This window comes from Dendropsophus ebraccatus, chromosome 2 (assembly GCF_027789765.1).
Source record: "Dendropsophus ebraccatus isolate aDenEbr1 chromosome 2, aDenEbr1.pat, whole genome shotgun sequence".
Taxonomy (NCBI): Eukaryota; Metazoa; Chordata; class Amphibia; order Anura; family Hylidae; genus Dendropsophus; species Dendropsophus ebraccatus.
In genome coordinates this window covers 87,075,770-87,201,103 of record NC_091455.1, presented here as the reverse complement: position 1 = coordinate 87,201,103, position 125,334 = coordinate 87,075,770, and the positions used below count along the sequence as shown (strand labels likewise).

The window sequence follows — 125,334 nt, the reverse complement described above, 5'->3', positions numbered from 1 at the left end:
TACCTATCCACAGCCCCCACTGGTCCATCTGCAGCCCCTCATCTTTTCAGTCTGCATTTTAGGCAAGCGCTTAGAGCAGGATCTGCCACCCAGCCAATCACTGGCCACAGTTGTTTCCCATCTGAGCTACTGTCTGAGCGGGTAGGTCCAGTTTTGAGCTCTAATCCTGGAAGCAGGCAGAAGAGAGGAATTATGGGGGACAGGAAGCTGAAAAACGAGAGCTGCAACAGAACCACCAGGGGGCATGGGGGAGATAAGTAGAAATATATATTTATAATTTTTTTTTCCCACAGCCCCAGCATTATATCATTTTCTTTTAAATGCCAGAATACCCCTTTAATAGTATGGATAAAGAGCCTTTTTGGAGCACCACTTTGGAGCCAAAAGACCACTAAGGGGTCTGAACCCATATTTCGTGAAAATAAAGCTGAATACAGCTGTATAAGGACTGGAACCACTGGTGTAGGAAATGGTGTCTGGCATTTAATTGTGAGGTATGTAACAGAGGAATGGCAGAGAATGGAGATCTGTGTTACAGATTTATAGATTTGCCAGTCCTTGGAATACAACAAAAAATTAATTTGTCTGAAAATTTTCATATAACTAACAAATTAATTTTACAATGTTCTATTAGTGCTTGTATGTGATGCTCACTGCTGTTGGTAATGTAGAGCATAATGAACCTGTAGGGACATCACTATTTTGCTTGTTTTATTGTTAATATACTATATATTGTGCAGCGTCTTCTCATGCTGCCCACTTTAATCGGACAGACTGTTGTTTTATATGACTCTGTCCTGACAGAACAGGGAAACTCAGTAGAATATGACTATCAAGTAGAATATGACCATCAAGTAGGGAATCAAACATGAGCTATAATTTGTTAAAAGAATATGAAATGTAACTAAAATTTTAAAATTACTGTTTTTTTTTTTAATATATGATGGACCCATTTTGCCCATCTGGTCCTGTTAGAATAGTATATTATGGATTCATACATCTGATACATCCACATAAGGGAAAAATCTTTGTGTGGAATTTATCATTTGCCACTTTTTACAAGCGTGCTTCTTTATAACACTTTGAATTGCACACAATTAAAATTGTCTTGGTGTGTGATGAATTTGCTTTAGTTTAATGGGTGGTTTGTATACCACCTATTGAGTGGAGTTGTACAAAGATTTGGCTAGGTTCACTATGTAAAAATGGTAGAAAGGGGTGTGGTTTAGTGAGTGTGTAGCCACATTATATGTTGTGGCTAGGTTCACACTATGTAAAAATGATGTCCGTCTTGCATAACAACAGCTGCCATTGTGCAAATAACATCCGTTATTTAAAAACTAACGTCCGTTATTTGAACAATGACAGCCATTGTTATGCAAGACGGCCATCATTTTCACATAGTGTGAACCTAGCCACAACATATAATGTGGCTACACACTCACTACACTCACTAAACCACACCCCTTTCTACCATAGCCATGCTTTTTTAGTGATTGAGGTGCAAAAGTGACAAACATAGAAAATCACACATTTTAGCAAAACAAGGCTTGTGCAAAAAAATGTGACTATTTTTTTACACTAGAAATTACCTATCTTACCAAATATGCTGCAGATTTCACTAAGAAGTGTGCTGTGGATTTTACTACCCACTGACTTCAATGGGTCTGTAAAATTTGGAAAATCTGAACAAGGCTATGTTCACACTTCCTTCTTTTTAAGTAAAGAGCGGACACTGATTGCAATGGACTCAGTCACCGTTCTTTATTGCAGGGGCGGCATTGCGTTAAAGTTAATGCAATGTCGTCTGCTGTGTTCACACATCGTTATTTTAACGCCTGTTCTTTATAAAGGGCGTTAAAATAATATACCTTCCTATTATTTCCGGATGCTGTTCGGTGGATAATAATAGCTGTTCACACAATGTATAGTCAGCTGGTGGGCGCACTTTACATTGCAGTAAATGGCTAATTGATTTGTGGGCACACCCGACGGTACCCACAAGTCAATGCTAAAAAAAGGAACGTTCCTGCAGCCGATACAGAAGTATCAGCTGCAGGAACGTTCTGAATGCAGGCCAGTGGCCAGCAGTTTAACAGTGTCCTTTGCTATGCAATGGACACTGTTAAACCAAGTGGGAACATAGCCTAATAAAGATTTTTCTGGGTTACTGGGTAACAAAATCCACTGTGGACTCTTCAGCCATGTCATCAGCACATGTTTAATGTTTATATGCTGGACCCAGGAACATCTATCATCACAATGCTGCTTTTGCTATTAATGCCACAAAGATATAATTCCAAGTAATTCTCATTTTTTTTATTGCTCTACTAATGCCTAGTTATAGCCTAGGAATCACATAATCTATATAAACTAAGCATTCTCAGGGACTTTTATGAACAGACCATATTACTGAAACTCTTCTATTAGAGGTTGAGGGAAGACTATTTTTTATTAAATTCTGAGTGCATGAATCACAGCAGTTTTTTTATTTTTAAGGTAAAATTATGCAATAATATATCAAATTTAATGTTACAGCTCATATGAGAAGAAATACTCCCCCCACAACTCCGTCCCATTCCATCCCAATTATTTTGCTTCATCTGTTTGTGTAAATCTTTCTGTAATGCTCATGTCGTCCATGTATACCCCTTATCTCCGTTCCTGAATCATGAGCAGATGTTGTATTCTCAACTGTGCAATGATCTGCAAAGACATTTGCAGCACTTTGCACTGTGACTCCAGCGCAGTACATGTCTGAGTCTTAGAAATGAGGCTTCAAATACAGCTAATGCACTTTTAATGTCCTTGGTTTGATTGTTGCTTTCAAGTTGCCTTGGAAGCGGTTTAACGCTACAAGAGAAAAAAAGGGATTTTTATGGTTTATGCCAGGGCATAGTGACCTGAAGGGGTTGTGTGAAATGAGAAAGAAGTCTCTAATTTAGGCTGTAAGACAGTGCTAGACTTGCTAATGGGCAATTTTGCAGCTCAGCACCATTCATGACAATAGACACAGCTCATGTACAAAATTGACACTGTTTACATATATGCCAACAGTCCTAAATTTCTCTGCACTGTCCCTATTTTTTAAGGGTAGTCCCACCAAATTTTGTACAAGGCAAAAGCAGGAATGTTTCATTTTAGTTTTTTTTTAATTGACCCAGAATCTGGCGCCAGGGTAAGGTATCATTCCTGCAGCCCTGCTCTGAACCTGGCAGCTTTCTCTGATTGTGTGCCAGCCATTAATCTTACTCATATAGCAATGCCCCGCTGAAGGTTAGACTTGTTTTAAGTAACATTACATTGGTTGTCTATTTTTTTAGAACAACACGGAAAAACTGGATAACAACTAATGGTCCTGGCAGATCTAATTATAGTGGTCATTTTATTTTCTTATACTGCTGACAGGCAGGTTTGTTTTAACGTGCTCAGGACCTTCTGTTGTAGCCAACACTGCCAACAGAAAGAGTTTGTCATTGTGGAAGACTTTGCCCAGCTTTGTATGACAGGCTTAGTGTAACCTGAAGTTTTTGGGCCTTAATGCTAAATGTTTAACAGGACAGGCCTCAGGGACTCTCCATCTAGTAGGTGCGTTGTCCCAGGGATCCAACACTGTGGCCGGTAAGGCTCCTACCTTACGGTGGGGATGCCCAAGAACTTCAGCAGCCATCAAAAGTGCATCATGTTTAATACAGTAATTAGAAGACAGGGAAGAGGGGGCTAAAGCTGCACTGATTTTCCATCTATGTGTCTAATGCTGTGAGAGGGGAGAAGGACTAGAAGAGAGGAAGCATCTGAGGGGCTCATAGCACAGCACTTATGAGAGAAACAGGAAAAAAAAACACTCCAGCTACATTCCTGGCTGTACTGTTCAAAAACACATCTACAACTGGATGAATTAGGATTGTATCATTTTAAAGTGAATGTGCCATCACAATTGCTGAATTTTTTTTGTAGTAGCTGCTCGGTGCCAGGATCCCAGTGGCACGTTTTTTTCTTTTCAAAACGCCGCCCGGTTTGGACCACTGGGGACAGACCCGGTACCTCCCTGAAATAACCCCTCCCCTCATTGACGGGCCCTGCTTGATTCTAATTGAGACGTGTCACTGAAGAGAGGGGTTATCGTCACACCTGGGGGCGCTGGGCCTGCTTGCACTGCTCTGTGCAGACCGGTGCTCGAGCAGAAGCACAACTTGCAGGAACCAGGCGGCATTTTAAAAAAGGATCACTCCACCAGGATCTCCATGCCAGCGTTTATCAGGTGCTGCAAAAAAATAATAATTCAGCAATGGTGATGGTACATTTGCTTTAAAGGGGTTATCTGATGAAGGAATTTTTTTCTTAAGTAGCACCACAGGATCATACAAGTTTTACTTAAAATTTTCTTTTGTTGTCAGACCACACTTTTAATCATACATCTTTTTAAATATAAAATGCAGGTTAGCTGATGTAAATAGCTACTGATATAAACATTTTGAAATGCATTGCAGAACTCATATATTTCAAGCATAGCTGTGGTAGTGGTAGTCTAGTCCCCGACTTACTTACAGCCCTGACATTATCCAAGAGTCACACTTTGCATTGGATGTCTCAAGTTCCCTTCATACAGCAGGGAGGTAGGTGTCTATGCACTGTGTTATAGCTTGAGAAGATGTATAGAAATGCACTCAGTTATCTTAGATGTATATTATATTGCATGTACTCAGACCATGGACTGAAGTAAAAAAAAACAACTATTTTTGTTTATATTTTTATATCCGTTATCCTGTGTTAGTATATATTTTTATACCCCACAAAATAACAACTCTGCATAGAGCTGCTCCTCTGTTATTCCTCCTGTAAATTAATAAATAGTCAACTGGATGTTGTGATTCAGCTTGTCAGTAGGGTTTGTCCCTATACTCTCTGACACTGTCGGCACTTGAGTAGTGTAGAAACATATATCAGAGGCATAGCACAATACAGAGTCCTAAGAAAAGGTTCTCCTGTATTGTTATTACATAAAAAATGAAAGTATAAGTAGTATTGTAGGGGGATCCATTTGTGTTTAATGGGATTTAATGTCAAACAAATATCTAAAGAGGCAAGCAATGCCTGAAAAAAACATGGATATAATAAGATAAGTGATCCTTTGCTTGTCCTAGAGTAATATAACAACCACTTGTCCTCTTAATATTGCAATGGAGAATGTCATGTCTAGGAGTTGTCCAAGCAGAAGAGGAAAGTCCTGCACAACGTCCTCAAATAAAATCCATTTATTTTTATTTATTATACAGGTATTAAAAACACACATGCTTCACTCCAATAAAGATTTGTTCTGTTTGTAATGCGTGACACATAATGAAGTATGTGTGTTTTGGTCTAAGTTGATTTGTTCTTTAAATACATGTGATATGTGATTTATGTTTCTAGAAAACATAACCCCTGTTATCTGGTCTAGTAAAGTAATGCATATATGTACTGAGCAGGAAGTGAAATATATATTTGTACATCTTTTATTTTTTATAGCCAGTACCTGATCCTTTTCAAGAACTTATATTAGCTCAACAGCGACTCTTGGTTAAATGGTCATAGTAAAATACAGTGGTACCTTGGTTTAAGAGTAACTTGGTTTAACAGATTTTCAAAATTGTGACTTGGTTTAAGAGCATTGCTTTGGTTTAAGAGCTCCCTGTACTGTGTGGGAGCGCGAGTGGGGATGGGACATGGTCTGCATAGCAGGGCCTATAGCACTGTACTCTGACCCAGGAAGTCTCCATCACCTTACAAATCATGGCAGATCCACTTCAGGCTGGGGCTTACATCAGGGGACAGGACTGTGGAGGTAATCTCTCCATAGCTGTAAGCCCTCTCTCCCTGGACAGATAGTGCTGCTATACTGTATCCACATCTGCCTCGCTCATTCCTTCATGCTCCCTGCAGTCTCTGTCAGCCCTTGTGTTTCCCATCCTCTCCATTACTGTACAGTAACTTATAATTTCAAATATTCAGCTGTTTCTGAATGTTTGTTTCATTAGTTTTATATGTTATTCAGAATAATGAATCATTATTTTTGGGCTGTGGAACCAATTCTCTGCATATCAGTGATTTCTTATGGGAAAATTTGCTTTGGTTTAAGAGGGGATTTGGATTACAAGCACGGTCCCGGAACGAATTATGCTCATAATCCAAGGCACCACTGTAGTAGGTCACCACAATTGTCCTGCAAAATCAATGTCACCCAGTTAGGAGAATATACATTACGGCTGCCATGAAGCCCCAATTGTTGAATCTACATTTTTCTTTTAGTTCCATAGACTTTAAGCCTACAGGATATGGAATATAATAGTGGTCTCATCTGCGCATTTCATTCACTAGAGCTATAAATCTGCATTTCTCGCACAACCTGGTTACTGCTTATTACATCAGCTCTTCATTTGTCTTGTCACTATTGGCAATTATGGAACTAGGCCACAACACAGCAGGAGCTGATCACATAATCCTCCCGGAGACATCAAGTCATTTACAGTTTGACAATATCAGTTGTAGAAAGGAGATATTTGGATTGTTAACATTAATAGCAAAGATAATTAATATCAAAGGAAAGCTTCATCTATGTTGTGAAATTGCCTCCCAGTCAAGTCTGTATGAAAAGTCATAAGCTGTGTTTCCTATCATGTGAAGAGTGCAGTCTAGAATATATTCGCAATGTTTCGCTGTCGCATTTCACATTAGTGATCCTTTTCATTTTTTATTGTCTGGAAATAAAAGATCGCTGAGCAAAGAGAAACAGGATGAATGTGTCAAATCATTTTTTGCTTGTAAAATTTTTTCTCAGCTGTTCTCAGTGTCTTCTGTATATACGGCCTAGAAATGAGAGGACGTCTGCTAGCGTTTCATCAAATATAATCAGCGTTATATAAATGTATAGCTCTTTCTACTTTGCACCCCCATTATTAAGAACAAGTATTGTAATGGGCGGAGCTTATGAGCCTGCTAAAGGCTTTGACCAATTGCATTTACTGTTGCTTGGGAGTGAATGTGAGGTCACAGAACTGACCAGTCAGCTGTCATTATATAGAAGAACTGTTAAATTATTTATTTTATTGGCTGGGGATGAGACCTTAGTGAATATTCATGATCAGTTATTTTAATTAAGATACACAGAAAACACAAAATGCACATTAATGCCCAAAAAAGAAAAAATAACTTATAGACATTTATCAAGAACTTCAGGTTGGCAATTATCTAAAGTGTGGAAGTATCCTGAATGTTTTCTAATTGCAGAGACGTCTAGAACAATCAGGCATCTTAAAGTTAAACCCCACCAATCACAAAGAGGTTTGGGTATTCCTTTTACTTTGGGTATTCCCTTTAGGCTAGGTTCACACACACTAAAATAAAAGCTGTATATAACAGTAATTTTTAACAAAAATAATGTGTGAACGGATGAAAATAAGCAATCGTATTTTGCAAAAGCAGGTGGTAAATAATGAGCATGTTAATTTTTTGGCTATTTTTCAGGCGTCATTTACAGCAGCTGTTAAAAGACACCTGTTATTTTCCATTGACGGACATTTATAATGACCATTATAAACGTCTGTCAATGGCAAATAAGCATTGTGTGAACATGGCCTTTGAGCAGTCATAATCATTTACAGCCATTATTCTATACGGTGTGTGCCGACTAATTTCCCATTGACTTCAATGGAGCACAATATTATACTGAAAATATGGCTGTAACTTTGTGCAGGGAAATGTACACTACTTTACCAGCCCTCAGAGTAGTCAGTTATGGCATATCCAAGCAATATAAGGAAACCCTTTTAACTACACATATGATTGTGTAGCTCACGTGAGGGAATTTTCAACTGCAGAAATTTTGGCTATGTTAAACTCTGTGGCTGGCTATACTTATCTTTTACTGTCCCGGACACATTTATTTTCCACAACAGCAAAGTTTTTTACTTTGAAGGTCATATGAAAAATTGGCTAAAATGTAAGCTGCCCATACATTTTTACAGACCACTCCTGTCAATATGGTATTTGCTTGCAATAATCATGTGGTATTGAAGTTCATATCAATCTGCATATCTATAAGCCAGTTTGGTCAAAACCATTTACTTTTCAACATAGATAATTCTACTACCAAACATCTCCTACCATTTTCAGCACGGTCCCACCCAATCTTCCAGAAGAATCCCAAGAAAATGTACAAAATGATATCTGGTTGCAACAAAAGTTATATTATTTATTCCTGATTCCACAGATAATAGTGGCCAGAAATGGACACTGTTGTGTCTTTATGTTACATGCTTATAATTGGCAATCTCTACCAAATAGAGATGAGTGAACCTTGAGCACACTCAGATTTGCCTGAACCCAAGTGCTCGGCATTTAATTACCAGAGGCTGAAGAAGTTGGATACAGAACTACAAAGTCCTGGAAAACATGCATAGAGTTTATGGCTGTATCCATGTTTTCCAGACAGCCTTAGGGCTGCATCCAACTTCAGCAGACACTGGTAATTAAATGGTGCATGCTCAGGTTAACTCATCTCTACTACCAATACATATAGTGAGGTCTCCAAACTTACTTGAACTTACTAGAATACTCCATGTTCACATGACGTAAGACACTGGCTGTTCCGTGGAATGGCGGGTGTCAGAGAAAATAATCCTGGCTGTTACTGCAGTACCGCCCATATGATGTTCACTCTCAATTAATTAAAATGCACACGCATCTGTGTGCGCTCAAATCCCAATTCGCCTCTGCACACAATGGAGCGTGCGGCTGGAGATGCACGCTACATTGTGTGCACTGACAGGTTTTCTGCAGTAGGTATTCAGTGAATAGCGGCTGCAGAAAACCGACATGACCGCTAGGGATCCCTGCCAGAGTGTATACTACATGTATACACTCTGGCCGGAATTCCATAGACGGCACCACTACGTAAGTTTCGTAGTAATCACGGCCGTTGTTGCAAATCGGCAAAAATGGCCGTGATTATTACGAAACTTACAGATGTAGCCCGTGTTAAGTTGATCACAATGACGTTTTTTTTCACTCAACATTCTAATTGACTTAACTTAGCTCCCTGACACAATTGTTGCGTCAGGGATCATGTTACCCTGGCTACATCTGTACGTACTGTGAACATAGCTATAAAGTGTACAATGTATAAAGTGTATCAGTGTATAAACCTTTACCTTTCTTTAAAACCTTTACGAATTTTACCATACCTGCTCTATTACAGGTAAATTTGGTTCATTCATATCGTAACAATTAGATGTGAAATAGTAAATTAAATAAATACAAAAATCACTAGACGAATTAACTAGAATTTGAGGCAGGCAACACTTACAACCTAAAGGTCAGTGCCTGATTAGCAATGCCACCTACAGCTCCTATCAATAGGATGTGATGACACAGGCAGCTTGTTTAGTACATGACTCATGCTCGGCTTGCTGCGACAGTTAAGGAATAGCACCATTATCTATATTTCTTTAATATAAAAGCACAGTAAGGCTGCAGCAAGAAAACCACATTAAACATATGTAATTACATTGTTATTACTCTATAATGGGATTAAAATGAACATAAATGTCAAGACCAACCAGACATCCATGAGCTTGAAATAAGGGAGCATGGTCTGTGTGTAGGAGACTGGAAGTCAAATGAAGCCTTGATTAGATATGTCATAAACAATACCATCCAGGGATAAACTGTACAGCTGCCTACAGGAATTATGAGAAGCTGCTCCTACAATACAGAGACTGTCGTCATGTCAAGCAGGAGTGTACAGTTTGATGCTGGGCTCACACTACATATATTTCAGTCAGTATTGTGGTCCTCATATTGCAACCAAAACCAGGAGTGGATTGAAAACACAGAAAGGCTCTGTTCACACAATGTTGAAATTGAGTGGATGACCGCCATTTAATGGCAAATATTTGCTGTTATTTTAAAACAACAGCTGTTATATTGAAATAATGGCAGTTATTTACTGTTATATGGCGGCCATCCACTCAATTTCACCATTGTGTGAACAGAGCCTTTCTGTTTTTTTTAATCCACTCCTGGTTTTGGTTGCAATATGAGGACCACAATACTGACTGAAATATACATAGTGTGAACCCAGCCTAAAGTATTGGCATCATTTATATTTAACTTTTTTCCAATCCCTCAAGTTTTTTTGGGCTTCCTTTTAGACCCATACTTAAAAAGCTCCATGAAGGCTTATGGCTTTTTGGTGGTGCCACATTTTACTATGTGATTTGTTGATCATCATAATAGGTCAGTATTAAAGGATGGAGTTGGTGCAGGAATAGAGAGCAGGGGTGGCTGCAAAAGTGAAGGGCCAAAGATGTCTTTGTAGTATACTCTGCAGTCTGCGAGATAAGTTGTGATATCAGCCCAGTCCAGATGGAGTTCACTGGAAGATCAGTGAAGATCTATAATGAGAGAAAATGTCACCTATGAGTCACTGGATGCAATTGTTATGTATTCCGTGACTGAATCCGATTTTGCAGCAAAAACAAGAGATGTTGACAAACACCCTGTATAAAGCCTGGGATTACTACAAGAGAGCTGTAATGACCCAAGGAGTCATAATCATTTTCAAACTTATGCAATGAAACATGTTGAAGTGACAATTTGTAAATAAGCAATCCTTGATGCAGTGTTATAGCAGTGTACTGTAGACTGAAAAACTGCTGTATTATAGCTCTAGGGCAGGGGTGGGGAACCTTTTCCATGTCGAGGGCCAGTCAGGCATTAATAAAATCATTCGAGGGCTGCATACTGTGCGCGGCAGTTAGTAGCGTTGGTTTGCAGAACCCGAGGCAAGGCAAAGTATTGTTCCCCTAGTGCCCTGCTATTGTAGTTAACCCTCTGTGATGCCCCTTGTAGTCTAGTTAACCCCCAAGTCATGTCCCTTGTAGTGTAGTTATCCCCCACAGTGATGCCTCTGGTAGGCCTAGTTAACCCCCCCAGTGATGGTCCTAGTAGCCTAGTTAACCCCCCCAGTCATGTCCCTGGTGGCCTAATTAACCCCCCAGTCATGTCCCTGATAGCCTAGTTAACCCCCAGTGCCTGTCCCAAATAGAAAAAAAATAAACATCCCACTCACCTTTCCTTCGCTCCCACGCTGCCCAGGTCCTCTTCTCTCCCCTCTAGGCCTTGCCCGTCTTCTCCTGCAGGAAGATGCTGTGAATGCCGTCTCCTGCCCCACAGAGCGGCGCACACATCACAGGGGAGCCGTGGGCCGCATCGGGAGGTCTTGCGGGCCGAAGGTTCCCCACCGCTGCTCTAGTGTCTTTGGTCCTACAATAATAGCAGTTATACTCTAACTTGAGTTGCGCACCAATTCAAAATACCTGATTTGCCTATGAGGGGGGTTTTGGTATTTTTAACCTTCTGCTTCAGAATATGTAAGCTGGACTTCTGCTGCAAGAGGATACTAGGTTGCTACCACAAAAGTGGCCCAGAATAAGGTAATGGCTGGCCAGCTGTTGTCTGCTCCCTGGATAACCTCTTTAAGGCTATGTTCACACAACGTAATATTCCAGTAAAGAACGGACGCTGATTGTATTAGAATCAGCGTCCGTTCTTTACTGCAGGGTCGGCATTGTACCGAAGTCAATGCAATGCCGCCCGCTGTGTTCACACATCGTCATGCTAACGCCCGTTCTTTAGAACAGACGTTGAAATAATGTACCTGCCTATTATTTCTGGATGCTGTTCAGTGAACAGCATCCGGCAATAATAACTGTTCACACAATGTAATGTGTAGCGGCAGACGAACATTTCATTGAAGTGAATGGCTAATTGACTTGCGGGAACACCCGACGGATGTATCGGATGCAGCAACGTCCTTAACACAGCCCGGTGGCCGGCAGTTTAGCTATGCTATGCAACAGTCGTTGTTAAACCAAGTGTGATCATAGCCCAACCATGACCCTCTGAGATCTATCCTTCAGCCAACCACAAATTCCCTGAACTAGTGAGAGATTGACTCCAATTTTAACTAATTTCTCTATCAGCTCTTTATGGGGAACTTTATCAAAGGCTTTGCAGAAGTACAGGTAGGCAACATCCTTAGAACCACCTTTATCCAGAACTTTTATGACACAGTCAAAGAAATCAATGAGATTAGTTTGAAAACATCTGCCTCAGTTGATATTTAGGGGATCAATCATCTTTTTTTTTTTTTAGAAGAGTTTCCATAATTTCATAAAATCAGTACTCGTAAAATCAAGCTCACTGGCCTGTAGTTACTGGGCTCTTCTCTACCCCCCTTCTTGTGGATGGGTAGAACATTGGCTGTTCCCCAATCATCAGTAACATCTCCTGTTAGGAGGGATTGGCTATACAGATCTGTCAGGGAGGATCAAAGTTCTTTAAGAACTTTGAGATGGACCACCTTATTCAACATGTGTTCCTTGATTTTTTAACTGCTAATCTGATAGCAGGATATTAGCCAAAGACCCCCTTACTGTATGTTATGAATGGAAAAGATGGTTGGCTGTCACTAATTACAATGCTAAAGCTACAAATGGTGAAACCGTTTTCTGGACAGAAGCCCACTAGCGGTGTCAAAAATATGTATGTTACCTGTCACTTGTTATTACCTGACTAAACCCACTTACCTCAATAAGTCACAGTAACATTCCTGATTTAAACCGACTAGTGAGGTCACTGCGAGCTACAAAAAGCAAAACCCAGTTGTGATGTCAGAGCAACTTGCTTGAGTAAAACTCCATTGTGATGTCACCTCAGCCATAAGCTTGCTACTTGTGATGTATTAGCATCTTACCACATTAAAACCTCCCACTTCTGATGTCACAGAATGTTTTTTTTTCTTCCATTTTTTCATTCCAACAGTGCCCCCCTCCTTTCCTGTACAGGCCATCTTGACAAAGATAATGTGTATACATTTGTCATTTTACAAATGAAAACATAGACAAATAATTTGGTAAAGATTACATATATGGACTGACCTGTCCATTGTGTTGACTCCATTAATGCCCACCAAACAGATGTAATATAGATAGCAGTTTATTTGTGACACAATATATAGCTTTTTATATAATATTTTTGCATATATCAGTTTGCAGCTTTGGAATCTCTTGCTGTTTAAAAAAACTAACATTCTGTACTACATATGCAATAGGTGAGTATAAGAAATAAATAAGTAATGCAATATAACTTTATACCATACAAATTCAGTTCGGTTGTTACTATAGCAGACATTTTTATGAACAACACACGTGAACGCCCGCCCCCAGTGTCTACAGGGATAATCCGCAAACCGTGCACGTCTAGAAACTATTTATATCATTTTAGCTCTCGGCCATTAACAAAATGGGTTAGATTATATATGCCCAGATGGGTACAAGTTGTTTTTTAGTATTCACATTAAGGTTTCTAGATAATCTGTCCATGAGCATTATCTCCATTTCATCAAGATAATATGTAATATCCAGTAAACTTGCACAATGATATGTTTTTAGTTACAATCCAATACCCTCCCTTTGCCTAGCATTCGCCTTACTTAGCTGGCTATGTGTGTGGAGGGATTTCTATTTAATGACAATGACATTTTACACTAACCAAGGACGCACTGAGTAAATGTTAGTGCATTTCAAGCTGGTGATCACAGTAAACATGCAGAATGAGACATAGGTCATTATTTCTAAAATGTTGTCAATATTCCAAGTCTACGTTCAGAAGCAGACATCACCGGCTATTAAACAAAGCCCATAAAATCTTTACATGCACAATGTAAATTACCGTCAATGGCCGCCACATGGTGTTGTATAATGCAAAATGGCAAAAGTAATGCTTTCAAATTAGTCTGAGCATTGTATTTTAGATGGAAACAAGAAACTGCAGTATGTTTAATGTCCAATTGAACATACATGAAGGGGGACATTATCAAGACTGGTGTCCTTGTATGCCAGTCTTTAATAAATCCCTGTCCCCTTTTCCCAGCCTCTTAGTAAAGCTGGCCAACCATGTGCTGTACGCAGGCTCTGTGCAACAAACCTACACCTGCTTCCAGCAGCTGTAGATTTGTATCATGATTTACACATGTGAGTTTAACACCCCCCCCTCGTACGTCCATCAGGTTAGCAGGGGATACGGCAGGCGTATGCCAGGGAGAAGGGCCGAATCTGCGCCTTCTCCCTGGAATGAGTCAGTGGTGCGATGATGCAAATGTGCCCCCAATTGCTGACTACTATGTATTGTACTTGCGTTATGTATAATTCTGTTAAACATATTGAAATGTGTGTGAATCTGGAGAAATTGGCTAAAAACAAGATGTGACACATAGCTACTAATAGGATTATGATCCCTTGTATGATTGGTGCTATATGTTACTTTGCTGTTTTCCATTGATTTGTACTCCAAGTGTAATAAAGTAGCAACAAGCAATAACTATATAGAAATAGACTGGGAACAGTGCAATGTTACTGAGAATGAAATATGGCTTCACAAACGAAAAACAAAAATTAAAATTACAAAACATCTGTCTGTATAAAAAGTACCCTAATAAATAGATAGGAACGATAAAAAAAAACCTGCCTTAAAAACAGTGCACATTCTGAAGTGTTTAATATGAGGGTGTGTATAGAGGTATGCACCCTTCTAAAGACATATATTAAGATTCTCCAACTTTGTAATGATACAATAGAACATGCAGATTCAAGTATCAAGGTAGCATTGTCGAACAGGGGTTATAATTCCAGTTTAGGCTTCATCAACGTGTTCCTTGCTCTCATCTTCAGTAGGAGAGGAGACCTTCTCCAAAAGTCTTGATGATGTTGGTCTTGGAAGAGAATATTCAGCCTGCAAAAATAAAAAATAAAAAAAAAATATGTATAAATATATACAGTATATGGAAGATGATAAGGTTTTGCAATGTAATAACAACGTACCATCAACTAGTGAAGAAAATACAGAAAACAAATGACTAAAGGAGTTCTCTGGGTTTTGTTTTTTGCCTATATACTGCTAAGTCACCACCAGTATTCCTACAATGTCATCTGCTTCATTCCAGCTTGGCTGCATCCATGCATTTTATTACTGCAGCTGGGTCATGTGATCTCCAGTTTGACTGGAGATGACAATGACTAGCTGCAGAGTTATACTACTGCTCTGACTCAGAGTGCCTATTTCTGTTTGCTGTGTGTAGATTCTCTAGTGTGTCCAATATGATGCTGCCTAACACTGAACTTCCTGCTTAAAAGACGTAATGGGGAGGAAGGGAATGACTGTGAAGCTACATTTGATAAAATATACTGTGAGTTAGTCGACAGGAGTTCTATCCCATGAATCTATTACTTGCAGCACTTAAAACCTAAAAGAAATTGCAGTGATGAGTCCCCCCCTTCTAGCCATATCAACTATAACAGCTATACACAACCTATTCTTTTTTTCTGTAGTAATAGCCAATTGTGCAATATGTAGGCAAAAAAAAAAAATCCTGTACTATTTCTCTAAATCGCATATGATATGCATATATACTAACGCAGGTAAGCCTATTTTATTTTATATTCATCTCTTGTCTGCCTACATATACTCTGAAACGACAGCCAAAATTTTAAATCATCCTACAATAGGTCTAAAATAGAATGTGTTTTCCATGCTTACTAAAGTTTAGAAATTAAAAAAAATATTGTAAAGCAACTTCATCCTCTCAGAGATCGCTAGCATGTCCTGATCAAACCAAAACGATTGAGAAACTGAGGTCAATCTTTCCTGACTCAAGGCCAGATAAATTCTCTCCATGAAAGTATTTCATGCTTACAGAGGTTGTCAAGGAAAAAATGACTTTTCCCCTATCCATATTTAGGCTGGGTTCACACTACGTATATTTCAGTTTTGCGGTCCTCATATTGCAACCAAAACCAGGAGTGGATTAGAAACACAGAAAGGCTCTGTTCACACAATGTTGAAATTGAGTGGATGGTCGCCATTTAACAGTAAATAACTGCCATTATTTCAATATAACAGCCGTTGTTTTAAAATAACAGCAAATATTTGCCATTAAATGGCGGCCATCCACTCAATTTCAACATTGTGTGAACAGATCCATTCTGTGTTTTTAATCCACTCCTGGTTTTGGTTGCAATATGAGGACCACAATACTGACTGAAATATACATAGTGTAAACCCAGCCTAAAACTGTAATAGAAGGAATCACCAGAGCAAAAAAGAACAGTCCAGTGAGTGAGACACATAGATGGCCCAATAATTTCAAAATGTGATACTTGCTTTTTGTTTCCTTTGGCAATAACATCCCATGAGCTCTCCATAATCAGCAGACTATTATAGCACTATCCCACTATTCATATGAACAGCACTGTCCGGACCAGATTCACTGTTCTCAATGGTAGAAAAGGCTTGTCGCCTCCAGACACTGAACCTTGTTTCTCCAGGCGGAGGGAGAAAGATTCCTTTTCAAATCCAATATAGCAACGTCCTATCACATGTAATCTAGTGCCCATAACTTGTAATAATATATTTTTCAAGAAAAGCATCCAGGCCTCCGTTGAACTTTTTTAGGGAGTCAGCCATGACAACATCATGTGGCAGAGAGTTCCATAGTCTCACTGCTCTTACAGTAAAGAATCAGTGTCTGTGCTGTGGGTGAAACCTTCTTTCTTCTAGACATAAAACATATTTTGTCTTAATCTAAATAGCCCCAAGCTTGATAACCTGTCTTGGTACTGTAAACCACCCATCCCCTTAATGACCTTTGTCGCCCTCCTCTGCACCCGCTCCAGTTCAGCTGTGTCCTTCTTACATACCGGTGCCCAAAACTTTACACAGTATTCCATATGTGGTCTGACTAGTGATTTATAAAGAGGAAAAACTATGTTCTTATCTTTAGCATCTATAGCTCTTTTGATACATGCCATGATTTTATTAGCCTTGGCAGCCACTGCCTGGCACTGATCACTAAAGTTGAGTTTACTGTCCACCAATACCCCCAGGTCCTTTTCAGAAGCATTTTTACCCAATGTTTTATTACTTAGCACATAATTGTACTTATTATTTCTACAACCGAAATGCATAATCTTACATTTATCCACATTAAACTTCATTTGCCATTTCTCTGCCCAAGCCTCTGCCCAATGAAATTTTCCCAGACAACCCTTTTTAAAGGAAGTGGTCCTAACACTGGCCCCTGCAGTATACCATTTGCAACTGTGACCCAATAACCTACAGTATATTCTACCAATAACCACCCTCTGTTTCCTATGACCAGTTACTTACCCATTTATATGTATTTTCCCCCAGTCCCAGCATCCTCATTTTAAAGACCAACCTTTCATGTGGCACAGTATGAAATGCCTTTGAAAAGTCCAGATACACAACGTCCACAGCCTCACCCAGGTCCAATCTATAACTGCCCTCTTCGTAGAAGCCGATCAGATTAGTCTGACAGGACTGATCCCTCATAAACCCATGCTGGTGCTGTGTGAGAAGATTATTTTCATTAGGATACTCCAGTATAGCATCTCTTAGAAATAGATACCTACAATAGGTAGACTTACTGGCAAGAGATGAGTGTACCTCGAGCATGAACCTGAGGGTGCAGCATTTGATTATCGTTGGCTGCATATGGCTGTAGCCATGCTTTTTAGGCAACCTTAGGACAAACCTGAGCTTGCTTGAGGTTCGATCATCTCTATTACTGGTCAATAGTTTCCAGGATCACTGTTTGACCCCTTTTTGAATATTGGTACCACATTTGCTATGCGCCAGAACAATCCGTCATTATAGAATCTTTGAATATTAGGGTCTGTCTTACACAGTACTTAATTTCTGCAAAACTCTGGGATGGATGCCATCTGAGCTCAGTGATTTATAGATTTTAATGTTTTTAATGTTCTAGAGCTGGAGAGGGTACAAAGACGGGCAACTAAACTAATAAGGGGAATGGAGCATCTTAGTTATGAGGAGAGATTAAAAGAATTACATTTGTTTAGTCTGGAGAAGAGACGTTTAAGGGGAGATATGATTAATTTATTTAAATATATAAATGGCCCCTACAAGAGATATGGGGAAAAGATGTTCCAGGTAAAACCCCCTCAAAGGACAAGAGGGCACTGCCTCCGCCTGGAGAAAAAAAGGTTCAATCTCCGGAGGCGACAAGCCTTCTTTACCATGAGAACTGTGAATCTGTGGAACAGTCTAGCACAGGATCTGGTCACAGAAAAAACAGTAGAGGGCTTCAAAACCGGCCTAGACAAGTTCTTAGAGCAAAATAATATAAATGCTTATGTATAGAACTTATCATCCCTCCCCCTTCCCTGTATCCATCCCCTCCTTGGTTGAACTTGATGGATATGTGTCTTTTTTCAACCGTATTAACTATGTAACTATGTAATGTGGCACTGCACTTCTTGTTCCGTTAGGCAGGTGAGATTTATTGGAGGATTTACATTATGCCTACTTATGTCATCTGTCATAGGATCTTCCTGTGTAAATACAATGAAGAAAAAGGTATCTAGTAGATTGAGAAAATATTGCTTCATAGAATTCTCTGAATGTGCTTTTAACCCTTTAATGACCAGGAAAATGTTTATTTTCGCTTTATTCTTTGACTTCTAAGAATCATAACTCTTAGGACTTAATCACACAACGCGTAAAGTTGTCCATGATTGCAGATCGGCAATCACTGATCAACCTATTGCCCATTGATTTCTATTGTGGCTTTCATACATTCTGCTTTTCACGGATCCGCATTCCTTTAGGTGAAAAAAATAAGACATGCCCTAGCACAGACTGTGGTACGGATTAGCCAATAGAAGTCTATGAGATCTGTGTTTTTTACAGACACCATGGATGTCACATCCATGTGAAAAACACTGATCAAATCTAAGCAACTAATGCAAATTATTATTTTACCAGTTTCACATTTTTGTGGTTGCTGATGTGCTACGGATGCAATAACTAGAAATGATCGAACATCAGAAAATCTTAGGTTCTATAGAACTTGAACCTTGTCGAACTCTCCGCATTAGATTGCTGATGGCTTCCCGGTCCGTGGGGAAGGAGGAGACAGCCTGGGTACCGCCTGGAATTTCAGGATTCAGCCTAGGTAATAGGCTGAATCCCAGAATTCCAGGCGGTACTCGGGCTGTCTCCTCCTTCCCCACGGACAGAGAAGGCATCGGGAATCAAATGTGGTAAGTTCTATAGAACCTAAGATTTTCAGCTTATCGATCATCAGTAATAACGGGCCATTTTTTACGGATCACAGAGTAAAAATAGTAGACCTATATGGGGACCTCAAAAATCACTGAACATGTGAATGAAGCCTAATTTTTACATTGACGGAACTTAAGAGTGTGTGATTCAGTATGTGATTTAAAATTTTCAGGTCAGTGCAATTACAGCAATATCAAATTAAAAATGTTGCCATATTCTGACTCCATAACATTTTTATTTTTTCACGGCTGTGTGAGAGCTAATTCTTTTATGTTTTTTAGTTTTTTTTTTTTTTTTTGTAAACTGTTGACTATGTGGGATCAGTAACATTATATTTTATTGTCTCAAACAATAACACACACACAGTTATAAAATTATTTTTTTCTGCCATAGCAGGCAAAGAGGCCTAGCTAAGGCTACCGGGATTATATCATAGCAATCACAACGTGGAAGTGTCAAGCCCACTCCATATACACACAGTCATCTTAAACATGAACCCCATCCAATTTACTATGATGAAGAAATCAATTACAGACAGCTACAATACCTGCTTAATCATTTAAGCTCTGCTCCTTAGTTTGGTCTCTCATTCTTTGTGGATCCAATTCTCAGATGTGTGTCATCACAAGTATCAACAGGTCATGGAATCTAACATTGCTATGTTTGCCTCCCTGTTTTGCTTTGTTTTTTTATACACTGTTGACTGTGTGGGATCAGTAACATTATAACATTGGTTCAGACAATTAGACACAGAGATACAAAATAAGTTAAGCCGGCACAGAGGCCTAGCCAAGGTTAGCGGGATTATATAATAGTGATAACAACATAGGGTGTATCAACAAGCCATGGACTATAACACTGCTATGTCTGTCTCCCTGCTTGGGGGCTTTCAAAAACTGGTGGAAAACGCGGCCAGCAAGAAATCTTATTGGCTGTCTAAGAGAACTTTAAGACGTTTAAACAGCTTTTAGGCACCTGCCTCTGTTTCTTTGACTGCTCCTATACTCCAACAGATCTCCAACCTGCCCCCCATTTAGCTGTGCCACAGAAGCCCATGTAAATGAGTAATAAAGGTTTATATCCTGGCTCCTATTCCTGTGTCTCTGATGAAATGATCCCGACTACATTCCTGACCATGCTTATGTTGTATCAGCTTTACTGCTGCAAATTCATGAGGATTCTAGGTGCCAAGAGATCTTCCTAAAGTCCACACCTCCTTGCAGGGGTTAAGAATGAAGACCAGAGGATCCATTCGGCTCTGCACCTCAGTCTAGTAATAAGTACCCAACAGATTATGACAGAGAATTCAAATATCAATGTGACTGCAATATACACTACTCTTAACAGAACATAATCCAGCCTAACACTCATAGCATGTTGGATGTTAAAACTAAACTGTGCATGTGCCCCTGTAATTATATTTTTAATAGGCTATGTTCACACACAGTAGAACAAAAGCAAAATACATCCAGAACATCCAGAGGTAAAAACGCAGCCGTATTTTTTATATGGATTTGCTGCACTTTGCTGTACTTAAAGCAAATGTACCTGATGGTACATTGGCTTTAAAGAAATTGTTTGGTTTAGGTGAACAGATTTTGAAACATCGGTAATATCAAGGGTTCAAAACCCTCATCTAATAGCCACAGTGTTAAATGGTTACAAAGAATGTGTTTTAGGATCCAGCATGTCCATATGTTACATGGACAACCCATTGATTTCAATGGTAAATCAATAATAATTCAACTGTCTTATGGAGGCGATGCAGGGCAATAAAATAATGCTGCCAATTTCCTGTTATACAGATTAAATGGTTTAACTAAGCAAATGTATTTTTATATAGTGCCCAGGGTGGTGGTAAACATTACGTGAGCACAAGGGCGGTAAGTATATTAAAAAAAAGGGTAAAAAAAAAAAAAAAAACTTTAAGGAGGGAATATTTCCAACTACTGTATTTAGTTCTATAACATGACTTTCTGAGTTGGAAAATTATTGCAAATTTAATTTCTGCCTTATGTTTATTTCACATTTTGAAAATAAGAAACATACACAGAATACATGCCACAAAAGCCTTTATTCTTGAAGCCTTTATTCTCTGAACCCTGGTAAAGTTGCCGCGTATGACCTACTAATATTTAGAGAGCATGCCTATGTTAAGCTGTCAAAGTATATGTAATAGAAGTAATTATCACATTACAACTAGAGATCGCTGTATAACAAATCACTGCAAATCGCTAGCTCACTGCTTTAGCCCACACATGCTCCTTTTCTTGTTAGAGTGAACTAAGCTTATAATTTAAGTCAATGAAATAGTTAATTTCATTAAGAAATATAGACAAACTATGTGCATATTCCTTCTGCATGCCTGACACCTACTGGCCTGTGAACATGCTACATATTGCTTTTCCGTGAGTCATAATCTCTGCAGTTCTCCCTTAGTGCCCTGCACCAGCATGTCACCAGAGCAATGACACTCTGACGTCCTGATATGTGACCAATCGGACTTCCAGGTCACAGTAAATGCTCCTGCTTATTTATTATTATTACTGGGGACTATCAGGATGTAACATTATTTTTCTAAAATGCAAAGGGGGGACACTTAGCATATAACTGAGGCACAGTTCTAGTCTTTAAAGGCAGCTATCATACCCTGTGCCATTTCCCTGTAATCGGCATAAGCACGTATAGGCTATGTTCACACAACGTTTTTTTAACTCCGTTTAAAATTATGTCCGTTATTTTGAGGCTAAAATAACGGACGTTATTTAGCAGCCATGCCTCCCCTGAGTGCAATGACTGGTGTTTGTACATTTTTTTAGTTTGGGATTACTAATTGGCCTTTGGGTGTGTCTTAATTGAAAAGTCCATTAAATTTAATAGTAAAGAGGGAGAAAGAACGGTGACAAAAGGAAAACTGTGTGTGAACTACTAATAAAAAAACGTCCGCTGTTTGCAAAAGACATCCGAAAATAATGATCATGTTCATTATTTTGACGTCTGCTGCAAAAACGTCCGTTATTCAATACACTGTGCATTTGACGTCTGTCTTCTCATTGACTTCAATGCATTGCCATTGTAGTCAGATAAATTGCGGCAAAAACACACTTTTTTTCTTAATTAAAATAGGCCGCCTTTTCTATATTCTTGACGTTGTGTGAACAGGCCTTTGGCAGGATGCATTTTAACAGGTACTTATATTACCAAATGCCTCATCCTGCCCCACCCCCCCAATTTGGAAGTGCCATCTCTGATGGCTATTGTGTTAAACAGTGGACTTGGCAGACAGTAGGAGTGAATGAAACTGTGGATATCACATTTTAATACAATTTCTTTTTTCGATACAATGGTTTTTTTTCAAGGTAAGGAAAATTAATTTTGTCATTTTCTACTTAGAATTGGTAGATGCAAAAGAAACAGGGCAGTACCAATTATCATGTACTCACTATATAATAACCTATTATTACAATGAATAAGGACTGATTGCTGTAGTCACACTTTACTGATATCGGCATAGCTTATTGTTCAGTATAGTACCTCTAATAGAAAAGGTTGACCTGTGAAGAACCCACAATTTTACTGAATAGACAGTTTATTATAAGCAGCAGGATTTTTCTATGTGAAGTGGATATCATGCAGATACTGCTCATGTCACTAGATGTATACGAGGATGAGCATGAAAGCACATCTGTTATATAATAGTAAATATCATAGTATATGATATAATGAGTAAATGTTAGATTTTAAAAGATTTAATGCGAACAGCAGTTGAGCAGCAAAATCACACAACCTCTTGCCAAGGTAGACAAATCACCATGACCGGAAGTACTGATTAGCACAAAATGCCTGTTGCCAGGAGTGCGCCTGCCATGTATCCCTCCCTGCACTGACACCCTGTAAGGAATAAAGGCTCTACACAGGGAATCAGTGAATGCTGGTTTACAATTTGTGGAGAATTAAAAATGATTGAGGCTATGTTCACACAACACTGAAATGACAGCAATTTCTTAGGACTTGTTCCCTCTGCCATTTCGTCTCGCACCCCCTCCTAATAGTCTGTAAGCTGATGCATGCGAGCAGGGCCCTCACTCCTCATGTATGGATAATTATATGTATCTCTGTAATGTCTGATTTATGTCTATGTATGTACTCCCAGAATTGTAAAGTGCTGCCCAATCTTTTGGCGCTATATAAATAAAAATTATTATTATTATTATTGGATGGCCCTCATTTAATCATTGCTTGCGACCATCATTATCAGAAGATGAACCACGTGCACTCATAGGGGGACATGTATCATCCGGCATATTTTTTTTTTTCGGTGTAAAGAAATGATTTGCGAATATTTTATTTGCAAATCGGCTCTTTACACCGGGTACGCCGGGGGGCCGGAAGGGGGTGTGGACGGGGCGGAACGGGGGGCGCGGACTCATAGTCTGCGCGATTTATCTTTTTTTTTTTTTTTTTAAAGATACGCCGAAAACCAACTCCAGTCCTTAGCTGGCGTAGGTTTTTGGCCGTGCGCACTGGCTCGCATGGGATTTATGTAGAGGCAGTCCGCCTCTACCTAAATCTCCATAGCGCCGGAGATGCGGGGGCATTTTTAAGTCTGGCGCAGAAAACGCCGGACTTAATGTCTGGCGCAGAAAACGCCGGACTTAATAAATGTCCCCCATAGTGTCTAGTCTAAAGGCCCTTTTCAAGGGACCGATTATCGGCAAGAAGTGTTGCTAGAAACACTCCTACAAGCGATAATTGGCCCACGTCAAAGTGTCAGCAATTAGACAAGGAGAGGGAAAACATCTGCTTGTTGGCTGAGCGCATCTTTTGTGCAGGAGGTAAAATTTAACGCTATCGGCCACATATCTCCTTGTTAAAAGTGTTTGTGCAGCCCGGCCATGCGATTAATTGTGCCTTCTAAAGGCATTGCAAATGAGCTCTGATCTTACTGATATTGGGCTGTGTAAAAGGACACTAAGGGTCCTATTCCACGGGATGAATATCGTTCTCACAATCGTTAATGATAAACGATCCAAACGACTGCTATTGCGAAAGACCTGAAATTGTTCACCCATTTACATGGAACGATAATCGTTACTTATGATCGTTCTTGTGGTCGCCTTGTCGTTGCTATTGCGTTTGTCACTACTGCGAAAGACCGAACTACGTGTTATTCAATGCGAACGATTTGCGAACGAGCAACAATAAAAATAGGTCCAGGTCTTATTAAACGATCAACGATTTCTCGTTCGGTCGTTAATCATTAACTGCTATATAACCGAACGATTATTGTTTAGATTCGAACAACTTAACGATAATCTGAATGATAACACTGGTTAACAAATTTTCAAAAGTTGTTTGGTTCAGAAATAAAATTATCCATTTCTTAAGGATTTTTATGTGCTGAATTCAAATATCACAAGGAAAAATGTTAATTGGCTCTAGTTTCTATGATATGGAAGAGTTCTCAAGTTACTGATTTGTGAATTGTATAGAATACAGTATAATAGCCGACATATTTATTATTTCTGCAATCATAAGGAAGCACGTTTACTGTTCATAAACTTTTGAAATATATTCATAGGAAACTTAGTTCTATCTGAAATCAACTACAATTTACAGGCATATCTAAGAATTTTTACAAATTAATTATGTTTTTTGAACTCTGGGATGTAGGTCCTTATTCAATGGCTTGTCGGTGCATTTACACGTCTTTTGCATTCATACATGGGATTGTCTCTGATAACTGTCCAACAGTAATCTGCAAGCATTGATGGCTTCCATTTACCCCGATACCTTAGGCTAGGTTCACACTGCGTTTTTTTCATCCGTTTTTTTCATCCGTTTTTTTCCAAAAACGGATGCATTTGTGTTCATCCGTTTTGATCCATTTTTCCATTGACTTCCATAATGAAAAAATAAAAAAACGGATCGAAACGGATCCTTTTTATTTAACGGACACAAAAGTAGTGTTGACACTACTTTTGTGTCCGTTAAAAAGAAACGGATCCGTATTTTTTTTTTTATAATGGAAGTCAATGGAAAAGCAGATCAAAACGGATGCACACAAATGCATCTGTTTTTTTCATCCGTTTTTCGCAGAACACGGATAGCAAACACGCAGTGTGAACCTAGCCTTATACCATAACTATTGGTCATTCAAAGATGATGCAATATACCAGTTGATGATGCAATACTGATGATGCAAACTTTTTCCAGTATTGTATCACAGGCTGTGAGAAATATAGAAAGTACCTCTATATCTTGAACATCATAAAATTTGAACATCATTTTCGATCTCAGCACCCCAAAATTAGTTAAGTTCAACTGTTTTCATGTCGGAACCTTTTTGGCTGTTGACCAGTGTAATCATCCCATGGAATAGGGCCCTCAGTCTACAATGTCTAAGAACTAGACAGTTTTTATTGTTTGTGGCGGTAAACAGCTATTGAAGACTGGAACTGAGAGAAGGGTTGTTCAAATTGTGCAGGTAAGCAAATGTGCAACCATGTATAAAATAAAATATCTAAATTAGGATATCAGCCCCACAACATACATCACAATACCAGACATTACAACACACGAAATGCTACCTTATTGGAGACACCAGTCTTCCTGCATGGAAATTAGATATATGAGATGAATCATGATTTCTGTTGTCCCAAGCTAATGTGAGGGTCAGAATTTGGCACAAGCTGCATAAATCGATAAACCATTTAAGGTACCCAAATGGGGGATTGAAAAAGATTACCTATTTGTATGCCGACCACCTATGTTTTAAAAGGATGTAATAAATGGTATGTTTTTACTTCTGGATATCACGTTTTCTGGATATTTCCCCATTTGGGATTTCATTTCCTAAGATTAACCTAAACTGTTGTGGTTACAGCACCTTATCCAGCAGAAGTGGGCATCTAGATACTTCATGTATTCAGGTACAGAGGACTAGTAAGTTGACCTCTCTATTTTTTCACTCAGTTCAGGCCAATGGAGATGGCAGAAGTGTGAGGGGTTGTTTTCTTGATATACCCTGGGTGCTCTCATATCTGAGAATAAAGGTGTGGACAGCAGGGCTTATCTAAGAATTGTGGCAGACCAAGTCGTTCCCTTTATGGCAGCTGTCTATCCTATGACAGCTCAGCAGGACTATACTACTATAAACCATGTCACAAGAAAGTTTGCGTCATGATTAGTTTCAGGATTGGTTTCAGGAACAATGATAGCAAATTTTCCTAACTTCCATGATCATTTCCAATCCTCAGATATTAAAACCATAAACTATATCTGAGACAAAGTAGAATAGGCAGAAGCTATCCTGCCACATTGGCTGATATTCCAGCAAAACAATAGTAAAATTATGCCACAATAAAAAGCTGCGCTTCTCAAGGTCAAATAATGTCCAATGCACTACTAGATGGGTGTCTCTAATAAAGTTTGCCACTACGAATTTCAATGCTAATCTATGTTTAAAGGGGTATTCTGGCCCAGGGGTATTTTTCAGCTATGGCCGGGGACTGGGTGGTTATGGACGGCGGAGGTCACTTACCTCCCCGGTTCCAGAGCCGGGTCCCGGATCGCACCACCCAGTACACCCGTCCCACGGCCGCTTCCTGGTTTGAGCTGCCGCAAGACACGTGACGCCTCAAGGCAGCTCAGCCATTCTGCGGCAGTAGCAAAGTCCCACCTTGGCCGCTGAATGGCTGAGCTGTCTTGAGTAGTCACGTCTCATGCGGCAGCTCACACCAGGAAGCGGCTGCGGGACAGGTATACCGGGCGGCGCAATCCAGGACCCCGCGCTGCAACGGGGTAGGTAAGTGACCTCTGCCGTCCATAACCACCCCATTCCCAACCAAAGCTGAAAAATACTGCCGGGCCAGAGTACCCCTTTAATAGTATTCTTGATTTCATAGCATTACCTGACTTGGGTCATTCGTGTTTTCATCATGGCCTTCATCTTCATCTTCTTCTCTCCCATAAATATCACCGTTAATCTGCCCATAGCCATCACCATATGTGTCTACTGAATTTAAATGTTGATCTTCTTCCCAACGTCCATCTCCATAAGTATCATTCACATCTTCCGAATCATTGTGCATCTTCCCATGATTTGCTTCAACTTCATGACTTACCATATTATGTTCCTCATTTTCACCTGTGTCTTCTTCATGGAGATCATCCGTTTCAGCATTATCATGGCCATTTTCCTGTTCTTCTGCTTCTTCAACAATCTCCTCACCATCTTGACCCTCATTGTCTCTTACTTCTTCGTCAACTGTTTCAGCCACTCTCTGTAATAATTGAGAATCCATTAAAGATAAAAGCTGGAGAACCACAGGTTGATAATCATTACTATAAAGTGCTGAGCTATGAAGTCTATATTAATCTTTGATTGTAAGGAAATTACCCTAAGTAAAATCTTTTACTGTATAGTAATAAGTAATACAGGGCGACTTGATACTGACCTTACAAGGGGCTGATGTTTTGTACATTTACTTTTAGACACGAAAAATAGAAATATAGCAAAAGCCTGTGGAAAAATTATAACACTGTATAGAGAAAGCAAATGGCATTCACCGCTGGTTGTCTTCTGGACTTCTCTTTATTGTTGTATATCAATCAACATCTAAAACAAAACAGTGTGGACATTTTGGCAGATGCCGGACTAGGCTGGGTAACAGTCTGTTTCGCGGTACTTGCGCTTCTACGGACCCCTTCCATAGAAGCACAAGTACCGCAAAACAGAATGTCACCCAGCCTAGTCCGGCATCTGCCAACATGTCCACACTGTTTTATATGTCGATTGATATACAACAATAAAGAGAAGTCCAGAAGAACCAGCGGTGAGTGCCATTTGCTTTCTCTATACAGTATTATAATTTATTTCCTCTTTTGAGTACCATGTGATCACTCTCAGCCATACATTGTAGCATTTTGAACTCATTGTTATACCCATTACGTAGCGGTGCCACTCACAGTTATATATATTAAATTATCTCACCTGTGAAAAAATTATTCTCTTAGCTCAACTCAAAACGTGGAAAAATAGTTCAGCAAACCTTTTAGTTCTACAGGACAAATGGACTGTAGTGATCAGTCCTACTTCTGTTCTCAGTAGTTTTACTCATCTCTGGACAGAAGAAATACATCTGGAAATAAATAAACTCTGTATAGTGCCACAACTCCTTTGTGTGCTGTTAATCTATGTAACCCTTTTTAGGAAGCATTTAAGCTAGAAAAAAAAAATTCTAGAGGTACAGTTGTGCTCAAAAGTTTACATACTCTGGCAGAATTTTTGCTTTCTTGTCCTTTTTTCAGACAATATGAATGATAACACAAAAACTTTTTTCCCACTCATGGTTAGTGGTTGGGGGAAGCCATTTATTGTCAAACTGTGACAAACGACAAAATGACAAACAAAAACATCCAAATGACCCTGATCAGAAGTTTACATTCCCCTAGTTCTTAATGCCATATATTGCTCCCTCTAACATCAATGACAAATTAAAGTAATTTGTGGTAGTTGTGGATAAGGCTCTTTATTTTTTCAGATGGTAAAGCTGAAAAGAAGAAAGCGGGCACCGGCGCCTCGTGTGATACCTCAATACACCAAGGATAAGGATTATGTGAGAAGGTGCTCACCTGGATGCCACTTGGGCTTTGTGCATATCACCTCTCAACAGGGTACAAATCCGAATCCAGGGTCTTGTTTGGTGACAGTCCACTGTATAGGGGCCTACTACCTCTAGGGACTGCTAAGCTGACTGTACCAAAAACACAGGATACTCCCAAAATAAAGGGGCCCGTGGAGAGAGTAAGTGAATAAAATAAAAAGGAATTAAGGTACTCACAGTCAGCGCTGTCCACATAGAGAAGTGGCCGAAAGCTTAAATAAATGAATTTAATATAGTAAAAAATATATTTAATATAGCACAAATATGACGCGTTTCGAAGACATACGTCCTCTTCATCAGATAAAAAAAATGCACTTTGCTTTATCTGATGAAGAGGACGTATGTCTTCGAAAGGCGTCATATTTGTGCTATATTAAATATATTTTTCACTATATTAAATTCATTTATTTAAGCTTTTGGCCACTTCTCTATGTGGACAGCGCTGACCGTGAGTACCTTAATTCCTTTTTATTTTATACATTTGGAGAGGTGTCAGCAAGGCCTATGATGTAAGGAACACCATTCCTACTGTAAGGTACAGAGGTGATACAACGGCGCAGAAACTTGGGGAAAGATGAAGGAAAGATAAATCAAACAGGCTGTTTATGGGACGTACTTGGACGTTCCAGCATAACAATCCAAAACACAAAGCCAAGTCAACCTGTCATTGTATACAGCAGAACAAAGTGAAGGTTCTGGAGCAGTCATCTGAGTCTCTTGACCTCAATATCATTGACCCACTGTAGGGACATGAGAAGCATGCAGTTCCTCCAAGACTGCCCAGGAATTTACAGAAACTGGAGGCTTTCTGCCAAGAAGAAAAGGCAGCGTTACCATCTGCAAAAAAAAAGATCCTCTTCCACAACTCCGAAAAAAAAAACTTCAAGCTGTCATTGATGTTAGAGGGGGCAATACACAATATGAAGCCCTTCATGACCAAGCCCATTGATGCATGGATGCCCGTATCAAATTAATGCAATGTTCCTCCCTGCCTTCTAAGAGCCATAGCGCTTTTATTTTTCCACCTACAGGGCTGGTGGGGGTGTAATATTTTGCGCCATGATCTCTAGTTTTTATTAATATCATATTGGTGTGAAAGAAAAATTTTGATCGCTTTTTATTAATTTTTTTCTGATATATTTTAAAAAATCAGCAATCCTGGTGTTTCCCGTTTTACCCGTTTACCGTGCAGGAACAATAATGTTATATTTAAATAAATAGGACAATTCCACACCCTAAGATATATAATATGCTTATTTATTTATTTCTAAATATTTTTATCTTTATAATGGGCAAGGGGGTATTTTAAACTTTTATTTAGGGGGGGTTTATAAGGGGTTCTATAATACTTAAAAAAATTTATTACCCTTTTTTTAAACACTTTTAAACATGCAATCAACAGATTGCATATACTGATTTATGCTATGTCATAGCATAGCATAGATCAGTGTTATCGGCGATCTATGCACAGAGCTTGCCTGAGAGCAGAATCTATACATAGATCGCCCACCCGACAGGACAGAGGTAAGTGATTTACCCCCGCCTGTTGGTACAAGCGATCGGGACCTCGCAGGGTCCCGACCACTCAGTGACAGGAGCTGGTCCTGTCACTGAGTACCTTAAATGCCGCGATCACTACAGATCGCGGCATTTAAGGGGTTAATGACAAGCAGCTGCGGGGACGCAGCTGCTTGTCATTATCCTCGGCTCCTTGGGACACTGATGTGTGCGGGACCACTCTCACTGCAGGGAACCGGCACACATCAAGAGCCCCGCAGGCAGAGTCAGGAACGTGCATATACGTTCCTGCTGCACTTGGTATGTGCAGCAGGAACGTATATCTACATATTGCTGATGTGAAGGAGTTAAAAACTAAAGTATGTAACCTTTTGATCATGGTCATTTGGATGTTTATGATTGTCATTATGATTTAAAAGAGAGAACACGGTAGTCTGACAATAAATGGCTTCACCAAACCAATAAAAGGTTTTAGTGTTATCATTCATATTCTCTGAAAAAAAGGACAAGAAAGCAAAAAATCTGCCAGAGTATGTAAACTTTTCAGCACAACTGTATATTCCATATGGGTTTTATATACTTAATTTATATCTGAGATTGTCCTTGAAATACCAAAAGTATGAACTTTGGAAACTGTAGCAGGTGTTTATTTCACCCTTAGCTAACCTAAAAGGACTAGAATATGCATCAGAAAAGCCCACAAAAGGTAGAATAAAGCTTTCAAGTAAAATATGTGTGTATTTCATTTCAGCATCAAAAAGTCAACTCTGACTTTTGTCTTTCCTAGACAGTGCACAGATATAAAAGAACTAAGATGGTTAAAAAGCATTGCTTCTAAAACATTTATATAAAATTGCAACATACTTTTTATGCTGCTTGAAATATATAATGAAAAAAGCATCAAATGAAGGCTGCTTTCTATAGTCACTGGAAGAAACCTGTGCTTGGTAATAGTTTTATTTACAGCACTAGGAATTAGATATTTTTTTTAGTTTTTGTTTTTTTAGCAAGTGACCATGGGACAGTACTTAATGTATGTTCCCATCAGGGGCATTTGTTATTGTATTGTAAATCTAACCTGCTGTTAGGTCCCAATAGCACATGCGGCGCTGGGGATGAAGTTTATGTCCCATGAAAATGAGGTGGTCTGGTGAACTGGGGGCAGGACTACCACCCTCGGTGAACCGATTCAACCAGGCCGGCCTGCCCTACCTAATGAATATTCCTCCAGCGCTCTGCAGTGACAAGCCCCGGAGTGATGTCACTGCAGAGCACCACCCCAATATTCATGCCCGGCTGGATTAGTACTGAGGGTGGTAGCCCTGCTCTAGTACACTAAAGCGCATCATTTGCATTAGGAATAAACAACAAAGTACAGTACATGAAGATGCATAGCTATGCATCTAGAGCCCTGATATCAGTGTATAATATAGCATGTCATTCAGTATTGCTTGTTTTTGGTTTGCACAATACACACTATGCTTTAATCAGGTGGTTTCACAGAACACACATGGTTAACTCCACTGTGACCTGCTTCACCTGAGTTTTGCCTCATTTCCCTCCCCCCCTCCCCCTCCCTTCTCCTATTCCAGTTATGCAGAGGGGTGGAACTTGGGTTTTCAGACGCCATTACCCAAAGCATATATAAGTTTGCCTATTATGTTGTTGTACTGTCATTATTATGGGGCTTGTCCCCGAAACGCGTAGACGTGCTGTTTTTAACATGGTTGTTGTTTTTTAATATGCTTTGGAATAAAGATTTTTGGACATTTTAACTCCTTCACGTTTTTTTGGAGCTGTGATTTCCTTCTACTTTTATGGACTGCATACCTGGGTGAACGGCCCATTTCTTATCACCTGCTCCTTACCAAGAGGGTTGCCGTCAATATTGGGACATATTCACATGGTGAGCTGACCTTGTTCTATAATTTTTTTACACAGATGCACAGTATTGTTACAGTAGCTACTATATTTAGGCCAGTCAAAAGGCTATGGTTGCGCTGTTTTGCTAGTTTGTCTTTCCTGTCCTAATATATTATTCAAATTGTGATCACTTTTTGCAGCAATATGAAAAGTGTTATGTATTACATAAAAGCATTTTTAGCTCAAGCCTCCTACTTAGAAATTCCTGGAGAGTATTTGCCCTAGAGTTAGTTATTTATGAAAGGAAAAATGAAATAATTAGTTATGGTCAGAGAATGGTGATGACCGGCTTCAAACACAACTTTCATTCTGGACACTGCATGCATTATTGGTATTCCCTTTAATGTCTGGTTGGCACTGTCTGAACTCTGTGACCCTTAGCTAATTTGCTTACTTGGAAATCATCTCACAGTGCATTTATTGTACAGAAAAACTACAGTATGTAATGCAAGTTAATGAGCTAATTACAAGACATACTGGATCTTGTCTGCTGTAAAATTACCAGTCAGGAACCTGATGGTGGGAGTATTACCCTTTACCTATTCTGCAAATGATAGGGGGACATCAAGAATAGTGTCATTGCAATGCTTATGTATAGGGTCCTAGAAATTACACATCCCATGTACATGTTTTTATTAGTGGGGAAAAAATTAAGAGGTACTCCACAACTATAAAAAAGAATTATGTATTAATGTGAGGGTGAAATAAAAAATAAAATAAGAAACTTTACTCACCTGCTCCACTGTTCTTCAACTGCTGTTTCACTTGGTCTCCCCACTGCTTCCTGGTTCCCACGATGACTACCTATTGAATACTAGTTGGCTACCGTGGATCCATGCTCACCACTGTTTATGGACTTTGCTGCTCTGAAAACCCATCTTGGAGGCAAACTGTATTAATACTTACCTCATTCCAAATGAAATCACAACAAGCTCCCAGCTTGGCCTGATTAACAAGCCTCTACTATATAAAACTAGGGGAGACCTATAAATAAAGCCAAGTCAGGCAAGAATGTTGACCTGATAAAGGGGCTAATTTGGTCCTTAAATACCTTGGAACATATTTATCAAAAATACATAACTGGCAAAAGCCACAGAAAAGTTGCAGATTCTTACCTTTTCCGTGGCATATGCCAGCCATAAGCCTGGGGGTGGGGGGACTTAGGGGGATTTTGGCATCAAGGTTTATGTATGGAAACAGGTATAGACCATGCATAAATACACGCTTGCTGCGGCTCAGTTAACAACTAAGGGGGAATTTAGGGTCCTATTATACAGGGCCAAAGAGACGATTATCGGCTGATCACTTTCTTTGAGCTAGTTTAAAAATCATTGTCCCCAACCCCACATCGCTCTATGTAATATGGGGCCGCTGATGAAAGTATACAGAAAATTATAAAGTTATACTTACCTCTCCAGGGTCTTCTGGTGTCCTGCTGCCTTTCCCCTGCATTTTCTGCTCACCCAGCCGCCGCTGAAGCTTCTGAACCAGTCTCTGAAGTGACAGGCCACTCAGCCAATCAGTGGCTGCGGTATTGTCTATGTCACTGGCTGAGAGGTCTGTCACTGCACAGATGGATTTAGAAGCTTCAGCGGCAGCTGTAGTGAGTGGGGAAAAGCCAGAAGGACAAGGGAGTGTGGAGAGGTAAGTAAAACTTAATTTTTTTCTACAAGTACTATTGACAGGAAACAAATCCAGAATCAACATTTCAAGTCTTGAGATGAATTAAACCACTTAGTGCAGCACAGACTGTCTCAGGTATCTTGAGCTATGCTGGTTGCAGTGCATCTTACAGCTTCTGGAGGGTACGTGGAGGACCATAACATTGCCATCATCAGCTTGTGTTCTTCCATAAATGGTCTCAGCGTGTTTGTCCTTTAAAGTTTATTGCACTAGAACCTTGAAGACTAATTATAGGGGTATAGGGGTATTACCATTGACTTCGGTTTTAGAAGTTGGAAGGGTGAGCCACACTAATATTTGTTATATTTGCGTTAAAGTTTCTTGTCTGACATACCAACCTTCATCTGTTCAATAAAGTAGAAAACTAGAAGGCAATCCTTTGCCAATGAGCTGAGGTCCAATTCCTGTACCTCTTTGACTTTGTTAGCAGAGGTGTAGTGACAATCTCTCTGCTTCAGAGTCCTGTACACAGTAGGGTTCACAGAACTGTTGTCTTAAGGCCCTATTACATGAAGAGATTATCGGCCCCATTCGGCCGATATCGGCCGTTGCCGCCGATAGTCGTCTCATTTAATAGAAGACAACCTTCAGCCAACATGCACGATGTCGGCTGATCATTGTCTTTCAACGCGTTGAAAAATCAACAATCGCAATAGCAGCGGTCCGCTGCCATCACCCCGTGTAACAGGAGCAGCGGCGGCAGCAGCAGACCTCCGCTATGTTCTATGGGCTGCCTGGACGATCTAGCGATCACCAGGGCAAGCCCCCCCCTATGCCGTGCAGTTCCCCAAGCCCCCCCCCCCCCATGCTCTTACCCGTTCGCTGCCGACGCGCTGATAGCGCTGGCAGTGAGTGGGGAACGAGGAGCAAGCGAGGACTGACCTGACAGGTTGGCGCATGCTTACTTCCTCTCGTCGCCCCATGTAATAGGGGCTTTAGACATGTCTGGCCACACTTGCCTGAAAGCCAATAATAATCATCCCTTTTTCCAACTCCCAACTTCCATGGCAGCAATGAGGGATATGTGTGCAGACAGTATATTGGACACCCTATATAGCTACCAAGGTGCTAGCTGCTCAGGTGTTTTTCTTTAGTAATAAGTCCACAAGCCATGTGATTAAAGGGTGAATATAGACAAGTGGTGACTTCAGAGCACTCACTGGTCCACTTAACGCAGCATGCCTAATGATACATTCAGGAGCAGCATAAAGCATGGACCTCCGCAGCTCTAAAGATCAGCTTAAATGTAATCTTGCCAAATCTAGAGACCCACTTTGAAGACACAGCAATCTCTCTTAAGGTTAGATTTATAAAAGGTTACCTAAGGCAAAGTCAACATTATGCAAATCATGCCTTAAAAATAGTAACATTTACCAATCTATAACTCTTAAAAAAATAGCCTGAAAATGCCTTGAATGTTTCAAATTAAAAGCGCTCGTCTGCATTTCCACTTTAATTAGCTGCTGGAATATGAGCTTTAAAATGAGTCCTTTATAGCTTTCCAGCCTCAGCTGCTGGTGTTGAACGGGCGAACAATTTGTATTATTTTTCTTTTTCTCATTACCATTTGATGGCTTAAAAGCTGTAAGGCAAATTACCTGATCAACCGGAACCTCCACTTTCGTGTTTTCATCTTCCTGAACTTCTGATGCCCCCCACATTTCTGATCTGTCTTCACCAGCTTTGAAAATGCCATCATCTGCACAAAAAAAACAAGAGGAAAAAAAATTGTTTTACTGAAATATGGCTCGATTCTGGCCCTCTGTGGTGGAATAAAACAACTACAGCTGGTGGACGGATCATTCAGCAAACTAAAGTTGTAAAAAGCAATTCCAGTACATTGATAAAAGTCATCTGAGATTCATCAGGCTTTAGTAAATGACATAAATCTCTAATAATATTCTGCACCTTACAGGGTGTAAAAGCCATTAAGCATCATACTGAAAATGCATCATTTCAAGCATAGAGTTCTATAGCTACCTGTAAGCTCTTCTCACCTTTTCACGTCAGTTATCTCATTCTGCCTCCTTAAAGCACCTCTGGTTGTTCAATGATCTGAGATAACTGACTTCAAAAGGTGACAAGGTGTAAAGGTACACAGGCAAAAATGGAAAATTCAGGCACCTATAGCAATCAGCTATAACATTAGAACCACTGACAGGTGAAGTGAATACCATTAATTATCTCGTAACAATGGCTACTGTCAAGGATTGGGATACATTAGGCAGCATGTGAACAATTGATTTGTTAGAAGTGGAAAAAATGTGTAAAAATCTGAGCATCACAAGGGTCAGATTGTAATGGCTAGATAACTACGTTACAGTAGCTTTAAACTGGCAGTTCTTATTAAGGTGTTCCCAGTATACAAAAGTGGTGCAAGGAAGGACAACCTATGAGCCAGCGACAGGGTCATGGGAGGCCATGGCACATTGATATGCATTGGGACGCTTGGCTAGGCCATCTGAGTCAATCGCACAAAAGGGTTACCGTGTCACAAATTACTGAAATACTTAATGTTAGCTAAGACAAAAAAGGAGTGAGACCACACAGTACAATGCTGCATGCAGTGTATGGGACTGCATATACCCGTCAGTGTTCATAATGCTGCCTGTCCACCATCAAGGGCTCCTACAATTGGAACGCAGTCATCATCAGGACTAAATCTTTCAGCAATGGGAAGGTGACTTAGGGCCCTATTCCACCGGACGATTATCGTTAGCATAATCGTTAACGATTAACGATCTCAAACTACCGCTATTGCGAAAGACCTGAAAACGTTCACTCATTTCCATGGAACAATAATCGTTACTTATGATCGTAATTGCGATTGTTTCTTCTTCCGTATTTCTTCGCTATTGCGTTCGTATCTATTGCGAACGACCGAACGATGTCTTATTCAATGCGAACGATTTGCGAACGTTTTGCAAACGAGCAACGATAAAAATAGGTCCAGGTCTTATAAAGCGATCAACGATTTCTCGTTCGGTCGTTAATCGTTACTGCATTTCAACCGAACGATTATCGTTTAGATTCGAACGATTTAACGATAATCTGAACGATAATCGTCCGGTGGAATAGGGCCCTTAGTCTGACATCAGTTTTTCACTTACATCATACGGATAGCCAGGTGCATATGTGTTCCCTTGCCATGAAAGAGATGTCACCAAAATGTACTAGGATGGGAGGAGGACAAGCCAGTGGAGGTAAGTTACAGAACTTAAAGGTGCTGCTGATAATACCTTGGTGTCACATACCATAGAACACCATGCAAGGTCTTGTGGAGTCCATACCTTGCTAGCTTACAGATGCTTTGGTAGAATGAGGAGGACTTACACAATATAAGGCAGGTGGTTTAAAAGGGGTATCCAACCTTTTAAAATAAGCCTGCAATATCAGATTTGCAGGGATCTGACAACAATCAGCAGTTTGAAGAGGCCCCAGTCCACATGCAGCCTCTTCAAAGTTTCCTGTTGCTCATCCTTCATTCACCTTACTTTTAGTGGCGGCAGTGCCTGGAACTCCAGAACTGTCCTATTCAAGGGAACAGAAAGGCACTGTAAGACAAGCAGCAGTACCCTCCTACCAATCTGATACTGACTGAAGGTCTCTGGATAGGTCATCAATTTTAAAAGGTCAGATAACCCCTTTAATGTTATGGCTGAAGGACGTATATAATACAACATTGTAGTTATTTAGTAAGACTGACAACTATGAGAAGATGCAGACAACTACCAGTATTTCAGCGTGGGGAAATATGGGGAAGTAAATTTGTCATAAGAAAATAGGCTATTGTTTACATCAAATTTTTATTTTAAACTTTTTTTTAGAATGTTTGATAATTTTGTTTCCAAATTTTTCATTTTACTGTATATCTAGATTTTAATATAATACTTACATTTTGCAGATTTAGGCTAGGTTCACACAACGTCAAAAATAGAGAAAAGGAGTCGGATTTTGTTATTTTAAAAAATGACAGTTTTTGCCGCGATTTAACTGACTGCAATGGTAATACATTGAAGTCACTAGGAAGACGGACGTCCAATGCACACAGTGCATTGAATAACGGATGTTTTTACTGCGGACGTCAAAATAGTGAACATGATCATTATTTTCGGACGTCTTTTGCAAACAGTGGATCTTCCAGCTTGCGACTCGTGGATCCTCTTCTTCTTCCGGTTCGGTGACGTCACCATACCCGGCCGGCGTGTGGTTCTCTGTCTTATTAGCGGCAGAGCACTGAACCCTGACTGGCTTGGTAGCGTGTAGCCAATCAGGGTTTAGTGTTCTGCGTCTCCACACACACCAGTTACATCTGCAGGGCCGGCGTCAGCACGTCATTGTGAGGGGTCCCTGCGAGGTGCCATCCGGCATCACTCTGACACCCGGGGGAGGGGGGGAGGTCCTGCAGGGACCCCTCACAGTGACCTGCTGTACAGTTAGCTGATTCCCCCCGGCCCCCCTCCCTGTGTAATCATTGCGATCCTCCCCCGGCCCCCCTCCCTGTGTAATCATTGTGATCCCCCTGGCCCCCCTCCCTGAGTAATCATTCAGATACACAGATCACTCACCCCACCCTCCGGTGTAATCATGCTGCAGCGGCGCTGGTCCCGATCTTGGCGCCTTTTTCAAACAGCTATCCTCAGCTGACAGGCGCTGTGTGTGAGGCAGGAGAGATTTCTTCCTTGCTCCGTACACAGCGCCTGTCAGCTGAGTTGTATCGGGGCGATTGACAGGGGCTGTGTACGGAGCACCGAACCGGAAGAAGAAGAGGATCCACGAGTCACAAGATGGAAGATCACGTGGCCGGACCGGAGATCTCCTTGGGGGGGCAATAAAGGACAGGTAAGTATATTAGGAAAGGGTTAACCTTGGTTAACCCTTTCCATTACCAGTTTATCAATTTTCCCTGGAATACCCCTTTAACTGATATTTCCTATTATGTCTGTACTGACAAGGAGGAAGCTGCTGGAATGTGATCCCTACAGCATTAAAGTGAAAGGTGACCTAATGTATAAGTCAACAGAAGAGGCTCACAGCTCTATTTCCCCCTCCCTGTTAAATTACCTCTTGAAGGTACTACATAGAACTTTATGTAAAGAATATCTCTAAATACTGTACAAACAGCTCAGACATGATGGCTGCCCCCATAAAAAATAAAACTTAAATGAAAGAAAACCAGAAAATAGAAATTGATTAGAAAAAAAGAACATGTTTCAGTATATTATAGACTCGTCCCAGCCCTCCCCCCCCCCACACACACACACACGCTCCAAAGGTACTCAGTCCCCTCTGATCAGTTGTGACATCACTGGAGCATCGGCGCCAGGACAAGGGGAGTGCGGTCTCTTGTGATCGCAGGGAAAACCCTTCCTGCAGCCACAAGAGTGAAGAGAAAAGGAGACGCCCGGACCCAGGTGAGTATAAGTGTTTGTTTTATTGTGTTATATACTATATTGAAGGGGGAGCACACAGGGGTCTGTTTAACTGGGGGAGCGCACATCGGGGGTCTATATAAATGGGGGGAGCACACAGGGGGGCTATATAACAGGGGGAGCACACAGGGGGGCTATAGACTACTGGGGCTTCACAGAGGGGTCTATATACTACTGGGGGCAGCACACAGGGGGTCTATATACTACTTGGGGCAGCAAAATGGGGTCTATATACAACTTGGAGAGCACACAGGAGGTCTTTATCCAAGTGGGGGAGCACACAGGGGGGCTATATACTACTGGGGGAGCACACAGGGGTCTATATACTACTGGTGGGGCACACAGGGGGTCTATATACTACTGGGGGAACATACAGGGGGTCTATATACTACTTGTGAGGCACACAGGTGGTCTATATATAACTGGGGAACACACAGGGGTATGTATACTACTGGGGCAGCACACAAGGGGTCTATATAATACTGGTGGGGCACACAGGGGGTCTATATACTACTGGGGGAACCACACAGGGGGTTTATATACTACTGGAGGAGCACACAGGGGTCTATATCCAAGTGGGGGAGCACACAGGAGGTCAATATCCAAGTGGGGGAGCACACAGGGGGGCTAAATACCCCTGAGGGAGCACATAGGGGGCCTATATACTAGTGGGGGAGCACACAGGGGGTATATACAACTGGGGGCAGCACACAGGGGGTTTATATACAACTGGGGCAGCACACAGGAGGTCTATATACTTCTCAGGGAGCACACGGGGGGCTATATATAACTGGGGGAACACACAGGGGTCTAAATAGTACTGGGGGAAGTAAACAAGGGGTATATACTACTGGGGGCAGGACACAAGGGGTATATACTATTGGGGGCAGCACACAAGGAGTATATATTACTGGCAGTAGCGCACAAGGGGTATATACTACTGGGGGCAGGACACAGCGGTCTATTGTTTTGGAACGCGTGTCGAGGGGGGGGGGGCCCAGACATAACTTCGCTTGGGGCCCCAGAAATGCCAAGACCGCCCCTGTACATATATATAGTGACATTTAGGAAGGAATTAGGTGTGTTTACAGTATACTTCCTTGTGCTGTAAGATGTCACAGGCAGAGAAGCAGACAGTTAACAAATACAGCAGGTGCAACAAACTCACTGGCCGTGTGGAGAGTCTGCTGTGTTGTGCAATGTTCTGCGACACCTCTGGCCAGAGAACTGTCAGCAGTGCTGTGGCAGAAGACAGCTGGGATTAAGAGCTGGAAAATGCAATGCATTATAGAAATAGTAGTACCGAGCAAATGTTCAACGAGAAACAAGTTATTCGATATGCTTTTTCTGCATTTCTGATTTTGGAATACCCTTTTAGTATACCTACCTTAAAAGCTTCTCATGGCTCTTCAGCTGCGATTTTTTTTTGGCCACTTCTGCATTTAAATGTCATGTGAGTGGGCCAGTCATATAGTAGTGCTGCAACCATTGTGATAGCACTACATACAAACCGCCTGTTAACATGGAGTATTATCCCTCTGGGCAACACAACATCAGGCAGGAGTGTAAGCAGAAATATAAGCAGTTGTAATCATTGCACTATATAAAAGACCCAGAGATCAGCCAATAAATGAGAAATTGCACATCCATCAGCAGATCACTGGAACTGTGCGGCACTATAAACACTGTAAGTGAATGGCTGCATGAACGCTCATATTGGACACAAAGTTTTATTTTTTTAAAGTGTCACTGTCATTATAACTGTCTTATCTAAATCAACGGTAGATGTGATATTACAAAAGTTTGCAATTTATATTCTTTTTTTTTCTAGTTATCATGGAAAACACGACACTTCCTGACTCATTTTTTCTCAAAAAACAGGAAACAGTCAGAAAACAGGAAGTCCTGTGTATCCAAGGCCATCTGTACGCTCGCAGAGAGAAGGCAGACATGTGACTGATGGACACATTGAGCCGTGACTCTCTGTACTGGCCGGAATGCCTGTGTTTAGTCTGTTTTTTCAAACCAGCACAAGTCAGAAAAGCTGGCTTTAGGAGACTGGACCTGGATTTCTGGTAAGTTCAGTTTTTTTTTTATAGCATGATAACAACAAAAAATAATGAATGTAAAATGCAAACTTGCTTTATATCACATCTACTGCTGATTTAGATTTTAAAATGTATAACGACAGTGACACTTTAAGCCTATTAGGAAGAAGTACCAAAAATGGTTTTCCAACAGAAACCCATATAATGCTGACACCATTCACCATCCCCTAAGCAACTGTATCCATTTAGATAAACCACTGGTACCAAAGAAGATAGGATCAATTCCCCAGATTTGGGATTTATAGCAAATTTAAGTCAAATGTTGAAAAACGAATGAAGAAAACATTTGTTAAAGGTTTTTCATCTCTGATACCGTTCTTAGTAAAACGCAAACTGTGAACACAAGACCTATAAAATGATACTGACTTCCAAATGGATGAGTCTTAAAAGATTGAACTCGTTCAACTGGATAAAAATTCAACATCTGACAAGACCAAAAAGGCACATATGAATAAAAAATGAAGGCACACTCTGACGAGACGGCCCTAATTATTTCCCTGCTCTCCACACACATGCATATGCATGCAAACATGTCTTACACAATCATGACAGAACAATTTATCACTGATAACGCCACAACATATGGGGATAATGGTGTCTCAGGAAAAAAAATTGTGCTCTTTTTGACTTTTTTTTTAAGCCGGCCCTAAACACCAACAGCATTTATAATATAGCAGTGCAAGATTCTGCCATTCCCTTTTATGAGGAAAAAGGAAGAGAAAAAAAAAATATCATGAGGCTTTTGTTCTTTTTCAAAACGTACAGGGCCTTGAGCTAAATGTTATATAGCAATATATCTGAGGCACTCTCCTGATTTGTAATCTAAACACGTGCATGTCCTTTGGCATCCTGGATAATCTATGCATATGCCTTTGTAGCTGAGGTAACTACATACAATAAAGTTGGAAAACCATTGTGTTAAAGAAATAAATAAAATCAAATAAAAGCCATACAGCCAGGCATTACATCATCTTTATCTGAATTTCAGAGAACATAGCGATTGTTTGTAGTCCTTGATATAAAAAGGAGGAAAATACGGTTTAAATGAATAGAACCATCTGCAGCTGGAGAAATATCACGACTGGTCCATGGCAGCTCTGTCTTGCGTCTTTCCTGTATCTCTTTTGTTTGACAACAGACCGTAATTAGAAAATAAGTGATTTCATTTTAGAAGCTGCAAATCTGGAAAAACATTCTCTGCAAAAAAATTAAAGGCATAAAAATCTAACAGAAAACCCATGAGCCAACACTGAGATTTTGACAGTAAGATTCACATTTTTGTTAGGTACATTGTAAATATAAAGGCTATAGCAGTCCTATAAGTCCACATGCACAATGTTCTGATTTGTGGCATTATTGCAGTGTTCTTAGAACCAGTCATGTTTTTTTTTAGTGAAAAAGCAGCATGCTCTCAATACATGATTAAAAAAAAAAAAAAAAATTACAGAATGTTTTTTTTTTTCCACAAGCACTTCAAACTGCAGAAAGATGCCAAAAGAGTGGTAGATGCCTGGAACAAACTCCCAGTACATCTGATTCAAAAGTCAACAGAATCTGAACTTAAAGGGCTTCTTCTGCCGGGCCCCCTTTTTATTACAATTGCTGGGAAGGGGGTGGATGAAAACAATTACATCTACACCGGGATGGCCCGCATCTTGGTGCTCCGGTCTGAGATGGGCATAGACGACAATTGAAAGGACCTGTTTCATTGAGGTGAATGTAAAACAATACTGAGCATGCCTTGTGAATAGAGATAAGTGCATGCAAATCCGGCAAATCAAAATTCGCTGTGAATCGGGCAGTGAATTTGCTTCATTCTGCTAAGCGAATTCCCGACAATTCATTAAGAAAACTCGGAATAAAAAACAAAATGCCGTCCGCGTATGCTGTCTGGAGCATCACTGGGCGGGAGAAAGGGATTAACAATAATCTCTAGTGCCTGTGCAGGTCCCTCTGTGATGTCAGAACCCCTCCCCCCTCCACCCCTATATAAGGTGGTCTGTTTACAGAGGTGGCCAATTGGCTGTGTGTGGAAGAGAGAGCAGGATCACAGCAGGCAGCAGGGAAAGACTTACAGAGAAACTTAGGGACAGACAGGAGAGGAGGGCTGATTGTGGGTGATATTTTTTGTTGCAGCTGCCAACCAAGTGTCCAGTTTCCCAAGTAACTGGGTGCCTATAGGAATTCACTGGGACCAGTGAAGACACAGTCCATATTATTCACTCACTGGGCACTGTAAACTCCTATTGAGTTATACTAATTTACTGGGATCAGTGAATGGAGTGTGTGCCTTACTTAAAGCGGTTGGCCACTTTATAGTAAAATTTCTCAGTGTACAGTATTAGTAGGTAGGGATGCACGATGCACTGAAATATTGATACTACTATCGATATTTCGGGCAAAAATATGGTTCGGAACCAGGATTTCCTGGTATCGATACCTTATGTTAAGCTGCATAATAACGCAGCTTAATATAAAGTATAGAGCAGAAAACACGGCCGGCGGCTAGCTAAGCACCGTCCAGGTTCTCTGTGTGCCGCCCCCTGCAGTTACCTCCTCTTCTCTCCCTCCCTCCGCTCCCGGCTGTGGCAAATTCAAATAGCCAGCACACAGCGATCACTAGTGCCGGCTATGTAACTGTGTACATGCCGCTGTCACAACTGACAGCGGCATTTAACCTCTTCCCAAGCTCCAGACTTGTACTGCATATTGGAGCAGGTCCGCTGAGGAGGAGGAGATGCAGCCACTATATATCCAGCGCAGCTGTGAGGTGGGGGAGGCCGGGGCTGTCAGGATCAGTGCGGACATCAGTAATGTGGGGGTGACTTATCGGCTCTGGCTAAAGGGGGGATGTAACCTGCTGATTACCCTGTCACACAGGTGCAGGCTGTGCAGCCTTCATTTTCTTAAAAACGGCATTCCAGCGCAGATAGCGTCCAGGGGAAATCACACTGACCGGGAAGCAGGCTGCCTGAAGAGAACGCTGCAGCCGCCCGACAGCCTGCTGGACGCTGTGCAGGACTGGTCGTTATGTCATAAATCATGGGTCTGTATGTGAGGCAGCTGAGGCGGCGTTCTCCATAGGCAGTGTGGTGACCTCTGCCGGGCCTGTGTGTCTCCTCCCTCCTCCACAGCCTCCCTGTGCAGCCTCCACGATCCCCTGCCCTGCTGTAAGCCTGAGGATTCTTATCTCCTCTTTCTATCGCCTATCTCTGCCTGTTTAATTACACAGTGCTCATAAGCTCAATAATGCAAGGAGCATATCATAGTCCGTAGTAAGTAGAGTAGAGGTTGGGGGGCACTCACCACAGGTGGATTAGCATAAAAGGCCATTGTACTGGAAGCACATGAAGCACATGGAATGGACATCAGCGTCCTTGCTCGGCGTGGGGCAGATGACAATGCGCATGCGTTGGCATACTACCGCCCCCGGGGCCGGCAGATCGCTGATGACGTAGGAGGCTGTACTGTTTACCATCACCTAGGTAACCGTGATGGTCAAGAAGCTGTATGGAGCTAAATACAGCATTCATTTAGCTCCATACAGCTTCTTGACCATCACGGTTACCTAGGTGATGGTAAACAGTACAGCCTCCTACGTCATCAGCGATCTGCCGGCCCCGGGGGCGGTAGTATGCCGACGCATGCGCATTGTCATCTGCCCCACGCCGAGCAAGGACGCTGATGTCCATTCCATGTGCTTCATGTGCTTCCAGTACAATTGCCTTTTATGCTAATCCACCTGTGGTGAGTGCCCCCCAACCTCTACTCTACTTACTACGGACTATGATATGCTCCTTGCATTATTGAGCTTATGAGCACTGTGCACTTTATACAGCACATCGCCACTAGACACTATGCTCTCTACACCTTAGAGATCTATATGAGCATGAATATGCCTTATTTGTTTCTAGCACTTTATCTTACATTATATTTTATTCACTTGTTTTTATATGCAAATGACTGTATGACATCACATATTATGCTAATATGTTAGCTATATAATGACATCACTGAGACACTCCCACTATGCTTGATAATGATCCTGTGAGAGGGTAGAAACGTCGCATCTCTGTATTTTTTGTACCCTTTTGTAATAAATCACATTTTTCCACGTATGCTGGCGTGCTGCAGAATATCTGTACATATCTATCTCCTCTTTCTCCTATCTATAATAATAATAATTTTATTTGTATAGCGCCAACAGATTCCGCAGAGCTTTTTTATATGCATACAGTACAGAGGTACATAATACACAGTAAATAATAGAATAAATAATAAGAATAAATAAAAACAACATAAAAAATACAAAGTATGATTGCAAGTAAACATATAGAGTGCAGGAACCGTCAGAGATAGAGCGAGGGAAACAGAAGGGGGAAACAAGTTTAGAGAACGTTATAAGCGAGCCTGAGGAGATGAGTCTTCAGGGCACGCTTGAAACTGTGAATATTGGTATGAGTCTGATGTCTTTAGGTAGGGTGTTCCAGAGAACTGGTGCAGCATGAGAGAAGTCTTGGAGGCGGGAATGAGAGGTTCTGATTATGGAAGATGTTAAGGTTAGATCATTTGCAGAGCATAGAACATGGGAAGGATGATAGGTGGAGATGATATCTATCTCTCTGTCTCTCTCTTTCCCTTCTGTCTCTTCTCTCTCTCTCTCTCTCTGTCCCATCTATCTATCTAACTATCTATCTCCCATCTTTCTCTCTGTCTCCTATCTATTAATCATTTATCTATCTCTCACTCTCCTATATTTCCTATCTCTCTCTTCCTCTCCTATATATCCAATCTCTCTCTCTCTCCTATATCTCCTATCTCTCTCTCTATCTGTCTCTTCTTTCTCTCTGTCCCCTCTATCTATGGCATTTCAGTGTCTGAATATTCTGTGGCAGTCTCCCCATGTACATAGTGCCAACCCTGGTGCTGTGCATGGACCCACTGCAGTGCCACAATATATACAAACACTTACACTGTATATAACAATCCTATAATTATCCGGATCATTTGCAATAATTGTTATGACACAAGTTACTGGTTAATTGCAGCTGCGGTATGGTTATTTGTTGCATGGTTTTTAAATATTTAAATACCTTGTGGGCAATAACTGCATTGCAACCACCATAGACTCAAAAGGAGTCTCCCAAAATATAGGATACGGAATAACTAGCTGATTGGTGGGAGTTGTAGTGCACAAAGAGATATGTTGGGAGTTGCAGTTGTACAACAGCAGCCTCCTTGTGCACAACAACTCCCAGCATACCCCCTTGTGCACAACAACTCCCAGCATATCTCCTTGTGCACATAGAGGTATGCTGGGAGTTGTTGTGCACATATCTGCAGTCTGGGAGGGGCATTATATTTGTATTTTTACTGGGTTTTTGTTTTGTTTTTTTTCAAACTTTAGTATTGAAATGGTATCGAGTACCGAAATAAAATAGCTGGTATCGGTATCGAACTTAAAATTCTGGTATTATGACATAACTATTAGTAGGTGTACTCACTGTATATACTGACAGCAGCTCCCTGTGTACCTCATAGAGCTAAAATCAGACTCTCCTCCTCCAGGCTGTGCTGTCCTGCTCTGTGGTGTGTCCATAAGATGGCCGACATGGAGGAGCATGGTGGACACTGGGGGTGTGGGCATGGTCACATGCTCCTCTATGTCAGCCATCTTATGGACCAACACACCACAGAGCAGGACAGCCTAGAGGAGGGGAGTCTGATTAGCTCTAAGTACACAGGGAGCTGCTGTCAGTAAGTGTAGTGAGTACACTTACTAATACTGTACACTGAGAAATTTTGCTATAAAGAGGCCAACCCCTTTATTCAGTGGCCACTCCTACTGTGTTATACAAGTTGGGTTTCATTAGTTAACTGAGCTTGCGCTTTACATAATCAGTGCTCGCACTCCACTCCTAATGTGTTAAACAAATTTGATTTTATTACTGAGCTGAGCGTGTGCCTTACATAATCGGTGGTCGCACTCCACTCCTCCACAATGCCTGTGATACAGATTAATCAATCCTAGGAAATATTATAAGTGCAGACTAGATTAACCAGCGGGTCTTTTTCTGTTGACAATATTTTACTGTTCTATGTTCTAAGCCTTAACAGGCTTTTCAGGCTTATTTCATGACATTTCTTAAAAACATATTTTTGTGGCTTCTTTTTTTATTGCCATTTAAAAGGAGTCTTTTCTGGCATTTGTTTTTGTCCTACAAAGCAGGTTATGGATCAAACACATAACAAAAGTGCACACACATCGGGGGGGGGGGGGGGGCACAAAATGCCTCACAACAACAATCTTCTAAGTTTCTAGCTAAATATTCACCATACACAAATGTCAGATACCTGTGCTATAGTGGTCAGACATAGGCCCAGATTTATCAGCTCTCTTTCAGTGTCTGCAGTGCCGAATCATCAAGGATCCACAGGAACTACCCCCTCAGCCAGTCAGTGACCGCAGCAGTGCCCCACCTGAATGAGCATTTCTGAGTGGGGCTGTGACATTACAGAATCAGAAGCCCGGTGGGGAACCTTGAGCCGTGACACTGAACTTCAGGAGCATGGGAACAGGTAAATAGGACTATCCTACCTGGATTTTTCACTGTTGCCTAGAATATCCCAGAGCGATAATCGGCGGAATCAGGCCAATTTTGTCGATTTTCACTCCATGTAATAAAGAGAACAATCGGCCGATAAAACAATCAACTGCTGATCTTTTCTTAAAGTCCAAACCTAAAATCATCAGGTACGCATCGCTACATTTAATAGCAACGCGTGGCCGGTGGCTGATGATTGTCGTGTAAAATAATAAAGTATTAACTTACCTTACCACGTTTCCAGGTGTCCTTGGGCCTTCCCTGGTGTCTTCAGCTCTGCCTACTGTTCTGGTCTCTGCAATGTGAGGCCGCGGCCACTCAGCCAATCACTGGCCAAGGCAGACTGCGGCAAGTGATTGGCTGAGCGGCCAGTAGCCTGTCAGTATCGAGACCGGAACAGGCAGAGCTGCAGAGACCAGGGAAGGCCCAAAGACACCAGAAAACGTGGTATGGTAAGTTAATACTTTATTATTTTACACTAAAAGCAAGGGCTGCACAGACAGTCCTTGCTGCCCGATAGTCGGCCCATGTAATTTCTTAGAAAGAGAGCGCCAATCTGCTAGATCAGCACTTGTTTACACTTTATGGTTTGGCTGTGTAATAGGACCCTAACATACACACAGCCTGATGCAGCCATAGCACACTGAAGAAAATTGGAACATTTTGCCAGAATTTTTTGAAGGTGGAGTCAGAGCCACTATATTTTATCCGACTCCAGCATAAACTAGCTCCAATTCCATAGCCCTGGGAGTAACCACAACTAAAATCACCCTGTCAACACCCTGACAGATTACCGTAAGAATGCCAAGCAGGTTTACAGAATTGGCTAGGCTTCCATTCACCTGGGGAAGCAATTCCAAAAGCATGAGTACTGAATAACCTGGAAAATTCAGGGTGGTTTATCTTTCCCCTCTGACAACTAGGGTGCACCCCAATCCACCGTTGCACTTCAAAATACTTCAGATATTTATAAATCTACAGCTTGAGTGGGATTTATTTTTTTTTATGACAAGTATACTTTAAGTGGTTCAGTTACAAGCGTGAAATGAACTAACAAAAAAAATTTGAGGGACCACATCTTCTCGTGCAATCTCTTAAAACTGTGGCAAAGATTCGCAAGTCATTTGTAATATTGTGACATCAAGAACTTATAACCTAAAGCCCCTATTACACGGGCTGATTAGAAGGAGCAAGTGAGCACCAACCTGTCAGGTCAGCACCCGCTTGTTCCTTGTTCCCGGCTCACTGTCGGCAAGTGTAATAGCGCCAGCAGCAAGCAAGAACGAGAATCAAGCGAGCGACGACCTGACAGGTCAACATTCGCTTGCCCCTTGTAATCTCCTCATGTAATAGGGGCTTTAGTCTATATGTTCTTGCTGTCAAAACATTACAAATGCGGGGGGGGGGGGGGGGGGGGTTGGGCTGCCTGGGTGATCGCTAGATCATAGAAGATAGCGTCAGTCTGCTGCCGCCACTCCTGTTGGATAGAGCAACGACAGCAGGCGGCTGCTATCTAGATCGTTAATGTTTCAACATGTTGAAAGACAACGATCAGCCAACATTGCGCATTTTGGCTGATCGTTGTCTTCTATTACACAAAGTGGTTATTGGTCGCAGCGGCCAATATCAGCCAATAAACGATTTGTGTAATAGGGCCTTAGGTCATCTAAGTATTTTCCCGGTTTTCACAGTGTCTAATACTTTATGATAAATCTGGTGCATCTAGTGTACTTAGTCTTGTCTAACTTTTAGATCAACCATAAAATGTGCCACTATTGTAAATCCAAATGTTTATGTAAGTTTAGTTCTTATTTCAAGCCATCCAGCCTTTGTTGCTAAGCAAAACACACTGTTTAGGTGAAGAACTGCAACATGCGAGCTAGGCACAGGGGACCATTCTGGTTACAAAAACATTAGTAAATTTGCCCCTGTATTTATATAGGAAAAGTCTGGCACTTGGTATAGAGATCTTGATTTAAGTTTAAGAAAAACATTATGCTAAATATACAACATATTTGGGTGGCACCCTAAAAAAATCTTTTGAGACCATGATTTTGAAAGGGTATGCTGAATAGGTGCCCATTAAAAGAGTTATCCAGTGCTACAAAAACATGGACACTTTGCCCCCTCTCTTGTCTCCAGATTAGGTGGGGTTTCAAACTCAGTTCCATTGAAGTAAATAGAGCTTAATTGCAAACCACATCTGAACTGGAGACAAGAGAGGAGGAAAAGTGGCCATGTTTTTGTAGGGCTGGATAACCCCTTTAAGCATACAGTATGTGTCAATGGGATACTTGAACAACCCACAGCTACAATTTCATTAAAAACAAACCAAGCACATTCAAGTATCAGTGTATACAAAAAAATTGCATATCCTGCAATATACATTATTTTTATCAGTTTTCAAAAAACATATGCGTCTATATAGTCACTCTCCGTTTTCTACATCTGTCTGTACCATTTTGCATAAATAAAAAATGTTCCCCCTTCTTTCGCATATTTTTTTGCTAATGTGGAAATACAAGACCTTTCTAATCTATATTAATGACTAACTTACTCTTTACAATTCATGTCACAACAAAATGCAAAAATAGACATTACAATGGACTCCAAAAATTTGGCGTTAAAAAAAATGTCATCTTTAATAAATGGAAAAGATAAATGGCAAAGTCGTACTTCTATTCATAAAGCTTTTAGCCGATTTACATAGAAAACAACCAGAGTAGGAAAGCTGTCAAAAGAGCTCATTATTTCCCAGTAACATCACCAAAATCCTTTTGTACACGCTGGTAAACAAGAAAATTACATGCATGCACTAAATAGCAAATGAGTTATAAATCCAAATAACTAGTACAAAATCAATATATTTTAAATAATTAAGCATGCCAATTAATACCTTGTGCCCAAGCTTCCTTTCTAACCATTGGCAACTATAAAAAATTTATTGGAGCACAAATTATAACATTACACATAGCCATTTAATGCATTTCAAATCTAAAACTGATTGAAGTTTAGCAGTAGGAATAAAAAAAAAATCATTGTAATAATGGCCTGCTCTGAATATTTTATGGAAATCAGTGTCATTTATTAACTGTAAGCTCTGTATGTAAGCAAGAAAGTTAATGTGACCATAAACATTTTTAATGTGATTTACCACGGAGGCTGCCTCATAAAAATGCAAAATCAAATTAAAAATAAAATGTAAAAATCTTTGCCTCATTAAATCCCATGGATTGCTGTGAGGGATGGAGAAGGACACAAGTTTATGATTTGCTGTCGATAATATAATTTGCTGGAAACAGAAAAAAAAAAGGAAAGCAAAATGGTGAGGATATTAGTGAAGGTATATTTCAATTAAAAAATTTAGAAGACAAATAACAATCTATGTTTAATAAAAATCCATAAAGGCAATGACATCTGTCATAACTAATGCTTGGAAATAAAAAATGCAAGCTAATTTCCTTTGCTGTCTTCATCTACAGGACCATTGCCTTTTGTAACTGGTCTGGAGATCAGTTCTCAGCGCTCCTATACAGCAGCTCTGTAAGAGTCCATTAAAGGAGGGCTATATCTAGAAATGAAGGCTAAAAGTCAGTCTTTGGGATTATCTACATACTCCTGGAACAAACCGAGAACACATGGGGTTATTTCCTCCTGTTTTTATTATATTCTGATGGCAAACAGCAAGGGGGGTGCTTAGTCACTGGGAGGGGCTTAGCATTTTGGGCACATTTATTGTATGCAGCACTGGTGGATGATGCGCAAAAGGTGCTGATTTTTGCCTGACCACTCGGTTTGTGCAAAAATCTACACCCTTTTCATGGAGTACAGCCCATTGGCCTGAGGGGTGGCTTAAGGGTTGTAAGAAGACAGAGAGGACACCTTGAAGCAGGCGAAAAGCATGGCAGAAATGCATATCAGCTCCTGAGAAGGTGTAGATTTCTGCACCTGCATACTAAGAGGAGCATGCCATTTCCACTGTGATTTTGCTGTTGATTTTACAGTGTTTTTTTTTTCACGTGACTTTTAGGTGTTTTGGGGCTATTATTGATACAATGTAAGCTCCAATGCAGAACCAATCTGAAACGTGATATGTTGATTATTTTCAGCTGTGTTCATTGAAAACAACATGTTTTCTTTTTCCTTTATTCTAAGGGAGCAGTTGTGGGGATTTTTTATTTAGTTTTTCTATTTCTATATTTTGTGTTCTAACGAGGAGACTTAACATCTAAAATGTGTGGTAGGACCCCACACTCAAAATTATTAGTTTAAAATGTCTAATGTATTAAACCATGAAAATATAAAAAAAACTATTACTATTAGAAACATTAAAATACTAATACTTTTAAATTAAAATGCCTCTAGCAATTATCCAATGCATTTCAGGCAGCAATGTGCCTGTGTCAAAAGTTCTGATCAGTCAGGGTCTATGGGGAAATTTATTGTTGAATCTAGTAGCTGCCATTTTTCTATCTACAGTAGTTTTAGCCATTTGTATTTGTATTGTTTGTCTTCCTTAGTTTCCTAACCAATCACACTACAGCATCACAATCAGTCCTTACTGCTATGTCATGACATTGCCCTGGTAAAACTGCACTGAACAGGCTTCACTGTGATGATTGTATAGCTGCAGGGGGGTGTTACATTACAGCACTGTATAAAGTACATACAGCAGGCTGGTGAAAGATAAGAGGAAAACCTTGATTTACCTTCTAGGAACAGCGTGGATCATTTGGATACAGCCCAGATTATCTCTCTCCAGAAGATAGGGTATGCGAAACCGCATCCACTTTATGTAATTTGTTCTCCCTGACAACAGGCAGTGGACTGCGGGTTGCAGAGAAGTGAGATAGCTAGGGGCCAAGACTTTAGGATGTTTTTTGGGTGATTTACAAATATGTTGGGAATCGCATAGGCTATCTATGAATTTGTTGTCAGTGAGCTGACCATTACTACATCTGTTTGAGGAGGCTGACTGGTTTTGACTGCTATGACTGGTGTTATATACATTAATTCTAGAGATGAGCGAACCTCGAGCATGCTCGAGTCTATCTGAACCCGAGCATTCGGCATAGCGGGGGCTGCTGAACTTGGATAAAGCCCTAAGGCTATGTGGAAAACATATCCATGTATTAATGTTTTCCAGACAGCTTAAGAGCTTTATCCAACTTCAGCAGCCCCCGCTATGCCGTATGCTCGGGTTCGGATAGACTCGAGCATGCTCGAGGTTCGCTCATCTCTAATTAATTCCTTTCCCAGTGAGATTTTCTGAGAAACGTATCAGAGTAGTACTATAAATCAGGGGGGAAAAGTTTGCTAATTTGAAAAACTAAAACATGATGGTAAATATCATAGTTTTATATTTATATCTGAATGCTAAATACAAATAAAATGATCACATTAGTATTTATTGTGGTCTGTAAAAAGATAACTAATTTTATGGACCGTCCACAAATTTGTAAACATTGGCGAATGCTACAAATGTCCTGTTCCCCTATGCAGTGAAGCTTTATGCATTATTAGGAGAACTTTGACTTATCAAATGTTTATTCCCGATTAATGTCTCAAATAAAAGCCACAATGATTAGCCAACAAGCAAGTAAAAGCGTATTCTACACATGACCTCATCTATAATGTGCACACATGCACATGAAATTCATTACTTGTCGGCAGCACATCTTCCCATGTAAACAAGGGATGTGTTGCTGTCTGATAATTGGGCCATGTAGATGGTATTTTTATAGAGAGATTATCTGGCAATTATCTGCTTGTGTAAAAGGACCCTTAGCCTTTCAAGAGGTTGTCCAGAGACTAATTTATATGTGTAAATGTGGTCAGTCTGGTCTAAAAGAATATGCACATACCAGAATATGCACAAAACCAGGAAGTGCTGAGCAGCAGAACCAGGCACCACCAGAACAGCGAAGGAGGGGGGATCAGGGCAGGTGACTACTTATTTTTTTAGCCCAGCCTAGTCACATTTATAAATAAAAACATGTCCCTGACAACTCCTACGATTTACAGCAACTATGAGTTCATTTAGGAAAGTCAGTTTAGGGTAAAGGAATCCTGACCGAATAGTAAGAGACTGGGAGACTAAGGAGTATCTTTTATTGCATTTTTCTACCTGTGCATTGAAGTTGAAATATGTTAAATTGATACAGCAAAAAAATACCTACATTGCTTCGCAATAATGTATAGCTCTAAATTAAGTCACACCAAAGGTACTACAGTGCGAAGGTGGGAAATTGCTGCACTCAATACAACTAACAAGGTGCAGCAAGTGACACTTAATACAACTTCACTCAATGCAACTAACAGTGTGCATCAAGTGCCAATCCATACTTAGAATCTTAATTTTGCAATCTATATAGGAGGAGTTTGTATGTGAATGTTTGTAAGAATATAAGGTTATGTCCTTAAGAGACACACAAATGCAAATGTGACCAAGATCCACAAGTCTGATTTGAGAAAAGACACTAGGAAACTTGCTTACATACCTGCCTAATAAAAAGGGTATCCACATCTGGGACATTTATGTCAAATCCAAAGGTATGCCATATATGTTCCCTAGAGGTGGCAAATAACTCTACAACAATGGCTCCTTGATCACTTCCAGCCTATTTGACTTACACTACCTTTAATAAGTGGCACTAGAAAGCCAATGTTCTTTCTTCAGCATGTATTTTTTCCCAAGGAGCACTGCCTGACCTATAATGCTCCAATCTCTTTTTTTTCAAAATCAACTGGTGTCATAAAGAGATCAGATTTGTAAATTACTATTTAAAAAAAACTCACACCTTCAAGTACTTATCAGCTGTTGTATGTCCTATAGAAAGTAGAGTTTTCTTTCCAGTGTACCACAGTGCTCTCTGCTGCCACCTATGTCAGTGACAGGAACTGTCCAGAGCAGTAGCAAATCCCCATAGAAAACCTCTCCTGCTTTGGACAGTTCCTGACATGGACAGAGGTGGCAGCAGAGAGCACTGTGGTAGACTGAAAAGACAACTTCACTTATTGTGGGACATACAGCTGATAAGCACTGGAAGGCTTAGTATTTTTTTTAATAGAAGTAATTTACAAATCTGTAGAACTTTCTGACTCTAATTGATTTGAAAACCTTTATTTTCTCCAGAGTACTCCTGAAATGATTTATAAGTGATTCGAATATTTCTGATAAATGGTTACGCTCTTGCCTAACCTACATGTCTAATATACTAATAATTACTAATATATCATATAACTTCCAGACGATAGCATAATGTTTATAACTGAGTTTTCTTTATGGCATAATAAAGGGAACCAATCAACATGATTGTGCTGATATGGTTCCCAGCTGCACAGTATAGATCAGTGCTTCTCAATTCCAGTCCTCAGGCCTCAACAACAGGTCATGGTTTGAGGATATCCCATACAAAGATCACCTGTGATAATACCTGATGCACTGAGAATAATTATATCACCTGTGAAATACTAAGGAAATCCTCAAAACATTGGTGAGGCCTGAGGACTGGAATTAAGAAGCACTGGTATAGATCTACTGTGCGGCTTCCCGAGGCAACCAGACACAGCAGTAACTTTACAAAGCGGGAAAAGAGTCCGCAGCGCAAGACCAGGAGAGGGGCAGCAACTAGTCATCTGGGCGGGGAGTCACCTGTGACTAGTCACGGCTCTTTGCCTGTCTGCGCACAGTGTGGGGCAAAAAGACCGGTTAGTGGCCTCTCTGCTAGTCCATCATCCCTGAACTGTGCACTGACCGGCAGAGAGCCATGACTAGTAACAGGTGGCTCCCCGCCCAGATGATTGGTTGCTGCCCCTCTCCTGGTCTTGCGCAGCCGAATAAAACTCTTTTCCCCCTTTGTAAAGCTAATGCTGTGTCTGGTAGCCTCAGGGAGCTGCACAGTAGATCTATACTGTGCAGCTGGGAACCATATCAGCACAATCCTGTTAATTGGTTCCCTTTAATATCTCTTTGGTTGCAAATTATTAAAACAAGACAATGTATTGTATTTTAACAGGAAAAAGAATATTTTTGAGCAATTTTTTCTCAATCATGTGATTTTTGCTGTAATGGTGTCCTACAAAGTATATAAATGAGACAGCTATTCTAGCACTAGTGAATGCCAACAAAGTAGATGAAGAGGCGATTAGATGGAAAGTTTCAGAAGCACAACATAATTTCTTCAGGCATTTCCTTGTCTGTCCACTTAACCCATTTCAGTACTTTAATCCCTAGTGAAATCCTAGGGTCTATGGTCACTAGCTGATTCATATACTTAATTGGTTGTGACTGGGAAAAAAATGACACATGATAGAAAGTGAATGCGCCGCCATCAACATGCATAGTTCCCTCCAGCAACTTGTAACCTTTCTTTGCCTTCTTACATCAAACATAGATGATAAGGCTTCACGATGAAATGGCCGCAGCAGATTTTAATTTAGTTATCTGCAGGAAACCGAACAGAACAATATTTTCTATGAAGAGCTATGCTGGGGAGAGGTAGCTAGACTCATAAACTGCATGGCATATTATGGTAATGTTTTATAGGATTTCCAGAAAGGTAATTGTTTATATATGAGCTAAATATACATATCCCGAAGTTGGTATAGGCAGAGCATTCAGTGTCACATTACAATCAGTATTAAAAAGGATTCTATGTAAATTAGAATACTTAGAGGAGCGACAAAATACTAGGTGCCTTAGATTCTTGTTGCCAAATGAACTAGAGGCAATAGCATAATTGCATGAAGGGCTTGGGGCACATACAGGAGCATAGCAGGGGGTAAGGGTATACTGGGTTATTTTATTACATTTATTTCAAACTGAAAAATGCAGAAAGTATGTAAAACAAGGAGACTAGAACAAGCATAATAGCTACCGAGAACAGGCACCAGTATCTCAACATATCTCATAACACATCATGCGTCGCAAAAGAAATCAATACACCATAGTAAATGTACTGATATCATCCTGGTTTACATTGTGTATGTAGCAGAGAGCTCTATAAAATCACCCCCAGAACTAGATCCAATATCTTAGTACTAGAGATGAGCGAACCGGGTTCGGGTTCGAGTTGATCCAAACCTGAACATTCGGTATTTGATTAGCTGGGGCTGCTGAACTTGGATAAAGCTCTAAGGTTGTCTGGAAAACATGGATACAGCCAATGACTATATCCATGATCCAAGTTCAGCAGCCACTACTAATCAAATGCCGAAAGTTCGGGTTCGGATCGACTGGAGCATGCGCAAGGTTCGCTCATCTCTACTTAGTACCAATCACTACATTAGGTATTTTAAAAGGGCAAGAAGAAGAACTTCAAAGTGAACTGCTTCCATTCTTTCCTATACACTGATCCCCAAATGACTGATTCCCTGGGACACATACTGAATGGTTTATACTTAGAATTACCAAGTTCAAATATGTTTAGTTAAAGGGGTCCAAGCAGAGGACCCCATTAATGACATCTATATATCCTTAAAGGGAATATGGATAGTGGTTATCCTCATAATACGATCCCTTTAAGTGTAAAATTATCTAACATATGATCAAAAGAGAGTGTTAATAAGGGAAAAAATACTGGAAAAAATAGTAGATATCATGTCACAACCTAATAACTACACGTGTTATACTGGAACATGTAGCATTAGAATAATATTTCCAGGCCCCTTGATCTACTTTCTCCTTGTAAACAATTTTATTTTCATACATTTACATAGACAAAAAGGGATAATTGACATTTTTTTTTACTGTTTACTTAATACTGAATAAAAAGATTAAATAATAAAAGGGACCAAAAAGGTTTAATTTCTTTTTTTACTTTTCGTGTCTCCTTAAGACAAACACAAAGCATCAATAAACTGTAATGTTACACTTAGAGAGAATTCTGTGTATGGAGTGGTGTGTGTACCAGAATACATTATGTTACCTCAATGTCACAAGCAACAAAATCTGCTTAATTCCCAGTTGACCTTACAGGCAAGAACCTGGGTCACAGCTTTTGTTCACATCCATGAAGGTTATAACGGAGGGAGTGGGATAACTGCGGTGCCATTTAATTTTCAGGTTTTGGGTGATGCTTGTCTGTAATGCATCTATATTTATTAAATCTACACAGAATTTGTCAGCACTATACATATGGCTGATTAGAAAAGTACATAGATTTTTTTTTTTTTTGCAAGAATAAGTTACTAGCAATAAATGCAATGCCCCATTTGAACACATGTCATTAGTGGGATGCTTGCTGCTCCAACCTACTGGCCTAGAACAGATCAGGCCACATCAGACGGCTGGTGATTTATGGCAGGGAAAGCCTCATTATTAGTGGAGGGTTATTGTTTACACTACATTTAACTTACAACAGTTTAACAATGAGCAAATCCCCGGTGACCAGTCTGCGGTTTCTATCATACCGATTTACAATACAGAATGATATAGTCAGTAACAAAGCAGATGAATCTTCTTTTTTAACATACTTAAATATTTATTTCAAGGAGCTAAAAATGTCTTTCCTGCCAGGTGTACAGGGCAGCAGAATAGGATGATGCAGCTACTTTCATGTCTACAGAATGGAAATGCAGAATAGTGTGCATGATAGTGTGCAGCACCTCCGCGGGTAAATTTGTGGCACAATTCGGTGCATTATTTGCGCATTAACCCATTCCGCTTACCAGAGAAACAAGTCTAAAAAGCTTCTTAAAATTAAAAATGTGGTGGTAGTCACACAGGCCAACTTTTTGTGCAAACTGCACCAGAATATAAGTGCAGTCGGCAGTGTCCCATCCTATCCCCGGCAGCGTGGCGCATCAGTGAGCTGCCTGGGGCCCTGACTTCCTGCACAGGAAGCGCACGTCACAGACGCTTCCTGTGTCAGAAGTCACAGCCCCGGCGTACAGGGAGCTCACTGATGCGCCGCGCTGCCGGGGATAGGATGGGACACCCCCGGCAGCCGCGCATCGGCCGGTGACAGTGCCTGAAGAAGAAGAGGATCGCCAGGGGAGTGGGTTGTCAGGTGAGTTTGTGTGTTTGTTTTTTTTAAATACTGCTTAGCATAGAGGAGGAGGGGGGGGCATCTATAATGGGGGGAAGAGAAGGGGGGGCATCTATAATGGGGGAAAGAGAACAGGGGGGCATCTATAATGGGGGGAGAGGGGGGCCTCTATAAGGGGGGAAAGAGAACAGGGGGGCATCTATAATGGGGGGAGAGGGGGGCACCTATAAGGGGGGAAGAGAACAGGGGGCATCTATAATGGGGGGAGGGGGGCATCTATAAGAGGGGAAGAGAAGAGGGGGCATCTATAATGGGGGGAGAGGGGGCATCTATAAGGGGGGGAGAAGAGGGGCCATCTTCAAGGGGGGGAGAGGGGGCCATCTATAAGGGGAAGGGGTATCTATAAGGGGGGGAGAAGAGGGGGCCATCTTCAAGGGGGGAGTGGGGGCATCTATAATGTGGGGGAGAGAGGGGTCATCTATAATGGGGGTAGAGGGGGTCATCTATAAGGGGAGGGGGCATCTATAATAGGGGGGGAGGGGGCATCTATAATGGGGGGGAGAGGGGCATCTATAATGGGGGTAGAGGGGGTCATTTATAAGGGAAGGGGGGTGCAACATGCAGTGGGGGCCATCTATATATACTATAAGGGGGTCACATAGAGTCAGGGCTACCCACTAAATGAGGGTGTAAAGGGGCCAATACAGATGTGCAGTTTGTAGAGAGATGAGGATGGTGTCAGTGTGAGGAGACTAATATGTCTGTCTGGCAGATTCTGTGGATTCGTGGCTCGGAGAAGTTCTCATAATGGCCCAGGGCAGGTGGAGAAGATGAAAAGGAAAGAACTCCGATCAGAAAAGACGTCCCCTGTGAGTCACCTGATATATCTGCGCTGTAATTTATATGGTGTATACAACCTGTGTGGAGCTGCTTCCACCTCTATATGAATGTATGAGGTGATAGTGATCTGTGTACAGTGGATCTTATTCAGTAGAAGAGGTGGTGTTAGTCAGTATGTGGCGGTGTTAGTCGGTATGTGGCGGTGTTAGTCGGTATGTGGTGGTAATATTTGTTACTTGTTATCCGGTACTGTGTTTTATTGGTCTCAGTATACTGGTTTTGGTCAGTAACAATGTGGTGGTGATGGTAGTGGTTGTGGTGTGGCGTTAATATTTGCCCCTTGTATACTTGTATTATTGGCAATATTGGTCTCAGTATACAGTAACAGTATGGCGGTAATATATATGGTGATAATATTTTCACTTCCTATATGCTGGTGTTATTGGTAATATCTGTCTTGGAGTGTGTATATATATATATATATATATATATATATATATATATATATATACACACACACACATACACCTACCAGTAGCATCACTTGGTCGTGAAAGGGGGGGGCCCAAGTTGACCTCTCGCACCAGGGCCCAGGAGACATTAGCTACGCCCCTGCAGGGGATCCATATTTTTTTTGCGGATGTGAAAAAGGCGGATGTTAGGAGGCAGCCCGCACAACTGGCGCGCGGATCTGCCTGAGCGCACGGCCGCCTCTTTGCCTACACCAATGGCGACCCTAGCTACTGGCCAGATTGATTGCTAGGGGCGCAGCAGTGTCCTTGTTCGTGCCGTGGCCAGGGCTGCCCTGCCCCCAGCTGAGCAGCACAGTTCCCCTGTGTTTGTGGTGCTGACTGGCAGCCGGCACCGCCAGTCAGCTTGCTATGTGTGTCCTGGGGCTGGAGTCTCAGCTCCAATTACGCCTGGAGCTGGGACTTCAAACCCCATAAATATCCTCCCATACCTGTATGCCTTGCCTGCGATAGAGCCTAGTTTACTAGTGTATCTTGACCTAGCATTTCTCTACATTGTGTACTGCTATTCTGACTTTCTGGCTTCTTGACCTTTGACTTCTCTTTTGGATCATGTTTTTGAGCTGCACTGCCTGCTCGTTACTGACCTGGACCCCTGACCCTGATTTATTGTGTTTTGTCTGTCTTGTCTGTATTCTGTGTTTACATTTATACAGGATTGTGGACCGTCAACCAGTTGTTCGCTGCCGCCTAAGGCTGTTGAGGCAAATAGGCAGGGACAGCGGGGCAGGTGCCAACATCAAGGCTACACCTGTCCTTTGTTGTCCTGTTCTCTATCCTGACAGCAGATCAAAGCTTAGCAAATTAGTTAACTTTTTTCTTTTTTTTTCAATTTTTGCTGATATGGATGCACTACGGATGCAATTAAAGACAATATTTAATGGATCCAGGAGTAGAAATAGCATACCTATAGCAGACCTGACAAATAACTGAACATGTGAATGAGGCCTAAAGTGGTATTTCCGTTAAGACATTTATAGAAAATGCACAGGATGTCCCACTTCAGTCCCATCTCGAGATCTAGGACTCTATTCGGCCCAAATATGCTCACAGAAGCGAAAAACACCTGAAGTGGCTGTTTTTTTGACACAATTTGTGTAACCTTCATAGAGGTTAATGGGAGTTAAGTACCTGGCATAGCACCACAAGCTTCCAAGTCTGTAACTCAGGATTTAGGAAAATTGTGTAAAATAGCCAGGCTTGGCTGTTTTCAGCTTCCTGACCCTTCTATGAGTTTTAATTGGTGACTACATTTGGTTTATTTATCTGGTAATTGTGTGGGACTCAACAGTGTGGTCTGTAATATGTTACAAACTGTTATGTATCTATATCAGCAATCTATGAGAACATTCTGCAATAAAGATGCCAGCTGCTTCAACTAATTTAGTCAAATAGAATATATAGAATATGCAGTGTTTAGTGAACCGTATATAAAGAGTACTATACTTAAGCATAAACTCAGTCCTGTTTCTATGTGCTCCTGTGTTATCTAACCAGTATATTCAGTTCTATTAGAGAGTATCATCAATACAAAAATGGGAACTCATTTTAACATATATAGATCTCCTACATTACAGTCAATAGAAAAATGTCACTTCCAAAACAGTCATAAAATATCTGCTCCTTTTCCTACTTGATGAGAAAATGTAAATGATTAGTCATCAGTCCACAGAACTCATGTGTGGTGAGATGTGCAATATTCACAGCCTACAGCGCTTAGCGGCAAATACATCAGATGGACAATCATTGCAATGTCAAAATAGTGCTTTTCTATTAACTCCTTCCCTTAGCAGCAATTTGTGGCAATGGCCTTTTTTCGTATTTCCTGCTTGCATTCTAAGAGCCACAATTTTAAAATCTTTTGTTCAAGATTATTGCTCACGGAAAAAGTTGTATTTTTTATGACACTCTTTTTTTATTACATTGTATTGTGAGACAATTCTTTTCTATGAAGTTTATAGTTAAAATGACATGTTCCATGGGTCAGTTGTGTTTATCAAATTTATATAATATTTATGTTTTATTACGTTTGGAAAATGAAAATGACCTGTAACTTTTTAAATTTTTTGACGACAGATCTGTGTGAGGCAGCTGTTTTCTGAGGCCCCCTTCACACGTCCGGAAAAAACATCCGGATTTCCTATCAGGAAATCCGGACGGATTTCCAGACCCATAGACTTTTAATTAGTCATGGACACCCTTCTGGATTTTTCCGGAAGGGTGTCCGTTACAGAAAACAGATCTGGAAAAAATAGGACATGTCCTATTTTTGTCCGGAATTCCGGCCCGGACGCTCCCATAGAAGTCTATGGGAGCCCGGGATCACGGGCACTTTCTGATCTACATCAGGAAAGTGCCCGAGATTCCGGATCGCCTGCGCACCCCCCCCCCCCCCCACTGCCTGTACCCCTCTCCCCCACAACTCACAGTCCTCCCGCTTCCTGGTGCCGCGCGTCCTGGTCTGCACTTGCTGTCGTCCTGCTGCTGCTGCCGTCCCCGTCTGCACTGGCACCCCCAGCCTCCCGGAGCTCAGTGCCCGGCCCACACACGCAGCAGCATCTAAACCAATCCAAACCACAATGGGAATTTTACTTCTGCAGCCTGTGGCCATCCAGGTTGCAGAAGTACAACTCCCATCATGACCTGTCAGTCAGGCATTATGGGAGTTGTAGTTCTGCAAGCTGTGACCATCCAGTTTGCAGAACTACATCTCCCACAATGTCATATTTTTTTTCTTCTGATCAGGAAATCCTGAAGGTTTTTCCTGATGGTTTCCTGAAGGTAAAAACGGATTACTGTCAGGAAATCCTGATACTTTCCTGATGACATTTGAGGCCTCCTCATCAGGATTTCCTGACAGTACAAACTGACACGGACGTGTGAATTGGGCCTTACAGGGTGAGCTGAGTTATCTTTATTGAGCTTTGCACTCATTGACAAAAACATAATGTACCAATAAGAAACTGTTAGAATAAAGCTAAAGGGTTTGTTTGGTGTAAACTTCTAATCTCTAATGCTGCCGGGGCTGTGGGGGACATAACAGAGCTGTATACTTACCTGTCTCACTCTGCCAGTTCCCAGACCGCCCACTGTCCTCTTCTTCAGAACTTCCACCAACATGCTCTGCTGACATTTCCTGCACGTCAGTGGAAGCTCTGACAAAAAAAAGGAGAGTGGGAAGTGTAGAGCTCTGTTATGTTCCCCGCGACCCAGGAACATCAACTTTGGGTCCGATGGCAAAAAGTTTTCTTTTCCTAAGTGCCTGGAAACGGACGAAGCAGAGACAAGGGTGTGTGATGAAGGTGCCACCTGTGTCTGGATGGTGGGAAAAATATGGGAGCTTCTTGGTGGATCAAATGATCGTCTCTACTCATGGTATGTCTGGGCCGTCTAGTGTACATATTTATTTAGGGGAATATGTGGTTTTTTGATCACTATTGAATCATTTGTAAGAGTTGAGGTGAGAAAATAAATTTTGGCATTGTTTTTTTTTTTTTTTTTACTGTGTTCACAGTGTGGGATAAATAATATACCATCACCACAGAGGATTCAGGCTTCATTTTGAACAATAATTGCATCCAGCTTTGCAAGACTTGGTATACACAAAAAGTCACCATCTTTCAGCTTTGTGTTTTCGTCCTCCTATAGTTCTAACGCAGATGTGATGAAGTCCACTATACATCAGCACTGGCACATTATTGAGAGATCTTATTTTCCATGATATCGCGAGAAAGAAGCCCCTTAATGGTATATAGTACTCTTACAAAACAACAGAAGAACGATAACGGGTTAAGGGGTTCCACACTGATAGGAAACCATGCATGTGGAGATGTGCATACTGCAATAACTGCAATCTTTTAGTTAGGGGAGAGACTAACTCTTTTAGTTTGTAGCAAAGGGGGGGGGGGACGTTTCCTAGTTCATCCCAACATTGGTAGCCACCATGTACTATCCACCCATGATGGCCTGGTTGCTATTTGCTGCAGGAACTAGGAGGTTAAACATCTAGGATCAGAGCTGTGTCATTTAAATAACATGTTAATCTTATTATAGCAGCTGCTGAGATTTCAGACGTGCCTCAAGAGGAGAAACAGTGATATCTAGCACTCGTACCATATATTGGCGTTTTTTAACACTTTAGAAAAATAAGCTGTCATTGCTCCATGACCCCCACCATGAGATGTGAGTTCAGGAAATAGAAAATGTATACTCATTATGGTGTTCACTTTTTCCACTGACTGAAATATATGGACTGAAATTTACTGGCCTGTTACATCGAAAATCTGTGAAGTCTAATGATGGCAGGTTTTAATTAAACACATAAAATGTCGAAAACACTACTATCATATGTTTGATAACATCACCTATGCAAACATTTGTTCCTCCTTCGGGGGAAAGGTCTGTTACTATATGCAATAGTACACTTAATTTTCAGTGTGAAACGCTACAAAGTAAGAGATAAGCAAAATTGTGCCTCTCCATACAGAAAGTGTTAGACTTCACCTTCTATTACTTGCTGAGACAGTTTAATGCCTGAAGAGCTGCTGAGCCTGTAACTAAGAATCACAATAGTTTGTGCTTTACAGTTTGATCTATCCTCCTGACCAAGGCAGCCTGCTCCGAGAGGTCACTTGTTGTTTTATCAAGGACACCAGCTGTAAAGAGAAATTAGCAGGAGGTGTAGGTCACTAGATTAAAATGTTTTTCCATTTCTACTGAACGTAGGCAACTCTGTTCTGCATTTTCTATTTTAACTGATTGCATACACACTAAAGGCTACAGTATCTACCATTTTACAAAAAAAAAAAAAAAAAGGAAAGTAAAATTGTATCATATTGTGTATACAGTTTTCATGCCATCCTATGCAGCTGTGTGGTTACAGACTACATACAAATCCTGTGTTTACTTTAAAACACGGGGCCCCTCTATTGACTGTAAGTTATCAGGAAGAAGAGTCAGAACAAGTGCAGCTTGAGAGCTAAAGACTCCTGACACGAATGCCAATCAAGTGGACCGGCACTCGGTTAATGAACCTATTGCACTAATTCACATATGATCCATGTGGCCCTTTACTTTCACCATTTGTTGGACACATATCCCCTATTACACAGGGTGGTGTGCAGTGTTGAATGATAATTTTTTTTAACTGTAAGAACGTAGTAACAGCTGCCCAGAATTTTATTAATAAGGTATAAGGTAAAAGGGAAGCCCTGATTTACCTTTCAGGCACATTATGTAACCTCCGGAGGCAGACAGGCCGAGGATATAATCCCACTGTCCAGCCTCTATCCTGCACACTTTATTATCATATAATTCTCGGCACACACCAATTCAGTTTATGCGTTTTTATTTGTATCAATCCAAGTAACAAAAAAAATATACAGGATGCGTTTCGGCTAATGCGCCTTTATCAACTATCCTGCACACAGCACAGACTAAGCCCCATCCCCAGTTCCCGTTTTTCATCTGGGTGTCTCTAAATAGACTACAGACAAACTGGAACTAAAGACAAACTGAGCCTAACAACAGAACATCAACTGCAAATTCAATGGAAGCGAGACACCTTTTGGCTAAAACATTAGAAAAATTTGTAGGGGGTAAGAAAAAAAAATAAATGAAAAAATAGATATTTACTTCATGCTATCGGATGAGCAGTTGTTAGTGTCCAGTTAAAGCTGTGCATATAAATTAGGTAGTATTCTTTAAGGGAAAGCCATTACCACTTAAGCAAGAGTGTAGTAGGTTGATACATAACCTGACTGTTATGTATATTGAACGTCGTTTCAATCTTTAGTTTTTGCATTACTACAAAAATTCTTATAAAAATGACTGAAAAGAAAAATTGAATTTCCATATGCCTATGTGGCCTGTAATATTAACAACAATAAAATGGAAAAACATTACCTTAACCAACATGACAAGCAAAAAATAAATGAAATTAAAAAAAAAAACATACAAATGCAATGTAACAGGTGCAACTCTCAGAAGGCCTATCAGGAGATTTCTAGTTGCTTGCAAGCCGCGTGTGCCTCTATTATTTAAAGGATCAATTTGTTTTCCTTCCTCAAATTACTGTACAAATCAGGCAAAGTAATGTATATAAAGGATCTTTTACTGATACTGTTTATATACTGTATGTAAGTAGATCTTGCTGCCGGTAGCACAGGTTACTTGGTTATTATTATTTTATCAGAAAGGTTTACACAAGATGGATAACAATTTTTGGCCCAAAGATATTGAGGCACCATAAACATCTGCCTTGGGCCACTGTGATTTGCATTATGGGTTATGTCAGAAAGGTATAATTTATAGCCTATTCTAAATAATGATACATTTACCATTTGTAAAAAATGGACATGCAATACATGTAACTTGCTGAAATTGAAATGTCTAGCTGTATGCAAACCACAATGTGTTTTTTTACACCTATACATGAATTTCCTTAAGTATAATTAGTTTTCTTAACCACTACCAGATAAGCACGGCAGAGCAGGAATATCTTAATGATATCTTCATAGGATGGATACTGTTATATCAATGAAAAGCAAGTTGGCAGGAGCAAATAAGAAGTAGGCAACAATTCACAGAGGAGACTTATTATTACTCTTCCAGATTGCTGCCATGCCTCTACCGGGAAGCAAATCAGAAGATGCCTGCAGGAACTCTGGAGTGTGATTATTCTCTACAGCAATTGGCTAATAATTGGAGTTCTCACTTTCTCTACTCTCAAAGGATCACATTTTTTATCGAAGCAGAATCGCGCGCTATGATGTGTCTTCTGGGAAAAGTTGGCACACTCTGAAAAGACCAAGCAGATTTTTTAAGACGGATCCAAACAGTGACAAATTGGTTCTGTCAAAGTATTTTCCAAGAAGGGTAAGCCAAATATAAATGTGAGCCAAAACGAAGATTCTATAGTATTGTAATTACAGCTATGTTGGAAACAAACCTTTGGTGAGCAGAACACCTGTAACACAGTGCTCACAAAGTCAGAGGGATTAAAAAAAAAAAAAAAAAGACTGTAATAATCAGAAACAAGAGTTAAGATAAAAAAAACCTGTGTATAAAATACACCAACGTAAACCAGTAATTTATTTAATTAAAGAAACTCTGATAGTAGGTTTATGCTGTCCTACCTCAGGGTAACATAAAGTAGCGACAGAGAAGCTGAATAGAAAAATGTATCACTTAGGGTATGTGCACATTACGGAATCCGCGTAAATCCCCCGCGGCGGATTCTGCATAAAACCCCCTTGCTCATTTTCACCCGTGCCATAGACTCTGTTCTATGGTCAGGCGGATTCCGCTGTCCGTCTAAAGAATGAGCCTTTGTGCGGGCACAAGCGCGGGCGAGCTGCGGAATCCGCTGCAGGTGATCCGTGCGGATTCCGTAATGTGCATATAGCCTAACATTGTTCTGTGCATCTGATTAAGAGATATCCCCCTCCATTATGTGCATTAGCCCAGTAGTCCTCAATATTCATGAGAAGCAGAAAACTCCGCACACCAGCTGTTGATTGGCAGTTATCTATCCATGCTGTGTATAGATAGTCAGCTGTCAAGTAGCAGCTGGAGGGTGGGGGGAGGGGTGTGGCAAGAATCTTATTCTCCTGCATATTAGGAGTACGGCTGAACAGAATGATGTAAGTAATATGCCGACCTGTTCAGCATTTCTGTCACTAGTTTTTGCTGCCCTCTTTAGGGAATATAAACCTAGTGACACTGTGCAGTAGGTGGTAGTACACTAGTGAGCAAGCGCTGAGCACCAGCTTGGCCTGCCCAGTCCGCCTCCCCCCATGCCGCCCCCTCCCAAGCCGATCACTATGCATATATGAATACGCATAGTGGGTGGCACAGAGCAACCCCTCAGCTCGCCCGGAGCAACCCCCTCCCGTGCTGCCAGCGGCACAGGAGGGGAGGCACGGGGGGAGGCGGATATGGCGGGCCAAGCTGGTGCTCAACGCTTAGGGCGACACCCCAAATGCTCCTAAACCGCTTATTAGCATAGAGGCAATAAGGGGCTATCGTACGAAAGCGGGGCAGAAGAGGAGATTTAGTACCAGCCCTGCTCTTATCAGGTAATGATCTACTGTGGCATATCAGCAGGTTCATTAGGCTAAAGCTGCTGATAGTGCCGCTTTAAATGCACAATGTGGGGCACCCAGCACTTTTTGGACACTCTCCCCTGTTGCGTTGGTTGCTGCAGCTAACGTATAAAAATGCACACTGCAAGAGGGACCTGGTATAGCCAATGTTTAAAAACTGACGGTCATGCCTTCGATACACAACCACATATGCTGGCCACTCTCGCTAACACAGAGGGAACGAGTGCCCTCCATTTATTAACATGTTTCTTCTTTTCATCACTCCTGCATGCCCACAATAAAAAGTCTTACCACCTAAAACAGCTTACTATAAAACCGGTAGAGGATCAGAATAAAGGCATTCATTGCTGACATTCAAACATTCACCAGGTCCCAGCTGATCTTTCCTTCCTGGTCCTGTCTAGACACTCAGGAAATGTTCAACAGAACCAATAACCTTCCCTTCCAATCTGTGTAATATTGCCAGTGTTCAGTCAATGAACAAGCAAATGCTGATCTCACTTGTTTGATAATCATTGTTCGAAATACAGAAATGGAGGGATACACAAACGGTCCTGTGATTGTTCACACAGCCAGTCTGATAGCAAACAATGTAAGACAGCTTAGTACATATGAATAAACAACAAACACTGTACTTCAATTGTAAGTCCTTCCACACTAATCAGAATCCACCAAAGTCCATTTTAACAACAGTCTTAAGTCTTAAAGGGGTTGTCCAGCAAAAATCTTTTTCTTTCAAATCAACTGATATCAGAAAGTTTTATAAATTTGTAATTTACTTCTATTAAAAATTCTCAAGTCTTGCCATACTTATTAGCTACTATATGTCCTGCAGGAAATGTTGTTTTATCTTCAGTCAGACACAGTGCTCTCTGCTGACATCTCTGGCTGAGACAGGAACTGTCCAGAGCAGGAGAGGTTTTCTATGGGGATTCATAGAAAACTGAGACAGAGTTCCTGTCTCGGCCAGAGATGTCAGCAGAGAGCAGTGTGTCAGACTGAAAAGAAAACATTTCCTGGATGACATATAGGAGCTAATAACTATGGGAAGACTTGAGATTTTTTAATAGAAGTAAATTACAAATCTATATAACTTTCTGATATCAGTTGATTTAAAAGAAAAAGATTTTCGCTGGATAACCCCTTTAATAGCAAAGAGTGTGACCAGAAAAATGGCTACACCGTAATGTATGATAATACCTTGGAGAAGACACATACTCATATATCGTACAGGACATGCTCACAGGCTGGTGTATCAACATCCCACAGTACAAACCAACCGACCTCACGCTTCGGAGGATAAACTCTTCCTTCCCCATGCTCGAGGGGCAAGGAACGCCTTATATATCTATCTTAGTCCACACAGTAACCATTAATGAATCAGGATACAAATAGATACATATTCACACATATATTTAAAAAAAACTTACATATAAGAGGCATGATCTGCAGAGAAGGACAATAACAACACATATTTTACAATTAAATGCATAAACCCTTACAAAAATGCTTTGACGCTGCACACTTAATTCAGCCCATTAGGACTAAGAATGTCCAGCTTGGTGATCCAGAATGTTTCTTTACGGAGCAATCGATTCTCCTCACTGTCACCACACACTTCAGGTTGTTTTAACACCTGCCACCTCAAACTGCACACATTCTGCCTGCTTTCATAAAAGTTTTGCGCTACCAATGTCTCGGCAAACTCCATAAAGAAATATTTTGGATCACCAAGCTGGACATTCTTAGTCCTAATGGACTGAATGAAGTGTGCAGCTTCAAAGCATTTTTGTAAGTGTTAATGCATTTAATTGTAAAGAGATGTGTTGTTGTGAGTGTTGTTTGTCTTGTCTTTGTTTATCGCCCGTTCTTTGACATGCTTTGGACACTCAGTGTAAAAGGTGCCTTACTTAGCCTACATCTTTATCTGCATATCCTGAAGTTTACTTCTCCTGTTTGGTCCATGCCGTTTTCTCTAACTTTCTGCTGTAGTGCCCATTACATGGTAATAGGGGCGTATTGTGCCTTTTTGTTATTATAACTGTATTTTCTGGAAAATGTTTAAATAAATTCTTTAACAACAACACATTTTTTTCTTTTTTTTTTATTCTCCTCCTGTGCAGATCATGTGTCTTTTCTATGTAAGTTTATAATGTATATGTGAACATGAATCTTATTGTAACCTGGTCCATTAAAATGTCACTGTTGGGTTTTTTTGTTTTTGTTTTTTTGCAGAAATAAGTACAGGCGATATTAAGAAAGTTTGTAATTGAGTTCATTAGGCAACTATGCCATTATCTCCATTCAAAAAGACTTTCCCCAGGTCCCTTCCCCCCCCCCCCCCCCTCCTCTCTCTCTCTCTCATATTCACTGCTCATTATCAGGAAATCGCGATTCTTTTACATCAGTTGTGCCCTGTGTGTTCTATAGAGAGGGGAGGGGGGAGGAGGGAGATTAGTTGCCAGCAGAGAACAAAGGATTACACAGCAGAAACTGTGTGAAAGCCCGCATTCAGAGGTCAGAGAGGTCAGTGCTGACTACAGAGTAGATAGCCTGGTAATGTAGCTGTAAATTATCTCTTTGCATTGATAAAAATGCATTTTTTGGATAATAAACCCAATTACAAAGTTTCTTAAAATCGCTTGTACTAGGGTCACTATGTGGACTAAGATAAATAAGGTGTTCCTGGCCCCTACAAAATGTCCGCAGCGGGAGGTAAGATGGGATGTTGATACACAAGCCTGTGAGTGTGTCCTGTACGATATACTATGAATAAATCTATAGCAATGGAATAAAGTTTTGTGATTATATTTCTTCTCTAAGCAGAGTGGCTCAGTAAACATATGCCAATTTCAGCACTCGTATCAGATGGGGTCAGACTGTGTAATATAGCCCTAACCCTTAAGCCCCTATTCCACGGGTCGTTTAAAGGAGCAATATCGTTCGTATTCGGCCGATATCGGCCGCTACGAACGATATTCGTCCCGTGGAATAGAGTGCAATGATCAGCCGACATCGTTTATGTCGGCTGATCGTTGCAGTCGCTTGTTTTTCAACATGTTGAAAAACAAGCGACTGATATAGCAGCCATCTGCTGCCGTCGCTCCGTTGAATAGGAGCGTCGGCAGCAGATGCTGCTATATCTTATGGGCTGCCCGGACGATCAGCGATCCTCCGAGCAGCCCCTCCCGCACTCACCCGTTCGCTGCAGCCGCGTTGAATAGCGGCTGCAGCGAGCGGGGAACGAGGAGCAAACGAGCGCTAATAGCGCTCGTTTGCTCCTCCAAACGACTAGTGGAATAGGGGCATTAGTGTCTGCTAGATGCAGTAAGAGAAGGTATAGTTTAAAAGGTATAGTGCAGCATCAGGGTTAGTCGAAATGACAACAAGACTAAAAAAAAACTTGTCGCCATTTGCAAATTCTTGGTCAAACTGGCAAACATTTTGGTTGACATCTGGGCAACTGGTACTGAGTCTGCACATCAGCAATTCAATCAATTCAAACATATATGTTAGTGCTTCTTATTCCAGCTGAAGAAGCACCACACTTTAAAGTTTGCGTCTAAGTGGTTGGCAGTCAAGGACAGGAATACAGTAGAAAATAATTCAAATCACATCATTTCTAATATTAATAATATCTTCAGAAGTAATAATGCTCATGTTTTGCCATTGCTATGACACATGGCAGGGTATACTCCAGTGATTAATTAGAGTAATTACAGGGGAGGACGAAGGATTAGCTGATGGCTGCAGGATTTCTGCATCACTGTTTACACCTTTGTTGTTTAAGGTTCACCAAGCCACAGTCTTACATAACATGAATGTCTGTTCCCTGAATGTAATGAAGCCATCATACACCAGAGTATATACCCTCCTACATATTGGTAAGTGTAAACATAAACTAAGCAAGTATCATACTGACGTTTTTTTTTTAAATGTCATGTTATTTTTATTGGAATCTTCTTAAATAGTTTTATTCATTAAAGTCTTTATTATAATTACAAATCCTCAGACAGAAATATTCTACTAGTAAGAATTGCTGATTAGATATAATCATTTTTACCAGCTCATTCACAGATCATTCCATTTTCGATCTTCAGCATTTAAATAACACGAGTAAAGTTATGCTTTAGCTTTGTGCACGTACTAAAGAAGTTTAAAGAAAAACCTGGGGACACACATAGTGTGATGCTGCAGGACAAATAAGACAGGTATAGAGCTGCTCACCTTGGGCGGTCGTGCTCAGAGCATAGCACCACCAGAAGCTTTATACATATAATTGCCATCTGCCGCCTTCTACATGGATCTGGATAACTGGTGATGTGTACAGAGGGTTACCCATTCAAGATACGTTGTCTTTTTATTAAAGTGTTTAGTGTTAAGATTTACACTATAGCTCTGGAGTTTCAGTGACGCCGCATCACTCTCTGCCTGCCAATCAGTACCTGGTCCCACATCCTTCCATAGGATTTTCCACCTGGGCATCTCTCCTCTATGCTTTAGGTTTGCATTTGAAAGGCGATAAAGGAAAGAAGGAAGTGTCTAGCAGTATAGTGACTCTTCTATGCTACCCTACCTGAGGAAAGCACTGGAAAGAACACTGCTATATACAAACTAAGCTTTCACAACAGGCTGAGGTTTCATTTCTAGAGGATTACAATGAAAGGCAAAGATTGTGAACCCATTGTGTTTGGGGCTGCTGATTGTCCCCTAATGGCAGATGTCTATGGAAAGAAGATGGGACACAACTAAAAAGTGGTGGGCTCAAAGGAAAGTTATGAACATCTCCAACCTCACCCCAAATATGTACAGAGTGTAGATGATGGTTACGGGAGGACACACTGATTAGCCATACTGTAAAAAAAAAAAAAAAAAAAAAACACAATGGGACCACAAAACTATCTACGTAAGTAATAAAAATGCAGGATGGGATGGCATGGCACGGCGGAAGTACGTCATCACGCGCGTGCGTACGTGTGCACGCGCCGGCGCCACCCGGAAGTGCGAACTGACCTCCAGAGCCCGGCGGGTGCGCGAGCCAACCATCCACTGCTGCAGCCTACAGGAGGAAGCTGGGCCAGCAGTCTTCTTCGGTGGCCTTCATGTGAAGGACTTATACCGACAGGCATCACCCGGGCACATGGTAAGAGGACCAACGGGAGACCCTCAGCTCTATCTTCGGAACTGTCCTGGTGTTCGTAGCGGTGCTCCTGCACCACCACCTCCTGCTCGCCTGACAGGAAACTGAACTGGGGAGGGTGGGAAGTCCGGCCTACTTATGGAAATTTTCTGGTGACTGTTTCCTGTCTGACGAGAAGGAGGTGGACGCTCTCCATGGGTGCTGTCATAGGGCGAAAAGGGAAACATCAAACTCCAAGCCAGACCCAAAATAAACAAGACCGCTACATATAATCACACTTCCAGGCCAGGTCCTTAAATTATTTCAGACCAAAAAGACTTGACCCTAACTAGACCTCAGACCTGACCCCTTAATTATTTTGGACCCCACCCTAAAAATATTCAGAGTTGAGATCAGACAAGATGAAAAGCAGTAAGTTATTTACCCCCCCCCCCCCCCCCCCTACTTCTACTTTTGTGTTTAGGGCCCTGCAAGCAGGTTTTGACACCAGCTAGCAACCAGAGTGGCTTGGTCTTAAAGGTCCTGAAGGGGATTGTGTAAGACCCCTGGTCTGTGAAGCATGATCACAACTTCTACTCCTACAGTTATAGAGTTTCATCTATGGTACAATGTAGATGTTGTAAATGATGTTGACAGATGCGCACTCCTGGTGTTAACACACTCTCTCTGCTGCCTCCTCTGTGGGATCTGCTGTTGGCACAGGTGTTATAGGCATCTCCTTAGGCTTTTAGTTGCATTTTGATCATGTGCAATAGTTTATACTATTATCTGTAAAAACATTTACATTTTTCTTATTGCTAAGGGTGCATTCGCAATGAGGAAAAGAGGCGGAAATTCCTAGTGGAATCCACACCACAGACTCCACTTGGAATCCCCCGCCTGCCTCACTGTCTCAATGGTATGCATAGGGCGCCTCCACTCTCCGCTCAAAGAATTGACATGTCAATATTTTGAGTAGAGAGCCGCAGAGAGTGAAGGTGCCCTATACATAGCATTGAGACAGTGAGGCAGGTGGGATTCCTATCTCAGTCCGTGGCGCTTAGAATTTCCCCCTCTTTCCCTCAGTGTGAACGCACCCTAAAAGGTGCATTCCTTTTAAATGTCTAAAAAGATAGCAAATTTCCAGCACAGAAACCATGTTGCTGCTGCACAAGTGGCAGTACTCCACTATACTTCTCCCACATGGACAGACTGCAGGATTATTTACAGGCTCCCAACAGTGTAAACTGCCCAAAGCAACCAATCACAGCTCCTCCTTCATTTCACCAGAGCTGAAAGCTGAGCTGTGATTGGTTGCTGTGGGCAGTTTACACCAGTCTATATTTTACACCCTTTGATTAATCTCCCCCCTATGCACAATACTGCGCAACATTGTGAAACAACAGCAACTGCTGCAGCCTGTTTAGTTATGTCATTTGTCACTATAACATGTCAGAAGTTAAATAAATATTTTGGTAATGTTTAAAAATGGAGGCATAAAGGACAGGAGCACATCATTGCCTGTATAGTGAGCTTAACAGCTTGCAAGAAGCAGTATACAATTGAGTGAGATGGTTTCTGTACTCACTTTGTTATTTGCAGGTGGCTGCTGTAAAGCAAATCTCTGGAGCTGCTGCTTTAGCAAAACAGTGAAAATAATCGATCCCATAAACATTAAAATATCATTTTTAAAAAATGCAGTAGGAAAACAAAAACACATAAAAAGAGAATATGGCTCAGTACTGTATATAGGTTTACCAGTATCAAAAAAGAAACGTACACATTCCCCAGCCTGTTATGATGTTTATAGGCTAATAAGCAGTAGTAACAGGCTACGAGAAGCACCACATCTAGAAAAAAGCTGCCATATTTTTTAATCTCATACAGCCTGTTTAATCAAAAGTAGAGTTTCATTTTAATATACAACTTTATATTGTGTGTAATGTAATAATTTTATAATGCGTTTGGGACTATTTGTTGTGGGGGTTAATTCAAAGTAATACAAAGTAATGTAAAACATGTACAATCCGTCTGCTTTTTTGTTTAATATTATTAAGCTTTCCAATATACATAAAATAAAAATATAATAGCCACAGCTTCTTTTGGAGACATGGCTGAAGAACTTATTTTTTTATACATTTTCCATTGTTTTACATTTCTCCTACGTAAACCTATTCCAATAAGGGCGTACGTTGCATTCAGAAACTCTTCAGACCCTTTCACTTTTTTACACTTTGTTATGTTGCTACAATAAGAAAAAAAAAAAGTTTTCCACTTGCTTAGCCCTGATTTGCCGAGCAAGCTAGAAGCCATGTGATGCGCTCCAGCCAATGAAAAGGCTGCCGGTGCACATGCGCACCAGCAGCCTTTTCTCTCCCATTCACTGCTCTGCAACTCAGAAGTGATGGAGACCCAAGGACAGCGGACGAAGATGGCGGGGACGTGGGCGGTGGGATGGGAGATTCAAACGGAGATTGTCACCGGATGGATGGTAAGTATATATGCTGTAAGTGTCTGTTTTTGTTGTTTCTTTAGTTCTGTTTTTTTTTTTTTAGGGGGGGGGGGTCCGCCAAAGCGGACATGGTATTACATGGTATCATAATCCAGGGGAAGAGCCTGTTAAGTTAGCAAGCAAGGGGCAGCGGGAAAGGCCGCCCAGCAATCCTTAGGTCTTTCAGGCTGCCCATTGAAGTCAACGGTGGTCTACTGCTGTGGCTTCTGTTACACAGGGCGACGAACAGCAGACTGTTGCTGACATTGTCATTTTTCATGTTGAAAGACCACGATCAGCCGACATTGTGCATGACTGTTTCCTATCAACATGCGTTATTACACTAAACTAATCAGCCTGAACAAAGAGTAATCAGCCAAGTAAGGCCAATAATCGTTTAGTGTAATAAGGCATTTAGGCCAGTGTCCAGACCACAAGACCATTGGGGCCAAGGCAGCCAAGGGCACAAGCAGCACCATCAGTTAGAACATCTACAGTGACAGGCAGTCCTGAAACACAGTCGCAATTAGACTGTCCAAAACAAGCATTAGTATTGTCACAACTCCCAACTCCCACCATGATAAATGACATTATAGAGAATAGTGGTGATTATAAACCATGTGAGGAGGTCTAAAAGCTACATATGTGACGCATGCTGGCTGTATGTTATAGCCATTACATTAGGATCCAGTTAATAAAATATTTGACCAGATATTTCAGGCTAATGTTGATTATGGCCTACAAATGATTAAGGTTATATTGTAGATATCCAAATGGCCCTTAGCAGACAAAGGTTTTCCACCTGTGATATAGAACAATTCTATGCATAGTACAGGAAAAGACATAATTTAACAAAACCAAACCGTAAAGTTACAGAGCCTTACAAAGTTTTCCAGCTGTGACAGGGATCACATGTGAGGTGATGACCCAGCAGAAGGAGAGATTCAAACTCCCTGGGCTGTTATAGAGTCCAGTCCACAAGCCCGTCATGTCATTATCAACTTAAACCCATGAAATATCCCAGACTGACATATGAATGTTTTATCTTGCAAGATGTACTTGTCTACTTGTATGCATTACACTATGTAATACCCCAGGCACTCTCATATCTCCACTGAGAGCCCTGATACTGAGTCTGATACATTTCCTAACACACCCACATAGCTGATATCACTATGTAGTGAGTTCAACGACCATGATCTAAGTTAACAGCAAATACCACAATACATCCATGAAAGAACAGTGTAAATAGCCTCCACTAAAACTTTCCTACAGTTTGGTTATACGGCTCCTATGCAGACCTACATGTCTTCAAGGTAACTTCTGGATAACCTACAGACAATAGAAGAGCAGCAAATATAAGAGGCATATCTGTACACTTATACAGTGTTGGTCAGTAGTCAATGCTAAAGATCCTACACAAAAACAAGCAGACCAAGAACGAAATACTAAAAATGATACAACACTGTAAAACAGTTAAAGAAAGTTTCAATGTTTACTGGTGTGTCAAACAACTTCCCTCTATGTGACAACCTATGTGATTCCTAGCATATTTCTCAATCACTTCATTTACTAAAGTGACTATCCCATCCAAAAAATGGCTACTAGGTGTCTCACTTATCTTCAAACTGTTGTCCAATGCTTGTTGTTAGGCTCAGTCTGCCTCTAGTAGCAGAGAAATCAGGACAGAACACAGGAAGTTTGGGTGGGGCTTAGCCAGTGCTGTGAGGTAGGGCTGTCCCCAGTATGTAACACAGTGCTGCCTCAGGAATGTAATCTCCCCACCCCCACCCCCAGGCTTGTTATTATCACAGTAGTGCTGTGCTTAGTGTTCCATTCCTTAATGTTCTGATGCTGTTTCTTTCATTTCTGCTCACACAGTAGTGCATGTACTGCACTAATCTTCTTTTGTTACAGTGCCAAACTGTCCAGTCCAGTGCAGTTTTTCTTGCAGTATCTTATGGCATAGCAAAGGGGAGTAGGTGATGTGCTGTGATAGGCCAGAGAATAAAAGAAAGGAGTTCCATGTGTGTGTACTACTTCCAAACATGTAAATTCTGGTCCGTCTTTCTGAAATGGAGTGAATGGGAAAAAGCTGTGCAACACGGAAGGGACTCTCACAGGCCCAATAACTGCAGTGAGAGTACTAAAATCATCTTGTCACCATTAACCATGCAAGGTTTTAAAAAATTTTTGAAACAAATGACATACCTAAACCACAAAACTGAAAATTACCTGTATCATCAGGCTAGGCTATCCATATCAGATTGAAGGGGGTTTGACATGATTAAAAAGGCTGTGGAGCTGCCCCCTTTATTGCCAAAAACTAAAATCATTTTTGTGTTTTTTTAGGTAAGTACATTTTTTTTTTTTTTAATAAAATGTCAGAGTATGTACTTAATGTTTAGCTTTCTGTCTATTTTACAGGCCTAAAATAGACAGATATAGATAGATAATAGATAGAAGATAGATAGAAAGACACAGATAGACAGATAGATAGATAGATAGATAGATAGATAGATAGATAGATAGATAGATAGATAGATAGTTTATCTCTACTTTAGGCTGAGCTCACACCTGCACTGGAGGTTCTGTTGGGAGCCTCCACTGCAGATTTAGTGACACATGTTATTACAGAGTTGCACGTATTATTAAAGAGCAGAGAAATGGAAAGAAAAATGTAAGTGTGAACAGTACTTTAGTGTTACGTTTGCAATTACACCTTTAACAACATAATTGAACTTAGAACTTTTCATTTTGTTAGGTGAAAATGTACAGAAATAGCAGAACACCACCTTCATTGGTTGCTCTCACTTGTACTCCAAAGTAGTTCATTCTTATCCAATGTGTTTCTTTATAACACTCAAGAAGAACTACATATGGAGGTGACAATATATTTATATCTGTTTTGCACAAGACCAAGTCTGGTTGTAAAGAGGTTAAGATAGAGAAAATGGAAAACACATGAAATTCTACATGTAGAGGACATACTCTATGAAATCAGTATGCAAGCTGTATATCATTGGAGGATGAAATACAGACCACCTTACTCTTGGGATTGATTTATTTGTAAAGGAAGCTGGAAGTACGGAAGCTAAAATTAAGATGAGGAGTTCTGGGAGCTCATGACATCACCAGGCCACAGACATACTGTGGATAAGAAAGGGCTGTATGCGTGACAGCTGTGGTGCTTACCACATCCCCCATCTTATAGCTTTTAGGTTTGGAAAAGTTCATGTATCAAGAAGCTAAATCCAATGTCTGCTAATTCTCTGAAACCTCCTTTGGGAGGTCACAAATAAGACATATACTAGAAAGTTGAACTTTATGCAACGTCAAGACCTCCAATCTACATGAAGACATGACAGAGTACGAAATCCATGACAGTGGCGCACCTCTAGAATTTAGGAGACAGGCTAGAAGCCGTAAAGACTATGTACAACTTTGAACTGAAAATTTTCTTTTTCTTAAAGTGTCACTGCCGTTATAACTTTCAAAATCTAAATCAGCAGGGGATGTGATATAAAGCAAGTTTGCAATTTACATTCATTATTTTTTGTTATCATGCTGTAAAAAAAAAAGTTATACTCACCTGGCTGAAAAAAAGAGACCAAATGCAGGAAGTCCCGGCCAGTACAGAGTGTCACGGCTCAATGTGTCCATCAATCACATGACTGCCTGCTCTGTGAGCGCTCAGATGGCCTGGGGTACACAGGACTTCCTGTTTTTAGACTCTTTGGAAAAAAAGAAGAGAGTCAGAATACAGGAAGTGCCGTGCTTTCCATGGTAATTAAAAAAATGTATGCAAATTGCAAACTTGTTTTATATCACATCTATTGTTGATTTAGATTTTTAAATGATAATGACAGCTACAGATACACTTTAAAGCAAAAAGTCTAAATAGTTTTCATTAAAAAGTCTTTCACCTGGCTATTTGTACTCCTGAGGTGTGCCTAACTGCCTTCCCTATATCAGGCCCTGAATATGCAGCTATGGGGTCTTTTAATACAAAAGTTTGCTCTAAGACCCATCAACACAGTTGGTTTAAAAGGCAGTGAATATAACAGGGCTGCAGTGTATGCACTGAGATTTGTCTAAAACCATGTTTACTATCCACAGCTGCAGCATACATCTGATGATCCAACAAGGCACAAAGCCAAAAGGTATACATTTATTTCATTTGCTTTTTTTTTATATAGTAGCATATCTCTAGAAAGCACATCAAAGCATATGAGACAAGTATCTCACCTGATGCTCAAATAGATGTAAAAATGTAATTCACATCTAACTTTATCAATCACGGTCATATCTCACATTGCATCTTGAGTGCCAAGTGAAAATAAGATCTGTTTCCCTGAAGAAATAGCTCCCTGCTTTTTTCTGTCTTCATTAGACATTTAGACAAGACATTCCAACAGTATCATACTGCCATCTAGTGGTACAAGGGTTTATTTTATCAGTATTGAAAATGTATAGTGCATAGTGTATATGCATATTGAAAATGTATAGTCATGACCATCAATATTGTGAAGGACAATATAATATATTCTTTTCATATGTGGTATCTATTTTAAAAGACATCCAGTACAATAGGAAATACCAATTTATGATCATACTGAGATACTTTCTTATATTTGTAAGCCTGCATCAGATTTTCAACTTTGACTTCTACTTTAAACATTAATAATTGCTAGGTTGTATCCAAAACAAATAAAACAATGGCCTAGCTTTACTAATGTGTTTCCCCCAGCATATTGGCTTAAGAGGTGGTGTACTTGACTTTTCTCCACATTAAGGGTAGGTCCTCACATAAAGGAATCACAGCGGATTTCACAATGTGAGTTTGCAGCAAAATCCGCTGTGATTCCCGTACTGTCAGTTTGAATAGGTTTACATACTCGCAGCTGAATTTTCATTCTGCTGCAAGTATGTAAGCGCTGTACCCCTTAACTTTACCTGTAGGCACTCCGGCTTGCTCTCTGGCTCCCTGGTGTCCCACTCAGCCAATCAGTGGCTGCAGCATTACTATATTGAAAAAGGTATTTTACCTTTATTTTATGGGGTGTCCACATAGCCTGAGACTTGCATTTGTGCCACTGAATCACAAAGCGCCAAGTATAGACTACAAGCTAGAGAAACTATCAATTGTTTTTCCTTAATGACAACATATCAGTGCCCCTGTCTGAATTAAGCAGCAGTCAAGTGCATGCATTGCTGATCCATTCAAGATCTATGGGACCACTGAGAGTATGTGCTGTACCAGGCTGGATATCATCGGCAGTCCCATAAATTTGGAATGGAGGAGCAGTGCATGCATTTAATTGCTACTCCACCAAAACATGGGCAATTGGGACACCCCTTCTTGTGACCAGTGGGTATCCCAGTCAGAAACCCTCACTTAGAAACCCACTGATCTGTCACTGTCATTATGGGATAACCCCTCTAATAAATTAAAAACATATACAATATAAGAAATACAGTAATTCTTTGCATAGAGACAATAGTGAATACTTCCAGTTAATGCTATGACAACTGTACACTTCAAGTGAGCATAACTTACTATATGTGTTTCCTAACCTTTCTTTGTTTAACTATTCCAGAGCTTGGCCTCCATATCTTGTGAGGTATGTGGCTACCTATAACTAAATATAATGAGTCACTAGAGTCCACACATTAGGATGATCCTACCTGTTTTACATGGTACACCTAAAAGATTAAGGGCATGTTAAAGGACGACTCCCTTGAAAAAACTTTTTTCCCATTTACAGTATTGAAACACATTACAAAGTTATATAACTTTGTAATGTGCTTCAATTAACTATCTGCCCCCCCCTTCCCTATCTTACCCTCCTTGACCCCCCCCCCCCCCCCACCACCACCACCAGGAAGTGTAGGAAACTCACACCTAATTACTGTCGACGCCAGGCTGCTCTCTAAGCTCAATCTTGTGAAAATGTCGTCATCAGGAGGAGGGCTGCTCTAGGTCCTGTTACACCAGCCTCCCCCTCTCCTGCCTTGTCAGGTGACTCAGCTTGCTCAGCTCCGATTGACTGAGCAACTGCAAGCCATCTGACCTTGTGCAGCAACAGAAAAGGCTGCTTGCTGTAAGTAAATGATTTCTCCTGCTTCTCTTCACTGACTTATTACAGCACATACAGTAAACTCTCCCAGCCATGAGGACAGTCAGAAACTCTGAAACTGAGTCAGTGTGTAAAGGAGTCTTATCTGCTTCTCTTTCCTCTGTGACTCTCTCCCTGCAACTTATCAGCTACAGGGGACCCCCCCCCCTCCCTACTCTCCCCCCAGTTAGGGACAGCCATCCTGCAGCTTTTACATTGAAATGTACTATACATTACTTACATTGCAAAGTGAAAGTGTGTCTGTGCAGGCTGAGAACCTGTGTGCTTTGGGGCATGATTGAATAGAGAGAGAGGGCAGTGTTTAGTGCACCAGGGGAAATGAATGGAGGGATAGGTACTTGCAAGAGGGGCGGAAATTAGACATCACAGGAGCCAAAGTGCATCATGGGAATCCTAAACCACTAGGTAAGGAAGAAATGAAGATGCAGACCTGAACTCATTGAGGCTATGAACGGCAGAATATTCAAACAGAGACGGACTTAGGAGGAAAGGTAACTATGAAAACTGTGTTTGTAACAGTTCTTTTTTATTTTACTAAGCATGGGAGTTGTCCTTTAAGTGACGGTTCCCTTCATAATGTGCCTATATACATTCCAGCAAAAAGCAATGTTTATCTGTATTCTTATATACAACTGCTCTTTAGCCTTTGGCTCTAGGGCACAGTGATGATCAGTGTATGGAGCATAGGTGTATAAAGAACAACTACACAACTACAGTAGCCCCCATCCACTTCTGGTCTCATCATGTCATCACCTTCCCTATCTGGAATACTGTGTCCAGTCCACATATTTTTTACTGCTCCACTAGGGGGCTGATCAGACTTTGCCTCAGGGCAGAGCCTGATCATCTTTTGTAGCCATGACACTTCACAAGAGCCCTGATGATGAATAGAGGGAGATTTCTCCCTCTGTTAACCCTGCTAGATGCTGTGGTAGCACTAACAGCAGCATTTATAGTGTTAACTGTCGGAATCAGAGCGAGGTTACTAACAGTTGAGGTAGATGCCCGGCTATCACTGACACTGTAGGGACCAACAGCAGAGATCACCAGGGGAGGGGATATACTACATCTTTGCAATTTACTTCATTTATTTTTGCCTGTTTTCTATATGGAATACAATGGCTCATGGCCTGCTGGAGCTGCAATGTTAAAATCAAAACTGACAGCATACATAAGACAAGCATTAATATATATTTGCTGGGGTTTTGTATTTTTAAATAACACCATAGATACACTTTAAGCAAACTTCTGCTCAGAAACTAGAGGCTAGAGAAGTCAGGTGGCCAGAATGCAGAGCCTTATGTGAACATATGTGCCAGCTGAAGATGCCATTTCTCTCCTCTAATATCTAGCATGTAGCACATCTCATCAGCTAATTACCAGCCTAATGAAACCATTTATCATCTGCTTATGCTTCATAAAAATAGAGTCTCTGGAATAACATATGTGAAATTTATTGTAGTTTAATTAAAAGCTGAGAATAGAATCAGCAATATCTGGTATAATGGATGTTTCCCATCCCACTCACATAGAGACAGTTGTCAATGTCAGCACCAGCTTCCAAAAACGGTAAGAACCAAATAACACTGAAAGGAAGCACAATATGTTACCTATGTATTTCCAGATTTCTAGCGTAAAAGGCCTCTACACAAGCAACAACACCATTTTGGCAAAGTTCGCACGCAACATTCTAAGGCTTACCTGTACCCTTCAATTCCTTCTTATGTCCCTAACCCCACCCTCGCAGGAGAGAAGGCACAACGCCCAAAGTGTCTGTCCACTTTTCTCTCTGTACGTCCTGAACTCCACAAGATCTCTGATGGTGTCCAGTAGTACCTGGAGCTTCTATGGATGAGACTAGTTCCCCCAGTACTTCCCACAGATGTTTAACTGGACTGAGATTTGGGGACAATATTATTTCTCATGTTACTCAAGCCATTCCTGAACTATTTCTGTAGTATTTAAAGGGCCATTATCATGCTGTCCTAATGAATGACCAGTGAAGTAAAGTACCCAGCCATTTACATGATGTAGGATAACTTAATTCATGACATCAGACAACCTTGTTCCATTGCTCCATGGTTCTGATTCTGATACTTGAATGCCCACTGTAGAGTTCACCAATAGACAGGGGTCAGCATGGGCTCTCCGACTGGTCTGCAGCTACACAGCCTCCACACAATGCAAGCTATGATGCACTCTTCTAACAACTTTTTATCATTAGAAGGGGCAGGCAGGCCACAGGCAGATAAGCACTCTATAGGAAGGAACTTACTGCGCCTAGCGTGGGCATTGCAGTATGCATCTACAGTTCTCAGGAGCAGGTGTGGACCTGTGTCATGATTTACGCCTGTGAGCGGGGGTAAATCATGATAAACCCCCAAACAAAGGAATGTTTCATCAGAAATAAACTACTGTTTAGACCAAGTCTATAGCTTAAAGATATCTAAGAATTTTAGTGTTTTTTTTGTTTATGTCACTATCTATATTTTAAAATAAAATCCTAAATCTTGTAGTTTTCACTCTGGTCACTGATACTTCCTGTTCTGTACAGATCACTTTTCAGTAGTGCTCTCATTATGGTTAACACACCTATATATTAAATATGCCACTGACAACAGATGATGGACACTCACAGAGACTTCCAAACAAGTCAATGAACATCTCCAGTCTATTGTTTCCTATGGTCCATTTGACTGCTGCAAAAAGCAAATCATATCTGTAAAACTTCACTGGGCAAAGTGTACTCACTTATTCTGCTACCTGCACTAGAAAATGCTGTTCTCATAACAACCAGGGCCGCCATCAGGGCAGTATTGGCGGTAGTGCTGTAAGGGGCCCGGGCCAGGTGAGGGGCCCGATGCTGCTGACAGGACACTGCATTGCTTAGTGACAAGAACAGACTTTTACAGACCTGTTCTTCTCACTGAGCTGCAGTCTGGGGGTCCTGCTCCCTCCCCTGTGCTGTGTGGAGATGTTACCGGGGCCACCACGCTCCTGGCTTTCACAGACTTCTTCCTGCCCCGTGCAGATGAGGAGGGGGAGGGGCGGTAGTGTGGTGCAGGTGAGAAGGAGGAGGACAGAGGATCTGCAGGTGCTGGGAAGATGTAAGGAGCTTCCTAAGGAAATGTAAGTGCCTGTTTGTATGTTTGGGAGTGTGTGTGTATGTGTGTGTGTGTGTGTGTGTGTATGAATGAATGAATGTGTGTGAATGAATGTGTATGTATGTATGTATGTGTGAGAGTGAGTGAGTAAATGTGTGTGTGTGTGTATGTGTGTGTGTGAATGAATGAATGTATGTGTGAGAGTGAGTGAGTGAATGTGCGTGCGTGTGTGTGTGTGTGTGTGTGAATGAATGTGTGTATGTGAAAAGTGTGCTCTGACCTGCAGAGGGAGCTGTAGCACTCCGGGCAAGCTGCTCTTCCTGCAGGTCAGGGCACCCGCTGCTGGGCTGTTCGCCTGCCCGTCCCCAGGAGACCAGAACCGCTGTGCGCCCCCATCACCTCATCCCACAGAGTAATTCATGGGAAGGCTCCTCCGTGTCATGTGATGAAGAGTTCATGACAGCGCGCTTGTTTGCTGACAGGGATGCTGCAGCTGTTGGTGCTGCCTAATTCAAACATGGCGGCCAGGTGAGCGTGTCCTGTGAGTCCAGCAGGCACTGTGTCCCGTGCCATCGCACATGCTGGGCTCATGCTCTCCCAATGTCACCCACACTGATGATGTCTCCTCCCGACTCCCATACACTGAAGAGGTCAGAAGTGAGAGACACCTGAGAGGAACATGTGCTGGGCCGGTGTAGCAGAGCTGAGTTAGTAGACATGCTGGGAGCTGGAGGACTGTCATGTGGTGTCAGAGAGGGTTCTCCCATTCTGTGTGTATCCAGCTGGTGCAACACTACAACTTCCAGCATGCACTGACAGCTAGCCTGTGACAACACTACAACTCCCAGCATGCACTGACAGCCTGTGACAACACTACAACTCCCAGCATGTACTGACAGTGCATGCTGGGAGTTGAAGTGTTTTCACAGGCAGTCAGTACATGCTAGGATTTGTAGTGTTGTCACAGGTTGTCAGTACATGCTGGGAGTTGTAGTGTAGTCATAGGCTGTCAGTGCATGCTGGGAGTTGTAGTGTAGTCATAGGCTGTCAGTACATGCTGGGAGTTGTAGTGTAGTCATAGGCTGTCCCTACATGCTGGGAGTTGTAGTGTAGTCATAGGCTGTCACTGCATGCTGGGATTTGTAGTGTTGTCATAGGCTGTCAGTGCATGCTGGGAGTTGTAGTGTTGTCGCACGTTAGCTGTCAGCCTGTGACAACACTACAACTCCCAGCATGTACTGACAGTGCATGCTGGGAGTTGAAGTGTTTTCACAGGCAGTCAGTACATGCTAGGATTTGTAGTGTTGTCACAGGTTGTCAGTACATGCTGGGAGTTGTAGTGTAGTCATAGGCTGTCAGTGCATGCTGGGAGTTGTAGTGTAGTCATAGGCTGTCAGTACATGCTGGGAGTTGTAGTGTAGTCATAGGCTGTCCCTACATGCTGGGAGTTGTAGTGTAGTCATAGGCTGTCACTGCATGCTGGGATTTGTAGTGTTGTCATAGGCTGTCAGTGCATGCTGGGAGTTGTAGTGTTGTCGCACGTTAGCTGTCAGCCTGTGACAACACTACAACTCCCAGCATGTACTGACAGCTAACCTGCGACTACACTACAACTCCCAGCATGTACTGACAGCTAACCTGCGACTACACTACAACTCCCAGCATGTACTGACAGCTAACCTGCGACTACACTACAACTCCCAGCATGTACTGACAGCTAACCTACGACTACACTACAACTCTCAGCATGTACTGACAGCTAACCTGCGACTACACTACAACTCCCAGCATGTACTGACTACCTGTACTACTACACGCTGCAATACTGATAACTGTTACTATGACATATCAGAGATTTCAGAAAAGGTACCGTACACTATATTTTGGCTTGTAAATCAGCAAATATTTTGGGCTGTAAAAAAACAATAATATGTCCCCCATTTTGGTAGGGGGGCCCAGACATTTTGGCTGCATGGGGCCCAAAAATTCCTGATGGCGGCCCTGATAACAACCACTAGATGGAACCATAGGAATTTTCATACAGCCTTTCCTGTGTCTCAGATTTCAGAAATCTTAAAGACTATTGACCATGCACCCAGCCCCTCTCATCATGGATGTTTAAAAAACAATTCTTAAAATTACAAGCAGATAAACTCATATAGCAGCACTCCTACCAGACTATAGGGAGAAAATACACTAAAATTGAAAATACTGATAGACTTTTAGACATTAAAGTGTCACTGTCGTGAATTTTTTTTTTGCAGAAATCAATAGTCCAGGCGATTTTAAGAAACTTTGTAATTGGGTTTATTATCCGAAAAATGCATTTTTATCATGAAAAAGCAGTTTGAAGCTCTCCCCCCTGTCTTCATTGTTCTCCTATGGAGAGAGCTAAAGAAAAGACCAAAACAGGACAACAAAGAGTTAATCTACAAATCCCTCACTCGTTATCTGTTCTGACCATCACCAGTGACCTGTCTGAGCTCGGATTACAGCTGTCACCCAGCTCCGTGCCTGTAATCCTCTGTTATCTGCTTTCTGCTGCCGGCTAACTCCCTCCTTCCTCCTCCCCCCTCCCCTCTCCCTAGAACAGACAGGGGACGTCTCCTGCAACAAGTCACAATTTTCTGATTTTTCAGAGTGGATGAAAAAGAGGAAGGAGGGGGGGACCTGGGAAAAGGCTTTTTACATGCAGATAATGGCAGATTTGGCTAATAAACCCAATTACAAAGTTTCTTAAAATCGCCTGGACTATTGATTTCTGCAAAAAAAAAAAATACGACAGTGACTCTTTAAGTAATTGTTTCAGAATCGTTCTAAAAATGATGAAACAGAAATAAAGATGAAAGTAAATCAAGTACCCAGTGGATAGACTGTGTTTCAGAACTTCACTGGGCAAAGTGTACTCACTTATTCTGCTACCTGCATCAGAAAATGCTTTTCTCATAACAACCACTAGATGGAACCATATGAATTTTCACACAGCCTCAGATTTCAGAAATCTTAAAGAATATTGACCATAGGAGAATGCCTCATGAAGGCCTTTTAGCACATGATATACAAAAATAAAGGCCTGTTACTTCATGCATATAAGGGCTCAGCCTAGGGCTATACAGTGCGCAGTACAGTTTACAGACATTCATATACAAAAAGCAGATCTCTCTAAATATTAGCCACTGCTATTATAACTACTGACAGTTGAAGTGAGCAACCTTGTCTATCTTGTAACAATGGCACCTGCTAAGGGATGGGATGTGTAAGGTAACAAGTGAACAGTTATTTTTGGAGCTGATGTGTTGAATGTGTTGGGATTGAAACAACCCTGGTGAAAAGCAAACTGATGGCTACATGACGGGGCCAGAACATCTCCAGAATGCCATGACTTCAGGTGTGTTCAGAGTATGTAGAGGTTAGCCCCTCCCACATGGAGTTTAATAAGTAACAATTGCTGAGCTGATGACAGGGTCATGAGTACCCAAGGCTCATTGATGCTAGCTAGCTGAGAAACTGGAGCACAAAAAATATATACTAGACACCTTCAAAAGTCTGGTAGAGTCAATGCCTTAAAGGAGAAGTCCGGCGAAAATTTTTATTTTAGTATTGTATTGGCCCTCAAAAGTAGCACAAAATCACCAATATACACTTATTACGGGAAATGCTTATAAAGTGCTTTTTTCCCTGCACTTACTACTGCATCAAGGCTTCACTTCCTGGATGAAATGGTGATGTCACTTCCTGGATAAAATGGTGATATCACGACCCGACTCCCAGAGCTGTGCGGGCTGTGGCTGCTAGAGAAGATGATGGCAGAGGGATGCTCAGTGTCCCTCCAGTGCCCTGTGTCCCTCAGTGTCCCCCTGCCATCATCCTCTCCAGCAGCCACAGCCTGCACAGCTCTGGGAGTCGTGTCGTGACATCACCATTTTATCCAGGAAATGAAGCCTTGATGCAGTAGTAAGCGCAGGGAAAAAAGCCTTTATAAGCATTTCCGGTAATAAGTGTATATTGGTGATTTGTATAACTTTTGAGGGGCAATACAATACTTTAATAAAAATTATCTCTGGACTTCTCCTTCAACAAATAATTTTTTCAATAAAATAACTACATAATGTTTATTTTATGTATGTCTTTAGTGATTTGCTTTGAGTTTGTTAGGCATTCGTTGGAGATTCTGGCCTCTTAACAGCTAGCCTTGGGTTAAAGAATGATTTTCAGGCTTTCATACCAGTTCGCCAAGATAGACTTACGTATGTCTTCTCAAAACTATTATAATGGTTTTCCCAGGCTTTTAGTTGATTTACACTCTTCATACAAAATGGAGGGTCTCCTACAGGTCATCAGATTCCATCTAGTCTATAGGCTTCTAAATGGTCACCCTTGTCCTAGCAGATACCACATTATAGTAACCAAATATCTTAATGCATTTACAGTGGGGAAACTACACTCCCCATGAATATCATTACTTACCATTCTCTAGGTAGACCACATTATTGTTCATTTCTTTCTTCTGTTTCACACGGACGGGTTTGTTCAATATCTGAGGCTCTGGATTTCTCTTTATTTTTGTCTTCGGTGGTTGAGGAGATATGAGATGATCCACAGTATCAGCAGAGCCTCCAGTAGATTTAGTATGACGTTCATGCCTCTGTCAACAAAAAGCATATGGTCACATGTTAGAGTAATAATGTCCAAATGTTGGGGTACATATTAAAACAGGAGGCCAAATAAGCTTCATCCGTTATCATGGCCCTTTTTTGACAGAGTGTAAACATAGGCTTTACTGTGACATAAGGGGAAATTCTTGGACTAAGTATTATTTTGAAACTTACCAAGTACAGTGGTACCTTGGTTTTCAAACTTAATTGGTTCCGGAAGGCAGTTTGAGAACTGAGCAGTGTCTTCCCATAGGAAATAATGTAAATGTGTTTAAAGGGAATCTGTCAGCTCCTATGGAGAGGGAGTGGTGATGGCTTTGGCCCGCCTCACCACTCCCCCTCCCAGCTTGTATTGAATATTCATTGCGCTCACCCGGTCAGTGTAGTGCGTGCACGCTCCCGCGGCGATTCGCGCATGCGCCGTAGTGCGTCGGAGCGGCGCAGGCGCACTGAGGGCCAAGGCCTAACCCCTCAATGGCTTTGCTCAGTACCGCTCCGACGCACTACGGCACAGGCGTGAATCGCCGCGGGAGCGTGCACGCACTACACTGACTGGGTGAGCGCAATGAATATTCAATACAAGCTGGGAGGGGGAGTGGTGAGGCGGGCCAAAGTGCTGCACGAAGCCATCAGCACTCCCCCTCCATAGGAGCTGACAGATTCCCTTTAATTGGTTCCAGCACCCACCAATAATTACCTACAGTACCCATGTAGTACATTGAAAAGTGCCCAGTTTAATCTCTACATTACATTACAGAGCAGCACTATATACTGTACAGGACATTATACACAAGAAACCTTCAACAAAACCAGCAATTATAGTACAGCAGTCACTAACTCCTCACTCATCCTTTACTGCATTCCCCCCCACCATCCCAGCTCTATAAAGTATAGGAGATGGTGGTGCACTCCAGCAGTCTTATGTACTGTATGTGAAGCCTCACCAGTGCTAAACTCACCACATACAACCCACCACCCATGTTCCCAAAAATGTTCAGATACAGAGTACTTCAAGACTGGGTGCCTGAAAAGTGTTTGGTTCTCAAACTCTTGCTTGGTTTTCAAAGCAAACTTTCCTTGAGTTCCAAGCAGTTTGAGAAGCGAGGGACCACTGTATATATCAGACATATTCAACAACTTCTCAAATTACTACATATTCCAAATCCAATAGAATCAGACTCAGTATGGTATTTTTTCAACCAAAATCAGGAGTGGGTTGAAAACACAGAAACTGTGCAAATCTTTCCATTATAATTTTTTTCTGTCGGTTCCTCTCCTGATTTTGGCTACAAATACTGATAAAAAGACTGACCAAAATACGGTGTGTGAACATAGTCTTATAGTGATTTTATGGTAGTATTTTGAATCTAATAATGTGCTACATTAAGGCTATGTTCCCACAATGAAAAAATAAGGGCAAATAATGTCAGTTTTTAAACCTTTAATGATACTGCCCAAAATGGCCTAAAAGTCCAGGGCTATTTTAATTTTTGCACTTTTATTTTTTCCTCATCGCCTTCTAAAAGCTATAGCACTTTGATTTTTCCACCTACAGGGCCATGTAAGGGCTTGCTTTTTACAGGAACAAATTTTATTTTATTGGAGGAGGGGCTTTGGCATATTTTTTTAACCCCCCCCCTAAGGGACTATTACCAACTATTCATTAGATTGCATACACTAGTTAAAGGGGTTATCCAGCGCTACAAAAACATGGCCACTTTCTTCCAGCCCCTCTCTTGTCTCCAGTTTGGGCGGGGTTTTACTGCTCAGTTCCATTGAAGTAAATGGAGCTTAATTGCAAACCGCGCCTGAACTGGAGACAAGAGTCGTGTTGTCTCTGAAAGAAAGTGGCCATGTTTTTGTAGCACTGGATAACGCCTTTAATGCTATGACATTGCATAGCATTGATCAGTGTTATCTGTGATCTTCCCATAGAGTCAGACGCTATGCGAAGATTGTGGATCTGACTGCATGGCAATACGCAGGACATCTCCGTCAGTCAAGGAAGTCAATTGGGACCCGGGCCCATTTGGGGACTAGTATCGGCTCTTGTCATTCACACTTAAATAACGTGGCCAAATTGTTTAAGGGGCTAATGATGGGTCAGCAGCACAATCGTGGTGTCCAGTTATTAAAAGACAGCAGCCGGGTCCTTACCCTCAACAAAGCAAGCTCAGCTCCTGAGCTTGCTTCATAGAGCTCCCTGCACCCTATAGCATACCGGTACCTAATGAAATAAAATGTTTTCAATGTGCGCACAGACAGACATTTTTTCTTAGACTTTAATGTAACTGTTTTGTTCTGCTTTTATTTTACAGTGTATGAACACAGCCTATGAGTGACCTTGTGGTCAGCAGACAATTCTCCTCGTGCCCAGCTCTTATACTACATATAAAGCACTGGGCCTTAGTAGATTTATAATATTTTTAGTGATCTGGAAAAACAGAGCTAAACATGAGTCACTATGCAGATTTCGGCCATGTTCACATGGCGTGAGACACCGGCTGGGATTCCATAGAAGGCAGCACTACATAAGTTACGTAGTAATCACGGCCGTTGTTGCAAATCAGAAACAACGACCCTGATTTATACATAACTTACATAGTGTGAACATAGCCTCCCATTGTTTATGGCTCTTAACATTAGTTAAATTGCTTAATGCATTGTCACTTTGAGCTCAATGACAATAACAATTACTGGTATATCATATGACAAAGTACTGTATAGACATACATACGTACATACTGTATATAAGATAGATAGATAGAGTATTAGGGTAATGAAATGCTTAGTAAAGCCTTGTTTACAGTACACCTTATACTGGTTCTTAAACACCTTTGGTCCCCAATGACAGCCCCACAGTTCCTAAAGGACACTGTTCTAAGGCCTGAGGTGTCCGGAGGGAGCTTGTGCTTGCAGTTGCTGTGTGAGTTTCCTTAGCAGCAGAACACATCTCATCTCTGGCCTACAACAAGCTGCCTAATTATCTGCCATTATCCGGGGGATGAAACAAGTCCCTCGGCTTCTGCAGTTCCTCCGGTAACCACATAAATAAATACATTCCAGAAGAGTACCTTAGCTGAATCAGTCCTCGGGATCAAGTGAGGTCTATGATCAATGCCCTAGGTGTACTAGAACAATTACTATATCATTTATTGTAAATCCAGCACACTGGGTGATGTTCCTTTTAGCAGTTGAGAAATGTGATTGTTGGTTTAGTTACAACTATGTCACATAAGAAGCCCTGTTTACATATAATCAATGCCATTGTCCTCAATTCACTACGCATGTCAAAGTTACAACATTGGTAATGTGATAGGGAGAAGCTAACCACAAAAAAAATGAATATCTGCTGGACATTTAAGTAAACTGAACTAATACTGAATAATATATTTTCCACTTGTCATCTTGAAAAATAATACAGTGACTTTCCCTTAATCCGATATTCAATAGCTCAGGAATTCCAACATGATAACTGCATAGAGATGTAAGAACAATTCATAGGTAGAAATAAAACAATTACAAGTGGTATTTTCCACAATAGATAATTGATGGCACATCTGTAGAAAATGCATCTATACAGTGGTGGTCAGACCCCTACCAACCAGAGCCTAGAATTTCTGGGACTTGTTTCTGAGCCATAACACCTGAACAAGGCTAAGCACATGAAACAAGTTATTACTAATGGTGTACTCACCATAGAGGCACAATACACCACTGCTATAAGGACCATGGTCATAGGGGGGGGCAGCTCTGAACTACCCTGCTTCCCAACACATAGCTTAGCATACCATAGCAACTTGCATTATTTGTCTTGTCTAAACACATAGAAAAATAGACAACAGGCATCAAATAAAACACCGGCTCTACTTTTTCCCACAAGTTGGCATGCCTCTAAACTTGTACAGGGCACAATTAGTTAAGTGAGACATTCCTCTACTTACATATTTAAAAAAAAAAGCCCTGGAAAAGATCCGTTCTGGCATTTTTACCTATAGACAGTCTCTCTAACAAATCCCCACACTGTAAAGGGTAGGGTATTTATGGAAACACAATTCATCCAGTGCATTATATTAACATGGCTTCCAATTCTAAAGATCTGTAGGCTGTGTTCACACACATTATTCCTCTCAGTCTTTTGGTCAGTATTATTTCAACCAAAACCAGGAGTGTGTTGAAAACACAGAAACTGTGCAAATCTTTCCATTATAAATCAGTTCCACTCCTGGTTTTGGTTACAAATACTGACCAAAAGACTAATGGAAACACTGGCCAAAATACCATGGGTGAACACCCAGTTATCAACTCATTCATACCCAGGAGGAATAACAGGGGCGCATTGTAACCAATAAAGATGCTCCAGCATTGTTATTTTATGGGGATTACAATTAAGAAAAAAACAGACTTGTCAGAGGAGAGGACAGGTGTTCTTAAAGAGAATTATTAGTCCCTCCTGACATGCTAGCTGTAGTAAATCCCTGTGTTCCCCATTAAAAAACAATTCCAGAATATCTTTTCTGATAGCTGTGTGATGTGCCATTCATCTGTTATTCTGGATAGAAAAAGTAAACAGCCAAGTGGGTGTTACTAGTTCTGGGCATGTGCCTGCACTGTCAGCACCGATTGGATATGCTCAGAAATGACCCCAAGTGGTAATATCCAGTCACACATTTCTAGTAAGAATAGCACAGAACTATAAGAAAAGATGACCTGGAATTGTTATTTTATGGGTAATGTATGTAAAAGAGGCAGGTCAGGGGAGAACTGTTAAATAGACATAGACTAATACATTTCTCCAAACGCTGGATCTTTTACTAAAATACTGGTCCCTTCTGCAGATTGCATAAGACAGCCTATTATCACCACCATCTCTATTCACCAGTGAGCTAACAATGCTGGAGTAGAGCTTGTTCTGTGGACACAGGGCAGCGGGGTTGTTTAATGTGTGACTCAGACCCCCACTGCCCACAGTAGTTAAGCATAACCTAAATAAGTCAAGGCTGACCTTAAAATGTTTTGCTAAAGAATATAACAATGAGAAATAGAAACACATAAAAAGATGCAGTGGACACAACTATAATAATTCTTCCCAAAGCAAAAAATTGAGGCCTAGGCAGTTAACGCTAAAGTAACAATTAACACTGTACAATGTCACATAAAAAGACACTTTATACACAATAAATAAATAAAAAATATCCAAATAATGTGCAGTTAACGAGTTTGTCCAACTTTATAAAAGTTTTTCTCTCATTTGTGTTTGTGATAAAATAAATAGAAACATAGAAGATTGTCGGCAGAAAAAGACCACTGGGTCCATCTAGTCTAGTAAACCTACCAGCGAAGTCTCCTGCAACTTCCAGCACCACGGCTTCAGCCCCCTATGTCAGTTTTCTATTTGTGCTGCCAGTACTAGTATACCTATGTCATAGCTGCAGCCAATCACCGGCTTCAGCTGCATATGGCACAGGACTATAAGAATAGTGAGATCAGTGATTGGCTGCAGTGATGACTTGGTTACATGGGCTTATTATTGCTACAGTCATGAACACAAAAAGCTAGCGGAGGAGACTGATGCATCAACAGGGGAATATATGGGTAAGTATAAATCTGATCACAATTCCAAGTGGAGGAAAAAATTAGGCAACCCCTTTAGTGCCTTATGCACACATGTAACTATTCAGCAAGAAATCAATATTCGAAAAGAAATTCTGTTTAGTGTATGCTCATCTATAAAGATCTATGTGATCCCATGGTGACAGACAATAATATAGAGAAGAAATCAGGCGATACCTTTTGGAGGCTAACAAATATACTCAGTTAGCCTCCAAAAAGTATCGCCTGATTTCTTCTCTATTCTACTGAATTCTATGGCTAACATGGTACAACAATACTCTACCAGACAATAATATAAACCTTTGTAAAAAAAAAAAAAAAGTTAAAACTAAAAACTAGCAAACCCAGTAACAGGGAAAGCACCAGCGACAAATAACAGCTGCCAATGCAGTGCTGAGTTTAGTTAGATCCAGTAGCAGTCATGTGACTGGTCACCTGCTAATTATGTGATCTGCAGGATCAATAGAAACAGCAGCAGCAGGGTCTAAAATAAGGGCTCCTATTGACTGCCATAAAAAGGCATTTGAGGGTCATTAAGGGGTCAAATATTTATTCATTTATTCTTTACTACTACCACCAAGTGCATTTGGAACGTGTATGTTTTCAGCAAAAAGACTCTTGTTTAGGCCATGTTCACACAACGTATATTTTCGTAAAAGTATGGCTGTTATTGTCCATTGCAACAATAGCCGTGATTATTACGAAAATATACATTACCTTGCACAGATGCGCCTGCATCAGAACTCAGCAGCGCTAAAAATCACCCGGCCGGTAATGCAGTACCGGCCGGGATGATCTTTAATGAGACCGGCCGTTCCGTGACCCGGCGAGGTCTGAACATAGCCTCAATCAGTATATATAAGTATATTAAGTCAGAATATTTTATTACTATTATTATGCATTGATGGAGGCTTCCAAACATAAACTAACATTATTAATCAACCTCCAATCATGTCACTCATAGGCCATCTTTATATGAGATCAGCACATAAGATGTTGTCTACACCACGCTGTTTGCGGTTTATGTTTTATTGATGAAGAAGGAGGATGGTGACGGCTTACTACAATGTGCAACCAACCGTTGTGAACTCTGTTAAAAATTGACCACATACTCTTCATGCTGACTCACTGCATATAGGTCTAGTTTTGTCCAGTCATTTCTAAGTGTACTATTTGGTCATTACCATGTGGAGCATTACTGCAGTTATTAACTCATGTCCCAAATTCCAGTAAAAAGCACCCAGTATCCTTGATTTTTCTTATTAATAATATTTATTTGTATTTCAATATTCCTATATTAAGTAATATAAATAATAGTGTTAAACTATATAAATTCAGCAAATGATAGCCCAAAAGTACTGGTAAAGTAAAGTTTTACAGCACAAAACTCTACTGGTTCACGGCACAGAATAAACAGGAATACAGGGTGTTGACCAGACTGACTTCTACTGAAGCCCAAGTGAAAGAAAAAGAAACATATAGCTTTATAGGCTATATATTTATGGACCTGGTCTTTTCAACATGATCTGATGGAAAATGTGGTTGCAAGCTTTACGTTCTACAGGTATATATTCTACCATGGACGCCTCTGCACAATATGCGGATGACTTTATATGACACTCCAATTCCTACAGGATAACAGCCTTTCATAAATTATTCAGGTAATAAGCCTGGAAAGAACCACTTTACATTCAACTCAGGAATAGCATCTAAACCAAAGTCTATGGCAAGTACAATAGTAGTATAGATGTGACAAAGTGACATTCTAAAGTCACTCACAGAAGTACTAACAGATCCGCAATGTAGTCCATTATTTGTATCTAGTGAGCTAAAGTTAGAGGCTATGGGTCTCTAGGGAAACAGTATGTGTACAAGATGTTGAGATTGACAGTTCCACGGGGACCTGCGTGTTACGTACTTACTATAAATAGCAATTACATGCAAGTTATTTCAGTTTAGAATCATCTGCACATAGGATTTTCTACATTACTTACATTTTCCTTAGATTTTCTATATCCATTTATGGGAGGCAATGAAGATGCTTTGGATCTAATTGATTTTGTGGACATGGAAAAAAAAAATTAGTAATGAAATCGAATAATTACAGATAATTGGATTATACTATTGTGGAGGAAAACAGATACTAAAAAATTATACTAACCCCCTTGTTTCCCCACTATAGAGCCCTGATCCTGACGCACAGCACCTCCAGCATCTATGTTTACAAAAGACTTTGCTCAAGCACTCAAAATCTGACGGCCGCAGTGGTGTTCTGACCAGCTGAGTGGCCAATGTCTTCTGCAGGCCCTGATTCTAGAAGTGCTATGCATCAGGTTCAGGGCACTGTGACAGCAGTGGTGGTGGTGGTGGAGCAAGGAGGGGTAAGAATTATCTTTTATGTTTTCCAGCTGCCTAAGCATATTTTGGAAAAAAAAAAAAAATCCCTGGACAACCACTTTAAGGGAATAAATATTCTGTTATATAAAGCACTGAAATTGATGGCAATACTGCAATAGGGAGAAAAAAACAGGATCTATGGTACAATTTATAGGGACCAAAAGGGACAACTAACTGCTAATATAGTTATTTAAGCCAAGTTATTACCCTTGTGCCCTTCTAACAGAGGACTTTGAGAATATCAGATCGCTGTATGGCAACTTTTTGAATTTGTCTCGACCAACTGCAACATAAAACTGTCCATTCTCTAGTTCAGAGCCATCATTAATGGGAATCCCATCTAATGTGTATAATCTAAAGGGAAATAACAAAAACATTCATTGCGTTAGTGCATTACATTGAATCTGCTATACAGAATTTCTCTTTTTTTTGCACTATATGCATTTGTTTTTAAACATTATTGTGATTAGATACATTTCTGTTTGACATAAGATCTCCTAAGTATTTCTCTAATCTGACTGGCTACACCCCAACCATTTCAGAATTGTGGACAATCCACATTAGAAATAGAGTCTGAAAGGCTCACAGATTTAATAAAAGCAAAAGACTAGTGATTACCACTAAGGAGACATTTCCTGTGAGTTAAGATGGAGAACAGGAAGCGCTAAGCAGTAAGAACCAGGCATAATTGGAATAATAGTGTTACCATTTCTCATTAGCCATCCTAAACCCTCTTTTTTTTCCTTTGGACAGATAACCCCTTTAATATAACATCTGCCCACAACTGCCCTTCTTCTAGGTTAATCTGAATATACATAATATTATCTAATTATGAAAGTTCTTTGTGTCTGAAAAGAATGTTATAATGCATATCTTCAATGAGGGTAAATGTTTTAGGTTCCTACAATATCAGGGACAGAAAAACAGCAAAGAATTGCTGAAGTAGCTAGAGGTCTGTACTGTAGACCAGCAGACAGAAAGCAAAGATAAAACATGCACCTGTGTACTGCTCCACTCCGAAGCTTCACTTTGTCAGTAACCATAGCTAGAACAAGCTCCCACTGATCCAGGACTTTCCTAGGTAGCAATAAACGAACCACTGGGTTCATGACATCTCCATTAGCAATAAGGCTGGCAGAAAAAATAGAGGACGTAGTAAATATAAACACACTTCAATATAAAAACAACGTAATGCTTGAAATAGGATTACTCACAATACAGTACACGGCTCTTGAAAATTTTTTCTAAATCGTGCCGATACATTTATTCTGCTGTGAGAAACTGGTTTTACCTAAAAAAAAAAAAACAACAAAAAAACTAATTGTACAGGTACTTACAATAAAACAATGGATTTAGTTAGTTATGGCCGCCGGCTGGCTACAGCTCTAGGTGTGCAATTTTGTTTGGACTCATGACTAGTTGTAGCCTTGGGAGTAACAGCTGTATCTTGTTTGATTAGGGTGTACTTGGGTCAGGTCCCATTTACATCAGAGGTTAGGGTTACACTAGTGGTATTCGTAGGGTACCATCAAAAACATAGGCATAACCATGGGCCTATTCACTTTTAATAGACCAGCACAGTCTGGTCTGAAAGAAGCCAAAACTTGATGTAAATGGGGTCTTACAGAAACTGAAGAAAAACACTTGTTGAAATACCCGACTTCTTGGTGATACTTACTACTATCCTGTGTACTCAGATGGAGCTGCTACTGTACGATGTACTACTGCCTTTTATTTCCAATTCACCAACATGTGTTTTGTTTTCTTGTTAACGCAAAATGTTAAATAAATTCTTAAAAAAAATAAATAAAAAACACTTGTTGGAATATCTACATTTACAGACGCCATGGACACAAAGGGGGACATCTGTCAAAACTGGCGAGTACGCCAGTGTTAAACGAGGCCAGTCTCCTTTTCCCTGGCCAGATATACTAAGACACATACGCCTTAGTAAAGCCGGCTGGCCCTGTGCCTGGTGCAGGAATTGCGGAATCTACACCTTCGCCCCCAGCCCGCCCTTCAGGCAAGTGGGGGTTACAGCTGGCATACGCCAGGGAGAAGGCAAGAATCTACACCTTCTCCCTGGCATGCGCCAGGGGTGCAGCCTTGATAAATTCTTGATAATTTTCGTGTTCTTTATTAGCGACCATTCCCAAGGTATGTTCAAACACTGTAAGATAATATCAAAATACTACCGTAATTCTCAATATAATAATGCGCTCCATTGAAGTCAATAGGAAATTGGATAGCAGTGCACACAACGTATAGAATAACGGCCATAACTGATTACAACAATCCAAATAATGAACATGCTCATTATTTACCACCTGATTTTACCCAATACATCACCTGTTCACATATTATTTTTGCTCTAGATTATGACCATATTTTCATATTTTATTAACTGTGTGTGAGCACAACTGAGTTTTAGGTTTTGTTGCCATCCTTATAATGTGATTACTTTTTAGATTATATACAATGAAGCACAAATCTTCCCATGATTATGTAGAAATTTCACTATAAACTGTCAGCAAGAAAAGACATCCCAAACTGCTTACATGGCTACACAGCTATGCAGGAAGGGAAACTATCCAATTCTTCACTGTGGCTGTCTGAGGCTGTTACTACCTAAATGCTTTTTTTAATGCCCCTCTAAAGTTTTTGAGGCAAAGAAAACGGATGTATTTTCATAATTATGGCTGTAAATAATGATCATGCTCTTTATTTACAGCCATAATTATGAAGATACCATGTATTTTATCCTCAAAAAACCATGGGGGAGATTTATCAAACATGGTGTAAAGTGAAACTGTCTTAGTTGCCCCTAGCAACCAATCAGATTCCACCTTTCAGTTTCCAAAGAGTCTGTGAGGAATGAAAAGTGGAATCTGATTGGTTGCTAGGGGCAACTGAGCCAGTTTTACTTTACACCATGTTTGATAAATCTCCCCCCTTGTGTGTACATAGCCTTAAAGGGGTTGTACAGAGTAAACTTCTAATCTCTGATGCTGTCAGGGCTGCAGGGGATACAGCAGTGCTATATACTTACCTGTCCTACTCCACCGCAACACTGTCATCTTGTTCACAACTTTCGCTGATGTGCCATTCTGACAGGAAATGGGTGTTAAGCATAGACAGTCTATGCTAAGTGGCCATTTTATGTCAGAATGGCAAATCAGCGGAAGTTGTGAACAAGATGACAGTGGCAGAGAGTAGCAGCATTAGCGGTGGAGCGAGACAGGTAAGTATTTAGCACTGCTATGCATCCTGGCAGCAATGGAAATTAGAAGTTCATGCAGGAAAACACCTTTAAAGTTATTGAGCCATGGCCAAAACATCCAATACACATGTGTGTATATTTTTTCTTTGCATACATTGAAAATGATTTGCCATATGCATGCTTACAGCACCAACTCCTAGTTATAAGCAAAGAACATTTATGTATAAAAACATCTAAGCATAGTTCCAATGAATCTGTACAAGTTAACAGCAAATAAATGTCCTTGACTTCCCTGATAATCTGTGTTTTATTCATCTCTAAACTATTTTTCCTAATGGTTTTGAAATACACTTTATTTACTGATCGCCCACCAAGGACAAGCATTGTAACGCTCACGTCATACACATGTGGGAACAAATCTCTTAATATCTATCATTTTGAGGCAATTTAATACCATACCGATTTCTATTTTCACACATGAGCAATTTGTAGGAATGTATCTTCTATTATTTTCTAGTCAAACTTATATAGTATACTAAGTGTAATGATAAGGCCTCATCACATCTACAGTACCACAGTTAGTCACATGCTGAGAGTCAAGCTGCAGCTATTGTTACATTCTCGCCATATAAAAGGTTAATTTCATGCATGGAAGAAACATGGGGCTACATATGTAAGCTAGCCCATAGGGCTGGGTTCACACTGTGTTGTGTTTACATGTAACGTACATGTTGTCATCCTTCTGAAATTAATGGAAATATATAAGTGATTTCTAAACTTGACTTGTAACATAGACAATAGATTATTTCTATTTGTCTTTTTCCCCTGGTGTCTATTTAATTACTTTTTTCTTATTTTGCAGTGTGGTCAGTAGTGGATTATAACAGGGGCGTTTCGGGCGGCAGCCCGGGGCCCTGAGCTCCTGGGGGGCCCATGACCACCCAAAAAGACTTATACTTTCAGTGGTGTACTGTCTCCTGGCTACACTTCCACCATGATTTGCAAAAATCACATTTTTTTTAATGGCAATTTTGCACAAATCAGGACATCATGACATTATCTGTCCTGTACTATGAACGCCAGGCTAGTGCTGCCATAGTTAAAGGGGGGTGGGGGGGCCCAGGCTTGGTGAACAGCCCGGGGCCTATGGTAAAGTTAATCCGCCCCTGAGTGTGGTACAGTATAGTAATCGGTCTCAAGTTAGAAAAATAGCAAGGGCACTCACCGGTTTGTGCAGTAATCTTTATTATCTTCTTAGTAAAACATGGTATATCATCACTGAATATTCCAATAGTCACTTAAAAATTACCTTTTATTATATCATTTAAAACACCAAACACTTTATTGCACAGCCATCACCTTTGCACTTTGTGCCACCAATTTTTTACACAGGAGAGTCTATTTGGGCACTCTTCAGACCTTGTAGCATGTTTCTGGTACCCAAATTGTCCTCTTCTTATATGTTACACTGTATATGTTATGTCAACACAAAAAAAAAAAAAAGTCTGTTTGGGTACTGTTCAGACCTGGTTGCGTTTTTGATGCGTTTTTTTGTCTGTCCATGCGTTTTTTGCACCCAGCTCTTCCTCCTATTGCATACTATACAGTGCATATAGCCATTAGTAGTGGTTATTATCCGTGTGTATTTTCCAGCCGTGTTCCCATATTGCACATATCATTTCATATTGCACTCGTATAATGGTCACAGTCTTTTATATTGTGCTTAAGTATCACGGTTAAAGTCACTACTAAATGTCCCAATTTTCCATTTATAAATTTTCAAACAAGAAAATATTTATTTGCTGAAGATATGTTACTTCCCTTGTTCATGGGGTTCACTTCAGTGTTCTCATGGTCCGGCCCAATGCGTTTCCGCAGCCTCTCATCAGGGGCCTTGCTGCTTCTTTAACTCTGGAGCTCTGGGACGTCTGTTGTGTGCTGGTGCATAGCTCAGATGATGGCTGTGCACTCCTAAAATTTTAGAAGTGCTTGGCGTCCTCGCCGCCTGCTATACCATGTTTTACTAAGAAGATAATAAAGATTACTGCACAAACCGGTGAGTGCCCTTGCTATTTTTCTAACTTGAGATTGTTTGTGAAAGTGCTGGACTGCCGTTCAGCAAGTGAACACCACCGCGCAGAATATACAGAGTGTATTACTCCACACACCATTGTGTGGATCCTAACCGCATGAGAGGAGTTGTAGTGCCGGTGTCTGTGACTTTTTGAATAGTATAGTAATTTGTGCTATGGAGTAAAGCAGGTGTAGGGAACCTTGGCTCTCCAGATGTTGCTAAACTTAAAACTCCCATCATGCCTGGACAGCCAAAGCTATAGCCAAACATGATGGGAATTGTAGTTTTGAAACAGCTGGAGAGCCAAGGCTGCCTACCCCTGGTGTAAAGCAAAAAAAAAAAAAAAACCTTCCACATTGCAATCCATAAAATTTTAGAAAGTTTTTAACATCCTTTAAATGCATACATTTTTATACGTAAAATGTAAACACATTATGAACCGAGCCTAAATATGTAGATAAGGCCCGTATTTGCCTGTACATCTGTTTTGACAGCTATTCGGTTTAAAAGACATTGCTGTTGAATCTCTATGGTGATATATCAGATTTACAAGTATTTGTTTGTTCCACGTTATGAAACACAACGTAACTTCAGCGGACATTCAATATTCCTTCATGCTTCTATATAAGTCCTATGGACCATAAAAAAATGCACTTGAGAATACGCCATATACACTGTAGAATATAACCGCTCACAATCGCTACTGCTCATGCAGGTCCTATGATTAGGGATATGTAGGTTCTATAAACCAGGCTCAATAGCCTTTCAGTGCTTCCACAATGATTGCATTGGTCAGCAACCACTATAATTTGAACAACTAAACCACTCGATCTGGTTCAATCTGCTGAATAGTATTACATTTGAAAAAAAAAATATCCCCAATTATAGGAAATATATGAATTTTCCTTGCTATCAGTACTAAAGCATTCATACTTACATCCTCTGTGGGAGACTATGGACAAACAGCAAAATGACAAAATAATTTAATTAGTGTATACGTAACCATATCTTAAGGCACCAAATAGATGGGAAAATATCTATCTATTACATTATTATAGAAAATGACCATTTTATAGAATAAAATAAAAATCACATTAGATGCCTGATAAATCTTGCAGAGAAATGCCCTATGATCTTCTGTGTTTATATGAGTGCTGAACTAACTCATCAATTGATATTACAGCAAAAAAGTGTGATGAAATATTATACATTATATAATACATACATATTATTTTTATTACTGCTAACTTTCTGCAGCTATTGTTTACACTGTTTAACAGCTAGTGGTCATCAGGTCTGTCTTGGATACATGATGGTTACATAGGTTTACACCTCACCAGGGGTGCCTCTACCTAATGAGGCGGGTACTGCATCTAGGTGGAGATTGAATGAAGAGGATGCCATGTGTTTGTACAACTCTTTCCATTTACTTCTATAGAAGTTACAGAAACAGACGAGCATGGTACAGCCAATTCTCCATTCATTCTCTACCAAAATGTGGTGGCCCGTAGATGTCTTAACAGGTGGATGAGGAGTTGGAGGTTGGGGGTCGGTGCAGGTTCAAGCTGTGTTAAATTGGCTTTGGTGGATTTCAACTCCAAACTACTAACTGCATCTCAGATCCATCCTCCAAATTTTGGGGGGGATCAGGTGATTCTTATGATAAGCGGATAACCTACAATAACACTGCCCTTTCCGTCACACATAATACCACATAATACAACATTAAAAAAAGCACTATTTAACATTAAAGAAGCACTCTGACAAAAATGTCCATCCTACAGCCTGTTTGCCGCCTAAACAATGTACATTGCAGGGCAGTTTATTTAGTCATTCGTACCTATATTAGCAGGTTACCGTTTCAGGTCCTGCCCTGAACCATGTGACTGACACTATGAGACTAACATCAAGGCATTTACTGGAATAAGTAAAGAGAGTGACCTCCACTGGACACATACCTGCTTTACATTATGGCATGGATGAGTGCCAGTCCACACAAGGGCCAAAATGGAGCCAATAACTGTCTAACAAAGGCGCAGGTAACCACAATGTACACTGTGTATGAGGCTAGCAGGCAACAGGATGAACAATTTTGTGGGAGTTCGTCTTTAAAGTGTAAGTGCAAAATTATTTTATTATGTCTTAAAAGAAACAATAATAGAGAACAACATAGAGAACAAACATGCCAAGTAATATACAAGAGCAATGGAAAAAGTTGTGTACAATTACATGGTTATAAAGTAGAATTACATTTTGGTTTACAATCCCAACATTTTACACATTAGTAAGTAGTAGACATATAATTAAAGAAGTAAGTGCAAGCAGGAGAACTCATCTAGTGGCCTAAAGAGAAACATAACAAACCATAACAATACCAATGGTAAACATGTACATAGATCCTAACTAGAGACTGATGGTGCAACAAATGGTAGAGAAAAACAATGACTCATAAAGCAAAGGGATGAAAAGTGGTTGAAAAATGTAAGAGTAAGGTGCAGAAGATGCATATGGTATGCATACGAGTGGCAGGCATCATAATATGTTAGGAAACTTGTCAGTTCTGATGGCTGGGTGGAATAAAAGGCATGGCTATACAGTCAAATGTAGAGACTGTACATGATCTCCATGTCTTCCATGGTGACCATAAGATTAAGGCTACGTCCACACAGCCATTGTTTTTACATAGTGTGAACATAGCCTAAGGCTGCATTCACATGTCTGTGATTATAAGGTCCATAAACCGACTGTATATCATGGACTGAACTTTTGAACTCTAATGGAACTTCTGGCATTATAATTTATGCTATGATGCTAAGGGCTTCATAACAGCTAAAGTTCTTTGCTGTTGACTGGACACGGCTGTGTCACTACAGTAGCACAGAGTTTTAACTGTTTGAGAGTTTTAACTGTCTGAGCTCCCGGTATCACAATAAATTATAATGCAGGGACTTCCGTAAGAGTTCAAGAGTTTAGTCCGTGACATACAGTCAGCTTACAGAGCGTATATCACAGAAATGTGAATGCAGCTTAAAGTGTCAATGTCAATATAACTTTCAAAATCTAAAACAGTAGATCTGATATAAAGCAAGTTTGCAATTTACATTCATTTTTGCTGCTGTTATGCTGTAAAAGAAAGCTGTACTTACCAGACATCCAGGTCCAGTCTCCTGAAGGCAGATTTTTAGACTTGTGCTGGATGTAAAAAAACAGACTAAACACAGGAATTCCAGCCAGTACAGAGAGTGACGGCTCAATGTGTCCATCAGTCACATGACTGCCTTCTCTCTATGAGCACTCAGATGGCCTGGGATACACAGGACTTCCTGTTTTCTGACTCAATGAGAAAAAAAAAGTCAGAAAACAGGAAGTGCTGTGTTTTCCCATGATAACTACAAAAAATAATGAATGTAAATTGAAAACTTGCTTTATATCACATCTACTGTTGATTTAGATTTTGACAGTTATAACGACAGTGACATTTTAAGTTGTCCTGTGCATTATTTTCACAACTTGAGAGCTTTTCCAGTTGGCAAATCTGATTGACTTTATTTATCCATCCACATAGTTTCAGACCTTTTGACATATCATAAAGATGTATCAGAATGTTGGACTGCCGAAAAGAAGAAAGAAGTGGCAGAAGCATAGGAGCATGTCTTCGGTTAGCAAGGAGAGACAGCACTCGTTTAAGCATCTGCTTCTAGTTTGTCTAGTCTAATCTGAATTCCAGCTATATTATGCAGGTTCTGTGCATTCTGGTGCGAGATGTCTCACTAACTGTGAGCAAGGGGTGCTAAAATGTAGACCGAACATGACTACATGCCAACCACCTGTCTCCATGTTATTGAGACTGATTGAATATTTTTCATGTTGACTCTTCCCATTCCCAGTCAGTGGTACTTTACCCTGTCCCTAGTATCCTGATTAATGTCACACGGCTACAATTAGCTACTGTCATTGAGAGGCGCCAGATCAGATAATTCAGCTACGGAATGTTCAAAATAAGAAGTGAACATTCTTACAATAAATGTCAAAACTAATGATTAACCTCACAAGGTTAAAAATAAACTTGTTTTCCCAGAAAGCTTAGGAGGCTGACAATGAGTTATGCGCTTGTATATGTGATATAGTAATGTGGTAAGAGTACGGGAATACTCTGACTGGAGGTCAGTAAAGTGTAAAGCATAGGTATCATTGTACTAACAGGAAATGTGTCTGCATAATTTCTGGTTATTATTTAAGCCTAAAAGCCATAGGTACACCATCACTCAATGTGGTAAATGTAGCAGCAAACATCCGATTTCAGCATCACATCACATCACATCTTATTGTCCAGCATTCTTTTGTGGGAAATACATTATATTTGGCAAGTTTGACCTTCTTTATTGGCACAGTCTCTGTATCCTCCAGACAAAGAGTTAACACAATAAAGAAGTTATACCCATCCCCGTGCCCCTGTTGGTACAGTGACTCCAGATCACTACCAACCTCAATTTTCCAGTTTTCTTTGAGTTCTTTTGTCATCACAATTTGGCAGGAATTACACACCCAGACAGTCAGTAGCTGCAGAATCTAGCCAGGTTGTGACATCATAGGACCAGAAGAGACCATGAGTGGTGGCACCGCACTGCAGGGGCACAGGGACAGGTAAGTATAACTTCTTTATTATTTTACCCCACTCATTTCACGGTTGTGATTTATGGATGACTTTTCTGATTATAAATATCCTTTTATATCAAATGGGAACAATCAGCAGGTTAGACATACCTAACCTGCTGATAGTTTCCTAGTAGGCACAGGGCATTTAGAATGAAGGTATGTCTGTTACCTCCATCCTCGGCGCTGTTCCCGTGCTGTTAGCTGTGAAATTGTCTGCCCAATAAGCCGTAAGAAGCACTAGGGGCAGGGCTACATACCCTATACATGGCTGCTAAAGCTGCTAAAAATTCATTAGCAGTATCTGAATAACTCAGTTAGCATGCCTGAACATGCTCACAAGACTTGCTGATCCTCAAAGCTAATGTGGAATTCTGGAGTAAAAAGATTTTTCTAAAACACTTGCAATGCTGTTCATTTGGACCCCAATATATCAAATACAGTCATTTATATCATGTACAAAATCAGCATCGAAACCAGGGAAAACATAGTAGCAAATTTTGTAAAATCATCAACCATATAAAAGCTAAATTAGGTGTCAAATTGGTTCCAGGCTACCAATGCAATAATCTTCTATCTATAACCATAAAGATCCTTATGGTTTCAGCTGTAGCTGTGGTACCATTATGCAATATCTGGAGACAAAGTCTAATTTCCTTGGTGTTACTGGAAAAAGACGGCACACTGTAGTGGGGTGGTGCTCGTGGTCGGAACTGGTCCCAGCAAATAGTAAAAGGATGATCACGGCGTTCACCAATTCTAGTGTTTTTTTTTATTTAAGTATCACATAATACAGGTACCAACAGGAGGACGCTGCGTTTCGACTCGTGGCCCATATCAGCTGATGAAGGCCACAAGCGAAAACGCCACATCCTCCTGTTTGTACCTGTATTATGTGATACTTAAATACTTAAAAAAGAACACTAGAATTAGTGAGTGCCGGGATCATCCTTTTACTAATTTCCTTGGTGGACATTTACTTCTACATTGTGGAAGGGAGAAAAAGTGAATTATCTATGCAAATTAACACAGTACATAGGTTAGACACACACCCCTCCTTCATTAAAGGGGTTATCCAGCGCTACAAAAACATGGCCACTTTTCCCCCTACTGTTGTCTCCAGTTCAGGTGCGCTTAGCAATTAAGCGCTATTTACTTCAATAGAACAGTTTCAAAACCCCACCCAAACTGGAGACAACAGTAGGGGGAAAGTGGCCATGTCTTTGTAGCGCTGGATAACCCCTTTAAACTCAAAGAAAAGGAGAAATTTACACTATATATATTATTAATTTTTGCTAATTGATTGCTTTAATAAAGTTATATTAGGCTATGTTTAAATCACATGGAAGACCACACTTTTGAGTCCTGCACAAAAGAAGTATACATCCAGCAAATGAACAGAACACAGTTACAAAATGACTCAGTCCTGCCCATTTAAGTTACATCAGCATCCTTTTTCATAGATTCCTGACGTGTAGCCCGATGTGGGCCTGAAAACGTGATGTTTTACTTACTTAGCCTTACTTAGTAACATCACTTCATTAAAATAAATGCATAGTTTTTTATATCTACCTTTTAACTTCTGTTTTGCTGCCACCAACTTTGTGATCCAAGCAGGGGATTGGGAACTGCAATTGGTGCAGCAGAGGAACAGAGGGGCCTATCTCCTTCCCTTACTGCTTAATGTGACTCAGTATGAGCTGACATCTCTCTTTGGCAGGATGTTGATGGATAGCTGTGGTCTACTGTTAGGCTATGTTCACTCAACGTATATTTTCGATTATTACGGGAATATACGTTACCTTGCCTTCTATGGGATCCCGGCAGCCAGAGTATACACATAGTATACACTCCGGTGGGGATCCCTTGTGGCGCTGCAAACCACTGACATGTCAGTTTTCTGTGACCTTCAGCAGAAAACCATGTCAGTGCACACTGTGGAGCGAGCGGCTCCGGCTCCATAGTGTGCTGTGGAGAGTTCTAATGTGGGCGCGCACGGATGCGCCCGCATCAGAACTCTGCGGCCATAAAGATCATCCGGCCGGGATGATCTTTCCTGAAACCTGCCGTTCCGTGACCCGGCCGGGTCACGGAACAGCCGGTCTCTCACTGTGTGTGAACATAGCCTTAAACTGCACACAGCCAGAACAGCCAGTAATTAGTCAAATATGACCGATAATCACTTGTATCAGTGTAATAGGGCCCTTACTCCAGCCAGACTGGCTGCAAGAACTCATAGGAACATGCACATCTGCTGAAGGAGATAGGGAAGTTGTAGAAGCTATCTATACATTCTATATTAGGCATAAACCCTATCAATACACTCAGTATTAAAGTCATTACTATCACAGTTACTGGGACAGAAAATAAGATTGTTATAACCCACTACTTTTATTTATCCAATAACTCTAACAACTAATAAATATGGCCTTCTGGACATGGCCTTATGGCCTGACTGGACATGTAGCATAAGGTTCACTGTACCTTACGCCTACAACATATCGTATAGCATGGGAGACATATAATTATAATTATAGTTTTAGAAGAAGTAGAAGAATGCACGAGTGTACACATTATTGTAACTATTATAATATAGAAATGTATATAGCCGATATATTGCACAATGTGGTGCCACATTCCCTGACAGCAAAGCAGTGATTAGAGCTGATGGTAATCATGTTACTAGGACGCAGCGCAATACAACATCAGAGTTTTCAGTCAGTGGAAAGTAGCTGGAATAGGATGTATTTAAATATACTGGGTTGTTGTCATGACATGTGAGCGGCAAACTGTATAAAAATGTGATAGATGGATAGATAGATAGTCCACAGAAATCCGCAGCACTCCAACATGTGGTAAGAAAAAATTTATTCCATCAACATAGGTACAAAAATGGCGACGTTTCGACCCTCTCACAGGGTCATTCTCAGGCCCGAGAATGACCCTGTGAGAGGGTCGAAACGTCGCCATTTTTGTACCTATGTTGATGGAATAAATTTTTTCTTACCACATGTTGGAGTGCTGCGGATTTCTGTGGACTGTGTTTGTTATCCCTAGCCAAGGGACTTTCTTCGCTGGCACCCACGTCTTTACCTCCGGATGTGCGGCTTTTCTCTGGACTAGATACATAGATAGATAGATAGATAGATAGATAGATAGATAGATAATTTAAAGTGCTGAAGAGCAAGACAAAGCTAATTCATGATGTGGCCTGCAAGAAGGTGTATATGAAGATGCAATGTATATGGGCATTTATTCTGGGTGTAACCTGCAACTTTAAGAGTATTTTTGAGAAGTCACTTCACTGAAGTTACACCTTTACAACTACTTGACCACCAGAGCTCATTGAGCTGGGCATTTAAGAGTACCTATCATCAAAGATAAAGTTTGACATGTCATAAGGTATGTCAAAAGTTACTGAGTGAGATCCGCAGTGATCAGGAGATTTAACTGTGAAGAGGACACAACAGCAGCACAATCCACTCTCTGGCTGATCACTAATTCCGACCATGAAGTCTCATTGACTTACTGTGCATAGTCGGCATTAGTCTTTACAATTGGTGAGTAGATGGATCTTCCAGGCTACATATCCGATCACAGTGGGTGTCAGCAGTAAGACCAGCAATAAGTGCTTTATAACTGTTTCTGACTTCTCAATGCGCACTATATAGAAAATAGAGGCTATTCTAGAACAGTCAATAACAAGTAGTAGCAGATCAGCTCTGCCAAAGACTAAAGGAGGCCATATGGCTCCTATTCTTGTCACAGCTACAGCAGAAAACTACTAAAATAATTAGATAAATAAGGTAAATGTTTTCAGAAGTCTTCAAAAAAGGTGAACCTGTCCTGCATGGTTTTGTTTCATTTACAGGCTCACAGATTGAGGGTTAACAATTTAGGCTCACTTACCCCCTCTCTCCTGCACATAGCAGAAGCTAAGCTCCGCCCCTTTTCCTGTGTTTGGTCCCGGTCTGCCTGTTACTAGAGACAAACTTTCAACAACAAGCAGAAGACTGCAGCTTGCAGAAAAGTATGGAGGGAAATTGTTTAAAGGGGTTATGCAGCACTACAAAAACATGGCCACTTTTCCGCCTCTCTTGTCTCCAATTCAGGTGTGGTTTGCAATTAAGCTCCATTTACTCCAATGGAACTGAGTTTGAAACCACACCCAATCTGGAGACAAGAGAGGAGGAAAAGTGGTCATGTTTTCGTAGCGCTGGATAACCCCTTTAAAATTACATTGACCATTTTATGCCCAAATATGATATATATATATATATATATATATATATATATATATATACACACAGTATGTAAAAAAAATATGATACATATGATATTAAAATGACTAAAACATAGTTTGTAATCTATTTAATACTTTATTTTAGTGTTATTTGCAAACCTAAATAATACCGATATGACAGGGTGGTTTTCATTCGGCATGTGTGAAGTGTTTTATTGGATTTGTGACATAATCTACATATATGTCTGACCACTGTCTATAGGCCAAAAATAAATCTATTTACAGTTCCTAACACTGTAATAGGCAACACAAACTCAACATTCACTATATATAAAAGTTCACACACACCCATACAACAAAAAACAATGGATGGGCACTGTAGGAGGTGAACTGATGTAATGGATACATTGCGCCACAAGCAACTAATACTTTACTGGATTAAATACGACTCAGTCTTATCCAAATCATGTCAAGTGCTCAACAGTATGTCAGGGGTTCAGAAGAGCTGCAAAAACACTCCTAAGACAAAGGCAAGGGAATAGAAAGGAGGAAGGGACCTCAGCCAAAAGAAAGAAACACAGACCTGAACTCATCAAACCATAATAAAGTGACCCAGTGATCCGTAACTTCCACATCTTCTACATTATATCCTAATAAACCTAACAGACAGCTCACCTATCATTGTAAGCCAACGTCATCACTGGTCAGGGTTGTATTATATGCAGTCACTTCTCCATTAAATATTTGCTATGTATGCTTGTCTTTCATTATGTTTTTAGCTAAAAGTACATAAAAGTAATGACATAACTTCAATATATGTCACATTTTCTCAATTCTTCATTAATGATTTTCCATTTTTCCCACTATGTAGCATATCTTTAGATTTGCAGACAGTGGCAGACATACAATGAATAGCCACTTTATTAGAGCCACCTGCCCTTTCACAATAGGAGCATCCATGTAAGGAAATCAGACCCCATTTTCTGTGGATCCATCTCAGTGTAAATCCACATTAGAATGGGAAATCTAGTGGTCTGTGTCACTATGAATAAGGATCTGTCATCAGTGCTAGTTTATCCGGGCGAAGGTATCACAAACTGCCAACCTTGAAGGGTTTTCTCATGCAACATGAGTATATAGGCATACTGAGAATGGTGAAACATACTGCGAAAATAAGAATAGGATGTCAAGAACTATTCTGAAATACATGTAATCCACAGTCGAGAAATTGGAAGCCAATGGCTTCCAGCTAATTTGTCTGAATGTACAAGTTACCATTCCTAAGCATAGATGAGCCATAACAGCACACAACCAGTGACACTGCTATCTAAGGGAACCAGAAGTGCGAGACTCTGTTGTGCAAAAGAATGCAAACAGGGGATCATTACAAACATTGCCTGGTCAGATGAATATGCAAAAAAGGGGTTTCAAAACAGAGTCAGGAGTCTTAAAACTCGGGAATAGCCCGATATCCCTCCTGGAAAGGAAACCCGTTGCTAAGGGGTGACTCTGTAATTGTTGTGTTTTGCATGTCTACCATTCATTGCCCCCATTAGCCAGAATCCTGCTCACAGATGAGGGGCAAAAACCCTGAAACAGCTGTCTGTGGATGGATGCCTGGCTTTGGTAATCCCTTGTCATGTCTTAATACTCGCAACTGAGTTGACGCAAAAGGGCCATCCTAGTATTTTTCTAATTGTGTCCTAATACTCACAACAGTGTGGGACTTCAGGGGCAATGTATCAGGGTGGTTTGGTGATCTCCCTACTGGGAGGGATATCTGGCTATTCCCGTGTTTTGAGACTCCCGACTGAGGCTCCACAGACCCCTCCCCCCCCTTTTTTTTTGCATATTCTAATTTTGTAGGTGGCAATGTATCAATGGAGACTTTTGAATGAGTACTCCATTGAATCTTTTTGCTGATCTTCCTGAGCTCAGACATTTTTAGCATATGCCGTAGATGTCAAAGAATGTCTGAGATGAGCATACCCACACAAGCAATGGTGAGTATATATAGAGGACATATTAAAAACATATAAACAGCAACATGCTTGTTGACAGTTTCCCCTTATTGTAAGTATATCACATAAATAAAATGCAAATAAGTAAACAGTACAAAAAAACGCTGTAAAGATATTTAAAGGGGTATTTAGGGAATAGAAAATGTTTTAAAATGGGCTCAGGGTGCTTTAAACATAAAACATAATTATTATTCCATTGTAGAAAAGAAATGCTGCAACACTCACAGGCTATATGCATAACCGTGTTTATTCCATCACATAGTTGAGGATGCAAACAGGTAGGCCACGATTTTGTGAAACCGGCAGGGACGACACAGCAATAGCAAGAGGAAATGGAGGGCAGCAGGGACCAGGAAAATTTAGACTGCAAGCAGTGGGGGACTGAAATAGGGGAGTATGATTTTTTTTGTGTAGAGCACCCCAAGCCCTCTGTCAACATTTTTTGTCTCTATATTTTAAATATTAATATTTATAAAGATAAAGATTTTTTTTTTAAATCCTCCCCCCCTCTACATATCCAGTGCAAGGTATAAAGTGTATGGAGCCTCAATCCACTTTAGCTTACATTGCTTTAGTACAATTGTATTTATTATTCAGGGCTGGAGTGGACTGACAAAGGGCAAATGAATAAATAAGAAAAATCAGTATCACAAGTGGATGTTCTGTATACCTGGGGACTGTACAGAGGTTTTGTATAGAGATTGTTGCTATTTCTCAGTTCCCATTAGACCTATCTGCGTTAAACAACATTTATAATGGGTTATGTACACAGCCACCACTGGGGATACAGTTTCACATTACTGTACCCAAAAACAATTGTGTTTGTTCGTGAACTCTGCCAGGTTTATTCCTCATGGTCAAGTTGTCGCTGGTGTCTATGGAGAAGAAATAGCAGAACTCTGCATACATGCTATTTTTATAAAATCCCAAAACCCCTCGTACTGATAACTTGAGAATTATGAAAAGCAAGTACTACAGGGGGAAAACTAAGAATAACTGGTCTCATAAACAGATATGCTATGGGTTATTTATGGTTCCACATGCAAACACATACACATGCATAAAAGCAGGCAAGAAAATTAGGAGTTATCCAGCAGGATGAAATGAGCACAACCATACTTAATCACTCCAAGAAAATGATACTGTCCAGAACACAAAGCAACAGTAATACATCCATACATATCCAGACGCACAAACTAAAATACAATCAAAAAAACAAGGTGAAAAATGGTGGTGTTAGCATACAGTCATGACATCAATAACTAAAAGGCTGGGCTCATACACTGTAAAATGAAAACAAAAATTAAATAATGTTTTCTGTTAAAGGGGTACTCCGGCGAGCAAAATTGTTCCATTTTTTAAAACACAGCTTAAAGTTTAACAAACTTCACTAAAATAAATGTATAAATCTTTTATTTACACATGGCTCTACGTCGAGTGAAAGCAGTCCCACACTATGATCCAGTGATAGCGTATAATATTATTATTAGAATATAAGGTGCCCGGGAAAGAGCTACTGGCAGTATCGCTGTGTGTGGCAGCAAGCAGGAATTACTATGGCTGCTCTCTGTGCTACAGCTATTAGCAGAGTGAGCGATAATAATCCCCTCCTGCAGCACACAGGGATAGTGACAGGCAGCTTCCCCCCGTGTTCCTTATATTCTGAAAATACTATACAGTACACTGGGGGGGGCCTTCTCCATCTGAAAAAGAGGACGTGACCTCAGCAAAAGATGCAGTGGCCTAAAGTGTGGTCCAAAATCTATCTCTGAATTCTGGCGCACTTTAAGCAAAGTAATACTTGGTCTAAACAGCGTTTACATATGACAGATGTATCACAGACACATTGATAGATCTAATGCATATGAAGACTATGGGGGACCTTTATTAAGTGTCCCCACAGCGCCAGAGCTCTGAGGATTTCTGTAGAGCCCTCTACATAAATCCTGTGCGCATGGAGCCTCTCTGTGCGAACAAAGTGAAACTTCTGCCAGCTCAGAGCTGGCTTAGGTTTCACTGTCATTTTTCCTCTGGAAAAATAATAAATGCGGCGCACGCAGAAGCTGCGCCCTCCTCTGTATGCTGCCGCGCCTCCTTGACCCCCCTCTCCACCCCTTGGGTACAAGAGGCACAGATGGGCCCCATGCAAATAAAATGTTTGCAAATAGACAATTGTTATGCCGATTGGGCCCACCTTGGCCTAAAAAAGGCATTTTAGCCTTTTAATAAATGTCCCTCAAAGTTTGCACACAGAAAGTTTTAGGCTTTTTGCACCTTCTTACTCAGCATCCTGTGAACATAACAGCAAGCTACACTGTGCATGAACAGGAGATGTGCAGGCGATAGAAAAAGTGAAACCGACAGCTCAGATATACATATGCGGCTGTCAATCATTCTGGGGGAGCCGGGGTGGTGTAGCTGCAGTGCCAGATCACACAGCAGTGCTAAAGGTATGAATGCACTGCTTGTGTGATCTGGTAAATTAACAGCATGGATATATGCATATCTGTGCATATAAGTTTCTATGGCCGGACAAACGATACGACACTAGATTACTTGATTACTTGTAAAGGCACTGCAAACGAGCCTATTTGAAGTTGCAGGTGGCCGGCAATCATTTGGCGTAAAAGGACGCCTTAGAAGCCAGAAGTGTTGCTAGAGACACTTCTTCGGTTGATAATTGGCCTGTGTAAAAGTGACAGTGATCAGGTGGAAGTTTTCATCAGCTGATCACATCTTTTACAGTCTTAAAAGCGAATATATCATCAGGGTCCCAGTGGCGCAGTCCTTTTTTTGAAATACCAACAATTTCCCATGCTCTGTGACATCTTATGCCGTGACTGCTGCCCTCCAGTCTGATGATATTCCCTCCCCTCTGTTAGAATCAATGGAGCCACGTCACAGAGGGGAGGGGGAACTGTCACACTAGGGGGACAGCTGGCCCACCTCCAGTGCATAGAGTCTGTCCAGTGTATGCCAAAATAACAGCACCAAGCATTTTAAAAAAAAAAAAAGGGTGGAAAGAAGGCATGGCCTCCTCCCGCACCTCATTTATATCATTTATGCTCACAGGAGTAAATCATAATCTAAATCTACACCTGCTGAAAGCGCAGGGTTGGGTGCACGGCCGGCCGGATTCACTAAGAGGCATGAGTCTCTTATTGAATAGGGCTGGGAAAAAGGGGGAAAAGGGGAAACCGACAGCACAGATATGCATATATCCATGCTGTCAGCTTCCAGATGTACCTTTAGGTGGGGCTGTCTGATGACACAGCAGTGGCCAGAGAGCAAGATTGGAGAGCACCTCAGAAGGTATGTATGCACTACTTGTATGATCTGGAAGCGGACAGCACAAAAGAATGCATATCTATGCTGTCAGATTCAATGGCCGCAAAAACGATACAAGGATCATTTGTGCGCTCGGCTTCTCTGTTATTTGTGCAGTGTAAAGACAGCAAATGAGTGCTGATATCGCTGACGGACGAAAGTGGTTAGTTGTAAAAGGGCCCTAAGTGTAAAATGAAAAAGACAATTCTTTTGATACTGCATTCTGAAGTATAAAACGATAAATCCATATGTATGGATTCTCCAAATTTACTTTTTAGTAAATGAATACCTAGGATTAACAAGCTTTTTACTGACCATTATAGAGGAAACACAATCTCATTCACATTATCCTACACAACAGCATTCAATAGGTAGAAAAACGTGGAAGACTTGCTATAACAATGTCTGCAAATAGTAAACAAAACCATTGTACTAGTATCCAGCGACCGCTGTAACTATACCCTAAAGGCATAAACAATACAAGGATTGTGTTACTTTTGCCAGTGTCCGCTCCTTGGTTGCCAAGTGAAGTTTCACATATAAGCAAAGTTGTCAGAAGAATTTATAGAGTAAAGGGTCTTCTCAAGAAGGAAAAGGTTTTGCCAAGTGGAACCAGAGGGCTTCTCCTTTTACACTGACACACATCATCTGTTAGTCAGGCAGGAACCCTCACAGTGCACTTGTACGCCTGCTGCAAGTTTGTATCAAAGAGCATTATATAGAAAAAACCCTGTCACGGTTACAGAGGAGTAGTTTATCTGCTGTTATTCAGCATATGCACCAGAACTACATACGGAGTGTAGCAATCGAGATAGAGAAGCAAGATGGTAGAACCAGATCAAATGTTAAAGTACTTCCACCTAAAAAAATGCTTGCCTTGCCAGATTCCTGAATGGCAAATCTAACCGGTGATTATACTTTGGTATACAATAGAAACTTGGATTAAAGGGACTTTCTCTCAAAACATCAGTACTCTGTGGATGCAGCTTATTTTGGCGGTCAGGTCACAGCAATGTTTTTTCTTTTAAATCTCCACCATCCAAGAGCAATCATTTTGTTTTATTTTTCCATCTCCTTAGCTATATGAGGACTTTTCTTATTATGTACTGAAAACACATAGGGGGCCTGCCGTATCCTCTGCTCGCCCAATGGGGAGGGAGGAGGAGGTGTGGCCTCCTCTGACACCTCATTTATCATGATTTACGCAGGTTCGGGTGCCCAGCCGTCCGGATTCATTAAGAGGTGTGTGTGCTTAGTCAATTTGGCAGAGGAAGGTGATTGGCAGAGGAAAGTAACTTGAGACTGGCGTACAATCTTGATTAGTCCCCTTTATAATCTTTTGGGTCATTCGTCATGTGGTATAAATTATATGTTAAAGGAGAGCTGTGCCCCGCAGCGCAATGTCACCACTACGGCCCCCCAATGGCTTCCTGTAGTCCACAGACCCGCAACGCCATGTGACTGAGAGTACTTCCCGCTGGATCATGACAACACAGAAAGCTGGGAGAAACCCGACGCTGTAAGTTAGCTGGCGATGCAGAGCTGTGGGGGCACAGGAAGAGGTAAGTATAGCTTCTTTATTATGTTTCCACAACTCCCTTTTCTTGTTTGCCAGAGTTTTATTCTTTTTGTTTGTTTGTTTTAGCTTTCCTACTTTTTACTTGTTTTGCAAACTTTTGAGAGCCATAACTTTTACATTTTTCTGTCTACAGAGTTGGGGTACACATAAATGTTTGATTGTTTTTGGGATAAGCCAAAAAAATGCTGGTGGGCGGTTAGCAAGGTAGAGAGGAGGCGTGGCCTCACAAAAAAACAAGCATGGGGCATGGCTTTATGTTAGACCAGCATACCTGTACGCCAGACTTGATAAATACCCTCAATTGGGTATGAACTTTATTTGTGAGACTTGCGTTTGAATCTGCACAAAAGTTTTCTTCTGCAAGTGAAATGCAGTGAATTGCACTGTGTAGGTGGTCGTCTACTGTGAAAATACTTCAAAATAATATACAAAGAACAACAAAAAAACAGCCATCGACCAGAAATGCTGTTAATTGCAAAACCGGGCCACAGGTAACAGGTCAGACCATCATGATATAGGTGTGTTCCATTGAGGCATGGGATGAGGGTTGCTAAAAAAAAACATCTTTCCATCTGTTCACTGAACTAAACTGAGATTCCCTTATTATTTTTATTTTAATCTTATTTATGTCAGATATAAATACAATATGAGCACACTTCCATACTATGGCCACAAGTACCAACCCCCACTGTGGTTTTTATGATTCAAACTGTCACCTTTATAGATGCTTATGATGCTGCTAGACTAGGTCATTAGATCCGCAGTCTGGCCAGGACTTGCATCCTTTATAGGGTAAGCATGATGACTTTTTGCTGCCTTGCTACATAAATGCCCTCAACTTAGAGGGGGTTATCGAGGTTTAGTAAAACATGGCAGTTTTCTTCCAGAAACAGCACCACTCTTGTCCTTAGTTTGGGTGTGGTTTTGCAGCTCACTTTCATTGAAGTGAATGGAGTTGAACTGTAATACCATACACAATCTAAAGACAGTGCTGTTTTTGCAAGAAACTATCTTTTTTCTAATACTATATAAACCTTTTAAATCTGACCAAGGCAACAGCTACATAAAGTCTGTATGTACCTTAGACTGTGATAAAGTGCTGCAGAATATGTTGGCACTATATAAAGAAAGAAATGATGGTGATCATGATTACTATTATATTACATTTATGTAAAATTGACCACAATATGGGTTCCAATACCAACAACAGCTGATGGGAGGGGAAGGGTGACCACCTCCAAATGGGAGAAAACTGGTGATCTGAAATTGTATAAACAATTGTATACACCAAAGCATAGAATTTACCACTGAGAATTATTCAACATAACTTTAAAAAGCAACTATAACAAGACTATACCTGGCTCAGAGGGTCTACCGGCTTTTTCTTGTTCTCTCCAATATGTAAGTAGCTAAAAAATAATAAGAAGGTATTGAAGTCATTTGATACATCAGCCAGTCCTATTACAACATATGTTCACACATAGTATTTCCGTCAGTCTTTTTTCAACCAAAACCAGGAGTGAAACTGACAGGACAAAATTATAATGGAAAGATGTGCATGCAGTACTATGTGTGAACATAGTATATTAGCTAAAATGTGCACACTATTAGTCATGATGTTAAGGCTAGCTTCACACACAGCAAAATAAAAGCCAAATTCAACCTTAATTTTAGGGAGGGAGCAGGGATGTAAGTGGAACCTCAGAGTACTTTCTCAATAATGATTACTAGTGCAAATGGAGGGTGTCAGTTACCGGATGCAGCTTAAAGGCCCTATTCCACGGAACGATTATCGTTCGTATTCGGCCGATATCGGCCGCTACAGACGATAATCGTCCGGTGGAATAGAGTGCAACGATCAGCCGACATCGTTCATGTCGGCTGATCGTTGCAGTCGCTTGTTTTTCAACATGTTGAAAAACAAGCGACTGATATAGCAGCGATCTGCTGCCGTCGCTCCGTTGAATAGGAGCATCGGCAGCAGACGCTGCTATATCCTATGGGCTGCCCGGACGATCAGCGATCCCCCGGGCAGCTCCCCGCCGCCCCCTCCCGCACTCACCCACTCGCTGCAGCCGCGTTGAATAGCGGCGGCAGCGAGCGGGGAACGAGGAGCAAACGAGCGCTGAGAGCGCTCGTTTGCTTCTCTAAACGACCTGTGGAATAGGGGCATTACTCGCTGGGGGTTGTAGCTTGTTTGCTTGTAGTTTCCTATCATTTTAACATTGCTGTAATGAAAGTGATCAGGCCCTGTATTGCTTTCTTGGTAGTGGATCAATAGGCTAATAATAAACAGGCAATTCCCACATGAGGAGCTTTAGTATAACGTAAAAAGCACGCTGCAGTGTTTTTTTACTATAAAACACAATAGGGGACACATTTAGCTCTGGGCTTAAAATTATCCCAGTAACGCTGATCATCACAGGATTTGTATAGAGGTGCAATGCCTGTACATAAATTCTGTGTGCACCGAAGCCTCTAGTGGAGTGCTGATCTAGCACTGGAAAAATGTTAAAGGGGTACTCCAGCAAAAATCTTTTTCTTTCAAATCAACTGGTATCAGAAAGTTATATAGATTATATAGAATTGACATGTCAATTTTTTGAGTGGAGAGCAGAGGCACCTTATATATATATGACATTGGGACAGTGAGGCAGGCGGGATTCCACTTGGAATTTCCGCCTGTTTTCCTCAGTGTGAACAGACCCTTACTGTAGACTTAGATTTATTGTAGACAGCTTTGTGTAGCCCGAAAGCCTAACGTCTAGATGGTTGAAATTTACTACACCAGCTTGCAGAGGGAAGATCAGCTCTGGGTAGCTATGGCTAGAACTAAGGCTATGTCTGACTTTGGCATAGGCAAAGATCCCTGTGCTGCTCTATTCCGTCAAAGCTAATATAAGGAAATGGGAATGCGTTGCAGTCTGCAATTGGCCAAGACAGCAGCTGCTTCTGGGTCACAACGTAACCCAACCCCCTTGCATTACAATATTCCTCCATGTGTAAGTGCAGTTATATAAAGACACATACAATCTGAATAATGGTATAGTGGTACTACTCGCTCCACTGCAGCATCTGAGCATATCCATTATTATAACCCATATAACTGGGGTCCAGGGAACAGCTGAGCTCCTGGGAATCTAGTTGGGAATATGTATACCACGAGCACAGAGAAGACTGCATTATAGGGAACAGCAATATTTAAAGGGGACATTCAGGCTTTATGTATATTGGGGTAGATTTATCAAGAATGGTGTATTGGCATTTGTATGCCAATTGTAAAAACGGCCCCCCCCCCCCTCCCCCCCGACAGATTTACTAAGAGGCGCTCACCTTCTTAGTAAATGTGGCCTGCTCCATTTATCAAGACTGGCATACTACGTCCTACAAGGCCCAAGGCTTTGTTCCCACACAGGATTTTTGCTCAGTGTTTTACAACCCAAATCGGGAATGAATATAAAACACAGAAAGGCTATGTTCACACACTGTTGAAATTGGGTGGATGGCCATCATCTAACGAAAAATTATTTTAGTTTTTTTTTAAAACCATGGCAAATAACAGCCGTTATTTGCCATAAAATGGTGGCCATCCACTCAATTTCAACAGTGTGTGAACGTAGCCTTTCTGCGTATTTTCTGTATGTATTCTGAGACATGCTCTTATGCCTCTTATATGTTCAACATACTATATGGCCCTGTGCACACAGAGCAAAAGTGGCGGAATTCCGCGGCGAACGTGCCGCTAGCCTCCGTGTCATAATGACACTCTATGGGAGGCTTGCACGCCGCATCTCTCAGGGTCTCTCCGCGCTGAAGAATGAACATGTTCATTCTTCAGTGCCGAGAGATGCAGTGCGTGCGCCCCCCCATAGAGTGTCATTATGACACGGAGGCTAGCGGCACGTTCGCCGCGGAATTCCGCCACTTTTGCTCCGTGTGCACAGGGCCTAAGATGTCATGTGGGTCTTGAATTGGTTAATAAGCTTCACCCCCTCATCTGCCTGATGTTGGACTATTTTGTGTTACATTTTCTGGGCTTGGTTTTGTCTCAAAAAATTTTAAGTGTTAAATAAAGTCCTTAAAAAATAAATAAGTAAATATAACACTGCCCTGTGCCAATCCCACCCCACACAATCCCACCATAGGGCACCAATAACACATAGCTACCCTACCATAGTGACTGATCACACCAGATACCCCACCATAGGGCACAGATAACACATAGCTACCCTACCATAGTGACTGATCACACCAGATACCCCACCATAGGCACCATTCACAGCCACCTACCCCCCCATAGTGACTGATCACACCAGATACCCCACCATAGGGCACCATTCGCAGCCACCTACCCCCCCCCCCCCACAGTGACCGATCACAGCAGATACCCCACCATAGGCACCATTCACAGCCACCTACCCCCCCCCCATGGTGACTGATCGCACCAGATACCCCACCATAGGACACCACTCACAGCCACCTACCTCACCATAGTGACCGATCACAGCAGATACCCCACCATAGGGCACCGATCACACCCAGCAACCCCACCATAGGGCACCAATAACACATAGCTACCCTACCATAGTGACTGATCACACCAGATACCCCACCATAGGGCACCATTCACAGCCACCTACCTCCCCACAGTGACCGATCACAGCAGATACCCCACCATAGGGCACCATTCACAGCCACCTACCCCCCCCCCCCCACAGTGACCGATCACAGCAGATACCCCACCATAGGGCACAGATAACACATAGCTACCCTACCATAGTGACTGATCACACCAGATACCCCACCATAGGGCACAGATAACACATAGCTACCCTACCATAGTGACTGATCACACCAGATACCCCACCATAGGACACCATTCACAGCCACCTACCCCCCCCACAGTGACCGATCACAGCAGATACCCCACCATAGGACACCATTCGCAGCCACCTACCCCAGAACCCCCATGCTATGGCTCCATCTACAATGTCCATGTGATACTTACTCCAACTTTTTGAAAGTCTCCCTTCCTCCGGCCACGTAGCACTCCCCGGGCTGCAGATCCTCCAGAGAGGTGACCCTGTGGCCGTTTTTTGGGGTGTAGATGCTCCTCACTGCCCCGAAGGGAGCCTGCACCTTGCCGGTGACATCCTTCAGGAAGACGTCAAAGGTGCCGACCCTCTTCTCGTGGATGAGCATGCGGCGGCCGCGGTAGAACGGGTCCCCATTCCTGTAAACATGCACGGCTTTAACTGCAGGCTGCTGGGCGAGGGGGGCTAAAGTGCGCCCCCCATTGGCTGCCCCCGGTACTGGCTGCATGAGTGCGGGCGGCGAGCGGGACAGCGATCCTGTAGCTGCCTCTCCGGCTGTCTCTCCGTGCTGGATGGAGGGGGCGTGCTGCTCTATCAGCGCTCTGCCCTGCAGCATGTGCCAGCGCCCTCTGCAGTCTGTGTCACCTGTGAGGAGCTCCCTACCTAACAGCCACTGTGCTGCCTGCTCCTGTGCCCATCATATAAGCCCTACAAGATGCCAGCCTTCCTGCTGGAGCCCGGTGCCACCTGCTGCGCCCTCCCCCTGACCACACCTGCCGCACGGCCCCCCAGCCCGCACCTCCTCCCGCACACTACTACAATTCGGTGTTTCGTGATGCTTTACGTGGTCGCCACGGTAACCGCAAAAGAGTAGCCACGTGGTGCGCTGCTTGTCCCGCCCCGCACGGACCCCTCACTGTGTCCACAGCCATCGCGCAGAGCTGTGGGTTGTGGTGGCCGTGTGTACACGGACAGGCTGACCCCTCACTGTGAGCTGTGGCGGCTGTGTGTACAGGGGCAGGCCGACCCCTCACTGTGGCGGCTGTGTGTACAGGGGCAGGCTGACCCCTCACTGTGGCGGCTGTGTGTACAGGGGCAGGCCGACCCCTCACTGTGGCGGCTGTGTGTACAGGGGCAGGCTGACCCCTCACTGTGAGCTGTGGTGGCTGTGAGTACAGGGACAGGCTGACCCCTCACTGTGGCGGCTGTGTGTACAGGGGCAGGCCGACCCCTCACTGTGGCGGCTGTGTGTACAGGGGCAGGCCGACCCCTCAC

General features: G+C 41.2%; 1 protein-coding gene across 2 annotated transcripts; it reads right to left on the bottom strand.

Annotated features, from left to right (window-relative positions):
* Positions 1-13,022: 13,022 nt before the first annotated feature.
* On the bottom strand, positions 13,023-124,847 carry DCDC2 (doublecortin domain containing 2). 2 transcript variants are annotated; one of them, XM_069957930.1, is made up of 10 exons: positions 124,254-124,847; positions 120,603-120,654; positions 99,343-99,419; positions 99,128-99,259; positions 98,336-98,482; positions 97,726-97,780; positions 89,931-90,108; positions 35,597-35,697; positions 27,120-27,491; positions 13,023-14,832 (listed from the first exon to the last, which is right to left on the bottom strand). In XM_069957930.1, exons 1-10 carry the CDS (start codon positions 124,673-124,675, stop codon positions 14,734-14,736), a joined length of 1,635 nt encoding a protein of 544 aa, XP_069814031.1. In that variant the 5' UTR covers positions 124,676-124,847; the 3' UTR covers positions 13,023-14,733. The 2 variants fall into 2 exon arrangements, with proteins under 2 accessions (XP_069814031.1, XP_069814032.1); XM_069957931.1 differs by having other exon boundaries at positions 27,333-27,491; positions 124,254-124,845.
* Positions 124,848-125,334: the final 487 nt, after the last annotated feature.

Excerpts from the sequence above, each read along its gene's own strand:
- DCDC2 (XM_069957930.1), bottom strand. The coding sequence starts at position 124,675 with ATGCTGCAGGGCAGAGCGCTGATAGAGCAGCACGCCCCCTCCATCCAG. Across the intron at positions 97,781-98,335 it reads TCTGTTAGAAGGGCACAAGG|ATCCAAAGCATCTTCATTGC; the intron begins GTAATAACTTGG and ends AAAATCAATTAG. Across the intron at positions 27,492-35,596 it reads TGGAGGTTCCGGTTGATCAG|AGAGTGGCTGAAACAGTTGA; the intron begins GTAATTTGCCTT and ends CAATTATTACAG.